This window comes from Sebastes umbrosus, chromosome 6 (assembly GCF_015220745.1).
Source record: "Sebastes umbrosus isolate fSebUmb1 chromosome 6, fSebUmb1.pri, whole genome shotgun sequence".
Lineage (NCBI taxonomy): Eukaryota > Metazoa > Chordata > Actinopteri > Perciformes > Sebastidae > Sebastes > Sebastes umbrosus.
In genome coordinates this window covers 5,226,499-5,348,394 of record NC_051274.1, presented here as the reverse complement: position 1 = coordinate 5,348,394, position 121,896 = coordinate 5,226,499, and the positions used below count along the sequence as shown (strand labels likewise).

Sequence of the window (121,896 nt, the reverse complement as noted above, 5' to 3'; positions counted from 1 at the left end):
GGAATCTGTCAGGGCAGGTTGAGTTGGGGGAGGACCTGGCAACCTATCAAAGCTATCAGTGAGGCAAAACAACCCCTCTCTTGCATCTGCTCGCTCTAAAGGAGTGCACAAATAAAAAGAGAATGCACACAAAGGCTCATATATTGTTCAAACGTCGCAATCTGTCCACCTGGTCAAATCCGAGTCTTGCTATCGTGCTGCAGACATATCAGAGAGGTTGACAACACCTCACCAGGTGTGATGAACATCCCACCCTCCTTTAATGACAGAAAGATGACAACCTTGCCGTCCGGCCCATCCTGCCTGTTAACACAATCACCTGTCATCAACATCCGCTGCCTCCCCACTTAAAGTCTGTTGCCTTTCACTTCCAGTCACACACGCTCAAAGTTTCAGCCTTTTCCCTGTTATCTGTTTCCCACTTCCTGCTCTTTCTTAACACCGTACGCACACACAACACGCCCTCCAAAGTGCCCCACAGGTCACGCGGCCCACTCTGTCTTGGTTTCACTCAGCTCCCCTCCTGTCGAGTGTCAAGGTGACAGATGAGAGAAGAAACCTGACATTGTCTGGTAGTGATATAGTAGGGGGGTAGACGGGGGGGTGTTGTGTTTGAACTTGTCTGGCCTGAGCTCTGCCTGTCTGCATGTCTGTCTTTCAATGAGTAATCCATTGTAAGACTGAGCACACACGCACACACCGGCAGGCTGTGTGACATAGCTCAAGTACAAGAGGGAAGTGGAGTTTTAGCCCTAGGGAGATCGATGGGTGATGTGTGAGGCGTGGAGGCTGCTGCTAAAGGTTAACGAGTGTCTTATTGGAAAAGGTGCTGAAGCTCCTCTGGTTGGTAAACAGTATCAGTATTGGCTGTTAGCATAGACTGTAAGAAGTGGACATAGTCACCGTGACATCACCCACTGATTTGTGTACTGCCGTTTTGAAGTTTGGCATTATGGCCATCGCCATCTTGGTTTTTGGCCTCTTGGTTATTTTAATTTCTATTAAAGGGACTGTATGTAAGTTTTTACACATTTAAACATTTTTAATCGTTTTTTATTGCCAATGTGTGAACTGGTTGTAACCTAACCTAAAAAATGAAACCTTCTGCGACTTTCTGGGTTTCCTCTATCAGCGGATGTGACTTGCGAGTGCCTTTAATCTCTTCAGCTCCGCTACAGGGCCGATAGTGTGCAACGATAGCTAACATTTGGTTAGAAATGGAGTCCGCTAACACAAACAAATGACCAGCCCCCACCACAACTAACATTACTGCCAAGCATGTGAAATATATAGTAATATTGTGGTTTTGGCTGTCAATCATGTTCAGTCTCATGTATGTCGCCTCATTGTTTTGACCGATGCTCGCTCGCGTCTACATAGTGCGAGCACAAGCGCGAGCAACAGGATGCTGACTGTCTTTGATTTAACAGCCACAGGTGTCATTGTTAACAAACAATTTCTGATTCTTACATAGAGTCCCTTTAAAATAGTTGCAGATAATTATTTTTGATCGACTAATTGTCGCAGTAGAATTATTTTCACAGTGTTAACGGAGCAGTGTGTAGACTCTGGCGGTGTCTAGCGGTGAGGTAGCAGATTGCAACCAACTGAAGCCTCTCCCGTGTGCCAAGCGTGTAGAAGAACTACGGTGGCCGACGCAAAAAGTTGAATGGCGCTCTCTAGAGCCAGTTGTTGTTAGAGTAGCGTATGTCATTCGGAGCAGAGCCAGAGCGTAGAGTGTGTGTGTATGTGGGAAGTGAGTGGTGAAGCAAGAGAGAGAGAGCGGCGGCGACAGCAGCGAGTAACGTTATCGAGTCCGGCCCAAGCAGGAAATGTTAACAGTGTTTGGTTTGTCCGTTCTGGGCTACTGTAGAAACATGGCGGACTCCGTGGATAAGACCGGTCGTGTCTAGAAGGGAACCCACAAGTAGGGAAACCCTTGCGGCATAGTTAAGGTTTGGCATTGATCTTGAATAGTTGTGATCAGGCATTGACCTTGAATAGTTCCGATTATAGGTCGTTGGGCAGCGAGTCTCGCGAGAGTTTTTGCAAGTTTTTGCAGATTTCAGATCAGATTTCGCAATTTACGGGTTACCTTCTAGACATGACTGAAGAGGATCTGCTCGCTATGTAGATATACGGCTATAGCGAAAACACAACGATTCCTTATTTTCAGGTGATTATACACAAAAGAAAACATACTTATTAATATTATATTCCATTTCTGCCAATAGATCCCCCTACATGTTACACACTGGTCCTTTAAAGCCCATTCAATATTTAGTGATGCAAAACACTGGTAACACTGCATTTCAGATTGTAGAAACTGTTATTTTAATGCCACCCCAGAAACTAGAAGTCAACACTGCTAACAGCAGAAGTGTTAGCACTGTTTACCAAGGATGTTGAGCACAGGAGTACAAATGAATTGCATGCAAAGGACAATGGAAGCCCATTTCAGCTTCAAGATCCTGTGAATCATTATAATGACAAACTATCTCAAAATAATGAGATAGTTCCTCAAAATAATGACTTAGTATCTTAACATTTTAAATTAGTAACTATATTTTGACTTAATATATCAAAATAATGACTTAGTATCTTTTCATTTAGTGTGTCAAAATGAGATATTGATTGATATTGAGATATTAAAGTGGCAGTAGGCAGAATATTTTTGGCATCATTGGGCAAACATTCCACAATAACCTTTCAGCATATTGTAATTCAAGTGTTCTGAGAGAAAACTAGACTTCTGCACCTCCTCATGGCTCTGTTTTCAGGCATTAGAAAACTTTGACCAATCACAGGTAATTTCACAGAGAGAGCGTTCCTATTGGCTGTGCTCCGGTCATGTGACTGGAACTTGGCGTTCCTTCAACAGATTTCACAATGGTTGCCGCATTTACATTTAAGGCGAGAAATAGGCATTACAGTAACATAATATTGATTCATAATTGATCAGCGCAGCCTAGTTTGACCGGTTGGTCGAAGTTCGCGAGTGATTAACAGCCGGCTCTCATAGACAGCAGCTGGACAGCAGGTCTCAGATCAGTTCTGACTGCTTGTTTTCCTCCGGTATATGAAATACCGGAGGACACCGGAGGTCACAGAGGAACATGATTTTTTTCAGGTTATCTGTTTCATGTACTACTGTCACGATATAGCGACCGTTCTATAAAAATAAAACATTTTAATCATATTGGCTCAAATCTCACCTACTTCAGCTTTAAGTCAAAATATTGAGTTACTAAATGGAAAATATTGAGAAAGTTTCTCATCATTTTGTGATACTAAGTCATAATTTTGAGATGCTAACTAATTTCTAAGATATTTTCTCATTATAATGACTTACAAGATCTTTTTTTTCCATCACAGTGGCAGAAATGGGCTTCCATAAGGTAGCAGGAGTTCACTTCATATGATCTTTTCTATCGCTGCTTTTCAACACTCAAGGTTTTCAAAGTCAGACTGGGCTTTTATTTTTCCCTGATCAAGTCTAGGCAAGTCTGTAAAATGAGAACCCATACGGGTCCTATTCAACAATGCTTCTTATCTGTATATCATAGAACAGTTAGTTGTATATGTTGCACTTGTTGTGTTTAATATAGAAATCATTTTTATACTATGCAAGAAAGACATTCCAAATAAAGATGCGCTATCATTTGTAATCAAGCAGTGGCTTTGCTACATATAAAGTCTTGTTTATGATACTCTAGAGACTGTTCAGTGGGCGTATAAACAGGATGCCTTTTAGAGACAGACAAATACAGCACACGTAGGTTTGGAGATTCCTCTGTGACAAGGCCAGGATATTATTTTGACAAAGTACCTACGCTGTACTAACAGTTCCTGCACACGAAGACCTGGTGGAAGTTTAATCCGCCCTTGCATGCTTTTCCGGTGTTTGCCTTGATCTCTTGTCAATACACAGAATTCAGACTGGAAAACGTGAAGGGAGGTGAGAGCGGTGCCAAGTATATACAGCAAATTGGAGCTGATGAAGCAAATGGGAAAGGAGTGGGTGTGGGAGAGGAGCAGCCACACAGTCTGAAAATACCCCAGAGAAAGTCAGAGATCAGCAGAACAGAGATCAGAGAGTTATATGAACCATTGGTTCCAAAACTTTTTCACGTCAAGGACCCCCAAACGGACACAAATTAGACCGTGGACCCCCATTGGATTTTGTCCCATAGTTCCCCATCTGATATCATTTTTGCTTTTAGATATTTTATTGATATGGCTGTCAAAGTTAACACAATAATAACCTGTTTCTTTAACGAATTAATGCAAACTTACAATTTTTAGGTTGTAGCGGGCTCAGTTTTAAAGAGTGAAGATACTGCCATAATATGAAACTAGAAAACCTAAGGAATCCATTGGAACCATGTCATACTAGCTTGACGCGAAGGAGGCTAAATAACGCTCCAAACTTAGGCTAAATTTTGGCGAGTAAAAACTGACATGGCCATTTTCAAAGAGGTCCCTTGACCTCTGACCTCAAGATATGTGAATGAAAATGGGTTCTATGGGTACCCACGAGTCTCCCGTTTACAGACATGCCAACTTTATGATAATCACATGCAGTTTGGGGCAAATCATAGTCAAGTCAGCACACTGACACACTGACAGCTGTTGTTCCCTGTTGGGCTGCAGTTTGCCATGTTATGATTTGAGCATATTTTTTTATGCTAAATGCAGTACCTATGAGGGTTTCTGGACAATATTTATCATCGTTTTGTGACGTTAATTTATTTCCAATAATAAATATATACATACATTTGCATAAAGCAGCATATTTGCCCACTCCCATGATGATAAGAGTATTAAATACTTGACAAATCTCCCTTTAAGGTACATTTTGAACTGATAAAAAATGTGTGTTTAATTTGTGATTAATCACAATTATCTAAGAACAATCATGCCATTAAATATTTTAATCGATTGACAGCCCTATTTATTACAGAAAGTGCAGGAAACCCATGACTAAAATAGTCATACATCCTGTCATTTTGTTACTTATGGAGGGAATTATGGTGAAAATAAATTAATCCCCTTTTTTTGCTGGGAACCCCTCAAGGACCCCTGGGGGTCCCTGGACCCCACTTTGAAAACCACTGTGCTATTCTATCCTACACTTTACTATACTTTTACTACACTATATAATATTATAGTCCTACTATATCATACTACACACATACTGTACTATACTATAGATATTTTACTATCCTTTTACAATACTATATTATATTATTACATCATACACATAGTATATTATACTGGGCCTAGGCCTATACCATATCATACACATGCTGTAATGTACTATACTGCAGTACACTATGTCATACTATACTATGTAGTATAATACTACACATACACATTCTGGGTATGGTAGCTACTGTATGACTCATAGGCATGTCTCCCTTGCACATAAACTTTCATCCCCAGTCAATCGAAATACATTGTCCTTGGTCTATTCTAAGTGTCTCTTGCTGTTCTCTCTTCATGCTTGTGACCCTGCCACTGTTAAAACCCACGTATTAACCACACACCATTGAACAATGACGTTTTCTGTTGCATTCTTAGCCATTGGCAACATCTTATCGATTTATTCCAGTGTGCTTCCGTGACCATGTCCTTGAGTGAAGCTGGTTGGCTGGCAACCATCCTCCTCCTGATGATGTGCTGCCTTTAGCATCTGAGAGAAAGCATTTTGCGGATGGCAGACACAGTCATACATGACCTTGGAAGAACTCTGAACAAATTGAAATATGCGTGAATAGAAGGCGAACAAATGAAAAAAAAGGCATAGCATATCATTCAATTTGATATATATATAATAATCTATGCTACATTATGAAAAAATCTGATAATTTAAGTGACCAACAATAATAGCTGGTATAATCAGGGTTGTGGTGGGGCCAGAGCTGCAGAAAAAGGATATGTGGTGGGAAGATTTTTTTTTGTTTCGTTTTGTTTTATTTTTTATTTTTTATTTCAAAATGACAGTCTACATAACAGTGGAAAACATTAAAATCATTTACATACAGAAGAAGCATAGCGAAAACATAAACAAAGAGCTGTGCCAAACATAAAAGGACAACAGAAATGAAACAAAACCAACATAAAATTAAAAAGAAAAAAGAACAAACAAAAAAGACCATGCGAAGTATGACAATAATTTCATTAAAAAACTTTAAAGATATTGCATACATTCATTGTTTTCATTGCTTTTTTGTTTTGTGAGGAAGAAATTGTTGACAGATATAGATCCATTTCTTTCATAAATACAAAGAAGTTGGTAAATTTACACTTGTGAATGTGGAACTTAGCGAGAATTAAAATTAAATTAATAAGAAAAAATGCATTACTGTCTTTGTCAATGTAATCATAGCAACCAAATATAATATTTCTATAGTACGGTGCAAAATCTGAGAAAACGTTAACAAGTATAAAATTGTTGACATCTTTCCACAGCTCACATGTAAATTTACAGGACCAGAATAAATGAGAGCAAGTTTCAGGATGGGATTCACAGAAGGAACAATTTAATCTATATGTCACTCTTTAACTTTTGTTAGAAATGTTTCACTGGATAGAATCTGTGGATCAACGTAAATGACACCTCTTTTAGCTTATTAGTTAGAAGGAACTTTTGTGGTAAGGACCAAACTTTCTTCCAGTCAATATCACTAACAAAATTACTGGGGAAAATCTATGTTACACTCACACCTGCTGGCCAGCAGCTGTAGCTCTGATTTTGGATCTTGTGTCACTATAAGAGGGTTTCACTGGTTTCCCGCCTCTCTGTGTAAAGCATTGTTAAAATTAGGCGCTCCACTTGGCACATAACTTCTCATTCCTGACCTAAACATGTGTCATTCATCAACTTAATATCAATTTCTCTGACAAAAACTTTCCAAAACGTGTCAGTCGTGAACACACCCCCAACTCTGCATCTGCCCCGTCCAGAGCGTACGTGGACGATACGTCACTCAAAGGTTGCAAACAAATGATGGCTTCAAGGACAGTCGGAAATATTATTATTAAATATGAACAACCGTGTGAATGACCCAGTAAAGTTTTAATTGTGACACAGAAAGCAGCATTTTGAAGCTGTGCTACTACTGGGTGGTAACAATTCTACATATGCAAGAGGTTATTCAAAGTAACATACTAATCATATCATTAAACGCGTTTCCATTATGCATTTCTCCTCTTCATTTTATCAATCCAGCACAAATAAGCTCTGTGCGGGTTGATATTGAAGATGAAAACATCCTCAGGAAATGTTTTATTGCATTGGTGGTTTGGGGAATATTTACCAATTAATTACCATCACAATTTGTTTGAACCGTGAACGAGTCAGTGCCATTAACGTGTAATTGTCAGAAGTCAGAGCTCAGGAGGAACACGTGAAGGCAGCAACAGTTTAGAGTACAGTGTTGAGACATCTGTGAACAACATGGAGGAGAAACAGAGAAGTACGGACACTGAGTTTACTCCAGGTAACACATTCAATACGTTTATTATTTACCCCAGTGCGACAGTAGAGTAAGTTATTAAATTGACGACGTTATCAAAAGTTACCAGTGAACTTTAGCTGGTTAACTGGCTGAAGCAGCAGGGTGACTATGCAGACAGCTGTTTCCAGCAGACATAACGGAAGTGTGTTGTGTTGTTGAGATTCACTGGTTTAAGTTACACAGGCTTTATCTTAAGTTACAGCTATAAAGAATGCTGAGAAATCATGTGGATCACACTTTAGCAGCCTCTGCATGTTGAATTCAGGTCAGTTCATCAGAGACATGATGAGAAGCACAAAGTAAGGCTCCAGTAACCTGGTTTAGTTCCGTTACCTGTAATGAGCTGCAAGAGTAGAAAGAAGCGTCACACCAAACTACGACCAAAAACTGGGGAAGTTACGTTTCTCATAGGTGACATTAACATATATTATATGTCATAAGACCTCATATCAATCATTGGGGTCTTCTGATAAATTCGGCATGCAGGTGATCCACCAAACAGCATTTAAAATAATCTTACATGTTGTCTGTGCAACCTCAAATGCAAATACCATACATTTTGAGGTTTTTACTAGTTTGTTTTTCAGTTTCTTCTGTCATGTGAATCAATATGATACCTGAAGTTAATCATTACGTTTTTTCCATTTAGATCCAGGGGGGGCAGGAACAACATCAGATGTCCCACGTGACTCCAGCCCAGAGGCAAGGATCAGTAGACAGCTGAGTGAACAGGGTCGGTTTGCTTATGCTGCTCTGTGTGGTGTCTCTCTGGGCCAGCTGTTTACTGGACCTGAGAACAGGTAACAGAGCCATGAAGGATGATGTCATCATGACATTATGTGTGTTTGTTCTTCTTAGTAATATCACTGTAGTCACTGTGTTGAAGAGAGCTTATTTTTTTCTGGTAAGATAAAAACCTACCATCCACCTTTGCCTAAATCCACCTAACATATTATTTAAAGGTACACCTGAGAACATTCAGCCACTAGATGTCACATTCTCCCTCCCCTGTTCCATTGCATTTACTTCACAACAAGTCGTTGCCAGGCACTTACCGTCAATCTCAGCCATTTATCCATTTTTTCCACACTAACTGATGACCCAGAGATACCGTGTGATGCCAACGTCGTTATACTATTGGCTCACAAGCCTCGTTAGAAGTGGAAGCCAAACGTCAGATATCTTCCACAGAGATAAACAAAACATTCTTTTTGGACCGGCCAACATTTTTTAAATTATTAATTCACAATCATTATATATTTTTTTTCAGGAAAAAACCATACTTTTATTTGGCACCTTTCTAAAGGCTCTGTGGATGTTTATTTTCTTTTTCTTTTTTTAAATATTCGTCTTCATACAAATGTTATCATTAAGACCTGATACTAGTCCTGAACACACCTTTGATTTAATTATGTTTTTGTTACATATATCTAGATAAATTGGTCTTGGCTCTCCATAATGATAAAAACTACAAAATCAAATTTGGACTTGCATGTGCAGTTGTGCATGTGGTGATCCACCAAGGTCAAATTTAAGTGGGTGAGAGAGAGGAATTCTTCAGACATCCAGAAATTTTCCAAATATTTGTTATTCAATTTTGAAAAAATGTGAGCAGCAGTATCCAGTTACAACCTCCAAGAAATCATGAGGACTGACCTTTTATTTATTTATTTTTCTGCGCAAATGAAACATTTCTGAAAGGTGCTTTTACTTCTTCCCCTTGTGAATAATATCTGTGCATTATTAAAGTTTCAACTAAACTGTAAATGAATAATGCTTTAACTGAACTGTGGATGTGAGGAGATGAGCCGTTGCGTGTTTCTCAGTGTGTTCAGGGAGAAGTATCTGCAGGGCCTGGTCTGCTGGCTGGACCTGGATGAGTCGGTGATGCCGGTTATGGGGGCTTTCCTGTCGGGCCTGGGCTTCGAAGGCTCCGACACCTTCCTCTCCATCTTAGAGGCCGAACCACTGCTGGCTTCTGGGTCCACCCCCATCATACAGGTGTCACTTGAGTTCTATTATTTTGTGGTTTAATAGGACTGTTTCACAACTGATCATGCTAACAGAACAATTAAGCTTTTTGCTTTATTTTTAATAACGTGAATTAAATTGTATTTTACTATATATGTATATGTACTTGTGTCTGTATTTCTACAAACCAACAAATTATAACCAGCTTTCACTTTGTATTACAGGATCTGGTGTCTTTTTCTGTCAAAGACGGTAAGAATCCTTTGATGAATGAATGGCTGATCTACTTTAAGTTGGTATAAATTGCTACTTTATAACTTCGATGGTCTGTCGTGTACTCAGGCCAGTATGATGCCAGATCGAGGGTTCTCATCCGTCATGTCAGCTTTCTGCTGCGGGTCTTTCCACAGCAGCTGGAGGAGTTCGAGGAAACATTAGGAGAGAGGCTGAGGGAAGGAGGAGAGGAGAGCGAGTAAGTTGTGTTTGGATACATGATAGACAATTGTGAGTCCGTTGCTATGTTTACACGGTGCCTCAGTTAATTTAACATACTTAATGATAATATGTTCTGTCTTAGCTTGACTTTTTTGCCGAATCCTGTGTGTGTGTCAGACTGTTTAAACAACACCGTGCATGGTATTCACACTTGTATCCAAAATGATAGCATGAAAGATAGTTGTTGTCTGGCATTAACAAGCAGCTTATTGTTTTAGAAGAGTCATTTGACATTTTTAGAATCCATGAATATTCCAACTGATACAGATGATCTGTGTGACTCTGCTTCCGTTAGAGAGGAGTCCTCTCGGCGGCTGAGGAGAGAAAGAGGACGGAAGTTACGACGCTACCTCCTCATTGGACTAGCCACCGTGGGAGGAGGAACTGTGATTGGTGATTATTTTCCTGCTTCAAGAGCTTTTGAAAACTTTAAATGGACATTTGAAACATCTAGTATCTTATGTGGACACATATATGAACTTCAGTTGATAAGTTAATCATCTGATAATTAAATCACCATAGAGTGTTAGGACTATCAGAATAATGCACGAAGACTGCATCAGCTCACACTTCCAAGAGTCGTATTTTTCCCTCTGTATACTTTAGTTTTCTCTAAAAGGCTTCACCTTACAGATATCTGTACTGACTGCACTCTTTGTGCCTTCGCCAGGTGTAACAGGTGGTCTGGCTGCCCCCTTGGTGGCAGCAGGGGCCGGTGCTGTGCTGGGGGCCGGAGGAGCTGCTGCTCTGGGCTCAGCCACTGGCATTGCAATCATAGCCTCCTTATTTGGAGCAGCAGGAGCTGGATTGACGGGTAAGAGCGTTGGAAGACACATGATTGTGTGTGGAAAGAAGTTATCTTTAGAATTTGAGCTGAACTTTGTCTTCTTCTAGATTACTACCTTTGTTTCATTTCCATTCGTTGTTTCTCCAGGCTATAAGATGAATAAGCGTGTCGGGGCGATAGAGGAATTTGAATTCCTGCCACTGAGATCTGGGAAGCAACTTCACCTGACCATCGCAGTGACAGGTTGGCTCTGCGGTGGTAAATACAGTAAGTAAATACAGCTTCTCCTGTCTCACTACAACCACTTACAATTTCCACTGATTAGGTGAGGTAGATATGGATAAATCCTCTATCATGTATATTTAAATTTACATGGCAATATCAATATATATATCATAGTATATTACATTTTCATGGATGAAATAACCAGATAGGACTGCCTGCTTTTGATAAGTTGTGTTTAGAGGTTAATCTTCAGACATCATGGCAACATAACAGCTGAATTTAACCCTACAACTACACTGGACATGTACAGTGTGTGTGATGAAATCAGAACAAATCATTCTACCTTCCACTAGCTGTCTTTGCCATGAAAGTTAAGCCTCTTAAAGGGTAATTAGGGTATTTTGGGGGACAACAATTTTTGAAATTGGTCCAGTATTGAGGGATAACACTGTTACCGGCAGCCACGAAACAAGCTGCGAGGGCAATTGCACGTTCACTAAAAGTGCTTGTTTTTGCCACTGATAGGCTCAGATTGTTATTATATGTATCTGACAACATTATGGAAAGGACCTGTACAGAGAAATAAAACCTTTTTCTTACCTTCCGCTTGATTTGGTCTGTTTGGTTTTGTGTCCAAATCCGGCTCAAGGAGAAGTCTCGTTGAAAAATGTGAGCAACAGGTCCCACTCTACAGCATCCTTTCTCTGTGGGCATAGGGTCACAGCACCCACAGGAACACCACCATTCTCCCGAGATTCGTGGCCTTGCAGCAGCTGGTTCACCCCTCCTCTGCCTGTTGCCCCGCTCTCGTCCGCTCTTCAATTTGTAGGAGCTCTTCATCCGTACAGTCTGGCTCAAATAAATACGGGCGGTAATCGAATTCAAAGACCTCACATTGAAATCATCTCAATATTCAGCCATGACATTGAAAATCTTTTACTAGGCTACGCTTTCTGTACTCAGACAAAACTACAACACAAAACTCTGCATGGCTGACACTCGCATTTCCACTGTTGTCCTCCGGCAACACGTCACTTTGTAAGATTTCTCCTTGAGCGAGACTCTTTCCATAATGTCAGACACTTATGATAACAATCAGTCAGCCTGTCGGTGGCAAAAAGCACTTTTAGTGGATGTAAATGACGGTGCCAAATTGCCCTAATATGATTACATTATTGCCCATGAGTGGCTGTTGTGTACAGCACTCCCCCTCAGTACTGGACCAATTTCAGAAATTGTTGTCCCTATTAAAGTGGCAGTAGGCAACAATATTTTGGAATAATTTGGCAAAAATTCCATAATAACCTTTCAGCATATTGTAATTCAAGTGATCTGAGAGAAAACTACACCTCTGCACCTCCTCATGGCTCTGTTTACAGGCTTTAGAAAATCTTGCCCGTGACGGCAGACTTTGACCAATCACAGGGCATTTCAGAGAGAGCGTTCCTATTGGCTGTTCCACAAAAGGAGATGCGCGTTCACGTCTGGTCTCTGCAGATAGTGAAAGCCTCGGTCAATGGCGGAACAACCTACTGGAAAGCTTGCTATTCCAGCATTGGCAGCAACTGCCTACACCTCAAAACAACCCAAAAAAAGAAAGACAGACTTTCAAAAAGACAGTCCAAACTGTTGATGTCGTTAGAAGGTAATGTGTAGCTCGCTGCGGTAGCCTCCTCAGATGTAGCGAGCACGTATGAAGCGCGTGCATATGCCCGTTCTCGTGTGGGGGGAGGGGCTTCGGACAGAGAGGGGATAGCGGAGAGAGGAGAGAGAGGAGAGAGCAGCTCGAGGGGATGCAGGATTTTGCGTTTTCCGGATTTCTACGCACTGCAGCTTTAATCAGCTTTACAGAAAGTTTCAGACAGTGAGTGAAAAGAGGTGCTGCAGCACAGTTGGTATGAGAAAGGTAAAGTGATTTAACATAACATTAAAGCATGTAAACACATTCTAGTAGAAACCCAAAATACAAGTATGCACTTGAAAATAAGCATAATAGGTCCTCTTTAACATATTTTTCAAAAGCCTTGAACGGTGTTGAAGTAGTTGCAAAAAACGAGGAAGAACACAAATATTAAACGCGAGAAGAACTTAGACGGGATTGCTGGGCAACAGTTCTGCACATAATGTTCTAAAACTATACCAGAGTGTCCACCCGAGATTATGCAAACAATCCACTCACGTTTTGCATAAAACAATGCAGCTCTCTTCCCCCACTAAAATACACTCTGTTACAAGCTCAGTACCCCTTTCACATAAAACGGCTAAAAAACACTTACACTTACAAGTGCTGCTCAGTGCTTTCCTTAAATAAAAACACAAGCGCTGTCTTCCAGGTTCGTTCCAGGCCCCGTGGGGCAGCCTGGGCGAGTGCGGGGAACAGTACTGCCTGGTGTGGGAGTCCCGTTTCCTCAGGGATCTGGGCTCGGCCATGGCCTCTCTGTTGGATGGGCTGGTCAGCATGGTGGCCCAGGAGGCGCTCAAGTACACGGTGCTCTCAGGTAGGAGGATGGCCATGCAGGAAGCACTTAGTCTATTCTGTGGATCTGTATTTGATAACAGGAGTGTTTGTGCTTGTGGGGAAATATTTTCGGTTGGGACATTGATGTATTGGTGGTGATGATTTCTGTTAAACGATCCCGACTATATTCTCTAGCCTATTTGTTTTGTTGTATCAACTTTCGCATGGTACTGTGTTGATGTCTTTTACACCATCACACTGTCCAGGCATCGTGGCGGCTCTGACGTGGCCTGCGTCTTTGCTGGCAGTAGCCAGCGTCATCGACAACCCCTGGTGTGTTTGTCTGACCCGCTCAGCTGAGGTGGGGAAACACCTGGCGCAGGTCTTGAGAAGCAGACAGCAGGTATCATACTACCTCTCAACCTCTAATAAGACACCGTAATGCACCACAGTATTGTGTCAGCTATTGCTCTAGATTAGTTAGTTAGTTAGTTAGTTAGTTGGTCTAGGGTCCGTTTTGTGTACACGTTATTAACTGCTCAACTTCAACCATGATGTTTCTGTTAGATATTTCTTTGAAGGACTTCTAGAATATGGGAACAAAACTTGAAATGAAAATGCTATATTTATTAACCTGAAATATGATGTTCAGTAAACACTAGGAAGATGAAAGCTACTTCAGAATTCTCTTTCTTTCTGTATTTGAAGGGGAAGCGGCCTGTCAGCCTCATAGGTTTCAGTCTTGGGGCCAGAGTTATCTACTACTGCCTACAGGAGCTGGCCAATGACCAAGGTATGAACACCTTTCTGTGGATAAACCGTGTTTTGATTACTCATTGGAACTGGATTCACATGCACTTTTAAAAATAGATATTTTCCCCTCCGCTTAAAAATAAAGTCTGTCCACACGACCTTCATTTGACAAAATATCTCCGTCCACACTCGAACGCAAAAATGCCTCCAAACGCTCGCTGTAATATTTACGTCACCACAAGTGAGACCACCCTTCTTACTCCGTTTCCTTCGGCTTCATTACAGTCAGTTGGATAACAGTTATTGTTGGTGGGGGGGCTGGGATTCCTGGTCGAACTGCATGACTCATCACTGCTGTCATCAACTGTCTCTTTACATGCATAAATGACAAAAGGGAGGTCATTCAAGTTTCTGTCCATAGCTCTTCAGAGTGCTTTCAAACCTCGCCTTCAATCGCCCAAAAGCACATTCAATCATCATTCGGCCTTGACATGTTTAATGTGTTCCTGCTTTGGCTTCCTGTGACTGGAACATTTTTCAAATGTAAAGTAGTAATTAGTCCGAGCAGTGCTTACAAAACGTAAAAAAGCCGGTATTCTGCCATCTTTGTGCGAAATTAGGAGAGGACATCGTGTCCACACAGATACAAAGAAACCAAAGTTTTTAAAAATCTGCACCTTAGAAGGCATTTTCAAAAATATCTGTTTTTGTGAACCAAAACTCCATTTGCATGTGGCCAAAACGTAGAGGAATATATCCATTTTTAAAAATAGCTGTACACGTGTAGGCCTATGTTGTATGTGAGATATCAATGGGTTGAACTCGTGACTTTTAAAAGTGAGTCCCTGGTGAGGCAGAGTAGAATGGTTATGATGACGGCTCTAAAAAAATGAGCATTTAATGTGGTTATACCTTGTGGAATCTCAGAACCCATCGGCTTCCGGTTTGACAACAGATAAGCCTCTGGTGGCAAGGGGGCTGTATTTTTGGTGCACTATAAGGTTTTCTAGAAAGAAATGGAACTATATATTAGGACAATTACTTCAGCAAAAAACAAAAAGGCTAGTAAAGCGGATGTTTTTACTTAAGTTACTATTTATTATTTATTGTATTTATTAATTTATATTGACCCCTGGCATGTACTGTTACTTTATTTTATTTCATTGTATGTTTTTTTTATTTATGTTCCCTTCCTTTCCTTTATATGTATTTACCTATTTATTGTTTTGTTTATTGTATTGTTAACAGATTTAAAATAAAGTATTATAAAAAATAAAAAAAAGAAGCTATATGTCATCGGTTCTGGTGTAGCCAGCAGATATCTGGGCCAAGACTACCTTTTCTGTGCACTGCTCATTGGTAACAGTCCGATTAGAAACTTGAGACACAAGACTGGAGTTGAGAGACAACGTGTACGACGTTGTTTTACAAGTTTACTGTACAAGCTAATTTCAAACCAATAAAAAGCTAAATCATCGTCAGACGATAGCTGGTGGGTTCTGAGATTGCATTTCGGCCAATGTGTTCCTCCACTTTTGCTCTCCACCCGGACCGTTTACCTGCATTCAACCAAAGCCCGCTCAAACGTGATTGGTCAATACTGCTCGGACTACAATCTGAAACCAGAACGCTTCCGGTACCAAAACCTTGTGCTGTTGCCTACAGATTCTACATGTGAATGCAGAATCTGTTTATAGAGATTATACTTTGTGTAATTGAACGGCAATTAACCAAATTCAGTTGCTCATCTTCTAACTTTTTTTTTTTTTTTACATTGTTCAGACAAACTAGTTGAGTCCCATGTTGTTGTTGTGATTCCTCAGGTAGTGAAGGAGTGGTGGAGGATGTAGTCCTCTTGGGGGCCCCTGTGGACGGCTCTGAAAAGGCCTGGGAGAGGATGGCCAAGGTAGTTGCTGGAAAAATAGTCAACGGCTACTGCAGGTAATCTAACACAGCTCTGTCCGTCATGACGCATGGAGTGAAATGTATATTCATATAAGGCTTCCTCTGAAATGACCTGTGATTGGCCAAAGTCTCCCGTCACGGGCTAGATTTTCTAAAGCCTGAGAACAGAGCCAAGAGGAGGTGCAGAAGTTTAATTTTCTCTCCGAACACTTGAATTACAATATGCTGAAAGGTTATTATGGAATTTTTGTCCAATGATGCCAAAAACATTCTGCCTACCGCTGCTTTAAGTTAATGAATACATTTATAATTATATTATAATTGGAATTGCAGATTCATTGCAGTCAACATAATTTTGAGGTGTAATTTATATAGGATTGTTTGTATTATTATTATTATTTTCATAATTTGTAATGAAATATACAATCCATGAGCAAAAAACATCGGTTTGGATAACAGCACATGGCTCCTACGACAGGTCTGGACAACTCGTAAACTGTGTTCTCTCTAAGAGAAAATTCAAAATACGAGAAAATTGGTGAATGCGTAAAGTTCTCCTAAATCACTCGTACAAGCCACTTAAGAACGAATCTGTTCGAGTGGTTCATGCATGAGGCCCCCTGTTTAGTCATTGTATGTTTGACGTCCAATATTTTGGATTATGAAACTACGGCCTTGACAGCAGGATTTGTAATTTAATTATTTCATGAATAACTGACTGTCTGTCTGAACTATCTGCCGGTCAGAGGGGACTGGCTGCTGGGGTTCTTGTACCGAAGTTCAGTTGCACAGCTGTCTGTTGCTGGGCTACAGCCAATCAACATCAAGGATCGGCGTATAATCAATGTGGATCTTTCCTCCGTGGTGAGTCAGAGCTTATATTTAAAGTTAGTTTAATGAATAGTTTTTCAAGTACACATGAGCTGAAGCTTATTCATCGTCTCAAGGTTTTCACCTTCGGAAAAAAACACATGCAGTTGTCGCCTCACATTGACACTTTTCAAGGATAAAAAATGTCACTTTCGTTTGTTAGAACAGAGTCTGTGAAGTCATAAAATGGGTCCTTGACTAATTGATGCAATGTTATTAAATACAGAATTTTATTTGCACTTTAAAAGAGACAATTGTATTGCTTAAATAAAAATGAAAAGAGAAAGAAATAAGGCCCCTGCTGGTCTGTTTCAGTTTGCAGCAATGCCTTTCTGCCACCCTGTAAATCAACATGATTCCACATGAAACGTCAACATGTGGACAACATCTGGTTCAACAAAACTAGTCGATGCTTTACAGAACTAGGTAGAGCATCAGAGGTTTCACATATCACTCAAGTGAACATTTAAAAAAGAGACAGGAAAGAGATACTCGACATGTATGAAGCACCGTACACTATATACCTGCTCATGTAATGTGAGGAATAAGAAAACTGACATGATACACTGTAATTTACAAAGGAATAGAGAGGCGAAGTCCCGCCCCTTCCGGTGGTCCCATATTTCGAAAAAGTTATATACGGTAGTCAACGGCGAGAGACATACATTTTTTTTTTATCCCGTTTGAATTGCGCCATGAATCACACATATGATGTTTGTCCATTTAAAAGATCATTTTACAAGTCAAGAAAGTCACAGTTTGTGGTAGTATCATTTAGTTTTGTGTGAAGTTGCTCAGTGTACTCGTCTCGCACATTATACGTCACCAACACTAGCTAGCGGTAGCTAATTTAGCTATGTTCCACGCATGTATCCAGTGACTCCTGGTCTTTTTATCAGCCGGGAAGAGAGAACGATCAGACCCGTTGCTGGTGTGAGTACAATCCCAGTACGAAACACACTTTGCATCGTAGCTTCAGAGAGGGTCACTTACACAACAAATTTTGGGTGTGTAGTCTTTCTAATATCGTATTTTCACAGTCTGATACTTCCACAGTTTTACAACAAACAACGACTTTCTCAACTTGCAAAATTATCTTTTAAATTGACAAACATTATATGTGTGATTCATGGCGCAATGCAAACGGAATAATAAAAAAAAAGTCTCTCCCTGTTGACTACTGTACATATTTTTTCCAAAATAAGGTCCCATGGTGGTCCACACGAAGGCTTTGCCTCTCCATGTGTGTCCTTTTTAGTCAGAGACAGTAAAAAGCATGTTTCTGCTTCCCAGGTGAAAGGTCACTTGGACTACATGCGGCAGATGGACACCATCTTGGTGGCAGTAGGAGTTCCCACCAAAGAAGTCCAAGGAGCCTCCTTTGATCTTCCTCAGCCTGTAATTATTACAACGGGGACAGTGGACATCCCTGACCAAACCCCCGATGAGCAACAAGTGACTGAGACACAAAACCAAGCTGAGGAGGCTGAGACTATTACGGGAGAAAGTGAAAGAGACGCGAAAGAGGTGGCAGAGACAGAGGAGGTGGGTGACGGTTGGGATATCCCTGATATTTCAGACCTGCTGGACTCATTAAATGACACAGAATCAGACAGGAACAATTCACCACTTACTTCTGAGGAGAATGCGACTAACGGGGACACAGCATCTGCTGTTAACGCCCCGTGTGACGGCGCAGAGGAGGCCGACCCTGACAACGAACACGTATGATGGAGCTGGGAAGACACACGCTGGAATACGGAGCACACACACAAACAAAGGCAGCCAAACTTGTAAAGAGCATGTTACTGGACCGGCTGCTTCCCTGTAAAAATCTCCTCTTCTCAAGTCTTTTTCAGCATCAAAGCTTTGTTGGAGAAAATCTTCATTCCATTCTCGACACACTGACATGCCAGAGACGACAAAAGAGTCAATGCACACATATGGCTGCCTCAAGTGAAAAGCCCCTGAATTAATTGGCCATGAAATGTCGTTTTTAGACTAATGTAATAATTTAAGAACGATTTCGAATTTTGCAAATTAAGTAATTTTTTTTTTACAAACTGTAAATAGTGTCATAATTTATTTTCTAAACCCACTGTGAGATCAGATACCTGTAAGTATTAATTTGCAGGTTTTAGAGGATGCTACAAAATAGGTGATATCTCTGTTCCTCTTGTCCTTCTAGTTTTCATCCGTTGGCCTGGTTGCTATGGATATTATCACAGTCATTTAATTTCCATAAGGCCGGGGGTAATTCAGTGAATGTGTTGTCTTCAAGGCCTTTCTTTTCTCTATTCCACCCATTTCAATGTGAAGCGCTGCTTACCATCAAGTTTCAGGGTTTAGTTACATTGTTTACTGGCACTGATAATACTGGAGATTTTTTTTGTTTCGGTAATGCACCTATATCGGGTTCTTCAACCATATTTCATAATTGGAAAGAAATGCACAATTCAAGATAAGTGGAGAGACATTTTTCTGTGACAATAAAAAAATGTTGATTCTTTTTTCAAATCATTTTTCTTAGGCCTCTAACTGTTAACTCACAGTGAGTAAATCAAGAATTGCTCTGAGTCTCGATGCTTGTCCTGAATCACCATAAACCCTGACATAACATGTTAGCATTTCCATAATTGCTATTCAATCCAGGGTGTCGACCTGGTTGGGCAGCAGCAGAGGCAGCTCGATGCCAGCATGCTCGGCATCCAGCAGGTTGACGGCATCAGTGGCGGTGGCAGGCGGGTGCGTGGGGTCAGAGGCCAGCGGAGAGGGGGTTCTGCTGGCAATGTTGGGCTCTCCTGAGTTGCGGAGAGAGAGGGAGAGCGCCGGTGAGGGTCTTCTGGGGGACTGCGAGGAACAGCAGGGCAAAAGCTTCCCCAGAGCTCGCTTGAAGTCTCTCATGAACAGCGGGTAGATGATGGGGTTCATGGTGCTGTTGCAGTAGCCCAGCCAGGTGATGGCGTCGAAGAGCGCATGGGGGACGCACTCACACACTGCCTGAATGAAGAAGGTGGAGAGTATCACAGGCATTAAAGCATCAGAAGAAACAGAAAAAAATGGGAACAGAAAAAATCTGAAAATAAATGAGGAAAAAATAAATGCAAAATTAAATAAATGAATAAATATATTTATATATATTAAAAAACATATTATTTATAATAAAAATATTTTTGCCAATTGGCAAAGATAGTAAAGGAAGTAGAATACTGCAAACTAAAATATAAAAAAATAGATGTGAACAATGCTCAAATGTTTTATTCATTTATTGTCCATTCATGTATTTATTTATCATTTTTGGCTAACGGTATATTTATTTATTCTAAATTTATATTGCACATTTATTTATTTACTTCCCTCAAAAAACAGAGGTTAATTTATGGTAAAACGTAAAAATAAATAAATATAGTAATAAATCAGGAAATAAAGGAATAAATAAATATCTTTTAAAATTGTATTATTTATAATAAAAATCTTTTCACCAATTAGCAAAGATGTTAAAGGAAGTAGAAGACTGCAAACTAGGATTACAAAAAAAGATGTAAACAATGCACAAATTCTAATATTCAAAACATCGGTTTTGCAAATGTTTTATGAGTTGAAATAAGGTATAGAAAAATCAATTTATTCATTTATTGTCCATTCATGAATTTATTTATCCTTTTTAGCTAAATGTATATTTATTTATTCTAAATTTATAATTCACATTTATTTATTTATTCCATCAAAAACAGAGGTTTAATTATGGTAAAACTCAAAATAATATATATAATATATATATTATAATATAATATATAATAAAAATAAATACAGAAATAAATAAATTAAATACAACAAAAAGCCAAACAAAAAGTTTATTTTTTGGACCACTCATTGATATATGCTTTTTGGAAACATGTTGATTTATCTTTAGCTAATTGTACACATTTATCTATCTATAATTTATTGCATATATTTTTTTTCCAGTCTATTTACTTTCTGTGTCCCTGGAATCATCCAAAAACAAGGTAATTTACGGGACAGGCAGCTCTGAAATAAATAAACAAATAAATAAATAAATGCAGAAATAAGTAGATAAATAAATAAATAAATACAAACAAAATATTAAATATAATCTAATCTTTACTTATTTATTCATCATGTATTTATTTATATTTATTTATTTACTCTCTCTGTGCCTTTAGGATCCCTATGAATTTGGAATAGATGAATCTGAAATCATCAAAAACAGAATAAGACGCTGCTCACTACAGCTGTCCATCATTCTTTATACTTATTGGACATCTAATTTTCCCTGAGTGGAACTTGTAAAGACATTTGCGTCTGGCTGTTAAAAACACTGATCTTGAACATAACCACTAGGTTTAGAGAAGGACAGTGAAGGAGGAGACAGCTGTTAGAGGAGAGCTTCCAATACTATGAAGATGAGACAGGGAGGCGGTGGGAATAGGACAGAAAGGAGGGGTGCGTTTCACACACCACATTGAGTGTGAAAAGGAAGGAGAGCGCAGACACAGTCAAGTCTCTGTGCTCGATGTTATGCAGGGGAGAGGCGAGAGGGCACAGATGGGAAATCAAAATGACTGGATCATTGAAAGCTTGAAAAACAGGACAAGTGTCATTACCAATTTAGATTAAGCTGTTTTTCGACATTCATTTACTCTCGCCGAGGTTCTTCCGTGGCCGCCAATGTTTGTTCGCTGACTAATGAGTGTGTGCTCAGTCAAATCAAACCAAAATCTGCAACTTAAACAGAATAGCAATTATAAATGGCATTGTGGTGTGTTGTTTTCTGGGTTTTGGTATGAGTCAGCCGCACGAAGCTGAAATGCCAATCTATTTCCTCGTTGGATAGCTTGGCAAGGCTGTGACGCCAAGGCTGGCCAATACAAAAATAGACTGGTATCCAAGTGTTTTTTTTCCCCTTTCTTCTTTCTTTCTTTTGCATTTATTTCACACTGTGTTGGTGCCCACCACACATATAAGAATTTGTGAGAAAACTGAGTGACTCAGATATCTGGAATAGGAGATCTATTCCAGAAAAAAAGACAAACAACCTCAGATTTGTTAAATGGTGGGACACCATGTAAAGGGACACTCGCCTGTGCACACAGGTGAAGGCAACCTGGATACATTGAAGCTATTCGCCCCTTTCCTCCAGCTCATCTGATCATGCATCTCACATCCAAGATTTGTTTGACGTACTGTATGAGATGGACGCTAACATGTCGTGTTACCTGTATGTTTTTCATTTTCACATCTGTGGTAGAGTCAGTGTCTGGTCCCTGTACTGACCTGAGCCATGTTGGTGATGAAAAAGGGGAGCCAAGCACTGAAGAAGAGTCCCAGGAGGACTCCCAGTGTCAGACTGGCCTTCAGTGCCCTCCGACCCTGCCTGTGAGCCAGACGACGCTCACTGGTCACTGACGGCTGTGGACAGTAGAGAACAACAGAAAGGGTTAATCCTAATTATATAGAAATACACAATGCAAGTCTCCCTTGCCTATGTTAGTATTTTGGAAAAGCTTCCCTCTTTGCCAAGCAAATTACATTATTTTAATTCATTTTGGCTTCCTTTATGTATTTAGTTAGTGGTTAGCTTGAAGCTTACCAAGTTAATAAACTAAATTTGTCACGCATTTTAGGAAATGCCCTTACGGTATTTGCTTTCTTGCTTAGAGTTAGATATGAAGATCAATACCACTCTCATGTACGTACGCTAAGTATAAACAAAGAACGTATATTGCCAAGAAGTGAAAGCCAATTGGTCGTTCCATTGTAACATCAGCGCCCAGCAGCGAAGCTATGCTTCCGCCATTTTGGACCGAAAGCGACCACCGGACGCCAGTAAAACGTCCATCTAAAAGTAAAAACAAAAGTGAAACTTAAAAACTAAAAAATTATTTATATTCTATTGTCATATTCTACCAAAATGGCCCGTGTTGAACAATTAAATATTATAAATATAATAAACATTTTCAGTCCACAATGGTGGCAGCGGCTGTTGTAAAGAAAAACACCAGAATTTCGTCTCTCTGCTTCTGCAATATACGTTCTTTGTCAATCTTCTCAACTAACTCTCGGCATGGAAGCACATTCCCAAAACTATTCCTTTAAAATTTTGATCAAATGCAAATATTTGATTCTTGATTATTTATCTTTTCCATTCCTACAAAATATATATTTTTAAAAATGAGGCTATGCTATAAATACCTTAAACTTCATTCACCGGTGGGCCAGTCATTACAATATTTATCCAGCCAAACAGCTGCTGAAACCCACAAAATGAAATTAAACATTTTAGTGGAGATCGTAAAATTCCCCAAAATATCAGGCGTAGCCTAATTTTGGGGGAAATGTGTATAAAATTATGCACAAGACATATTTCCATTTGATGGAATGGTGCAGCTATAAAAGGTTTGAACATTAAGGCACGGTCAAACATGCACAAAATTAACATTCGCCTCCCGTTCTCTTCCATTCTATGTGAGCGGAAGGTCGACAAAACATTTACTTCTGATGGTGTGTTAAGGGGTTAAAATTCACCTGAGTTTTTTGAGAACTGACTGTTCTGGTGTGTGTGTGTGCGTGTGTGTGTGTGTGTGTGTGTGTGTGTTTGTGTGTGTGGTTTTACTGCAGGCAAAAGTGACAGACTGTGAGGCTGTGATCCTTGCAGACGGGGGCAGCACATCTGACACTGTCTGTACTTGTCTCTCTAACATTTCGGGGGCAGGGTTAACACATCTTCCCTTTCAACTGATCTCTGCTTTCCTTTCATAAATGAAGAGCAAAACATTTTTCAGCTCTACATCATATACTAGCTGCAGCATTATTATAGATTTTAGATTGATAATGATGACTACAGTTTAGATATTTGCCATGACGACAGAATGATTTCATACTAAATAGCCTCATTGGATAGACTGTAAACCTCCACGATGTTGAACACAAAGTAGTCTTCATGAAACATTAAAACAGTTTGGGCCGAGTCAGACATACTTTCAGATATACTTCCAAATCAGGTCAAATCCAAGGTATTTTTTTTATATAATTGAGCACATCAGTACAGTCAAGAGGGTGTACACTCAGGTCGCGGAGAGGTAAAAAAAGAAAATGCAAATTCGACTGTCAAAAAACACTTTGAAACAGTGTTCTTGTAGGTTTTTTACGCTTGAAGCATGCATAATCATAAAATTAACATCTCCAGGTTTATAAGTGCTGCACTTAGATGATATTGAACTTAGGAGTGGATTTCAACAGTACAATTGTCATTTTAAGGGAATAGCATAATAATAAGTATTATATAAAACCTTCAAAATGTCAAGGAAAAGACAAGTTTGAGAACTCTAGATGGACATCTGTTGGTTATTATCTTTGTGCCACCTGCTCCACTCACAGAATCAACCTTTTCAACTCCTACTCTCATTACGGTCCGCTCTACTTAAAGGCCAGTCTACTATTTTAGCAACACTGCTGATTATTTATCAGGCATTTCAGTTTGGCTTTCTCTCAGAGGTTGTTGAGTGTTTTATTCACTATATATCTGCCCTGGCTGCTTTGTTGTACTGTTTGGTCTCTCTACCTTACCGGTACATTTTGTGACACAGGCGGTTCCTGGTGACTGCAGTCATCTCCGTCCTGGTGAGCTTGCCCTGCTGCAACCCCAGGTGACGGAGGCCTGGAAGGTTCCCCCAGAGAGGGATGTGGGTGCGGCGGGTGGCTCAGTGCTGCAACCCTCTTCGCCTGCCTCCGCGCCGCCAGGAGGATCCGACAGTAAGTGAAGCAAATGGCACTGGAGGGCAAAAAGAAAGTGAGCACAGACGCCACCAGGGCAAAGGGCAGGGTGACCCGCAGGCGGCACTGGAAGGAAAGGCCTCCTGATGGCGACAGCTGAAAGTAGGATGCTGGGTACAGTGTGTCAGAGTAAGAGCTGATGTTACTACCGCTGACCCCAGGAACCGATGAGTGTCCACTCCCATGGCCTAAGCTGTGCCATTTCATCTCAATGGGCAGGAAGGAGGCCAACGCTGCCAACCCCCATGCAGCTCCCACCAGGAGCAACGCCCGCGGCGGGGTCATCCTCTGCTTGTAGCGCAGCGGCGAGATGATGAAGAGGTAGCGGTCCAGGCTGATCACGCACAGGTTGAGGATGGACGCGCTGCAGCACATGACGTCGAAGCAGAGCCAAATGGGGCAAAAGGCCGGCCACAGCACCCAGGCCCCGCACAGGACGTTGAGCATGGCCGGGGGCATGACCACCAGGGCCACCATCAGGTCAGACAGGAACAGAGACACCAGGAAGCAGTTTGAGGTGCAGCGCAAAGAGCGATGGGCGAACACCACGGCGATAAGCAACATGTTGCCACAGACAGTCATGAGGATGATGACAGTCAGCATGAAGGCCAGCAACCACGGGCCGCTGCCGGTGATGTTCCAAGCGCTGGTGGTGGTGCTGTTGTAGCTTCCTATGGAGCCAGACAAGTGAGAGTCAGCCATAGCGCTGGTTGGCCACAATCAGTGAACCAGCTCCTGAAGGTTCCTCTGCAGATGTTACACACCTTAACCAGTTCTTCTGTGCAGCCAAAGCTCTCACTTTAGGGACATTGTTGAATAAAAAGAAGGTCTCGTGTTGAGAAGCCATCCAACCCTGTGCCTGTCAACCGGACTGTTCTCCATGGGGAAATATCTCCATCTCCCTTTGGCAGGAATACATCCAGGTGCTCTGGGCTCACTTCCACCGCCACCAGTATAGTGATCAAAATCACTAACACAGTTTCACTCATCTCTCCATCCTGGCCAGCACGTCCCTGCCTCATCCACAGCTAAGAGCCAGAATGAGCCATTCGATGGCTGACAGAGGGTTTCGAAGCAGCATCATGTCACAGTGATGACAGTCAGTGGAGGAGGGCACACAGACAGATAAGCTCGACGAGAGCTATGACGGGGAGAAGAACTACTGAAGATGAAAAGAGGAAGGACAAATTGTCAGCATTAATACCTCACCTCACAAAGGTGGAATTGTACAGCTTCCGCAAGTCCTCAGCGGAGCCGGAGCTCTGCTGCCTTTCACAAGTCCTTTTATTCTGAGAAACAGCGCAAGGGAGCAGAAACCGACACAAAATTGTGAAGCAGTCATTTGCAGGCAAGGCTCCGTTCATAAGTGCTCTACAGGTATCATGGTCCTCGTAAGGCTGCCTTTATATCCCTCGCTCCTGTTAATCCCTGTGTCGGCCACTCCAGCGCGCCTCCCAGCCGGAGCGCACAGCTTCTGAGAGGGAGCGTGTCAAAGCATTGAGCTGTTAATGCATAACCATGCCACAATCACAGCCAAGAAATGCTAATTCTTCAGCATAGGAATTGGTGTGGGTGGTCTTTTTCCATGTTTGGTCATGGTGTTATTAACTACTGAGGTACAACTATTATGGTATGTTTGTAAGGCATTAAAAAGGTAAGATGTGCTGCTTGCACTTTCTAGAAATTGTGCTTTCTACCTTACTTACATTAAGACAATTATTGTTTTTGTTTTTTTCATGGCATGTGTACAATTTATAGACATAGTGAGTGTGAGATCTATTTAAAAAGTTATAGATCATGTTTTTTTTCTTTTTCTTTTTTAGAGCAGCAGTAGCAAGGTCCATTAGCGTATATATAGAAAAAGAAGTCACCCTCTCTGACTTTTTCATGTTTGAATGACTCACACTGGATATAAGTAACGGTGTAAGATATACGCAAGAATACGCAGAATACATCTTCACATGTGGCGTCGGTCTATATTGTGTTTACTGTACCACTAACAAGGGGCTGTATGGTGTACGTTTTGATAGTATTTTTTTTGGATTATATCCAAAGTGGCAGAAACGAGAAAACGACTCGTATTTTCATTTCGTCCACCCAGCGAAAGAGGGGGTCTAACCTGTGTCACGGCAGCAACAGATAGTTTGCTGATCTGGCAGGGACTCAGGGCAGTCCCCCGGCGCTGGCTGAATCCGAGTTGCTAACGTTACAGCTAACCGCTGATTGAAGGTCCATCTCCCGAAGCTGCCGCACACTGAAGTGGCGGGGAGGAACAGTGTGTAGGATCTGGCGGAATCTAGTGGTGAGGTTGCCGATTACAGCTTTTCTTGAGTGCCAAGCGTGTTGGAGAGCTACGATGGCCAACGCGAAAACATGAATGGCCCTAGAGCCAGTTGTTGTAAGAGTAGAGTACGTGTACGTGGGAAGTGAGTGGCGAAGCACGAGAGAGAGAGCAGCGGCGACGGGAGCGAGTAACGTTATCGACTCCACCCAAGCAGGAAAAGTTAACAGAGTTTTGTTTGTCCGTTCTGGGCTACTGTAGAAACATGGCGGTGCAACATTTTGGACTCCGTGGAGAGGACCCGCTCCCTATGTAGATATAAACAGCTCATTCTAAGGTAACGAAAACACAACAATTCTTATTTACAGGTGATTATACACTAAAGAAAACATACTTATTCATTTTAAATAATTGCATTTCTGCCAATAGATCCCCCTAATTGTTACACACTAGCCCTTTAAGACAATTACTTTTTTTATTACAAATAAAAAAATTAAATATAATGCTGAAATATGCAAATGAGACATAACTTGTATACATAAATGAACTAACCTTTGGTGAATTTAGGAGAAATCTACAGACACAAATAGACAAAGTGTAGTAAAATACACACCTACATGTGTATTTTGGATGTTTTCTTTCAAATAGTCTGAAAGAAGACATGTTATGGAAGCAAAATAGCCCAAAATCTCAAAATTCATGAGTGCATGAAAAACAATAATTTTGCCTGGGGTGTCTCCCCAACTAAAATGCTGGCCAGATCTTACACCTTGCACCTTTAAAATGTTTTACTAAACAGTCCATGCCATAGAAATGGTCTTGTATCTTTCACTATTCAATAACCTTGTCTTGGATTTGTTTAATCCTTTTTTGACTTCATGATATTGTTGTTTATAACTGCTGGCCCCTTCAGATACGGATGTATTTCACCTCAAATCACTTGTCGAAACTTGAATTTAAGTGATCTCCATACAACTTGTGTGACTTCTGAAACAATTGTCTTCACCAGTCATGATGATTCAGGTGCATCAGTGGGAAGGGTGGAATACTTATGCAATCATTTTTTTTGCATTTTATAATTGAACTTAACAGACATAAATTTGTGAAGCTTTGTCTTCATTTTTCTCTTTTGTCAGGGTCAAAAAGTGAAATTGCTTTCACTGTGGCTCAGTGTTCTACAACAAAAAGACATGAAAAATGTTCATTTAAACCCTCAGATACATAAGGTGCCAGTTCATCAATAGTAGAAGTGGTTTAAAGTTCATGAAATATTTTTCAGTGACTCATACATTTCAACTCAAACAAATTCACATTCCCTGTTCCAACAACTCAGAAAACAATAGTCACTTCACCTTGCTCCTACATTATTCTCAATCCAGACATGGTAATTATTCACTTCCCAACAGGAGCACTTGAATACAAAATAACACAATAGCATTCGTGGGGTAAAATAATATGCACTCCAGCATTTCAATAGCCGTCAAATACTAAACATAATATGCAAAGCTCTCGATTTTCATGCCCCCTCAGAGCTGACTAATCTCCTCCATCACTACGCCCCTGTCATCTGCCACATCAGATCAGCTGCTGCCAACCTTCTGACCCCCTCTCACCCACACCGAGCCCACCACCGTCTGGGACAGCGTTTGTATCGCTCTCCCCACCTTCCTCCACGACACCATCTCAGAAAATCACTCCCACTCGCATTCAGAAATAAACTGAAACCCCACCTTTTCAAAGCTGCATTAACACTTGACTCCTATTACTCCCCCAAGTATCCCCATTACTGCTCGGAGTGTATGAAGTATAAGCTATAGCTGTTCAAATTCATTATTACTTTTTCTTTTTTGTACTACTTAGTTCAATATGATGTTAAAACAGCAGTAGGCAGGTTGGAGCAAATATGATTAAATAAAAGTTATTTTTATAAACAGTCACTATATCCTGACAGTAGTGCATGAGACAAGTAATCTGAAAAAAAAAAAAAAACATGTTCCTCTGTGTCCTCTGGTGCTCCTAATGGCATCTGCAGGGTTTCACAGACCGGAGGAAAACAACCAATCAGAGCCGAGCTGGAGCCTTGCCGTCTCTGAGCAGCTGTCAATCACTCGCAAACGCCGATCAAACTGCGCAGCGCTGATCAAATATGAATCAATATTCTTTTACTGTAATGCCTATTTCTCACAGAAAATGTTTTCAGAAACAGCTTGAAGTGTGCTGTTTAACTGTAAAATTAGAAATTTTGTGACCCGGCCGCCATGTTGAGATCAGTTGAAGAAATACCAAGCACCGCCCACCAGCCGGAGAAAACTTTCTCATTTTAAAGCTTAACAGTACACTACAAGATGTTTCTGAAAACGTTTTATGCGAGAAATAGGCATTGATGTAACAGAATATAGATTCATATTTGATCAGCGCTGTCTAGTTTGACTGTTTGATCAGAGTTTGTGAGTGATTGACAGCTGCCTCCGTTGAATGAACAGCCAATAGAAACGCTCTCTCTCTCTGAAATGACCTGTGATTGACCAAAGTCTTCTGTCACGGGCTAGATTTTCTAAAGCCTGAAAACAGAGCCATGAGGAGATGCAGAAGTCTAGTTTTCTCTCAAAACACTTGAATTACAATATGATGAAAGGTTATTATGGAATTTTTGCCCGATGATGCACAAAATAATTCTGCTTACTGCCACTTTAAATAGTTTTCATCCATTATAAAGCATCTGAGGAAAAATGAATAACCAGGGCATCATTTTTTGTTGTTGTGATTATTTTATTAAATACATACAGACTGTCCTGATCAGGCACATACAAATGATATAGAGTCATACTAGGGTGGATGGTTCAACAGGGAGACTAAGGATCTAACTGTAGAACAGTGCAAATGACGACTCTCCGACAGACAAAGCAAAACAAAAAGAGCAACTCAAAAAAAAAAAAAATTAAACGACAGTCCCTCGTTGACTTGCAGCTATTGCTCCTGTTAAAGAAAACAGAAATCAGTTACATGAACCTTGATTTACATAAACAATGACACAGTGACAAGGAATCATTTTTTGTAAGTTGTTATTGTGTTTTATTGCTCACACAAACCTTTTCGCCTCTGTGCAGCAAAAACGAGGACCTCATGTCATTCTGACAGTTGGCGTACGCCATGCCGAGTCCCGTTCCTGAGCCGAATGAAATCGGCCAAGTGTGCCCTACAAATGAAAACAGGTACTTTATCTCTTCTCAAGAACGTCACAGTGTTATTAAAAACATACCAGAGATGGCGTGTGAAATCCTTTTCACACTCTTGTTGTGTCACCTTGCCTGTTTGTCTATACTTAACTGTAATATTCACATGCTCCATTTTGTGCTTTTGAGGATGGATGTTGTCGATGCTCTACTCATAATAAATACTCTTATAAATGTATGTTGAATAATGTGTTCAGTTAGATAAGAGTGTTGTTTGACATAGGGATGCACTGATCCAACTTTCTCATTCCCGGTACCGATAGTGATACCTGGGCTTTGGGTATCGGCCGATACCAAGTACTGATCCGTTAAACAGTGTTTAATTAACTGTGTGGAAGTGACTGGGATCATTCTTTTATGTTGAAGGCAACATCAGACTTGTCTTAAACATTACTTTCCTAACTTTGTAAACCAAAATCTAACAAATAAATACGTAGATATAAATTTACGTAATTGTTATTTATTATTAAAATAATAAATTGTACACCAACAACTTGGCAAAGAAAATCTTCAAAATGAACAGGAATTAAAATTCAGGTCAGGTGTAAACCTTCTTAACGCAGCAACAAATTGGTCAGAACTTAAACAGGAATTAAAACTCCAGTATATAATGCATATAATATATCGTCACCGATATCCGATCCAGCTATTTGAGTCAGTATCCTGATATATGATCCGGTATCGGTGCATCCCTAGTTTGACAAAAGATTGTCAAAAGACTGTTACTGCGTCAAAAGAAAAAAGTGATTTTGTTGCTAGCAGTAGCAGACAACTGCTTGTATGTGCTGCAGTATCAGGGGTGAAACATATCAAAAATCATAGACACCAGTACATCAAACGCCTCACTAGCGCCTGACCTGACCTCTGACTTATACTGGTAACACAGGCGTCATGCATGTGGCATAGGCGATGTGTGTTTAATTTAGGTGCAACGTTAACACGTTAACAACATGATTGCCTGTGCCACAGATACGCTACACTTTAAGGTGTATGCACACCTTTTATTGATTGGTCCAAACTGCACGACTAAAGTGCTTAAACACCAGCTGGGTTCCTTATCTCCCTATGCCACACACTCTGCCAGAAACCTAGGAGTCATATTTGACTCCAATCTCACCTTTGAAAAGCAGGTCAAGACAGTTGTTCAAGCCTGTTTTCTACAATTACGAACAATCTCCAAAATAAAATCTTTTCTGTCATTCAGTGATATGGAGAAAGTCATACATGCTTTTTAATTTTTTCCAGACTAGATTACTGTAATTCCTTGTATTCCTGCCTCAGTCAGAAGCAACTTTCACGACTACAACTGGTTCTGAACTCTGCTGCCAGGCTTCTAATGGGCATCAATAAAAGGGAACACATTACACCGGTCCTGGCATCATTGCACTGGCTTCCCCTACAATTTAGAATACATTTTAAAATTGTATTACTCACTTTTAAAGCACAACTTGGTCTGACCCCAGAATTCATACACATCCGTTTCTGGACGCATGTGTACATTTATACACATTTATGTATATATACTGTATATTTGTTTTATGAACTTTTCCTACCATTTTACCACTTCTATTATTATTGATATGTTCTGTGATGTTCTGTTTTAGCAGTTACCATATTTGTTTTACTCTATCTGCTTTTATTGTCTGATGTTCTGTTTTAACAGTTACCATATTTTTTACTTTATTGATCTGCTTTTATTGTCTTGTTAAGCACTTTGTAACATCTGTTTTGAGAAGTGCTATATAAATAAATGTATTATTATTATCATTATTATATATGCCACACCAACACTTCATCTGATGTAACTAAATTAACTTAGTCACGTGTAGAAAGCAGGTGTGATGTTAAGTGAATGGTCAGGAGCACAGCACCATCGCAGCTACATCTAACACCTAGAAAATATAAAGCTTCCAGTTCCATGTAGAAGCAGGTGTGGTGCTGTTGCATCTAGTGTGGTGTATCAGTGAAGGGTAGAGTAAAACTGATGCCGGCAGGTGCAAAGCACTGTGTCGCCACACCTGCATCTATATGTGATTAGACATTATTGCTTAGGCTTTACTAAAATTTGGGTAAATTAATTAATGATATAATGAATAATATTTAATCACTATTTGATATGAAAAACTACTATAGCACAGACGTCCCTGTGAAAGCTGTGCAGCCTGCTTATAAACAAATGTTGTTTTTGCACTGTAGGTATATTCTCACACATTAAAAACAATACTTACTTGCAATTATTAATAACAAATAGTTAATCAGTTAGGTGCAGTGTCAGGTGTGGTGACATAGTGCTTCGCACCTGATGACATCAGCTTCACTCCACCCTCCACTGATACGCCACACTAGACGCGACAGCACCACACCTGCCTCTACATGTAACTGGAAGTTTTATAGGTCTTTATTTGTCATATGTCTATTCCAGCAAAGCATTCATTGGCATTGAAAATCTTTGGTCTCAGGTTCCTTCAGCAATGCTCATAAAATATGTATATATAAAATAGGAAATCACACAAGTAAATGTAAAAGCAAAATGCTAATCTAAGGCATAAAATAGTGCAGTTAAAATAAATATAAACATAAGTAAGTATAAAATAGAGATGTAAAGTTGTAATTTTGTTGATGACAGTAGTTCAGACGGGAAGACTGAATATGTAAACAGGATTTAGTATGTACAGTATATGCATGATGAGAAGTAATATATGTACACAGAGGTGTAAATAGGAATGTAGTAAGTAAATATATATGTAGTAAGTATATATATATATATATATACATATATATATATATCCCAATTGAGCCGATCCCAGCTGACATTTGGCGATGGTGCGCTCCTGACCATTGTAGATTCACTCAACGCTACACCTGCTCCTACTTTTAACTAGATTAACTAAGTTAGGTGAACGCAAGTTAGGCAGGCAGGTATGTCTTTGAGGTACTGGTGCACATGATTTTTTATATTCTTCACCCCTCAGACTGCAAGTAGCTAGAGAGCATCACTCCTAGCTCTGCTCTTCCTGTCAAGAGTTAAATTAAAGGTTCAAGATGCAGTGCAGCCACAATCCATTGAAACTACTTACGTTTGAAGAACAGAACAGAAAGCACGATTCCTAACCCCAGCCCGGTGCCTGAAGAAAAAAAGGGGAAATAAAAAAAGCTACATTATTACATTGATATGACAATGCACCTTTAATTGACTGTTTAATTTATGCTGCTAGAATCTATCTATTGTGTGCATATGTTGTCTCATACTGTCTCTACGTTAACATTATGTATGTCATTCATGTAGCCATAGCACAAACTTTGTTGCTTTGTAATGTACTACTTTCTAATGAGATAAGATAAGATAAGATATTCCTTTATTAGTCCCGCAGTGGGGAAATTTGCAGTGTACAGCAGCAAAGGGGATAGTGCAAAAAACAAGATGCATCAGCTAACACAGTAAAAAAGAGTTAAACAAAGTGTAACAAAATATGAACCATTTAAATAGAAGGAAGTATAAAAATAGGAGCAGTATATACAGTATTGACAATAAATAGACTATTAACAAAATTGCACAAGTGGAAAATGATATTGCACAGTGAGAATGAATGAATGAAATTCCACCTGAAAATACACATGGCAATAAACTTGAAACTCAAAATTTGAACTTCCTCTCATTCATACAGTAGGGTGGTGGTAAGTAACATTACAGTGTCAATTTGTCTCCATATTTTCTCTAAAACTGGTCAATAATGTGGTGTCATTTCCTCTCAGTGTTTCAAACAGCAGCTGTGGTCTTTATACCCAGTAGATCACAGCTACCTCACTCCTAATAGCTGATGCTGTGTCACTGGCATCACACCAAACTCCATTCAAACATCTGCCACATTTATGGTGCTTTTCTTATTAGCAGTACATACATGACTGAAGACTTTTTAGCCAGATTACAGGATCCACTGGTCTATAATACCACTGATTCATCCAGCTTTAATAAATAAACTCAACCTGTCCCAGCTCCCTGTTGTATTTTCCATGACGTTACCGTTAGAGAGCTCCTTCTGGAAAACTGTTGACTTATAATCTGAGACAATGGAAAAGTTTACATGCTGTTAAAATAGATGTTTTATATGTATGCCGAATTCATGAGGGCCCACTATTGTCGCGTCAAAACGTCTGATTTAATGTCTTATCGAAGGTTTACGTATCGAAAAGCAAGAAAAGCATCAAATAGTCATTTTCTGAATGGAGCTCTCACTTAGGTTTTTTTCCCAACAGCAAAGTCTTCAGATGGGAAACATATATTTATGAATAGCGTTAGGGCAAACTTTAATGAAACTACAGAATTAACCCTCATTGTATCCGTCATCATGAATAAGTCTTGGGTGACGTGATCTGATGGTCATTGAGTTGTCCTTTACAAGCCCTTTACGCTAGCTAGCTAGCCTCTCAGCCAGTCAATGACAGCGGTGGACTACAGTCAAACCTGCTGCTCATTTTGTCCTTATTCCGGGACGATACAATGTCAACATACGTGGAATGCTTTGAGATATTTACCGAGTTTAATGGCACCGTCTGCCAAGCATCGGTCCCACTTCTTCCCCAGCTCCTTCTCAGACATGCTGCTGGACGTTAGCTTCTCTCACTACTGTCAAACGAAAGCTCCGGTGCTGCTTTCAAGTGCCGTCGGAGATATAGGATTCTAACGAGAGGAGCGTAAGAAAGGGTAGTGGATTTTAGCGTTCTCTTAATACAACCACGGATTTGTAGGCCACCAGAGTTAGAGAAAGTCTTACTTTATAGGCACGATTTTGTTGATACAATATATGTGGGGGAAAAAAATAATGAAACATGAAAAAGCTCGTTTATACCAGGTTTATGCCTGGTTACTGAACGCAACACTGTGCCGCTTTTACAAACCTCGCGATGCGTTAAAAGCAAAACGGCTCAATGTCGCCATCGTGTGGTAAAGGAGAGAATAGTTTAACTACTGCATGAATCTCAGAGGGGCCAACATGAAGTTGAGTTGTTATGGCTCTTCTATTTTGTTTTTATTACAGATTAATACATCAGAAAAACTAATTGGTTTAGCTATATTCGGGCTGAATTTTTTTTTCAGCCTTCCTGCTTCAGGGAAATTAACTGTCAGTCTGATCAGAGTGGGCTCAAAGGCATGGGTGCATGGATGTGCATGGGTGTACATCTGTCCTACAGACATAGGGAGAGAAAGAATGACATTTTGTGTTTCAGACAGAGTGTTGCTGGTCTATTTCTCCACATAGGACACAATCACATCCTCCCATATGATTTTTAAAAATTATTATCCCAATGTCTTGAAGTTGGACACCTGTGCCTTCAGCTCAGCCTAATAATCATACGAATGCCAATTATTTTTTACTTCATTACTTGAAATTGTTGAAAAAAATGCTGAATTTTTTTTGCTTGCCTACTGCCAGTTTAAATGTGCAGTGGGCAGGCAAAACATTATCCTGATTAACAGACGTCTCTTTATACATCCATGGCCATGGACTCATTGTCGTTTACAGTCCAGAATGGCGGCAGCACTACTGCAGGGCCATCTAGCTGCTTTGTCAAAAACGCACCAGAGTTTCACCTCTCTGCTTCTATACTCTTTGTCCATACATTCAGTAGTTACTGTCTATACATGTATGTCATGGCAGAAAAAAATATTCACATACACACCATTTTATTGCAAATGTATTTTAAATTTTCTGAATGAAATTCCGTTTGACACAAATCAGTACACTGTCATGAAGTCGTTACAGCATGTTCACCTTATTAACACTGATTTCCTGAGATGACAATATACATTTTCTGACACATACAGTGCGCAAACATTTGATATCCATTACACGAAAACTTGGCGTGTTTTGAAATTGTTACCATTAAATAAAGATGTGCCATCAGCTGGGACACCAATATATATAGGAATTCTACAAACAGACTGACAAACGTATCAAATTCATTACATGATAGACAATCCCATACAAATGATCCACTGTCACTCCTCAGCAGGCAAACTGTGTGAAACAGCCAAAAGTCATCTTGTTGACAGAGTGATTATCAAACACAGCCTCTTAAAATGGTGCAGACTACACTGGTACTTGGATACTTGGTATCTTAATGGACTTCAAGTGAACTCATAGTAGGGGTGTTATGAGTATTTTACACATCGTGAATGTGTGTTAACAGCAAAGGGGCACCAAAGAGGTAGAAACTGTGTCCTTGAAGAGTAAATGTATCTTTGGCCAAAAAACAAAATAACACCCCTTTGCTTTTACTGCCTTTTCTCCAATACATATGTCTTAGCTTCCACTCAATTCTTGTCAGCGATAACCAAGACACCTCATTAAAAGTCCCGGTTTATGTGAAATTCACTGCAGTGACTATACACATACTGTACATATGAAAACAATAGCTATCATCCAGATATACCTGCAGGTAAATGCATCTGATAGCCAGGGTGTTTTTAAGTGTTTAAGTGGCCTTCGCTACAAAAAATATGCTGTGGTCTGAATGCATTCCATCCTATGTAAAAAAATAAAGTGTTGAACACAGGTAAAGAGATCGTCAACCCTGTCTCCTGGTCCTGAAGGACTTGCTGCCCCAACTACAGTTCACACTGAAGCTGTTCTTGTCACTCGCAGGACTCTGGCTGAGGGGACTGTTCTTGTGCTGCTTCTGCTTCTGCTGCTGCTGCTGCTGCTGCTGCTGGCTGGCTGGTTTCTTCTCTCGCTGCCTTCACAGAGCTCTTGCTGATGATCAGGAGGTCTCGCAGCTCCTTGTTCTCAATCTGAACAAGACAGAATGACCATATATTTTAGGAAAATGTCCAGATGGAATTTTGAGAGTTAAAAAAAGTTCATCCAAAATATATATAATCCTGTATTTTCTCATTTACTTCTAGTGGTATCTATTCATGCAGATAGTTTTGTCTCTGGGATTTCTGCCTCCACCGCATTGTGAATGGAATTACATATGTGGCCCTTACAGCATTGAAAACTTACAAAAAATTACAAAAAATTACAATTTTAAAATGTTCAACAGTTGCATCTTCTTCCAGAAACACTCTCTCCATTACAGTTATCACTGCAACTATTTTCTACTGGAAAAAACGGTCCCTGTAATTTTTCAATTCTGTGAGTGCCACAAAACATAATTCCATTCACCTTGGCAGTAAATATCTCAGAGGTGGATATCATAAAACCAAAACTCAGTGATGATGTGGTGGTAGTTAGGCGTACTAATAAATAGAGATGGGTAGGTTACCAAGGACGCAGTGGGTGTACTCTCCCATACAGTATATTCCAATGGCGTTTTGGCTAATAGGTAGGTATACTGTACACTGCCAGAAAAAGAAGTGGGTATACTCCGTATACCTGTGTATACCCTCCACTACACCACTGCCACAATGTATGTATATATTTATTATTGGAAATCAATTAACAACACAAAACAATGACAAATATTGTCCAGAAACCCTCACAGGTACTGCATTTAGCATAAAAAATATGTTCAAATCATAACATGGCAAACTCAAATCCAACAGGCAACAACAGCTGTCAGTGTGTCAGTGTGTTGACTTGACTATGACTTGTCCCCAAACTGCATGTGATTATCATAAAGTGGGCATGTCTGTAAAGGGGAGACTCGTGGGTACCCATAGAACCCATTTTCATTCATATATCTGGAGGTAAGAGGTCAAGGGACCTCTTTGAAAATGGCTTTGCGAGTTTTTCCTCGCCAAAATTTAGTGCAAGTTTGGAGCGTTATTTAACCTCTCCAGATTTACAGATCTACAGATTTTAAACATATATATACAGAAAGAGCAATCATGTATATTGTTTTATATGTACACATATTATTCAATTACGGTATAGTTATGTAGGTGATACATGCAATAATGCAGGTTTGTATTTATGTATTACTATGTATATCTTCATCTTACCTACAAAGGATACCACGTGGAGACACAGAGTAAGTATCAGTGTGCAATTTCTAGAAATATGGATCTACTCAGAAAACCACTACAGTTCCCGATTCTACTAAAGCGCTGTGCTCACCTCTAGTTGAGCGAGCCTCTCTCGAACAGAGCAGTAGTGCTGATCATCCACCTGCACTGCTCTTCTCATCACCTGGCCCATCTCGCATATCCGCTCCACCTGGTTCTGCACTTCCTGAAGAACAGTCAGAAAACAAGACGTTTCCCAAAGCCAAGGCATTTTGAACCGTACAACCATCTGGAATCCTAACCTACTAATGATCGAGAATTTTAAAATGTGAAGACAGCCGGTGTACCTTTGCGTGGTTCTCGTGGAGGCTGAGAACAGGTTTGGTGTCCAGCTCCTTCTTTGCCATCATCAGCTGGAGCATCTGCTTGCGGTATCGACCCATGATCAACTCTAGCGCGTACTGGTGTTCTTCAAGTGATAACCACAGTTCTGCCGAGACAGTCGTGAAGAGGTTGAGCAAAGATATAAAACACCAGCCACACAATCAACAGAATAGAGTGGGCTTTTCTTTACCTTTATTCTCCTGCTGTAGTTCCTTGATTTGAGTGTTTTCCTGAGTCAGAAGGACATGAGGCTTATATTTTGTCAGCTCGTGAATCTCCGAAGTGTCTTCTGTGTGCTGAGAGGAGAGAGCAGAATAGGACAGTGGAGAGAAATGATAAGGAATAGAAAGATGTGTTGCTCTATTTTCATAGTAAATCAACCATGACATAGGGGAATATATATAAACTTCAACAACACATATTACAACCATCAAGAATTACAAACTGAAAGACATCTCACTTCAAAAGTGGTATAATGGCAACAACAGAGCAGGATAGATTGAAGCCATGGCTTCATTCGCAAGAGAGAGTCCTAATTTACATTTTCAAGGTACAAAATTATTCTGAAAAATATTTACTTACTAAAATCTAAGCATCAAAAGGTAAACTACTACTAAAATATTGGCTCCATAGGAAAGTTTCCATGACATTCACAACATATAGTCGTTGAAGGTTGCTTTCGATGTTGCTTTTTTGCTTAACAACAACAAAATAACACCTAGTCTCAGGAAGAGAGGGGTCATGCAAGATTTAAAGGTCCCATATCGTGCTCATTTTCAGGTTCATACTTGTATTTTGTGTTTCTACTAGAACATGTTTACATGCTGTAATGTTAAAAAAAAAAAGTATTTTCCTCATACTGTCTGCCTGAATATACCTGTATTCACCCTCTGTCTGAAACGCACCGTTTTAGTGCATTTCAACAGAATTGCGTTGCTAGGCAACAGCGTGGGTCCATATTTACTTCCTGTCAGCTGATGTTATTTACACACACTGCAACAGGAAATAAACTGGGACACATTTAGAATGTTTATGTTTAAAACCGTGTAATGGTCTAAATATTGTATATTTGTGACATCACAAATGGACAGAAATCCTGACGGCTTGTTTCAAACGCACAATTTCTGAATACGGGCTGTGTGTATTTCTTCGTATATTGAGCGTTTTGATAGTTTGATAGTTTAACAGTATGTATAAAGCACTTAAACCTGCTTTATAATATAAAAGACATGAAAATATCACTTTTCACAATATGGGACCTTTAAAATGAAACCTCTATCAATGAATGTCATGCCAAACACCTCTCAAAAATAAAGGAATTTAAGATCGTTGTGGTTATCCCAAACATACACATGTACAAAACATTTCAGCAAATCTTTTTGAAACATTGAAGGATGTTTAGATAAACTGGACAGAGAAGAGACCCAACAAGCAGCACTTCATCTCATCATAATCTCTGCTCTTAGCATTAGTTCACATGTTTCCCTCTGTTGATGGGAGAAGATTGTGGGATCATCCGAAATATTGGTGAAATTGTGGTGCATTAAATTCTATTTTACTACATTTATTATAAATTCATGGGTAAGTTAGAGCTCATTTAAGAAGTCTGTATGTAAGTTATGCAGCATTGAATGAGATCTCTGTGTAACAGTGTGGTTAGTTGTCCTCCTCACCTTGTCTGGAAGGGCATTGCCCACCTCCTTCATGCTCTGCACTCTGTGGTTGAGAGCCCCGGACTGCTCGATCAGTCCCTCGGCCGCCGTGTCGTGCTCTTTCAGCCTCTCCAGAAGGGTCCGGGCATCGCCCAACACTTTCTCCAAAGTGCAGGCCATACTGGAACCTGACAACTCCTGAAGGCAACGCAACCAAGCGGCTTCACACCTCCAGCTGGATTAGACTGAAACACCTTACCACAGCTGTCTAGCCTCGGTCAGCCGAGGCAGCTGTAATGTCTCTACAGCTACGTGTACTAACTACTGCAGGCCTTCGGACATATGTGTCTGTATACAGAAGAAGTTCAGTACAAACACATACAAACTGCTCTCTCTCTGTTTTGTTGTCAAGTGCACCGTTTCCGTGTGAGACTGAACGATGACGTCACTTCCGTTTCTTCTTCTTCTTTGTTTATATATCAGGAATTGCTAAATAAATCCTTGGTAGGTAGCGCCCTCTATTGGTCGTCTGGTTGTAGCAATTTATTGATTTTTTTTTTAAATAGTTTTTATTTCAACATAAACATAAATGAAAAGCAGTGCCAGACTTAAAAAGGGCAACAGAAATAAAACAAATCCAATATAAAATAAATAAAAAATAAAAACACGTGAGAGTCTGACAATAAGTTCACTGATGATGAAGATATAGAATGCATTCATTGTTTTCATAGCTTTGTTGTTTTGTGAGGAAGAAATCGTTGACACAGTATTAGGCTTTTTTTCCACATTTGGTGAGAACTATAATTATATTAATAAGGAAAACTGCATTTCAGTCTTTGTCACTGTAATCATAGCAACCAAATATCATATTTCTATAGTAAAATGCAAAATCTGAGAAAATGTTGTCAAGTATAAAACTGTTAACATCTATCCACAGCTCATATGTAAATTTACAGGACCAAAATAAGTGAAAGCAAGTTTCAGGATGTTATTGCATAAAAGAACAATTTACATCTATGTCACTCTTTAACTAATGTAAGAAATGTTTCACTGGATAGAATCTATGGATCAATTTAAATGACACCTCTTTTACCTTATTTGTTAGATGGAATTTTTGTGGTAAGGACCAAACTTTCCTCCAGTCAATATCACTAACAAAATTACTCCAATAAAATGTTGCTGCCGGAATAGAAACCATGTTGTCCTGAAACAAAGGCCCTTATTCTCGAGTTCATACATCTATTAAAAGAAAAACTAATTTTACAGAATGGAGATTGAATTGTGTCAGGGGGCGATGCTATCAAGGGCAGAGAATGGACAACATTCTTAAATAACATGTACATACCAGATGAGATAGAGTCAAAAACTATAGAAAATTCTTTTGAGGTTATTGGAGTAATTATGTACTAGCCCTGCTCTATTAAACTGACTCACTAGTATAATACCATTGTTTAACCTTTTATCATAAAATGAAGACATGTTCTAATACAAAATATTACAGTTGTTCCAAATATAACATTTCTGCAGAGAGAAATTGTTCTGGTAAATCAGTACCCAAGCCAATAGAACCTGTTGATGAAAATTGGAAAGCTTAAGTGGCAGTTTTTTAATACTATAGTTACAAAGCAGAATTAATTTTAGGCCACCTAAATGTGAGAAGATGTGATGAGAGATGAAGTTCCAAATAGAGGTAGGATTTTTTTTTTTATATTGTTTGAATGTATTGTTAAGAGATCTGAAGTCTATAAAATGTAACCCACCAATGTTGTATGTATTCAGAACTACAGATTTTCACACGTAGTGGGGATTGATTAGCTGTACAACGGTACCAAATAATTCCTGAAACAAAACAACACTGTACAGGAGGGGACAAAGGTCTGTGCGCATGACTATGCCTGTCATCTCACAGCAGCACACGCATGCGAATATGGTAACAATAAAATAATGCATATAGATTTCAGACTGCATTGTTTATTTATACAGTATAGTCCCTCTATGGTACTTGAAATCAAAGGATTGTGGGATTTCACAGTAATATATATTTTGAGACATGTTTGATCAGCCATCAAAGATCTAACCATACAGTATACTGTATTTAAGATTTTTAAGTATTATCAGCATTTAAAGTCTCCAGTAACATAATTCTGAAATAATCAGCATATCTAATTAAAAAATAAATCCCAATTCTATACAAACTTGTTTAACAATAATATACCTTTAGTTAACCAATAGATTAATGCAAATGGGCTTTTACAAATATCTTCTTACCAATAAAATAAGGGAAGTTTCTTTTAAAATGTTACATAGATATTATCCTACAGGTCATTTTCTTCTTAAATTTAAAAAAGACATTTGTGTTGACTGCTTTTTTGTGAAATGTCTCAAGACACAATGTTGGACCTGTTCTGTCAATGTCCAGACGGAGGTGTCTTGTTATATTACTGATAATATTGACTCTGATTTTTTGTTGTACTGGTATAATGTACAGTTTGGTTTCTACAATAACAATAATACAAAATGTAAAGAATTATATATAATACATTTAATAATAGTTTTAGCAAAATGTAATATTCTTAAATCCAAATGTAGCCACTCTAAATCCTTATTTATAAGATTTGACAATGAAACCAAACAGTAAATTCCAATCATTTTTTAATGCAAAAAAAATAAGAAAGCTGCAAAAACAATTTATTCATACATTAATGATGTGATAATTGTTTTTTTTATATGTTTCGTTTGTATGTGCACAATTGCAATAAATAATTGAAGTCTCCAGTATTGCTGCCTCAATTAACAACGAGTTAATTCTTGAACAACCCCCAAGTTGCAACGTGTGGCCTCAGAAACCCTATTATTGGAGAAGAAAAGTTGCAGTCAGGTGATTGAATGAGGGACACCATGAGGGACACGCGTTGAGTTTAGTTGTCTTGAACAAGTGAACGACGTGCTGATGATGACTATATCTCCAGTAACACGTCTCGTATAGATCTGCTTTCTAGCCCAGATAGCAGGTTAGAGAAAATATTGCCATCATCTATATATCTGTATGCTTCAAACAGTCCCCCATGGATCATTGCGAGACCACAATGGTGGTTAGTCATCAGCAGCTCTGCGGCAGTGGTCACTCTTTCCTTTAAGGCTCTTTGGATGGTCCTAACGTTGTCAAATATCGCGATAGCTGCCTCCCTAATCACTACGTAATGTGCCGTGCTGCTTCTAGCGGCGCTGGTGACAGTGCTGAAAGCTGTTGGGGTGAGTTTTATTAATATTCTTGTTTTATACAACAATTCAAACATTTGTTTGAACTGTGTCAGTAAGACATGTCTCTTTCCTGTCCAGTGAGTCTTTAGTATTGAGCGGGTTGTGTAGCATTTCGCCATACGCAGAGCTCGGGCCTGGTGGAGGCAGCCGTGTCTCTTCTCACCATAAATCACCACACAGGCACCAGCAGCATGCTAGCTAACTGTAATCGCTACCACGGCCTATGAAAGGAGGCTAGGTCACAAGTCATATATTCGGGGGTGCTACGCATGCGCAGTAAATTCTCGCCGAAATTGAGCCAATCAAAACGCACGACCGCAGCTTGAGTTACGCTGCGCATGCGTCGTACCCCCTTTCCAAGACCCGTGACCCATCCTCCTTTAACAGGCCTTGGCCGCTACTAGCCCCTTAGCATAATGAACGGCCTAGCTAACACTGTTAACGGCACACATAAACACCTCGGTATCTTTAAACCGTGTACCAAAGAGACAACACATGTGTGAAATTAGTGTGTTAAAGTGTCTGTGTTAAACATTAGTGTCAGACAGTTGGTTATAATAGAGTAGGAGACTCCGGTCGGTTGTCATGGCTTCTTTGTTGTTCCGTCCTCGTGCCGTTAGCTCCCATAACGTTATCTTTGTGTTTATTTGTGGTTATATATAAAATAAACTCAGTTAACGTTAGTTACTGATAGTTTATTAGATCGACGAATAGCTAGTTATACATGCACACACGGTCCAGTCTTTGTCTGCAGTCGCTTTCATATGGACCAGTCCTAACTCTCTCCTTTAGACTAAATGTCTGTCAGAGTAGCCGGTGTCTGGAGGGCAGTGCGCGGTGCTCTCCAGCTCTACAACATGTGATTTTATTAAACACATTAATCTCTGGGGTGTAACACTGGGGCCGAATTAGTTGCGACACTCTGTTGTTTTTTTACAAGCTTCAAATAATCATCTGACAAGTGTATACGTTTAAGAATAAAGCACCAAACACTAAAAAGGCAATGTTGTGGATGGAGCCTGGTGAACAAGAACAACATGATGGTTAGCTGACTTTCCGAGAACTTTCTGATCAGAACCCAAGCCACGTACTTGTGACAATAACGACCAGATAACTAGAAATGCCTGATGTGCTAACTATTAGATCTAACTTGTGGTGTAATGTCACACAATGTCGCAGTGAATTCATTTACATTTAAAAGTCGGAAACGCCCGGGGGTGATGGCTGTTTACGACTTGAGCTGTTAGCGAAATGCTAATCAGTCTGGTTGTGTTTGTCCACACAAGGTCATTAAGATGATGCGATTTATACCTGACTGTTACTGTGTGCGTTAGTTTGACTAGCAAGCAGTAAAACAGTCACCATAACATAACTCATCTTCGATTGTTCATGCTTATATTTTAGAGTTTGAGATGTGGTGGACATTAGCTGGCTAGCTCAGATGAGACGTTTCCGACAGCGTTGCAATGCATGCCGCAACGTGTTGGATGAGGCCATGTTAGCAGCTCCAGCTGAGGATGGCGGATCGCTCGGAAGTCACATGATTGGTACTGTCAGGGCGGTTGTTGTTCGGGCCCAGACCAGGGTAGCACCGTCGTGTTGCGAGACTAGAGACTTTATCGTAGGTTTATTAGCCATTCTGCCGTGACTGGGACAGTCAGTGTGGTTCCTAGTCTTTGTTGTTTAATGATTACAGAGATAAACTGAAACGTTAGTCTTATACTCATTAGAAAGTGGTGAAACGTCCAATCGGTGCTGGTGGTTTAGTGGGTGGACTTTTTTTTTCTCTTTCTGCGTCACCAAAGGGGAACAGAAAAGCCCTTCTTACCCAAGGTTGTTTTCCCTGAAGAGTCGTCCATGTCCATTGCTCACAACCTTTAACCCACTTAAACAATCCATGTTGTGGTAACTGATTTCTTTGTTTGTACTATCACTAGGATGTACAGCTTTAATACATGAGTAAGGTCTAGACCTGTTCTGTATGAAAAGTCATGAGATAACTTGTGATTTGGCGCTATGTAAATACAAATGTACCCTGTGGGTCTAGTTTTCATCCGAGCCTTGCAAACACAGTAGTGCTTGTTGGTTAATGTGGATTTGACATTTGGATAGGAATATCATGGTGGTAGCTTTAAAAAAAGCCCTCCTCTCCACTGCTAGGTGTCCTATTTGTTTTCACAGCATTATATTTGAACGTTTCCGGGGAAGTACGTGAGATGGGAGTCATTGCAACACAGTCCTAGCAGGATAGATATCATGTGTCCCGGGTTGGCTCACACTGCTTGTTTTCAAAGCAGTGTATTTGGGTCACCAACACTCTCCTCTAACCTACAGAGTTTCTAACTAAGTTTAGCAAAACTTGCGCACATGGTACACACAAACATCTTGTTTGCTTGGTGGGCCTCAGCTGCACACTGAACATAGTAAGTGTGCAAAACAGAGGGCCCTGGTCAGAAATGGTGCCATAAATATCGTGGCCTGAGCTGAAGGTATGCACAAACTGACTTGTTGATCCACAGCTCTTGCTTGCTGGTCAGCTAGCCGGCATTGTGGGCTTTAGCCAGAGGCATCTGAGGAAAACCCTTTTTTATTTTTATGAGCCTAGGGGCAAAGAGTCTAGTGTTCTCAAAAAACTTTATTGTTTTTCATATTCAGTTGACCGTGAAATTAAATTTCTCTGCCTCATTGCAAACACATGGAGCCCTTGTGCCTGTTGTCTTTTGTGATAACTGTAAAATGTTGATCTGTAAAGTTGTTGTTAATCAACATAAAGTGAAGTCAAAGTCATCAGTTCTGCTCAGCTAACCAAATGTGCTTTTCCCCCAACAGTATGAAGTGAAACGGAACTGAATTTTTGTACCATCCGCAACTGCTTCAAGTTCAGATCATAACAAAGAAACTGAAGATCAACCTCCAAAACAAGCAAAGTTGCAACACCGAAGACGCATAGAAAAAAAACGGATCACTTCAAGGGTTTAAAACACAAGAAGTAACCAAATCCTGAAACGACCAAAGAAGACGCACATCAGCCCAATTGTAACACGGAAGAGAAGCAATCCTATGCCCAAGCATATTCTGAGAAGACCAGCTGATCTGAAACCAGAAGTTTGTGCCTACTCAACAGCTTTGACAAAGCACACGTCCCAACGCTGCTCCTAGCCCTCCTCATCCTCACCACACCACGACTCACCACCGGGGTGTGGAGTGGGCTGCTATCTGCTAGTTTTATTTCCCCCCCATAGTTCCCACCCCATCTGTCCCCTTCTCTACTCCTCCCATTGTTTTTCATTGTAATTTTTTTCTAAGCAGTGTTATTGCACCTGCGTTTTGCCTTTTTTTGCGCTAGATTTCTCCCCCTTTTTTGCTTTATGCAACCATCTAGAACTTGTGCCAGAAACCTGTAACAAGTGTGTGTGTGTGTGTGTGTTCAACTGTGTGCGTGAAGAGATCCGCAGGAACTGCGTAGTCATTGATCCTGATACTTGCAAGATTCAAGACGACGAATAAAGGTGGGTTTCAGTTGGTATTCCAGTCACAACACGAGACAATTGTACTTTTTAATTGTTTAGGCTAGGCTAATCACTTATGATTTCATTTGTCATGTTTTGAATGATTTCCTCTCCCCTCCAATGTGCTGAAAATATATCCCTTTATGGGGTTTAAGGATTCAGATAAAAAAAATTGATACTGCCAGTTGGGTGGAATTCAGAAGCGGTGATTGGCAAATCCCCAGTTTGTACACATTACCCCATTATACAGATGAACAAACACAGATTGTGTAACACTCGGTTCTGATTCAGTTTGGCCAGCTGTGCTGATTTTAGGCAGCAATGCAGAGGTTGTTTTCATTTGTCACTGAACCCATATAAAAGTGAATTTGTCCTCTTTGTCAAAGTTGGATGTTGTTTCAGCAAACAAACACGTGTGCTACTATTTTTAAAATGGCTTTTATTGAAACTTTAAATGGATTTGTGGCCTCGTCAATTAAATTTTGGGGTTCTCAACGTTTAAATGGCAACATCTTCGGTGGTTATTTGCAGCAGCTGATTTCACTGAGATGCCCATCTTCAACCACAGAGATGGAAATATCAGTGAAAGCAGCTGTTGCAGTGCGTGGTTTGAAATAAACCTTGTATATTCATTCCTCTTTGCACATGATGGCACATCTCTAATGTGGAATGAGTGTGATAAGTCCTACTGTGTTGAAAGTTTGATTCTATCAGGTCAGTGACCTCTACTCTACATTGCTATTTGCTAAAGATAACTTCTTAAAACAAAAGCCAGCTGAGCTAAACCGCCACCACCTCCAAACAGTTAGACTGGTTATTCAATCTAGTTTGAGAATGATTTGATTGCTTTCCCACACCCAGCCCGCACCTTTTTCCTATTCTGTCGTTTTTAAAAGTCATATCCTCCCTGATTTTTGCCTCTTCAACTCCCTCCCTGGGGGATAAAAGCCCACAGCTATTTTCCTTTTTGTTTGTGACACTTGGCACACTGGCTGACCTCTCTGCCTTACCCGTTATGTTTGTTCCTCTCTTCACCCTTGCAGACATCCAGCGGTGTATCATTGGGTGGTTACATAAAAAATAGAACTTAACAGTCAAGCAAAAAAAAATTCAAACCAGTAATCAAGTTCAGCAAGTGCTCGAGCAAGTTTGGTCCGAGTTTATGGGAAAATATGGGCAGCCCCTGGAAAGGCTTTGTTGAGTTTACCTTGCCTGCGTCGCCACCCACCGCGTTTGTTAGCGCTGACCTGAGCAGCACCTCCCCCGTCGGACTCAGCCTGTCGCCATATGGCCGATCCGTAAGTTCCACCTTCCCACCTCCTTTTCTACGTGCCCCACCCCATCGAACACCCATCCACCCACCTTGCCCTGCATCTCTCTGCTGTGAATGGCCTAACCTCTTTCATCCTTTTCGGGCTCCCGAGACTAGCCTCTGCTCAGTTATATTGTTGCAGGGTGAGAGGTGTTCTGTTGATTAGACTTTAGAAATTTGAGTCCTGAAGAGCCTTTTTTTCTCCATTTTTAATTTGCGTCACAATCCGGTAAAACCTTAGTTGGGCCGTAACTTGACTCAAATCAAGGCAACTCAAATACAAGCTCAACTGCATAACAGTTGGTCCTGGTATGTAGTTCAAAACTGAAATAAATTAGATGGGTACTTACCCATCGACATTGAATTAAAGTCCTTTGTTATCTCTGAGACCAAAATGTTTTTTACGTGGATGTAATGAGAGTAATTGCTGCAGGGCAACCAAATCAAAATGGTATGCGGCCTGTTTACTCAGGTCTTTTAATGTCCTGTGTTAAAGAACATTAAAGTATCTAAGACCTCCGTATATATTCTGTCTTCTAGCTCATCGTGGTAGTGCAGTACAGGGCCTAACTGAAGAGGCTGCTCTGGGACCCCCACACTCCCTCTCATAACCCATAACCCATCACAAACTCTCTGTCCACTGTAGACACACCGCTATTTGACCTGTCATTTGCATTTTCTGATTCTCCATCTTCAGTAGTTTTATTTTGCTCGACCTTGAGCAACATTCGCGACACTGCACTTAAACCACTTCACCTTAACTGGCTGCGCAATGAAGTTGGTTAATCTTTTCAGTTTAGTCTGCCTTCTCTGAAGAGCCATACTGTCTGGATACACCAGTACTTTCAACCACTAATTAGTGCTAGTGATAGATGCTGTAATGGGAGATTGTCATGGTAGCAGATCCATTGTTTTACAGAGTGGCGTTTTGGTTTTCTTACGGCTTGGTATTTTGGTATCAGCGCTTGAGTATTGGTGGTTGTGATGAACTAACGTATAATGAAATGGCATTGGAGAAATGGTTGTATACAAGAACACGTAGTATATTGCTGTGATATTGCAAAATGTATACATGTTGGGCCTCCAAAAACTGGGTGTTTTATGAAATAATGGCAGATTAGCAAGGTCAAGATACAGTATTTTCTAACGTAATGCTGAATAACAACTTGTGATATCTGGAAAAGGGTAATTTGAAGAATGTGTTAAAGGCTACGACAATGCTCCTTTTCAAAGCTGTTGCCTCCTCCCCAACAGCATACCCAAGTCCTATCCCCAGTGTCAGAAATGGAAAGAGGCTCCTCTGAACCTCCAGTGGCTCGCAACACTGACTCTGCCCCATCTACCTCTACCGGTCCCATGCCTATCCCCCGCTCCTCCTCCGTCTCTTGCCACCCCCACCCAGGAAGTAAAAAACACAAGCGGACTCCCTTGTATCAGAGATCAGTAAGCGGGCATGTTCGGTGGAGCCCACACTGACTTAACAGCTCCGTGAGCTGCTGTTGTCATGAGACTTTTGCTAACAGCATGGTGTGTAGTTGCGTGAAAAGCGAGTTTAATCAGGGTGTAGTGGCAGATTTTGATAAGTGAGTATTAATTGGTGTTCCAGTATAATCACTGGTTGGTTGGTAGAGGGAGGTGAACAGTTTTTGAACGTTTGTCTGTCTAACCAGAGCTGCATGAAAAATTGTCAGTGCTGAGGTGATTTCGGACTAAAACCACATGACGAGTTCAGTGAATTTTAACTTTAAGTGCATGTCACTTGTAAGAAAACCAGAAAGTGCCATACTTTTTTTTTTTCCCCAGTCACTTATCCTGAAATTCTATCTAGGCATTACCAGTGTGTGTTCCCCTCTGTTGATGACCAGATAGCCCCAGAAGACTCCGATGTAGTTTCACTATTGCTTTGTCCCCACCCCACCCCCCACTTCCTCCTGAAGTCTGCTCTACCTGCATGTTTGAAGTGTTTTTGTTTTTTTTAGTTTTTTTTAAAGATGGCATCAAACACTGCATTAAACCGTAACTTAATTTTTTCTTGTCTGCTTCATGTTGATTCACTACTGGATGTGTTTTAACACTTACTTCTCTTCTTCCCCAGATGAGTTTCGACCCAGGCATGCTCCATAACAATGGGCACACTGCGTACGCTAACGGCACGGGGCCTGGCATTAGAGAGACTGGTGTGGTGGAGAAGCTCCTGACTTCTTACGGGTTCATCCAGTGCTCTGAACGTCAGGCCCGCCTCTTCTTCCACTGCTCCCAGTACAATGGCAACCTGCAGGAGCTTAAAATAGGAGGTGAGAGGCCTTTGACTTGTGTACCACTCATAAATACTTAACCTGTAGAATAGGGGTGTCACAATTTCGATTCTAAATCGGAAATCGATCCAAATTGGCTTCCGATGTCGACCATCGAAATCAAAAGCAGGCTCGTAGATTTTTTTATATATATATATATATATATATATATATATATATAGATAGATATATAGATATATAGATATATAGATATATATAGATAGATAGATCTATTATTATTATTTTTTTTTTTTTTTTTTTTCTCTCCGCCCCCGCCAACTTGAGTACAAGGAAAAATCAGCTGGATTCTAGAGATGTAACAGCCACCTCACTCATTGTTAAAAATATATACCAGCACAAAAATCACAATTAACATAAGCCACCGTGTTCTGAACACACTTTACATTACAAACTCTAACAAAAGTAACATTTGCATTTTGGAACATAAAACGTCTAACAAACTACCCAGACCAGCACTCGTGACGAGGCAGGCATGATGAGAAATGTGGGCTGTCCCTGTCTCTACAATACTCTGGGCACTTCCTGCATGCCTGTGGCATTTTACAGTGCATAAATTAGCCTAGCGGTTAGAGGACTTTAGTTAGTTAGTTACTTTTTCTTACATAGCTCTTCTACTTTTACTTGGTTTAACATTAAGTCACTGCATCTCCACAGAATAACACCACGGTTGAGTTTCAGTCTACATGCACGTTTTGTCAGCTCAACATTGTTGAATCAGAGCAGCTGATATTCTTAGCCACAAGCTAACGGGACTGCTGAGTGCGGTCTCTCAGCTCTGTGTCCAATACTCCGCCTCCGCCCTCGGTGCCAAACAACGATCGAAGGAGAGAAACAAGCGCGACAGTAAATGACAACAAAACTATATTTTTGTAGATGACAGCACACTTGTAATACACTGCATAAGGATTTGTTTTGTTTTTGTAATGATTATGTACTGAGGTTGGTCGCACAGATACTGATATTGAAAAGATGCAGCTTTTTATATTGTAGACGGTTGTAATCTCATTTTTGAAACACTTTTTAAATAAAAAAAGGAGTTCAGTTCTCTTTTTAAAGAAGAATTAGAAAGTGTAATGGACAGTTGTCAGGGCATAAAACCAATGATCTGTTGATCTTTATGAATCAAGACTCCATAGTCTAACAGTGTCATGTTTAAATCGAAAATCTAATTGTGACCTTAAAATCGAAAGTCGAATCGTGGATTTGGAGAATCGTGACACCCCGACTGTAGAACGTTGTTGAAAAAAAGCCAACAAACACCTGAATTTGTCCCTGTATCATTTCAAGTGTGCTAAGTGTTTGTTTTTCTCCTGCTTCTCTGTCCTCAGATGATGTAGAGTTTGAGGTATCCTCTGACAGGCGCACTGGCAAGCCCATAGCAGTGAAGCTGCTTAAGATAAAGCCAGAGGTGCTGCCAGAGGAGCGCATCTCGGGCCAGGTGGGGCCAGACGTGCACGCCTATCCCTTTACTGTGCTGCATGGTTATATTCATCCAGTTAAGAACACCATTTTATTTTTGGTTCTGTCGTTGTCTTGTCAATTTAACATTTATATGGCCCGTTGTGTTTTGTGGGCAGGGGATGTTATTGTAAGTAAATTATTGAATTTGATCCACCTTCTAATCCTGCATCTAAATTAAAGATTCCCATCAAGATTTACAATACATTTGAATTTCAAATTGGCTTGTTGTGCTGACCTGCATGTTTGCTGGAGGTGCTGTATGTCCATAGAACAAATATGGTCAAGTGATCAATGTAATTGCCCAGTGGGTGTATTAATTTCTCTGTGAATGCTCACAGCAACTAGTATAGAGAAGTTGGTCAGTCTCTCAAACTAAAACAGATCTGTACCTGAACCAGTCTGGTACAGGTCTGTTGAGCCCAAATGCTGGATCATTAAGTTCAGTTCGGCAGGGGAAAGCAGAACTGTGCAATGGCAGACTTTGGTGCTTGGCTCATTGTTGATGTACAGTTCATAACATGCAAGTGATGATGCTCTCCTTGCAAATATACACATAGTACATCTAGGTCTACACGCAGAGCACAATGTGACTCAATGTCATTCACAAAGTTGTTCATTTAGGATATCATCAACATGCTAGAGTCCGTTGGGAGGCCTGACAGTGTATACTGATTTCACACTGAAGCACATACAACCATGCTAACCTGTGGGTGGTGCACCACATTTGTGACACTTGATATACTTGTTACTGTGACATTTGAAATTCAGTCATTTCATCCATCACATGTCCAGAAATATTTTTAATTGGGCTTTGTAATTACAATGGATATTCAACCTACTATTGGCAGAGCAATGTGCTGATGGCCTCCATCTGTCATTCCCTCCATCTCTGCAGGTTGTTTCTGCTATCCCGGTGCATTTGGATGGGAAGTCGGCTCCCGGCCAGGTGCCCACTGGCAGCGTTTGTTATGAAAGAAATGGGGTAAGTGTAAGTGTTATGGACCACAGCGGCACGCCTAATCAATGAAATGTGGAATGTTAATGTAATTTAAATGTCATCCTTCCCCTCTTGAGGATCTTGTACAGACAACACTCAATTACTTGCTCTATTCTTGGCTGTGTTTTGCTAAATGCATACTTACATCTGCTTCATGTTATGCGTTTACGTGGACATGAATAAACGGTTTATGAGGTTTATCCTGGTTATGATCATATTTGGGATATGGTGTTTACATGAGCTCAGAGAAGTTGGTTATTGATATTCCCTGCATGCATTAAAAAATACTAGTAATCCGGTAACTGATTACTACATTTTATTTGCGCAGGCACCTGGGATGTTTACAAAGCCATTGGGAGACAAGAGCGATGGGAAATTTGACACGAGACACTACACTGTACATTTACTACCACTTGATAACTGCTAATTTCTTCTCTGCTCTTGCTCTTTTGCTCTTGCTCTCAAAACCACACACACACATTTATGTACTGAGCTATTCCTGAAATAAGCAACGCTACTCTTTTAACACTGTCCTCCACTTTGACCGGCGTCAGCCATTCACTGTCACTACCACTACGTACGAAAAAACTCTGCTTCTTTGTCGCTCCAGATGTGGCGCTTTCGCTGCCACCATTGTTTGTATTTCTGTTAGGGCACTTGGCTGAAGCCGCACCTGCACAATAACCGGGTAAAGCTGTATACATGAAACAGTGGTTGCATCCGAAATTCCATACATATGTTATTTAGTACGCTAAAACAGTATGTGACATATTTTAGTATGTCCGAAGCCTCAGTATGAAACCAATAGTACGCGAATTGCATACTATTTCTGGTGAAATATTACAGTATGCAGTGTTGCTGCATTAAAATGGTTTACACTTGCATAGTAATTCCCTCCATTCATTTTGAAGATTTTCTTACCAAGTTGCTGGGGTACAATTCATTGTTTAAATAAATCTCTAATTCATTTATATCTATGTATTTATTTGTCATATTTTGTTTTACAAAGTTAGGAAAGTAATGACTAAGTCCAGCCTGATGTTGCCTTACACATAAAAGAATAATCAGAGTCAATTCCACACAGTGAAGCATGTAGCTTATTCATTAAACACTGGTATCGGATCGGTACTCGGTATCAGCAGATACCGAAAACCCAGGTATCAATATCGGTATCGTGACTAAAAAAAGTTGGATCGGTGCATCCCTATTGAGTATGTAGTGCATAGTATGTCATTTCAAACGAAGCCAGTAACCCGGTTTCTTTCAGAGTACTCCAGCTAACATATTCGGGTTTCTCATAAACCGGATAAGGACTTATCCAGGTTTCTGAAAATAAGTTGTGGTGTTTACATGCTCAAACACAAACGGGATACTCCAAAAAACGATCATAAATGAGTTATTCATGTCCATGTCAACGCGCTCATTGATGATGATGATGATGATGATGTATGTCAATGGTATGCAATGTGTTCATCCCAGGCACACCAGGTGGGTGAATGTAGCATCCACAGCACATGGCTGTCTGTCCTTCATATAACGTTATGCATTCTCTCTCTTTTGGTTGGTCCTCAAGGTTCAATTATTGTCATTGCACAACACAGGATTGCACAACGAAATGCAATTGTAGGCTTTGTCCCTTTATGCTACACAAGAAAAACAAAAAACAGTTTTTCACAGCTGTTGGTTTGTCCGTTTGGAGGATTACTCCAAAAGTCTGCTATGGATTTGAATGAAATCTTTTGGAGGTGTGGGGGTGTGGCAAAATGAATAATCCATTAGATTTTGGTGGCTATCCAGGTCATGATCTGGCTTCGGGAATTTTTTTTAATAACTCTGCTTAGCCTGTGCATTAACACCACAGGCTTTAAGACATGCGCAGTGTAACTGATGACGCGTCACCCAGCCTACATGAAACCTGCCTTGGCGGAGGTGTGCGCTCTCTGAGTGCTCTTCTAGTTTGAATTTGCATCAGGAGGAATGTAAACGGCAGCAACAAAAACATGGGTGAATTCTCTGGGCTGACAGTATGGCTGGCATTTTAATAAATGATATTGTTTTAGGGTTAAAAGGTGTCACCCAAACCCTTTATTAACAAAGTTAAACCCTGTTGTGACTTTCCACAGGAAGTGTTCTATCTTACCTACACTCCTGATGATGTGGAGGGAAATATCCATCTGGACACAGGCGACAAAGTTAGCTTTTATATGGAAACCAACAAGCAGTAAGTCTTTACACCATGTCAGCATTGTCTTAATAATTTATAGCTTGCGTTCGATTTTATATTTAACCTTTTTTTGTATTTCAGTACTGGTGCAGTCAGTGCTCGTAATATTCAACTTGTTAAGAAGAAGCAAATGAGGTGCCAAGGTGTGGTGTGTGCTACAAAGGTAAGGGCCACTAATATCATTATATGGACCTGTCTTATTAAGCAAATTGGACGTAGTATGGTTATCTTGTGTGACAGTTGATGTCATAAAAACACAACTGAGGGGCTATTCACATTTTGCGTCTAAAAGCGCATAGAAAGCGGCAGCCATGCCGCTTTAATTCTTTTATCCAAGGTGCTTGGGAGTTTGCACTCGTGCCTGCCGTTACTAAGCAGCCAAAACCTGTGCACTGCGATGACAATGATGATGAAGTTGAGTAATTTAGCAGTAAGCTACACTGACTAAACTGAACAAAGTCAAAAGTGTCAGTTTGGCTCACCTTTCAACTGGATGTTGTGACATCCTTGGATGTAAAGAGTGAAGCAGGTAAATATTATCTGCGGGACAGATGTAAAGCTCTGGGTAGCGCTGCACTAAAATAACTTTTCCTCCCTATATTTACCGTAGACTGATATTTACAGAGAAAAGAAAAGATATCTGCTGGCTGTAATTGATTGATCCTCGTCACATGACATGCGGCGCGCATTGCTGTGTTTCAAAAGTTGAACTATTATCTTGGAGGGGGCAGCCATCGCTCCCTAAAAAAGGCGCTTGGGAACACGTGCTTGCTGCGGCGGCGTCACACTCCGCTTTTGAGCGCACCTTCCACACATCTACATTTATAACCATGGATGGATTTGAGGGTGCAAAAAATGCAACGGCCCCTAAACGCACTTTCAGTCCAGGATTTACCAACTTAGCCACTTGCTTGTTTGCAAAGAAGGCAGTGTTTGTAACGATCATATCTGCTTTTAGATATGGTGATGTTGCGTAGCCCAGCATCATATTTAAATGCTAATTATTATATCTGGTTCCATACCGAGACTTCCACCATACAGATTAATTGAATGATGGAATATTGACTAAAATACATCACAATTTAAATCTTTGAATGGGAGTATCTTTGGCCTCAACAACTGCTAATCCTTTGTTTTTAGTCCCATAAAGTAACCCAACCTAACTCTTGTGGCAGGAGCTCCCATTTTGAGTAATCGGTTGATGATGTACCTGTTATGTTGAACCATGTGTTGTCTTTCAGGAGGCCTTTGGATTCATTGAGAGGGCCGATGTAGTGAAGGAGATCTTCTTTCACTACAGCGAGTTCAAGGGTGATCTGGAGGCTCTGCAGGCTGGAGACGACGTTGAGTTCACCATCAAAGACAGGAATGTAGGTGTTGTCAAGTTTTTCAACTCCCCCCGTCCAGAAATACCTGAGTAGATTTGACCTGCCTGAATGTGCATATATAACATTGTTTAAATTTTTTTTGTTCTTGTGGCCGTAGGGTAAAGAGGTCGCCACAGATGTGAGGCTGCTCCCCCAAGGAACTGTCATCTTCGAGGATATCAGCATTGAGCAGTTCGAAGGCAGTGTTGTCAAGGTCATACCCAAGGTTCCCACCAAAAACCAGGCAAGTAGATTACAAGTCTGGCAAGTTGAATTATGTGTTTGAGAAGTCTTTGGCTGTAAAAGCAAGCATGGTACTGTGACCCACCAACCAAGAATAGAACGTTCCTGTTTGGCGCCAAAAGTGTGCCACCCTCTGGTGTGCGAGTTTTCAGATGCCATCCTAGGAAACAAAATTTGACCACTGCCAGACCTGTCCTGACCACAACATTCAGTTCGAGCCTCTTAGCATAACATGCAGGCAACTGGGAGTGTTAGCGATACTAATATTTTCTGTGTTTGCATTGCTCTGCAATTAGACTGGCATAACGCTAGTTGGCAGTGGGGTTTCTATGGCACTGTGTTTCTTTGTGTACTTCAAACAGTATAGTGACAGAAATGGAGCAGATCATGTTGGAGCTAATAAATGCTGGAGAAAAAAAAAAGGTTTGCCAATGGCAACCAGACAACCATTGCTGTTGAGCCCTGGTACAACTTTCACAAATCTTTCCTTCATGCTTTCGCAGAACGACCCTCTACCGGGCCGCATCAGTTCCCGGATTGGTTTCACTGACAAGGAACTTCCGTTTGGTGAGAAGGACACAAAGTCCAAGGTGACCCTTCTGGAGGGAGACCACATACAGTTCAACATCTCCACCGACCGCAGAGATAAGCTGGAAAGGGCTACCAACATCGACATCCTCCCTGACACCTTCAACTTCACCAAGGAGACCCGCGAAATGGTGTGTATTACAAAAGAATAAGTTGATGTGATTTTTCTTGAAGTGGTCACTTATATTATGTAATGCATCATTGTAGAGATGAACGAAACCACTGATTTTGAAGGGGCGTCCACATTCTTTGAACTGAAGTGAATTTCACAGACAGTAACTTTGTGTCATCCGATCTTCTTCTAGGGGGTGATTGCGGCTATACGCGATGGCTTTGGCTTCATTAAGTGTGTGGATCGAGACGCCAGGATGTTCTTTCACTTCAGTGAAGTCCTGGAGGAAAGCCAACTGCACATCTCCGATGAAGTGGAGTTCACTGTTGTGCCTGTAGGTCCTGTTTTTAAGCTTTTCACAAAAGTATGTATTCTGTCTTACTACTTAATCGGGCACATTTTCATTATTTGTTATTAACAAGCTAAAGTAGATGTCCTGTTGTCTCCAGGATATGCTGTCTGCTCAGAGGAACCATGCAGTGCGCATCAAGAAGCTGCCCAAGGGCACAGTGTCCTTCCATACCCAGTCTGAGCAGCGCTTTATGGGTGTGGTGGAGAAGGAAGTTGTGGCTGCCTCCAACAAGAATGCCAGTCCCACCAAGAGCAAGGAAAAGGTACAGTAGTGCAGTTATGACAAATATTATTGTACATGAAATAGCACCCAATACGTTCCAAAAACTATAGCCTTATAGTCCATCCCATCCCACAATCACATCAACCCCTCTTCTAAATTTCTGTTTTAGTTCTAATTTTCCTCTTTGCTTTCTCGTCCTATGACGACCTCCTGTTCATGCTCCTTGTTGGTTAGAAAAAAGACAAGGTAGGACTGAGACGTTCTGCATGAAGCCACATGAATAAAGACTCACAAATAAATTTTAAAGATACAGACTTATGCCAATAGTCCATGGCTTTCACTAACCCTAGTCTAAGAAGTAATAATTTGATTCCGAGACCTTTATATGAACAGTTTAAAAGCCGACAATGCAGTGCAATAATACTGTATTCACAAGTGTGATGTTGACCAGACTTGTTGTCTAATAGGTGTCTGTTTCTCTTATTTTTCAAGGCTAAAGTTGTAGAAAAGGTTGGTCTTTGCAGGCGTCTGTCCCACTGATATCCTGCTTTACCTCTTTAGTTGATGGCATGATATTTGATCACCAATTAACCCTTAGACACATGGACTCAAACTTTGTTTCACTGATTTAGTGAGCTGTAGGGCTGCACAACTAATGATGAAACAGAAGTCCCTATTTCTAGAATGGTTTGTCTGTTAAGTATCTTTAGTAATGTACAGTATATCGGTAACAATATTTTTTTTTTTTTGTTGATGCTTCCTAAAAGATATATAAGCAGCACCTTCATTTAATGAACTTATTTTCTGTTCTCTGTTACTCTGTGTCTTTTTTTGGCACTTGAAATTAAGACGGCTGATAAATATTTTTGCACTCAAAACGATTATAGTAATTGGAAGTTGCAGTGAGAACACAACAACCGATTAAGAAGCATAAAAAAATCTGCTCATGTTCTGTGATCAAGCAGCCTGGCACACTTAATTTGTACTCTTCGTGCTTTTCTTGGGATTAAATGCCTAACATGATGATGCCAGTAAATCACATGCTGTGATTGGTTCAGGCAATCTCTGTGAATAACTGAGGGTAGAATACAGAAGTGTTCTCAATGAAACTGCAATAGTGATGGATAATTATGCAGCCCTTCATAGTAGGCTGTAACTCTGAGCTGTCACAGTAGACTAGGCTAATGCTAACCAACTCAGCTGCTACAGAATAATGCACTCTCACATGCTTGTGTGGGCTGTCTGCACACATCTTCTAATACACTACATACTCTCAAATCATCCGATTGAAGCGTTTGAGACCTTGATAGGTAGCTTCCACCAGCTTTGTTGAGAAAGCATCGATGGGACTTTTGGCCCTGGCTGGAGCCTGCTGGATCAAGCATTGGTGATGCTCATTATTGGAAAGATGATGTGATTTGTTGACTCCTGTAGGAATCTGAGGAAGGAGTGATTGCATATGAAGACTGTGGAGTGAAGCTCACTGTGCCATACCATAACAAGGACCTAGAAGGAGGAGGATACCCACAGGTCGGAGACAAGGTATCCACTGAGTGACACTGCACTCAGTCATTTTGCTTGAGATTAAAGCCCCCCCCTCCAGCCAGTGTTACTTCTGGTTTTCCGGTTAACCTTGTTTCTCAAACAGAGAATGGGCTGTGGTTAATATTCAGACGTAATTCATCACCATGGCAACCAGATTGCATCCTTTTTCAACCCAGTTTAAATGAAACCAGCGGCAGTATATTGGAATATGGCTATATGGCACTGAATTTGATGAATTTACTGTTTATCAGACCACAAATGAGAAAAGAACACACCAACTCGCTCTCTTCTTTACCGTTACCTCCTGGCGAGGCAACTGTCTGGCTGCTGCTGCACTGAGGAGCCGCAACGCCACACACCAGCTACAACACACCACAGGACGAATAGACATATTGCAGAGCCGTTTCAAATGCAGTTTCGGGACATTTTAGAGGTGCACCAGCCGCTGTCGCCTCAGCGCCCTGCACCGACACCACACCGGGCTGCACTGTGATTTGTTTGTTTCTCTAACGGGACTTTTCACTTGTTTTCTCTTGGGCTGAAAGTTGTGCGCTCCTGGGCGTTCGGACCTGTTAGAAGCCGGTGCACCTCCAAAACATCCCAAAACTGCATTTAAAACGGCAGGCAACGGTGTCTATGATCTGTCCTGCAGTGCGCTGGGGCCGGACACAGCACCGGCGTTCCGTTAATTTATCTCCAGCAGGAGGAGACGGTGAAGAAGAGAGCGAGTGAGAGAGACAGTGTATTGTGATAATTCTGCAGATGGGATTTCGTTAGCTAGCTCACAACGATGTTTATCGGTCAGACGCAAAGAAGCGTGAGTGCACCTGCGAAAGCTTGGAAGATAACGTATGACCTGCTGCTTCTACTATAGTCATATGTTATCTTCCTGTTTTGGCAACAACCTTTTTTTTTTACTTTGGAGACAAAATTGTTATTTGTCAAAAAAAATTGGCAAACAGTGTGGCTTATCATCATTTTCAGGAAAATTGTCACTCAAATACATATGAAATATCAAACATGCCAAAATACGCTGGAGGGGGCTTTAAATGAAGACTGCACAAAGAATAAAAAAAGTAAACTCCTCATTGAAAGGACTAGCACATTGAAGGAATGACAACTGTTTCAGACACTGCTGAAGAGGTGTGTAATATGAGGTCTGCTCCTCTAGCAGACAAATGCTGCTAATATTACCCAATGATTGTGGCTGTGTTTGCAGTGGTGATTTTAGTTTCTTCAAACTTGTGGTTTGTTTGGTCTACCCCGTGTGTGACTTATTGTTTGTCCTCTAGGTGGAGTTCTCCATCAACGAAGTGAAGCGAACTGGCCAGCAGAGCGCCGTCTCCATTAGGGTCCTCAACCGGAACGCCTCCAATGCCAAGAGACTGCTTGGATTTGTTGCCACACTGAAGGACAACTTTGGTTTCATTGAGACAGCAAATCATGACCAGGAGATCTTCTTTCACTACAGGTAAAGGCTTACGTCTTAGATGCCTTTTTAGATGAGTTAGTTGAGGATTTACTTGTTAATTGCATCCAAAGATCTGTTAATTCAAATCAGAGCCTCAGTGTATATCTGTTTTTTTTCCACAGTGAAATGTGTGGAGACTTGGAGAATTTGGAGCTGGGCGACACAGTTGAGTACACTCTGTCTAAAGGAAAAGGAAACAAAGTCAGTGCTGAAAAGGTTACCAAAGTGGCTGCAGGTATGAGGGCTTTAATTCCAGCCAGTTTTAATTTTCATAATTCATATTTGTATTATTTGATGTGTGAAATCCACTGTTGTCCACGTTTTAGTGAATGGCATTAGTGAGGATGTTGGTGCGACAGCGATGATGGGGAAAGTCATCCGTCCTTTACGCAGTGTGGACCCCTCCCAGACAGAATACCAAGGGCTTATTGAAGTCACAGAGGAAGGTTGGTGTCAAGTTATGGTGGGACTTGTAGACCCAACATTTAAAGCACAGTGTTTTCTTGGGACGATTAAGACAATATCACCCCTCCTCCCTTCTTGATTGTTTCAGGTGCAACTAAAGGCCAGAATTATCCCTTTGGAATCATGGGTATGTCGAACAAGGGCGACTGTCTGCAGAAAGGAGAGCTTGTGAAGTTCCAGGTTTGCACAGTATCCCAAACTGGACAGAAGATGGCCTGTAATGTGGTCCCTCAACGTAGAGCCTTGGTTGAGTGTGTCAAAGACCAGGTAGTGATCAGCTATTCGTTTTCAGTTTCATTAGTGCAACACATTTATCAGAAAACTCCAGTGTTGCAGTTACTGTTACTGCAGCACAGGTCGTGATGAAATGAATTCATTTTGAATCCTGAAGTTGTTTTATTTTGTTGCCTCCCCCCAGTTTGGCTTCATCACATATGAGGTTGGTGAGAGCAAGAAGCTGTTCTTCCATGTAAAAGAAGTGCAAGATGGCCTAGAGCTCCAGACCGGGGATGAGGTGGAGTTCTCCGTTGTCCTCAATCAACGCACAGGAAAATGTAGTGCCTGCAACGTACGCAGAGTCAGGTAAGGACTCCACAACCAGCTTTACATTTTGGTTCAGTTAACTATAATTTGAATGAGCGGCTCTCCTTCATCGGAGGCAGACCATTAAAGGACCAGTGTGTAACATTTAGGGGGATCTATTGGCCGAAATGGAATATAATAAGTATGTTTTCTTTAGTGTATAATCACCTGAAAATAAGAATCGTTTTTTTGTTAAATTAGAATGAGTCATTTATATCCACGTAGGGAGTGCGTCCTCTCTTCACGTAGCTGGCTGCCATATAGCCTAGAACGGACAAACCAAACACTTAACTTTTCCTGCTTGGGCCGGGAAACCAGACACGGGAAACTTCTGTTGGTCTTTAGGACCTGCAGCATTTAATTCTGCACAAACTGCAACTTCCACTGTACATTCACTTAATATTCTCAGAGCTAAACAAACTCTGTCTTCTGCTCCACTAGCTCACTTGTTCCCTCACATACACAGCCGCCTCTCTCCCTCTTGCTTCACCACTCACTTCCCACGTACACACACACACACACACACACACACACACAGACTCTGGCTCCTTTTATTCTTCAAATGACCTATGCTACTCTTACAACAACTGTCTCTAGATAGGGCCATCCACGTTTTCCACCACCATACTTCTCCTATACGCTTGGCACACAGGAAAGGTTTAAAGTGGTTGCAATCTGCAACCTCACCACTAGACGTTGCTAAATCCTACACACTTTTTCTTTTAAATTGACAAAATGAAATGACAAACTTTGCCCAGAATGTCACCCAAAAAAACACCCAGCGATTTACTCAGCCAGTTGGCCAACCCTAACGATTTACAGTATCTTTGGTGACATTTTCAAGTGACATAAGATGAAAAAGAATTGGTCTCAATGTTGATCTTGAATGCTCATTATGTACCTGACGTTACAGCGAGGGGCCTAAACCAGTGGTGACTCCGCGTCCAGATCGTCTGGTGAACCGACTGAAGAGCATCACTCTTGACGACGCCAGTGCTCCTCGCCTGGTGATTGTAAGACAGCCTCGTGGTCCTGACAATTCAAAGGTACGACCAAGCCTGTGCTATTGGCACATTTTGTCCATGCTGTGAATGTAGCTGCTGTCTTTGACCTTACATGTAATTCTAGTGAAATAACAACTTCAAATACCAATTTGAACTTACTTTTTTTTATCAAAAATTGTTAATATAAAGTTGTTGAGAAAACATTTCTATACTGGGTGGAATGAAATATACACTTGCATTTCTGTAAGATGCAACATTAATCCCATCCGTCCTCTTCTATACAGGGCTTCAATGTGGAGCGCAAGACTCGCCAGCCCGGCGTCATTGACTGAGCAATAAAGAGCCCCCGCCCCGTTTGGTGTTGGTGGGATGTTGTCCCAATGGGTGACAGCAGGGGATAAGGGAATTTGATTTGACACATGCTTGTACACACAAACTCATACACAAAACATACGCACACATACAGTAATCGGCATGTGTAATCTTTATCCCCATCGATAGCTGCGAGGGAACTTTTCTCATTCCACAGTTCCCTGCCTCCCATGTATGATGTACTTGATGCGGAGTTCCACACTGCAGTGTCCACGGGGTCTCTGAGTGTGTGCGCGTGTGTGACGTATCCTAGAAGTGATAATAGTGTGTAACGGAGGTATTTGTTTCTGAGGGTCGCGTCCCTCTAAATCAGAGTGATGACTGTGTGGCTGTCTATGTCCCTATCTTTTGAATCTGCTTTGTCTGGAATTCTGCACCTGTAATCTGTCCAGTAGTTTTGCCTGGGTGTCTCACGTCTTTTGAGCATCTGCTCCATTTTTTTTTTTTTTTTTTCTTCTCTCATATTTTTGCTCCTTTACCCATGGAAACTTAAAAAATGGTTACATTGTCAAGTTTCCACTACTGTATGCTTTCCTACAAGACGCATAAAGCAAAGCAAAGTTCCCTCCATAAGGAGGATCATATTTCTCATGTGCGGGCTTAAACTGAGGATTCTTCTCTGCTCGGTTTTTTGAGCAGTTTTTAAAACGCTTTATTGAAGAGCTGAAGTGAAAGCATGGTGTGTGATTGTGTGTGTGTGTGATGTATGTGGATGTCAATGTAGTTAATCTAATGGGATTTACTTTTACCAATCTGGAGCCTTTCGATACCTTTTTGGTATTCACATGCTCCACCTAAGCAATTTTCCCAGGTGCAGAATTCCTCGAGGCATCTTATATCTGCAGTTCTTTTATACTACGTTTTTTTTTTTTTTTTCTTGCACATATTTCTGCTTTTTTTTTTCCATTGAAACTCAATCTGCTAATATTGAATTAAGTAAGAATAAGGTGCCTAAAAACTACAAGCAAAATGAAATGAAAAAAAAGGAAAAAAAGAAAAAATTAGATGTATCCTCTGTTCCCAGCCAACCGCCAAAACATTGAGAACAATCTTAGGGTGGCTTTCTTTTCTAGTAGAAATAATACTGATATGCATCCCGAACCTGTGGGTTGAACTATACTGTATGTAATGTGTGCTTTTTTTGCTTAGTGAAAGTTCATTGAAACTTCAGATATAACAAAAAAACGAATTTAACTTAAAGAAGGAGAAAGGTAAAGTATTAGAAATTCAGTTTAAAAAAAAATATAAAAAAAATAAAAAGCATTAAGAAATCAGGTTACCAGTTATTGTGCGCCCGAGACATGGTGGGTGAGCTGTTGTGCCTCTGCACATTAAGTTACAGTCTAAATTAATTTCAACTTTGGAGATCACCGGGTTTCAGTTGAACCACGAACAGAGGTTCTCATGTACTTTTGTTAATGGTCTTGAATGAAACGATTGAATTAAAGTTTTATGAAAATCATGAGCTGTTTTGTTAATTGTCTCATTTCAGAGAAAAGCCTGCTTTATTTATGACCTAATAAGGACAACTTCAAGCATAACGTAGCTGTGAAAACAATTTTATTTGGTTGACCAATGTTGCACTGCGGTGTTCACTTGAGGGCAAGAAATAACTTAAAAAAAAAATACATTAGCCAACGGTTATTACAAAAAGACAAATGTGCATATGCTTATATAATTAACAAATTTGCTAGAGATGAAGCTCAATGAATACTTGCACCAGCTCTCTTGAGGTGTGCAATTGTATGTATTATTTTAGTTTGTGAGAACAGTAAAATGAATCATCCAATCCATAATTTCGTCAGGGCTAATTCTTTGTTTGCATCCTCAGAGACCGCACATTCTTCCACGGTCACCGTTCCATTCAGTTCAGTATAAAAAGTAATCTTTCCTCAAATCGAGGGCAGATGAAACCTGTCTTTTTGAAGCAAAGGCAGGAATACAGTCCTTTTGATTTCCCTCTCTTTCATTAAGGGTGTACGCTACACCCCTAATGAAAGAGAGGGAAATCAAAAGGACTATTCGCACAATATATTTCATAATTTACCAGAATGCAGGGTCACATATGTTGGATACTCACGATGGCAAGGACCCTTGCTAACACTTTATAATAACCATCATTTATAAATGGTAAATTGATAGCTAATTAATAGTTATTTTACTGTTAAACAATGAACTGATAATTCATGTTTAATAATTATTAGTAATTTTATAATTTCTGTTATTTTCTCAGTTTGTGTAATATGAAATAATTAGTTTATAAATTATATATTGTATCATAGCTGATAAGAGATAACAATTACAGTCTGATTATATTAAACTATTCATTATCAGTATATTGTTGCACACAACATTTCATATACTACATTAAGTGTTTGTTAATAATTACCAAATCATTTGTAAACCTTTAAGAAATCTTTGTAAAACCTCTATAAACAATAGAGATAGATGGACCAGAAACCAATTATTAACCATTGACAAAGTATTAACTATCTAAATAATGTTTATAGATGCTTTACAAAATATTTATTAACAAATTAATATGGTATTATAATCATCAGTGTTACAAATATCTGGTCCAGCTATCTCTGTAATGTTTATAGATGTTTTATAAACAATTTCTTAAAGGTTTACAAATCTGTTCATAATCATTAACAAATAGTTATACAGTATATAACATATACAATGTTGTGTGCAATAATAAACTGTTAAAATAACAAATTATAGCATTACTAATAATTAGTAAACATCATTTCATGGTGTAACAGAAAAAGAACTACGTTTTAATTAACTATCAATTTACCATTTATAAATGATGGTTATTATAACGTGTTATTTGTATTTAAAATGTTAAGTTTGTGAATGTTTTTTCATTGTCTGTTCATTTACAATGTGCTGTACACAAAAACAGGCTTAAAGCTTCTTTTTTTATTATTATTTTCTATAATGGAGGCACTTCCTGTTGAAAGACATTCATTTCAATCCTCTGCCTTTGTTCCCTTGCTGAGGATCACAGGGATGCATTTCTAATATGGAACAGCAAGTATGGGATAGAAATACTCAATACAAGTTAAAGCAGGACGATTTCTGCATTTTGCAGAATTAAATTACCACATTTGGTGTACAATGATGCATTCCTAATATTTATGACCCCTGTTAATTTGATTCTAGACCTTGGTGCTGCCCAGATATATAGTGAGCTCAGAGCGATGAATCATCTTCTTTTTAGTCTGTGACTGAGGGCTTTGGGTTTGAGCCCAGCGTTTCCACCACTCCCTCAGCTCGCTGGGCCCAGTGGGCCGGCGCTCCTTTATCTGGTTGGGAGCAACTAGAGCATGAGGAGGGCCCAAGTCCTCTCTGGGCAGGAACTTCCTGTTAACATTTACATCCCCATCTGGATCAGATTGTTGCCGATTTAGCTCCTTAGTTGAAACGGCTGAAATCTCCGAGGCATCATTCGCACCAACTTCTGCAAACCTCTCTGAATCTGAGTGAACGACGTTTTGAGTGGCGAAGAAATGGAGCCCCTGCATTTTGCGCTTGTATTCCTCCAGTTTGGCCTTGCACCCCACAGCGTTTTCCCTCATCTCAAGGAACTGGCTCTGCAAATCTTTCTCGTAACCTTCCTCCGCCTTTAATTCATTCTCCCAAAACTTGATCTGCTCCATCTCCTCTTCAGCCGTTCTCTGCTGGGCTTCCTGCTCCGCCTTTTTAGCCCTCTGTTTTTCCTCGAGCTCCAAAATCTGTTTGTCTATGCGTGCTATCTGGACCCGTAAGTCCTGCAACCAGCTGAGCTGATATATTATGGTTTCTCTTAGACTGTTTTTCTCATCTTTAGTTGTAGCACAGTTTGAACTGGACGGATCAACAGATTCTGCTTTCTCAGAGCGTTTGCTCTCTTTCCCCTTCGTCTGACTTCCCATGCAGCAGGATGTTTGATGATCCAAGTCCGACTTTAAACTTTTCTGACCTCTGGCTTTGCTTCTACTTCTTCGACCTTCGTCAACAGTGAGAGAAATACCCAAAGAGGTACGATTCCTTTTATCCGTCCGCTTACTGCTTTCCTTATCACAGGCAGTGCTATAGACCTTGCCTTTACCCAGACTCTCCAGCCATTCCCAGGCCTCCTCCATGAGTGTCAGAGACTTTCTTTTAGGCCTTTTCAGGTCCTCCTTTTGCTGCTCAGCCTCTGGTCTCAAACACGACAGCAGTGGCAAGCTTCGACGATGCGAACTTAGTGAACCACTACCCCGCCGCATTCTGGTGCCCGCATCTTTCCTTCTCAGCGGCGGGCAGGGCTGGTACCTGCCAACTTTTGTCCTGCTCATTTCATCGGAGACCGAGGGTCCGTTGTGGAGCAGCGTGAGTCGGACATCCCTGGTCTGCTCACCGTATTTCTCAAGAGTCTCCAGAAGGCATTCATTTGGGGCCATGCACCGCTCAAAGTCTTTAAATTTCTCCTGTAACGTGTAGCGCCCGGTTTGAGCTAAAGAGAAGGATGACAATGTGGTTGTCAGCATGTCAGAACGTAAATCTTATTACTATGCAGAGTCACAGATGACATACATACCCAAGGCCTGAGCCAACGCAAGGACTACTTCTTGGCATGTTGTTTCCTCTGTAACGCCACATACCACGCGTGGGATGCCGTCCACCCACACCTTCACTTCCATTGTACCCAATCTGTTGTTTGAAAAGGACACAGTTCAGTCAATGTGTGGCACATTCTGCAGAAGTGGTGGAGACAGCTAGATGACCCCCATTAACATTCACTGTAATCTGTCTGCCCAGCATGTGTTGGTCAAGATTGACGGCAGTTTAAAGCATTTTTGTAGGCTGTCTGCAGTGACAGTGTCCCCATAATACTGAAAATAAACAGAACAGAAAACACACTGTTAATAATGGCTTTAAAAGGAAACATTAGAAGCACCTACCTTTGTGTCCCGTCTGTAGTACAGATGCTCGGACCTCTCTGCTCCGGCCGGGGAACATTCTGGTTGGGAGGAACTCTTGAGCAATTAAGAGTGATTAAAATTCCTGGAGTCACCTACCACTGGAGGACAGTTTATGATCCCACCCATCTTGCGTAGTTTGAAAAAAACACAGCAAAGTTGAACTTCTCAAGGTTGAATTTGTACGACAGAAAATAAATAAATAGAGAAGCAGGATACATTTTGTAAGTCACGGTCGGTACTGATGCAAATTATCAGTGTCGTGTTATTCAGGCAAATTTTCACCACTGGAGATTTTTGCAGTCCATATTTGTCTGTAGAGTGGTGGAGGGATCACATATTTCTGTCGGCCAACCTGGAAGAATAGCACAGGTTCCCTCCACAAAAAGCCAATAGGATTGTTCCATTGGATTTGGGGTTATTGCAGAAAATAAGCTCTGTGGCAAACAGGTTTATACTTGCACGTTTTGTTCCGTACAATAATTTCCACTTTTTATGATTTCTGAAGTGTAGATGCAATCGGCAGAAGTAAAAAGCTAACATTATAATATATAAACAAACTACACCGCGGTCACATGAACACGAGTATACGCAACGAGGCTGTAAAGTGTTACCGTTGAGTAGTCTCATTTAGCCACTTGTTAACAACGACCTTTTTTAAGACACATAAAGGCTTCATAATTCACAAGTGAGGTATTTATTGACATATTTTATGGCGTAGAACAAAACGTAAATCTCTTCAGCTTAACCACAGACCTTATTTCAGGCATCTAACTAAAAACCCATTGACCTCCAGACGAGGGAACCAGAAGTGCTAAAATGCTAACTCATTTCTGTGTTTTAGGACTCATTCCTGTAGCACTTTATTGAGCATCTTTTTTATTTAGACAGTGTCCTGTGTGATTCCACCCAACTCTCACTCATCACCACTATCTCCACCATTTGTAGGTCACTCAATCCCTATCAGCAAACTCTATTTTTATAAACTATTGTATGGAGAGATTTTAAAATGTGAAATGACTCTTTAATGTGCAGTAAGCTGTAGTTTAAGAAAACATAATCTATGATGTCCTAGCATAACTAAGACTGAAGGCAGTGCCTTTTGTGGAGTTGAATCTAAACAGTCTAATGAAACTTGCTGTTCCTGAAAACAAACAGGTCCTGTATACGTGCATTCACTCCTGATTATGTGGTCATGCTGTTTTTAGATCTGGGTGTTCCTCTTTATCTTTCCAACAGGAAGGGTGATTACTATCCAAACGGAACGTGTAAACATGCAGATCTTGTAAACTGTGCAGTGAGTGAGTACTATTGCACATACTCATTCCTCAGATCCTCAGAGCTGCTAAATCTTCTGACCTGTCATTCATTAAAAGCAGGGCTATTTCATTTCAGCTAATGCACTCCAATTTATCTTTTTTTTTTCTGGTAACGTGTCAGTTTTTGCTTTTCACTCAAGGATCGTATAATCAAATGACTATATAAAAGATGTTGCATGTAATAAACTCTTCAGTTCATACTTGCAGAGTGCAACACGGTGCATTAACGCGGCTGTAACGCTGCATTGATCATGCGCTGATTATGTCAGAAGTCTCTGTGTGGCCGATGCAGGAGCTCAGGTTTCAGATGTCTTCCCACATGATCAATAGTCATCATTTAACCTGACATCATATTCAATATCAAACAAAATATTGTTATATGACACCAACATGAACTATTTATATATTGTAAATATATTAATGGAGGTGTTGTTTTCACAGCTGCTTCTCCAAGCTTACCATATGATGCTTGAAATTAATTACAAAAGTATAAATCACAGGAAATGTCTGTGTGGCCAAACACTACCCACTCTCTCTGGGACCACCTGTTGTAACTTGGTAGTCCCTGACAGGCCGGGTGGTGACGATAGGAGGAATATGAGACGGGGAAACTTGGACTCCCTGCTCCCCCTTGCCCATGTGAACCACATGTCCAGCTGCTGATAGTTTCTCAGGTTCACGGTGAGGAACAGTCAGATCTTGAGAGAACCGGTCCTGCATGTTGGCCTGTGCATTTGTCCTTCAAGTTCACATTCATGTGGCAACTTGGCAAAGGCTGTGGAAATGTAGGATAAAACATTCACACACAGAGGAAATGTTCAAGCTCAAACTTGTAGTTATCAGTGTATCATAATAATTGTATTTCTTTATTATACAAGTATTTTTTATTGAGAACATACTGTCCAAATAGCACAACAACCAAGACATGAGTAAGTTAAATTCATCTCTAACATTCACGTTAATGTTTCAATACTGTTGATGCTTGTGTCACTACTTTAATTCCAGTCACCAGTAAACCATAAACTGTAGTTTTAGCTGGAATCTTAAAATATTTTAAAGGTATGCTTATGAAATGTATTATCTGAAAAAGATTATTTACAAAATGTCCTGTTAAAACATTCTGTCCGGCATTTTTATTTCTCTACTGGCTGAACTGACTGACTGCCAGTTTCTAACTTGACCTCTTTCACTAGTTCCAGAGGAACGTTGACATTTAGGATCACATTCCCTAAAAATAGACGGCTTGTTAAGTGTCTTGGAGCTGCACAGCGTCTTAGGATGAACGGAGAAGCAGAAGTGTGTTACACAAGTGGATTTTTCCTGCCTACCAACCCAAAATTACAAATTTGTTCTACTTTCCTCTTCCGGTATTCAGCAGTACAGATAGTGTTGGTTTTATTAGTGGAGGTTTTGAAATACCTGTCTCTGTTGTACCAGGGCGTGGGCAGAAATCTCAGAGTTGAATGGAATTTTCTTTGTGATGCTGACAGCAGTAAAAATGCCATTAAAAATATTTAACAGCAATTGAAATTGCTGTTTTTGTGGAAAAGTTGCTCTCACCAGTTACTCCCGTAAGAGATAGATACTACCTGGTAATTAAGGGCAGGTTATTTGTGAGGATGTCACCTCCACCTGTCTACAGGGCTTTTTAGGTACAGTGGATATTACTTTCCCATTTTTTAGCCATGCTAACAGATGGGGTTGCAATGCTGGTCCATCGCTTTGGTCCAGACTGAAATATCTCAATAACTATTGGATGGATTGCCATGAGATTTGGAACAGATATTTGGGGTCCCATGAGGATGGATCCTACTGACCTTGGTCTAGTGCCATCAGTTGGTCAAAAATGTTTACTTATTGACCAAATACCTGCAAAACTGACTTTATACTACTTTGTTTTTATTGCTAATTAGTGCCAACATGCTAAACTAAGATGGTTAAAATTAAACATTATAGAGTGGTGCAGGGATGAAGTATTTTTATAGGCCAGTGTAAATGCAATCACCAGAAGTAAAAAGCTAACGTTAGGCTATAAACAATCTACACTACTTCACGTCACCACCACTAAAGGCGGACTAGTGTTGGGCGTGATGACGTTTAAAGGGTAACTTCTATTTTTATTTTTTTTTACTTGGACCCTATTTTCCCATGTTTTTGTGTCTATGTGACTAATGGGGACAACAATTTTTGATATTGGTCCAATATTGAGGGAGAACACTGTAACCAGCAGACGTGAAACAAACTGCGAGGGCAGAGAGCTCCAGAGATGACGTATTTTTGTAGGCCAACCAGGATGTTAGCATTGCACCGGTTCCCTCGACAAAAACACAATGGGATTTTTTCCATTGAGTTTTGTATTATTGCAGAAAATAAGCTATGTGGCAAACACATGTCTATGGTACATACACGTTTTGTTCAGCAAGATAATCTTCACAAATGGACACCACTTTTGTGATTTTTGAAGTGTAAATGCAATTGCTCTATTAGAAGACAGGACGGCCCAGGGCTAGCTGTTTAGCATGCTAACTTCAGTAGATATCTCTGCAACATAAACCCAGACATCTTTGACATAATGTCAACACTGTAACCTCTTCAAATTCTGTTGATAATATTATTTCATATTTTAAATTTTCGAAACTAAAATTCTGCCCAGATCACATTGCACCTTTAACACATGAGCACCCATCTATAAACCCACCAAGCATGTGCAGATCTGCTTGTGCAGCTATCAGGGTGTTATGTAATGGACTACAAGTTCCCTCACACACACACATGCACGTCTCTTTGTCTACACACCAGTGCGCCTCTCAGGGAGTCCTGTGTGCACATAGACAACTTAAAATAGAGTTGGACACATATGAGATGCCCCGTTACGTCTAGGCGTGTCCCGTGTGGGCATGGTTCAGGTTCTGGTTACACGTGAGAGGCAGAAGGAGCTTAATATTGCACAGACCAAGCACAGGGCTTCACACTTCCCGTCTACAGGGGTCCAGTGGCTGTTCATCCTTTACCAAGTCCTCAGGGAGTGTTTCACAGGAAGAGCGTCACCATGCCGAAAGTCTTAGTGCCAGGTGAGTATGGGCACAATGACTCTGGGGTTGAACATGCACTCTCATCTATAGAAGGAGCGTTTGGATAGCATTTTCAAAAAGTTATTTCATATTGACACATGACTGACTTTAAAGATGAACAGAGGAAGCCTTCACCTTAAGTGTATTCATTTTTGTTATGCTTTTCCATGGATGCTTTGGCCAACACATGAAAAACTGACCTTTCTGTCAGAAAGCCACCCTCATGTCTGCTTGTTGAGATGTATGGAAAGAATGGAAGTGAGAACTCACAAAACTTTGCAAATATGCTTTGAATGCATATTACAGAGGTCTCACCCCGTACTGTGTGTAATATTACCAGCTGTTAGGGTAATAAATCCCCATCTGTTTGCCACCGTTACATTGTCACTCTAATGGATGGCACTGACAGCTTTAATGACAGATTCATCGGGGTTAAAATGCATATAGTTCAAATATGAAGGCTATAAAGACATCACAAGATGTCATCAAATTTTAAACGAAAATACTTTTTACTTTTGCAATTTGCGTGATTCCTACGTCAAAATACCTTTCTTGAGCTCAATTGCAAGCATTTTAAATTCGTATCATAAAACTCCGGGGGTTGTGTGTCGGTGCATAATCTAGTTAGTGAGTGATTGAATTTCAGCGGTGAAAATGTCAAGAGGAGATGTTTGATGGATGTGATGTGCCAGCAGATTGTCAGAGGTCAAGTGTGACAGGAGATCAGGTGATGCTCAACTTGTACTTCAGTTTTTAGTTTTGTTCATGTTCCTTCTTGTAGTTCATCCCTACTATGAACTAATCAAAGCTCTAAACGGACAGGATTCAAACTTATTTTTTTAATACCGGTATCTCGACATCACAAGTTAATTCTGTTGTTAAAGTGGGGGTAGGCAGAAGGTTTTTGGCATCATTGGGCAGAAATGCCATAATAACATTTCAGCATATTGTAATTCAAGTGTTCTGAGAGAAAACTAGACTTCTGCACCTCCTCATGGCTCTGTTTTCAGGCTTTAGAAAATCTAGCCCATAACGGGAGACTTTGGCCAATCACAGGTCATTTCAGAGAGAGAGCGTTCCTATTGGCTGTTCATTCAAGGGGGGCAGCTCATTTTGAAAACCTGACATAGTCCCATATGTATCCTTCCGCTAACTTCACCAAGTTCATCACTTTCAGCCATAGTACATCCTTGCTTTCAGCTCAATCTGGGCCATTTGAATGCATTTACCGTCGGCTGATTTGACCTAAACATTGTAAGTAATAAAAGAAAACAACCTTTTGTTTTCTTAAAGATAACAAAGCTCATGAACTTGTGATCTCGAGATAACAGCATTTAAAAAAATGTTTGAACCATGTCCGTTTAGGGTGTCCATAATAAACAGCTCTATCATCAGGCCCACTGCTGCTATTAATAGCTGTAATGTTGTACTGGTGGCTAATTATAGGCTCACCTCCACCAGACATCTGGCAAATATGATGAACAGTATGCTGTTTAGAGTTTTTCAAAGGGTGAAGAATAGAAATGCAATGGTCTGACCAGCTGCTGTCTGAAGAGCTTGGTTTCACAACTAATAGGTTAAGTGGTTGTAATGATTTGGCAGGTATTGGTGGAGAATGTGTTTGAGACTGTTTCAACTTGTGATACTCTGATGTGACTGCAGAGATTTCACACCAGTGTTGTCGGGCAGTCGGATCCATGCAGGCAGGTTTTACGATCTGCCGGAGCAGGTGTGGACAGCTGACAACAAATGTGTTAATGATCAAACTGATCAAATTCAGATGAGTCTCAATGGGTCAGTTTACCCAAATCATACAAAATGGAATGTCCTGGACACTCCATAGATAATCAGCATAACTAACTGTAGACTATTTTCTACTAAAGGAATAGTCCCAAAAAAAAACGCAAAGTCTGTGGACAGTTTTTTTTTTTTTGTAGCTCACTTACTTCCCAATTATTGCTGCTTTGAGACATAACCATGCTTGTTTTGTTTCCCTCTAACCTGGACTGTCCCACCCTGCCTGGGACTTTTTTCTTATTCAGCAAAGGGAGGAAGTGAGTATGGAGCTGAGAAACGTCCTTAGGAGCTTGGGGAAGATGTGAAGCATTTCAAATGCATGGTTTCTTGTATGGATGTGAGACAGTCACATCAGCAAATATTCTTTCTCCAAAGCGCATTTGAATGCAACCTGGTAATGTGGATCTGAGTAAATGAACGTCTATTCCATATGAAATGGAAAGTAATGGAATACAGTGGAGATTGACACCATTTATTAATCTATTGTTCACATTCAATGTCGGTTCTCTGGTTCATTATATTTGTATATAATCAGATGCTTTACAAACAGAGCATCACCAATCAAAACTGAACTGAATGTGAGCAATTATATCAATAAATGACTTTTCCCAGGTAGCTCAATGACTCTTCCACCATGGGAATGCTTCTCAGTTAGCAAAGCAGCACACAAACAAGACTTAACTGACCTCCAGACTTGTTTGAACAGCCGATTAGACTGTTGTAAGGCTATTGAATAGGTGTTATCAGTCACTATAAGCCCCATAGATGGGGGCTACTACACCCACTAGTAGGTTTTATCATCTATTCACATGGTAGATCACCGACAGAAGGTAAAAAAAGAACACGACAGCGACCTCTAGCAACAGTAGTAATTATTACAGGAGCAGAAGCAGAAGTCAGGTGCTGTAGTATAGACAGCGTGAAATTCCATATTGGGTGGAGATCAGGAACGATGGATGGGAAACAAAACACAGGGCTTTCACCCAGGAGACCAGAGTCCGCATTCTGTTTGAAACCAATAATGTAGTTGTCTTTGTTTTTCCTAAACTTAAGTGTTTATTTTAACTTAACCTAAAAAAGTTGTAGTTTTATGCCTAAACCTAAAGAAGTTGTAGATGTGTTGCCTAAACCTAAAGAATTTGTAGTTTTGTTGCCTAAGCCTAAAGAAGTTGTATATTTATTGCCTAAACCTAAAGAAGTTGTAGTTTTATTGCCTAAGCCTAAAGAAGTTGTAGATGTGTTGCCTAAACCTAAAGAAGTTGTAGTTTTGTTGCCTAAGCCTAAAAAGTTGTAGATTTATTGCCTAAGCCTAAATAAGTTGTAGATGTGTTGCCTAAACCTAAAGAAGTTGTAGTTTTATTGCCTAAGCCTAAAGAAGTTGTAGATGTGTTGCCTAAACCTAAAGAAGTTGTAGTTTTGTTGCCTAAACCTAAAGAAGTTGTAGTTTTATTGCCTAAACCTAAAGAAGCCTTTTTGTTTGTGTTCAAAACGTGACGTTTTATTCAGTTTTACAACATGTTAGAAGTAGGCGTAGTAGGCCCCTAATGACCCACATCTATGGTGCTTATAGCGACTGATAACACCTATTTAATGTTGTTTGACGTTGTAGATGTTTAGAAATGGTAGCGGTGCAGTAATGGAATCACATCACCTGAGTATCCTGCATATTCCAAACGTGTTACTCCACTGCACTGGGAGCACTGGGAGCACTGGGAGCACTGGGAGCACTGGGAGTACTGTGAGCGCTGTGAGCGCTGAGACCACGAAATCATCTCTGCATGTGTCATGAAAATGCAGTTACCAATTCTTTGTCCAGCTGCTGTTATTTCAAAAGTAACTGTGAATTCAATTTAACAGTCACGTGTCCTTGCCATTATTCATCCTGACCCTGTATGTTACCTTAATCCTACTAGTTCATTTACCATATTGTCTCATTTCATTGTTCATATCCTCAACAGCTACTTTGCATGTATTTCTAATCTATATTCTATATTGTTAAGAACTGATAAATATTATACAGTGTCTGTTCCTAAAATGTTGTGTATCATAACTATGGCAGTTACATGTCATGTTCACGTTTGTATATCACCTTTCTAACCAATGCTTTTCTAACACTCTCTTTTATTATTCTTATTCTGGGCGGTGCTACTTTCTTGCTGGGCATAATCAGGTCAACAGAGTAAGTATGGAGGGTGAGACGTAGAACCCCAAATCACTTTAAGCACATGTGCCATACTGGATTTGTTGAGTAGAAAGCCTTGGCTCTTGGCTAGCAAGTGCATGTAACAAGTATAGTTTGATCTTGACAGTAGTTAGGCATCAAGTAATGCCACTCTTGCTGCATATTGTCATTGTGTTCCTTATGAAACTTGAATGCCTGTTAAAGAACTGTTGTTCATTGCTTGGTTCGTAACTCCAGTCATTTTGGACCTTGACCCTCTTTTCCTGTCATTTTTTCAACATATTGATTAATTCTGATCAAAATCATCTCACTTACATCCATATATACCCTTACAAAAAAGTAGTATACTTCAAGTTATTATTATGAAGTCAACTTAAGTAAAGTTGAAGTATATTTCGCAAGTATACTTTATGTAGTAAGTATACTAATATCAATTTTCTAGTAGTATACTTGTAAGTTAACTCTCTCTTTTGGTAAGGGTAGAGCCATTTCCATCCTGACTGATGGAGTGCAAATAATAAAATGCTAAACACAGAGTGAGAGATGATAGGAAAACTGGGTCTGGAGTTAAAAATTTAAAAAGGCTTTATACTATCTTGTATCCCTATGAGTTGAGCCGACAGTGTGTGTCAGTGCTTCATCACTGTAGTTCCTCTATGTGCACGGGACCAAACTGGAGGTCAGAGTTGCAGCCTGTCATGTTATGTATACAACGCATGTGCTGGAGTTTGCACACATCAGGTTTGGTAATGTATGTGCCTTTTCACGTCATAGATGTAGTAGGATGTCATGTGCACCATTCATTCATCATGAATCTCCATCCTTCTCCAGTCATATTCATGCAGCATAGATTAACGGTCAAGAAGTACTATTAGTGGCTCGCCTCATGGCCACAGCCTATTTAGTTTAGTGCTGCATGGTGTGATGGGAGCAGAATGCATTTCTGTTATTAACGGAGCGAACCTTTGCTGTGCCTGACAGAGACTGATGACAAGATGCGGGCCTTCGCCGAACAGGTCTTTGCATCTGATACCAAAAGCGAGGACACCCGCGATGAGATCTCTATGTTTGATGTGGATGAGGACTGTCCCATCATGCACCATGAGATGGCCCACCATCTGCACACTGAGGATGATGCTGATAAACGGTGAGACGGGAGATTATGTATTGCCAGTTTGTGCCTCTGGCGCAACATCACGGTATTACATGGTGAGAAAATAAGGTTTTATTTTTAGTGTAGGAGCTCTACTACTGTAGCTACTGAGGTGATTAGCCCTGGACTGACGCGCTTTTTGCTGTAGATAGTACCTTTAGTTGTCTGTTGTGTTGTACAAAACTGATCCTCAAGCTGCTCGTTGGTTTCTCAATAACAGTTCATTTATTCTTGATAGTGTATTAAAGGGACTATTTGTAACTTTCAGAAATGCTTCTTAACAGCGACACCTGTGGCCGTGAAATCAATGAAAGTCAGCGTCGAGCTCGCGCTTGCTCGCTCTAAATATACCTGAACGAGCATCGCTCAAAACAGTGAGGCGACACACGTCAGCTAAAACCACAATATCACTCTATATTTCAGCTGCTTGGCAGTAATGTTAGCTGACCAGACGAAGGTCTCTCCATGAACATGATTTAGATCTGATCTTAGTGTTGGCTTTTACTGCCTCAGCGCAGGCTGATGCAGCGGGGCTCTGCAGCGTGTCTCCCTGCTCTCTCCGCCCGCAGCCAGAGAGAGCAGGGAGACACCGGCACCTGGTCGGTAATGAGACGATAACGTTACTAGCTGAGGAGCTCCGTCACTTCACAAGACACGGGAAACCTCTGTTGGTCTGGAGGAGCCGCAGCATTTTTTTTCTGCACAAACGTCCACTGTACATTCACTATATATTCTCAAAGCTAAACTAACTCTTCTGCAGTGTGGAGTGAGCGCGCGTTCACGTCTAGAGGTGGAGCGAGCTGAGAACGCGCGCGCTCTCTGAGCGAAGGCAGGCAGGCAGAGTTGGAGAGGCAGCGGCAACACGCGAACGCGCATATGTGAGCGCGCATGTGTGGCGACCCGCTACATTTATACGCTTAAAAATTACAAATAGTCCCTTTAAAGAAGCAAGTCCGGTTACCATAGCAACGAGTAAACAACAACAACACGGCAAACAATTCAGCGTCCCTGCGGTCAAAAACCCTTAGCCCTTCCGGGCTAAACCCTGACGCCAACAACACACCTCCTTACCTATATACCCGTGGCTGGGTCAGTCAATTAATACAGTGCCACCTAGTGTTCCTAAAATTGAATTACACCACAACCTCAGTATGTCAGCATCATGTTTTGGCTCTTACATTTAGTTTTAGTCTTGAGGGTAATTTCTGTTTTCAAAAAAGTTGAAAATGGGTGAAGCCAACTCCTAAACCAGTGGTTCCCAATTTTCCTTGAAGCCTCCCCTACTTGTATCTAAGAAAAGCTGAGCCCCCCGACGTCATCACCCTAAAAAAATTACAAATCCTCGAACAAAATCCTCAATTTGAATAAGGCGTTTCAGTGTGATCAAATTAGTTTTTTTTTTTTTTTAATTAAATTAACTTTCTTTAATGAATAGAACTCGTAAGTTTCGTCAACATGAATAAAGTGATGCAATTTGACAGATTCACTAAGTGAATGCAGATACATAATATTATGTATTTTTTTGTTTTGATTTACTATAATAGTGTTAGTGACAAAATAGATTTTTTTGTTATTGTGGTTATATAAATGTGATTTATGATGTTGTTAGATTGCTGCTAGACTGCCCAGTTAATGCAGTAGGGGGCCTCGCTTTGTGTGCCTCAACCGGGAGAGTCAATAGGTTTCTGACCGCAGTGAAAATGTTGTTTTTGAAAGGCTAAACGCCAACAAATACGGATTAAAGCAGAATTTTAGTTATACATTAAAGCAGAATTTTAGTTATACATGAGCAAATCTAGTTTTGACAACCTCAGAGCAGACAAATCCTGGTGCATCTCCTGTGATCTTTGTCGCCCCCCCTTATGGGCCTGAACCCCAGGTTGGGAACCATTGCTCTTAACCTCACCTCTCTTTATCCACAGCAAGAGGCACCAGCGCAGCCTCACCATGGCCGTGCCTACAGCCGCTTCCCACACAACTGCTGCCCACACTGCTTCCTCTGTGTCGGTGAAGATGGACACGCCCCTCTACCTGGAAGTGCCTGACTTCCAGAGAGTGGCCATCATCGGAGACTACGCCTCCGGGGTACTGTTCACTTTCCTTTCATTCCATTCAAATTCACTGGTGAACTTGGAGTACTTTGTTTGCCTTTATATTTTTAGATCACCCACCTTTTTAGACTTCAATTAATCTTTGATGTAAAATCATCAGCAAGTAGCATCAAACTCATAGAGTGCTTATGTTTGTAGGCCAACCAGGAAGTTAACATTGCCCTGGTTCCCTCCACAAAAAGCCAATGGGATTTTTCCATTGGGTTTTGGATTATTGCAGAAAATAAGCTCTGTGGCAAACAAACGTTTATGCACATTCTGTTCAGCAAGATAATCTTCACGAATGAACACCACTTTTATGATTTTTGAAATGTAAATGCAATCGCCATAAGTAAAACGGTAACGTTAGGATATAAACAAACCACACCATGGTCACATGACTTCATGTCACCACCACTTAGCTAAAGATGGACTAGTGTTGGGCGTGATGACGTTTAAAGGGTAACTTCTGTATTTTTCAACCTGGACCATATTTTCCCATGATTTTGTGTCTATGTGACTAATAGTGACAATTTTTTTTAAATTGTTCCAGCCATGATGAAGGATAGTATCCCATACATTTAACAAAGTCAAGCAACGTTTTTTTTTCCCCCTTTAAGTTCAGGGAACGCTATGAGGAGAATGATAAAAACAACATTTAGTTTTTCAGACAAAAATGGAGGGAATTAGTTGAACTAGCTAAAAATGTTTTGCAGGGTAGCACTGTATCTCCACTAGACAATAGAGTGCTGCAGGAATCCTAAAACCAGGAAATGTGTTAGAATTTTGTGTACTTCCGGTTCCCTCGTCTCAAAGTCAAAGGTTTTTTTAATGGGGTTTTTATCTGCCTGTCTACCTATACCTGGCTGCCTGCCTCTCTGCACAAACTCTGCCTGTGCAGTCATTGTGCGTCACCGGAATCTTCCACAAGCTGCTACATATAGGTTGACAGCTGCTGACGACTTTCTTCAGAAACTTCATTTAGTTAGTTCAGTGAACAGTCAGGAGAACGTTCATTCAATCATCATTTCAAATCACTAGACTTAACAAGAAATTTAAGTCAAGTTGATTTAAAGGAATCAGTTTTTGCAAAATACACTTAGTCTCTTTTTTGCCAAAAGTTAAAGTGATTGATGCCACTTACATATCTGTCCGTTCAATATAAGGCTAAAACAACCCGCAGCCAGTTAGCTTAGCTTAGCATAAAGATTGGAAACTGACCTATAAGAAATTGTAACTTTTTAAAATAAGTTCATTATAAAAAAATATTTGATTTGCACTGAATTTCAGTATGATGTTTTACAGTGTAGGCCACTAGCAGTAGTAGTAGGAGCTTTCTTCCACTGTATTTACTGCATGTCATGAAAGGTTCCTAAACTAGACTTGGGTCAAGTGGACATGGATGCAGACTTTGAATTTCACTGACTATATGTGTCTGTGGGTCAGTGGCCACAGAGCCAGAGGTCCATGAATGGAGCTCATCTGAGAGCAGGCCGAGGTTTAGGTTTCATGACTGTGGGTTTGACATTTACAGAGAGAAACACTTTGGAGGAACTGATTGTTATTCCTGCTTTAACCTACTCAAAACCTCTCGTTTGTTAAGACATATACCCTGACTATATAACATATGGCATAATTTCAAAGAGAACAAATGACCTCTCATGTAATAATGGAACATATCAGAAAAACACAAACCGCAAAATAGGGACAATGTTTTGCACAGAAAGGTTTTTTAGCAATGAAGCTTTCACCCCTTCCATCAAACAAATACAAATTATGAATTACATTTAGTATTTTTGGAGTTGAGAGCTGGTGGTTCATCTTGTTTTTGAAAGGAATGCTTCAAAAGTTGACATAGCCACATGTTACTGTAAGGCTACAATTTTTGCACAGGTATGCGTAACTTAAAAATCTGTGACATGTCTTATATCTGCCAATCAGGTGACCATGGATGACTTTGAGCTGTCCTGTAAGGGTGTATACCGTGCCTTGACCATCAGGGAGAAGTACATGAGGCTGGCCTACCAGCGCTTCCCACGGACAACCTCTGAGTACCTGCGTGATATCGAGGGGGAGACCTTCAAAGTTGAAGAGCAGTTGCAGCCAGGTGAGGAGGCTCAATAAGATGGTGGACCTGGGGTTTAGATAAATGAGCTTATGTGAGATATTTGATTCATAATAATGGTAATGATTCATGTCTATGTTCATCCATACAACAGTCTTCACAGCTCCTCCAAAGAACGGGGAGGACCCCTTTGATACCAAGAACCTGCCAAAGAATCTGGGATACGTTGCTCGTATGAAGGAGGGTCTCATCTATGTGTACAAGGACGCCGCAGCTGCTGACAAACATCAGCCCAAAGACCTGCCCCACCCCGACTACGACACCTTCATCGATGACATGAACTTCCTCATTGCTCTCATTGCACAGGGCCCAACGTGAGTCCCTTGAGATGTGTTGATTGCTCTGTTTTGAATTTTAGAATTTAACCTTTTCCACTGTCAAGATGTTCTAGTCATAAATCAGAAATAAAATAATAATTAATAAATAATGAATTGATTAAAATACATTTTGAAAGTGTATAAGGGCTTAGAACATTGTGATGGAAGTATATGATGGCCATTCCCATGCTATGTTAGGTTGATACCATTTGTTACACAGATTTGGTGTTAAATTGAACCATTTTTTACCACTCAAGAATTGATAAAAATTATCAAAAATCCCTCCAAAATACCACATTAAGACACCAAGACCTTGAGGAACACCATAGAAAAAACCATGCTGTGATGTGGTATCAAAACCTTTTGACTTTTGGAGATTTCTGCAAGAATTGCATTTTTCGGCGATTGGATGGCGAGCGCCTCTTTTCTGGAAACTGCTCAGAAACCCCCTTATTGTCAGTCTACCTAGGACAGCCATCCATCCTCTGAATTCTCTAGGTCTCTAGTTTGTGGCTGTAAAGTTTCATGAGGCTGTGATTATCCTAGAGGTCACCACAGGTCATTTTATACAGTGAGGTCAAGTTTCAAAAAATGGTCTCACTACAATGAAATGGCTCCTATTGGGACTGACACCATCACACATGAACACAAAACTGCATTGTTTTTGCCCCAAACTGCATTCGATTATAATAAAGTGGGCATGTCTGTAAAGGGGAGACTCTTGGGTACCCATAGAACCCATTTTCATTCACATATCTTGAGGTCAGAGGTCAAAGGAACCCTTTGAAAATGTCCATGCCAGTTTCTCCTCGCCAAAATTTAGCCTAACTTCGGAACATCATTTAGATTCCTTCCGTACCATGGTTGGTACCAATGGATTCCTTCGGTTTTCTAGTTTCATATGATACCAGCAACTTCACTCTAGCTCTAAAACTGTGTCGCCCACAGTGCAGCTCATGTGTTAATATGCTTTTCTTTGTTTTGCAGTAAGACTTACACTCACCGCCGTCTGAAGTTCCTCATGTCCAAGTTCAATGTGCATGAGATGCTGAATGAGATGGAAGAGATGAAGGAGCTGAAACTGAACCCCCACAGGGACTTCTACAACTGCAGGAAGGTAGCCAATAAAAGCATTTAGCAAAACATAAAAAAGCTGCACAAATAACTCTAAATCAACCTTAAACCTTTGCTTTTTTGGTGTCATATGTCCAAAAAAATCACGTTATGTTCATACAGAAATCATTGAAAACAGTTATTCAAAGTCAAAGCATTTGAAAAACGTCCCTTGAGTACACTGAATATCAACATGTTCAGTGCACTCAAACATTTTATGAAATTAGGTTTTCTTATTAGGTTTAGCATTTGAATCTTAAACTTCTATTTCCCACTTAGTTTGCTGTTGCCCTCACTTATATGCACCTTTTGTGTGTGTGTTTAGCTCCCTCTTGTGTCCAAGCAGAGTTATTACATGCCACATAAATCCCAAACCTCAGTGATCCACTCTTCTTCACTCATCTCTCTGTCATCCCAGGTGGACACCCACATCCACGCTGCTGCCTGCATGAACCAGAAGCACCTGCTGCGCTTCATCAAGAGGTCTTACCGTGTGGACGCCGACCGCGTCGTGCATAAGCTTCATGGGAAAGAGGTCACCATGAAGGAGCTCTTCGAGTCCCTTCACCTGCACCCTTATGACCTCACTGTGGACTCCCTGGATGTGCACGCTGTACGTTACTCTCTTGTTGGAACACTGGCAGCTTTAGATGTGAAGAGACAGAGTAATAAAAATGCATAGCAGCAAATTTAATTAGTATGTAAAGGAAACATGAGAAATTTCAATTGCTGTTCTCTGACTGTGTCAGAAAGCATCCAAGTGTTTAATAGGATTGATTTTTTTTTTATTGTAAGTACACATAATGAGGAGTTTCTGATATCAAAATGCTGAGAACAACAGTCAAAGGTTTTATATTAAAAATCATTTTTTTCATAGTTTTTCTTAAAATTGTAGATTGTATACATACTGGTAGACAATACAATAAATATATTACATCAGAAATTACCACAATTTAAACATCTAAAGGACATCTTTAAAATGTAATTTCCTTATTCACTCTATTTGGAAAACGACTACTTAAAGGTACAGTGTGTAAGATTTGGCAGCATCTAGTGGTGTGGTTGCAAATTGCAACCAAGTGAGTACCCCTCCCCTCACTCCTCCCTTTCTAAGACTGCAGTAACGTGAGCCGCCGAGTGCAAAACTTTAGTAACGCCGTTTCCCTCGCTCAGAGGCCATCCTTACCATAATAACACTACTTTAGGAGCAACGGAAGTCAGACGGCGGCTGGCGATGCCACGGTTTTGCACTTGGCGGCTCACGTTACCGCAGTTTCACAAGCGTGTCGGAGAACTACAGTGGCCTTCAGGTAACATAAAAACATGAAAGTCTCTCTCTAGAGCCGGTGTTTGGTTTTTCCGTTCCGGGCTACTGTAGAGACATGGCGGACCAACATGGTGGACTCTGTGAAGAGGACCCGTCCCCTATGTATATGAAGGGCTCATTATAAGCTAACGAAAACACAACAATTCTTATTATCAGATGATTATACACTAAAGGAAACATAGTTATGAATAGTATTCCATTTCTGCTAATAGATCCCCCTAAATGCTACACACTGGCACTTTAAAGTAAATATCCAAATTTTCTTAACATTATTGCAACATTCAAGGTTCTTTATTTGTCATTTGCCAATTCCTGCAAAGCAATCATTGGCAATGAAAACCTTTAGTCTCATGTTCCTTCAACAATGCTCATAAAGTATGTATATATAAAAGGGGAAAATCACACAAGTACATTTAAAGCAAAATGATAATCCAAGGTAGTTAGAATAAATCAATCAATCCTATTGCCCCATCTCCTCAGTCAACCTTTCATGGTCTAAATCTCTTTTCTTGTCTCTTTGTTATTTGTTCCCTGAAGGGAAGACAAACCTTCCAACGTTTTGATAAGTTCAATGCCAAGTACAACCCCGTAGGAGCCAGTGAGCTGCGTGACCTGTACATGAAGACAGAGAACCACATCAATGGAGAGTACTTTGCCACCATCATCAAGGTCAGTTTCTATATAAAAAGAATAGATCAAAAAAACATCACAGAAAAACAGTTCTAGAAAAATAGGTTTTGATAATGAAATGATCCATATTTTTGTAAGTCAACATCCTAGAAGGAGATATTATACAGCTTTCTGTTGTCTATTTATCAGCCTATACTGATCTGCCAAATGGATCATCTATGATGTACTGAACTTCATGTGATCTGAGCCTGAGTTGTGTGAGTTGTGTAAACCAGGAAGTAGCCAGTGACCTGGAGGATGCCAAGTACCAGTATGCTGAGCCTCGTCTGTCCATCTACGGCTGCAACGCCACCGAGTGGAACAAGCTCTCCGGCTGGTTCGTCAGGCACAGAGTCTTCTCCCCACACCTCAAATGGATGATTCAAATACCCAGGATCTAGTGAGTTCTCAATCTGGATTCTTTCTTCTATGCAGTTTGACCAAAATGTGAGACAGATGGAAAATAATTTATCCTTGTGGATAAATGACAGATTCTACTTTGCCCAGGATATGATATTAAAGAATCCCCTGCTGAAAAAAAGGCTCAAAAGGTGTGAAAGATGGCTAGAATTCATATTTGAATGAATCTGTTTTCTCCCTCTTCTACCTTAGCGACATCTTCAGAAGCAGGGACTTTGTGCCCCACTTTGGCAAGATGTTGGAGAACATTTTCCTTCCCGTGTTCCAGGCCACCATCGACCCACAGTCCAACCCAGACCTCAGCATCTTCCTCCAGCACGTGAGTCACAAACAGTTACACAAAGCATTTATAGGTAACTGGGATGATCATAACAGCTGAGACACAACAAGACACCAAATTGTATCTTGGTTAAAGGACAAATTTCCCTGCCATGAATTGGGGACTCTGTGAAAGTTACTGGGGTATTTTATTTTATAAAAAAGCAAGGCCCTCTGCTGCATTATCAATATTTTCTTTGCACCCTCCCCTTCAAAGAAATTACCATAGTCTCCCAAAATATCTAAAAAATATAATGGTGAAAATACAGCCGCTCTCTATGTTTGAGTAAAGAGCTGCTAAATAAACAATAATTACAGCCACCATATGAGTAAACTCATTATTAGGGCTGTCAATCGATTAAAATATTTAAAATATTAAAATATATATATTTAAATATATTCAAATATTGTCAAGTATTTAATACTCAAATATGCTTGTTTTATGCAAACGTAGCCCTATGTACATAATTATTATTGGAAATCAATTAATAACACAAAACAGTGACAGATATTGTCCAGAAACCCTCACAGGTACTGCATTTAGCATAAAAAATATGCTCAAATCATAACATGGTAAACTGCAGCCCAACAGGCAACAACAGCTGTCAGTGTGTCAGTGTGCTGACTTGACTATGACTTGCCCCAAAACTGCATGTGATTATCATAAAGTGGGCATGTCTGTAAAGGGGAGACTCGTGGGTACCCATAGAACCCATTTACATTCACATATCTTGAGGTCAGAGGTCAAGGGACCCCTTTTACAACTAATTTACAACCCAAATCTTGCATGGGTCACCATCTTATTGTTTGAACAATGACAACTTGCTTGTATAGATTATAAATATATGTATAACTTGTTAAAAAAAATGTACACAGCAAAATGGGGTCATTTGTGTCTGTATGATGTCTAATTCAAATGTTACGTTGATTTTCAATTTTTGTTGGAAATCCAAGATGGCCGAAAAGATGGCCGCCAAACGCACCTTGGGACAACATTTTTGAGTTGGGATTCGGAAACATCAAAATGTGTTTATTAGACACCTTGAGGATTACAAAAATGTAAGTTAGGAAAATACATCCACGGTGGATGGTAACCCCCCGCTCCTTTTAGACTACAGTGACCAGACATGTGGATAGTAAATTAGTAGACCACCAATTTCTGGTGAAATGTAGTCACACACAAAGGACGGCAACCAGTTTTTCACAGTTATTTTGAGTTGAAAGACTCAGAATGACCTCCAGAGGAGAGCCTTCTGTTCCCTGTATAATTAACCGTTTGCCTCCTGGTGTGCAGGTGACAGGTTTCGACAGCGTGGACGATGAGTCTAAGCACAGTGGTCACATGTTCTCCACTAAGAGCCCCAAACCAGAGGAGTGGGACATCGCGAAGAACCCCTCCTACACCTACTACATCTACTACATGTATGCCAACATCGCTGTGCTCAACCAGCTCCGCAGGTCAGTAACTTTGTCTCTGGACACACAGTTTTGTCTTTTTCTGTATTAGCAAGCGGTGCATGAATTTTTGTTGTTGTTTTTTTAAAAGAGATTCCTGCTACTTTGTGTTCATATCCATGATACTTTTCCCTCATTACTTTAAATCTCATCTTCTCCTCTGTAAATACTCACAGTGAGTGCATATTTGACGAAAAAGGACAATAAGTCCATTAGGAATATGTGTCCTTTCCATAGTATAATACTGTATGTGTTTCTCATCTGCTTTCCAGTGAGAGGGGGATGAACACATTCATGTTCAGGCCTCACTGCGGTGAGGCCGGGGCCATCACCCATCTGCTGGCTGCCTTCATGACCGCTGACAACATCTCTCACGGCCTCAACCTCAAGAAGGTCAGTCCTCTCTTCACTTACCGTAACTCAGCAGCACTCATACGTACTTTCATCTGCACGTGATCAACCAACAGTTCTTGGTGTCAGACTTGGATTCTGTAAAGGAACCACAAGGTTTCCATGGTCCGACAGCACAATATGGCAATCATTATACACAGTGTGCAACTGAGTCATAAGAGAAGAAGATTAAAATACATTCCAATGCTTTATTATCTTCACCGGATTTGAATTTATATCTAATTGTCAATGTAAGATGTTAGATTATCCAATAATCTAATAAACTGATTAAAGTGCATAAGGACACAGAGAGGTCACAGGGGGAAGAAATATCCAATGTTTGAAATATGTATCCAAGTGGATGTTATCCTTCCTTATGTTGTTCGGCTCTGCAGGCCTTATCTGTATTGATAACTATTGAGTTATTGCAACAATCTTTAACTTCTTTAGGTTTCCTTAAAAGAGCAACTTTGTAAGGAGATATCTCGACTACAGTACAGTTGATAATCTAATGTCAAGTGCAATCTCAGATCTGAGATTCATCCTATGAGTAATCATGCAGTTAATACATTATTTATTGCCCTTCAAGTAATTTTGCCTACTTTATTATCAAAAATCAAAGTCAAATTGCTAGGTGGACTGAACCTGATTTTGTAAACTGATCACATATATGACTCTTCCACCCCCAGAGTCCTGTGCTGCAGTACCTGTACTTCCTCACCCAGCTCCCCATCGCCATGTCCCCTCTCAGCAACAACAGCCTGTTCCTGGAATACGCTAAGAACCCGCTGCTGGAGTTCCACAAGAAAGGCCTGGTGGTTTCTCTCTCCACCGACGACCCCATGCAGTTCCACTACACCAAGGTCTGAGCACATGGAGAGAGTTTAAAGTGGCACATGCTGTGCTGTGTATAATGAGTATTGTATTACATCTACAGATGAATGCATTTTAGTTTTTGTATTCATATCGTACAGACAAAGTAATGTACAGCACACTCAAACGGAAATGGAGTAGAACATGCATTGATTGAACATGCATTGCAAGCATAATGCCATATGTAGAGCATGCAGATGTGTGCAAAATTAGCTATTTAATAATGTGAATTGCATAAACACAGTTACCTCTGGAAAATGCTGCCTTCCACAGTTCATGGCAAACGTATGTACTATAGCTTTTGGGAGCTGTGTCTACGAGGTCTCTTTTGAGCCTCAGTAACTTGAAAAAAGAGTGATCCAAATATCTCTGTGTCCACAGGAACCCCTGATGGAGGAGTACGCTATTGCAGCCCAGGTCTTCAAGCTCAGTACCTGCGACATGTGTGAGATCTCCAGGAACAGCGTTCTGCAGAGCGCCATGTCTCATGAGGTAACACACACCTGATGGAGAACTTTAAAGCTTCAGTAGGCAGAATATTTTTGGCATCATTGGGAAAAAAATTCCATAATAACCTTTCAGCATATTGTAATTCAAGTGTTCTGAGAGAAAACTAGACTTCTGCACCTCCTCATGGCTCTGTTTCCAGGCTTTAGAAAAATCTAGCCCGTGACGGAAGACTTTGACCAATCACAGGTCATTTCAGAGAGAAAGCGTTCCTATTGGCTGTTCATTCAACGGAGGCAGCTGTCAATCACTCGCGAACTCTGATCAAACGGTCAAACTAGGTAGCGCTGATCAAATATGAATTAATATTCTGTTACTGTAATGCCTATTTCTCGCCTCAAATGTTTTCAGAAACATCTTGTAGTGTACTGTTTAGCTGTAAAATGAGAAAGTTTGCTCTGGCTGGTGGGCGGTGCTTGGTATTTCCTCAACTGATCTCAACATGGCTGCCGAGTCACAAACTTTCTCATTTTACAGCTAAACAGTACACTACAATATGTTTCAGAAAACATTTTATATGAGAAATAGGCATTACAGTAACAGAATATTAATTAATATTTGATCAACGCTCCCTAGTTTGACCGTGACAGCTGCTCAGAGACGGCAAGGCTCCAGCTCGGCTCTGATTGGTTGTTTTCCGCCGGTCTGTGAAATCTTGCAGATGCTGTTAGGAGCACCGGAAGACACAGAGGCACATATTTATTTTTCAGATTACCTGTCTCATGCACTACTGTCAGGATGTTTTTTTAATCATACTTACTCCAACCTGCCTACCTCAGCTTTAAATGTGCAGGCTGTTCTTAAATCAAAGAGATTAAACATGTTCCACATGAAGATGATTTTATACTCGCACCAAAACACGCTTGTGGTTTCCTTTTGTGTTCTAGGAGAAGAGCCACTTCCTGGGTCATGACTTCCTGAAGGAGGGCCCAGAGGGCAACGACATCCGCAAGACCAATGTGGCCCAGATCCGTATGGCATATCGCTACGAGACCCTGTGCTATGAGCTCAACCTCATCAAGGAGGGCCTTAACTCAGAGTAAACACCCTCAAATATGAATTACACCCGCTCAAACTCATCTCTGTCGGGATGTAGAAACGTTTCTACATCTGTTTTTCACATTAACTCTTAAACAATTGAATCTTAAAGAAACTGACCTTCTTACACACCGATCTTCTCTCCTTTGGAAGAAGAAACCTGTTTGCTCTTCACTGTATAATCTGCACACCCTGTCCAACTGACTTCAGTATGAGTGTATTCCATGTGGAGAAACATCGTGTATGAGAAAGAAAGGGAATAAAATGTGAAATAACACGTGTCTTTGTGTGGTAGTTGCCCCATTGATGCATTTCATAATTTAATCAGAATTACTTTGGAACATTATTTAGTTGTCTTGTGTTGATTTCTTTACTTGGCAGAGCTACTGCTGCCTTCAGATGTTCCTCATAAGCTCTGACATATAAGTTGTAAATGAGACATGATGTGCACTCTTATTGGGCGCCTTGTTTCTTTTACACTGCACCAAAAGTAGTTTTCCGATGGCTGTTGTTTCCTTTAGAAGCTTAGCTGTGTAGACATTTAGCTGTATCAGCAGAATGAAGGGGAGAAATGTGCATTAGTCATGAAGTTATTAGTCTGAGTTGTTGCATAATGCATCACTTATACCATTAGTTATTGACAGATTCTCCATGATGTCTGCCATTTCCCATGACCCCTCATATTATTGAACACCAAAACTGGGATGGCAAAGTCGAACATTTGCTATATCTCAGCTGGATTGAGTTCACATTCAACCTCGTTCCATGGAACAAGTCTGAGGTTCATTTGAAAGTTTAAAGAACAAAATTACAGGGGCGTTCAAGACTAATCATAATAGATTCCCTTTAGCTCATAGTTTTGTGGTCCACGGATTGTCTGGAATAACTGAACAAGTATGTCGATTAAATTATGCTCGAGAGCAATGGTTCCCAAAGTGGGGTCCAGGGACCTCAAGGGGTCCCTAAGAGGGCTCCAGGGGGTCCCCAGCAAAAAAGGGGAATAATCTGTTTTCAGTATAATCATCCATAAGTAACACCATGACAGAATGTATGACTACATGGTCATGGGGTTCATACACTTTCTGTAATAAAACATCTAAAAGCAACAATCCTATCAGATGGGGGACCCTGGGACAAAATCTAATTTGTTTCAGTTTATGGGTCCTTGAAAAAGAAGAAATTTAGGCTACTAGACTTTGATATTAGTTGGGATTAGGCAAATTGAATGAACACATTACTTGTACAATGTATTTTCTCAACAGTTTCAATGCTTTCCATCACAGAACATCACATCTCGTCGTTACTTTGTAAATAAAAGTAAAGTCCCAGTTGTATTTATCAACTCGTGGAGTCTCGCAGGTGCAGCTCATATAACAGCGTCCATATTTCCCAGGACACTTGAAGACAACAGTATTTATTCATCGTTGACAGCTGCAGGAGTTGATGTGATGACGTCTTCCCTCCTGGATCGAGAGGATCCAACTGAACTTTTCTCACAGTCGCAGCTGCGTCAAGTTCACACAGAGACACCCAGAGGAGAACCGGAAGTCAAAGGACTTGCCTACAAAATAGTGTAGCCAAGTTATAAATAAGACAGACGTGGAGTTAATCTGCGATGAATTGTTTATCTGTGTCTAAAAAATAAAATAGACATTTACCTGTAGGAAACAAGAGGGAAAAGTAGGTGTGCAGTGTGGGACGATGTTAGGCTGATATTGCCTCTGACAAACATATAAAAAAAAAACGTAGACTCCTAACAATTTATCATTATTTATTTATGTGTTTATTTTTTTATTTATTTATTTTAATTTAATTTTAACTATGACTATTTTATTTTATTTGTATATTTGTGCGTATTTATTTATTTTATTTATTTATTTTTTATTCACTTGTTTTCCTTTTAGTTCAGTGCCCCCGTTAGTATTGTCATGGGTGGAGGGTGGGTGGGATATCTATCAGTCCAAACATGTTTGTGCAGTGGATTGTCAGTGTTGTATTAACACAATACAGAAATGAACTTTGTTAAAAAACAACAACAACAAAAACAACGTGTCCACCAACTATTGCCGACCACCTCTAACAGTGTGGATTCACCTTGAATTGGTACATAGTCTATAGCAGTTACTATGTATGCATGAAGCCCTTATCCTCTAGGCCATGGCTCCCCAAACTTTTTCACGTCATGGACACCATAAACGGACACAAATTAGACCACGGACTACCATTTGATAAGATTGTGTCGCAGGGTCCCCTATCTGATAGGATTTTTGTTTTTAGATGTTATATTATAGAAAGTGTATGAAACCCATGACCAAAATAGTAATTAATTCTGTCATTGTGTTACTTATGGATTGAATTATAGTCAAAAGAAATGATTCCCCTTTTTGCTGGGAACCCCCTGGAACCCCCTCAAGGACCCCCTGGGGGTCCCCGGACCCCACTCTGGGAACCACTGCTCTAGGCTTTAGATTGTGTTGCAGCAGATTGTAATTCAAAAATCTGCATTCTTCTTCCTCCCACTCCTCTTTTGACTTAAAATGGGAATTTTGGTGTTTCCAAACTTTAGTGACAAGTCATTTACCTATATACTGTAGACCAAGAAACAGAATAACATACCATCTGCAGTTAATAAAAAGACAGATGCATTTAAAAGCCATAACAAAATAACACTGAAAGTATGTTATCAAAATATATGAATGGAAATAACACAAAATGGCGCTTTTTAACGTGAAGGTACAACATTGATTGTGTACTTTAACTTCGGAAGTTGCGAAAACTTCAGTTAAACCTGCCGTGGGTAGAAATGGAGCAAATATGATTAAAAAAAGTTATTTTTATAAAACGGTCACTATATCCTGACAATAGAGCATGAAACAGGTAATCTGATAAAAATCCTGTTCCTCTGTGTCCTCAGGTGCTCCTAACAGCATCTGCAAGATTTCACAGACCGGAGGAAAACAACCAGTCAGAGCTGATTTGTAGTCTGCCGTCCAGCTGCCGTCTATGAGAGCCGGCTGTCGATCACTCTCGAACTCTGAACCAAACGGTCAAACTAGGCAGCGCTGATCAAATATGAATCAATATTCTTTTACTGTAATGCCCATGTCTCGCCTCAAATGTTTTCAGGAACATTTTGTAGTGTACTGTTTAGCTGTAAAATGAGAAAGTTTGTGAACCGGCAGCCATGTTGAGATCTGTTCAGGAAATACCAAGCACCGCCCACCAGCCGGAGCACAGCCAATAGGAACGCTCTCTCTCTCTCTCTCTGAAATGACCTGTGATTGGTCAAAGATTTCCGTCACCGGCTAGATTTTTTAAAGCCTGAAAACAGAGCCAAGAGGAGGTGCAGAAGTGTAGTTTTCTCTCAGAACACTTGAATTACAATATGCTGAAAGGTTATTAAGGAATTTTTGCCCAATGATGTCAAAAATATACTGCCTACTGCCACTTTAATAAAAATACAGTTGCCTTTAAATTCCCTAACAAAATAACACTGAAAGTATCTTATCAAATTATAAAAAAATAGAAACAACACAAAAGATTTTATTTTGGAGGTTTTAAACGGAAGTCACACATCTCCTGGTTGGCTTGACATCAGCTAGTGTGAGTAGGAGGGCGAGGAGTGCTCTGCTCTACTTCTCTCTAGTCAATGGACACTTTCTTTGTTGTTGTGTGTAGTTATTAGTACAGCGGACATGCTCAACGCTTCATAAAAGTCCATTTGATCTAATAAGTGATCAATAACTGGCTGTGGACTCATTCACACTGCTAACCTCTACCGGTGTGAACGATGCGAGACGACTCGGGTTTTATTTGTTTCATCTTATCGAGAGGAAAATGAGGGAAGAACATGAGTTTTGCTCATCATTTTAAACTACTAGAGGTAAGTGATGAGACATATAGATTATGCATATTCCCATGTGGTGTTATGGTAACTAGTATTGATCTAATTAGTGTCTTGTTAGTGTCTTTCTCCTCCTCCGTTAAGTTAACGCGAGTATTTAGCTGCATTCAGTAATCAGCTCAACATTACCAGTTGCTGACCATAAAAATAAGTATTTTAAGTATATTTAATAGTTAGTAGTTATATTTAATACTAAATGTACGTATCAAATATTTTTCTGTATCAATTAGTCCTATTGTTTAATTCGGCATGCTTATAATAGTTTAAAATGTGCTTTTTAGTGCATTAAACATATTCAGAGTTAACGAAAACGTATATCCTGTATCCTCCAACAGACAGCTGGAGTAGTTTAACCTGCTGGTAAGAGGCGACTAGTGAGCAGTGTAAACTAGTTAGATAACTTTACTTACTTATTGTTATTTGTTTTTTTGTTACGGCCGAATTAAAGAGTAGATGTTAATGAGTCAGGGGAGCGATTGAGTTTCATTTATATCAAACGAGGCTTTACAATAAAGAAGAACTTTTAAAATGTCTATAGTTTTGAATGGAGTCTGGCGATATGTTTTCTCCATAACAGAACAAGGGCACTTTGTTTCTCCTCCTGCATCTATTGCCATTTTATGATTATTTATATATGTTAAACAGCAATACCGGGAATTAAACTAATTCATGCTGCAGAGTTGGCTAAGGTCATTGCAGAAAGTACAGCTACTATATGGAAATCTTCTGCAGGTGTTGTCAAATTTAGGAAAAGCAGTTGAGTTAATGAATAACTGACTAACTGAAAGCATCTGATATGTTTATTCCACTAATCCCGTCAGACGAAAAGGGTCAATTTTACTTTTAATTCTGTGCTAAAACTCTTCAGTTTGATGACACAACATTTTTGTAAATTTTTTGATATCAAAGCTGTCTTGGTCTGAGTTTATGGGAAAATTTGAAGACATTTTAAACACAAATGATCAAACTTGTGTTGATAAAGTGGTCTATCACTCTCTCACCTGTGCTGTCAAAATGAATGTTTGGATGCTCACAAACTGTGGCTGGTGATGGATCAGTCATTTTTCAGGCACTTAATCTTGATGTGTCCTTTTATGCTGGCACTTGGGCAAACCCACATTTTTCTTTTATTATAGCTTCAACTGTCACTCTACATGGTGAACCACAGTCGTACAACACCTCACCTACAACATGTTGTGTCATGCCGTCCTGCTTCGGGAGGGCGTTTTGTGGTGGTTTTGAAGGTGCAATTAGGTTTGATTTAGCTGTGAAGGGATGACGGGGTACTTCAGCTTCATTGGTCCCCTGTCTGGTTTCTACGTTGATGAGTCACTGAGTTTCACAGGAATATACATTCTGCAGAGTTGACAGCCTAATAAATGTCAGTGAAGTTCATTTTGACCCTCTGGCTCTGTCACTTGATATCACAGCACCTTATAGTGTGCCTCACTGGCAATAACATTTGACTTTATCTGTACGCCATGAGAAAGGAGGAACTGACAACTTTAGACCTGTTGGTAAATGTTACTGTAACCGCTGGTATATTTCTGGATTTACTGTGATTCAAAGACAATGTTTGATTACCATCAGATGGTTTGAATATAGATGATCCAAACATAGCTCAAACCAGTGGTTTCAACTGGGTGCAAATTTCCCCGCACCATAATTATGGACAGTCGGCTGATCCTTCTTCCTGCAGCTCAGGAAGTGCAACTCATGCCTTCCTGTACAACATACCGCACACAGACAAATAATGCAAGTGGGTCAGTTTGCGAGTCGCATTGTCATCGCGTGGTCTGGCAATGATCGAGGCAGCATTCCAGCCCGCACACACGTACGTTTGATTTAGGTCAAACCCGAACAAAGGCATCACTTGCAAAACTGACTGACCGACTGTCTCTGGTTCAATTTATTCCCCCGACCCCCTTCTCGTACAGCTCTGCAGGAATGCAGCTCATAGAGTTATTATGATCATGAGCTGTGCAGTGGAATTTTACCATGTCTCCCCTTCTCCACATTTCTCTCAGCCCTCGGTCCTAATGTGCAACGTGTCCAAATGGTTTGGTTCCAGCAAGCCAGGAGCTGCAGTACAAGAGTGTACAGTGACCGCATTGATGTCGACTCAGGGATTATGAGTCGGGGGGGATGCCGCTGCAGAACTTTACATCAAGACTCAGTGTTTGATAGCATCTGGTGAGACGGATCAAGATCACAGATCATAGCTCTATACCATACATATTCTAACCATAGCACAGAGCCATCAGTTAATCCGGGTCTATCGTCCTGTATGTTTTTGATCTTGCGTCTGATAAATAGCTAAAGCATTTGAGGAGGTTTTATTTCACTGCGTAGAAAGGTGTGGTTAAAGCGTTTTCCATCATTCACTTAATTGTCTCTGGCTCTGAGAATCATGTGTTTTCTTGCCTCTAAAGCTCTTTGAAATCACATAAAATGTGCAATTTTCCCACTCATCTGAAACACAGCTTTGCAAGAATAGATTTAATGCTTTGCTGTATCATTGGCATTTTGTATTTTGCCAGCTATGTGGTTAAGAACGACAGCTACAGAGAAGACAGAATTCCCCTGGGGCTAGAGGAGGGTGTAGGGGCAGTTCAAGACACACAGCAGCAGCAGAAATCTGCGGGAACCTTGTTCCTGTCACTGTCTTTCCTTATTCTCTTACTGCATTTATTTTTGGATACCGACCTTGACAGGAGCCCATCCTTCCTGACCTTCTTTTTGTCCCTTCCTTCAAGTTGTAGTAGACTGCTTCTGATGTGCGCTCTTTCAAATGTAACTGTGTCCTACCTGTGCTGCCTCAGTATCCCTTTGACCCTGCCGTGTGCTGTCTGGACTTGTTTTCAAGTACAGTGATTGATGAGTAATCTTTGTGTCTTGTCTTCTCTTTAGGTTGTTTACAAGAGGAGACAAGGAGGAAATGACACTCTGCTAGCACAATAAGACGCACAAAGGAATCAGTTACAGTCATAAACCTCGTGGCGCCCCCTGCTTTTACTCATCGTTTCTGGATTAATTGACAACAGATTACGTGGCTTTTGCCTGTCCGTCTTTGTGAGGAAATCCCCGATGCATTCGTTTGCCCCCTCTCAACATGCTGGCTCTGAGGCTGGAGCAGGGCAGGCGAGGGGGTGGTGAAGTTGATCGCCTGCAGAAAGGGGTCACTGTGGCTCGGCAGGGCCGCCAGTCAGGGAGGCCCCCTTCTCACGAGCAGGGCATCAGCACCATCAGGGAGAAGATCTCTCAGTGGGAAGGTCGCAGCCAGGATGCCGGGGTGAAGGAGCATCCTCCGACCGTATCCCGAACTCTGTCTGGAGATGTCCTGGGCTGCAACGGACGTTCCAGCGACGGGTCGAGAGGGGGGCTTCACACAAAACCTATCTACTCACAATCTAAGAGTTTGGACTTAGATTATCGGGAATCCCCGGCACAAGCTGGGCATGGTGTGGTTGGTAGGAAGTCAGAACCTCTGCAGAAATGTTCCACGGAATTTTCAACCACAACCCCAGGAAATAAACCACTTGCAACACAAATGTTTGCGTCTCCCAAAGGGGAAGCTAACTCTACAGGTAAACCAATCTTCACCGCCAACGGCGACCAAAAAACGGATCGTATCTTGGATGTTGAAGTAGTTTCTAAACTTCTACCTCTGTCAACCGATTACCAAGATGACAACATGCCCGCTGGAAACTTCTACACTTCCCGGGGTTTCTGGCGTAAGCTGGAGGGGGACAGGCTGCTGTGGGAGAAAGGAAGGGAGTCTTCAGGTGAAGCTCAGCCTCCTCCCAAACCTCTGCGGACATTCCAGTATCAGGGAGCCAACAACAACATCACGGGGCACGCCGTGCGACGGGACAGCAGATCACCTCATAGCAACCACTCCAATGGGAGGAGTAGAAGGGTGGCCCACCCACCGAGCTTCCCACCTCCTCCATGTCCTGTAGCAAAGACTAATGGGCTTTCAAGGCATAAAAAGAACAGGTGAGCCAATGCACTAAAAGCAGAGCACAAATAACTCTTGAAAACTTTCAAAAAAATTGAAAGGGGGTGGAATTTCTTGCAGTGGATCTGAATCATGTTTTTGAAGAGAACAGCTTCTGCTGATAGAATAAGGAAATTCACAAATGCATATTAAATATTCAGCTTTAGACTCTGGCTAAAACAGAGATCTTATTGAATATCAACAGTTTTTTGGAGGATACTGAGTCTAATTGTTGGCTGGGGTCCGAGGTGTGATGTCATATGATATCTGGCAGCATTGTTCTCTATTGTCTGGATGTGGCCTAGTTCCTCAGCGGCCACGGGTCCAGGGTCATTATCTACAGGCACGAACACACAGCGTCTCACACTCGCTGTCTCTCATTAAATGAAGGCTAAGCAAAACAAAACACAACTTGTAACCCATGTGTACATTTAGATCAGGACTTATTAGGTTCTCTGTAACTGTCTGTCATGTCCTGGTGTTGTCCGTCATTATCATCTAAACACTGTCCAGGAGTTGTTGAAAGAATATAATAATAAAATGCAAAGATATAATTAAGATAATAATTTGGATGGAACAAAAAGTCAGCCTAGAAGTAATAAGGTGAATTGACTTTTGTTTTTTGTTGCTCATCAGTTATCAGTCATTGAACTCCGTTAATCATACTACTCATGAAGAGTAGGGGACGGTTTATTGGAATTAGGGCTGTCAATTGATTAAAATATTTAATCACGATTAATCACATGATTGTCCATAGCTAATCGCGATTAATCGCAAATTAATCACACATTTTTTTATCTGTTCAAAAAGGACTTTGAAGGGAGATTTGTTAAGTATTTAATACTCTTTATCAACGTGGGAGTGGGCAAATATGCTTGCTTTATGCGAATGTATGTATATATTTATCATTGAAAATCAATTAACAACACCAAACAATGACAAATATTGTCCAGAAACCCTCACAGGTACTGCATTTAGCATAACAAATATGCTCAAATCATAACATGACAAACTGCAGCCCAACAGGCAACAACAGCTGTCAGTGTGTCAGTGTGCTGACTTGACTATGACTTGCCCCAAACTGCATGTGATTATCATAAAGTGGGCATGTCTGTAAAGGGGAGACTTGTGGGTACCCATAGAACCCATTTACATTCACATATCTTGAGGTCAGAGGTCAAGGGACCCCTTTGAAAGTCTTTGTTTTCCTCGCCAAAATTGAGCATAATTGTGGAGTGTTATTTAGCCTCCTTCACGACAAGCTAGTATGATTCCTTAGGTTTTTCTAGTTTCATATGATGCCAGTATCTTCACCCTAGCTTTAAAACTGAGCCTGCTACAACCTAAAAATTGCCCTAATTGGAATATAACCTTTAAATTGGGGAAACTCCCTATATAGTAATAATAGTTGGCCAAATAATCACAGCATGAAATGATTTTTATCCACCCAATTAAATAAGAAGTAGCCCAATCTGGCAACACTACACCTAATGATGAAAAACCCTAATTGTGGTACATTGTTGTCATTATACAAATGTTTATTGTTTAGTTTATGTCAATAACTTGTGTCTCACCTCCAGTCTTTCTGCCATATCTGCACAGTACACACAGTTAGCCCAGTTCTACAGGGCTCCTTGTTTACCAACTTGAGAGGAAGCCATTAGCTGTCATTCATTCCTATGCGTTATGAAATCCCTCCATGTGGCTAGCTCTTCCATTACACTGAACCATGACTCATGCAACGGTCTCTGTTTCAACACTTGTGTGCATTACAAAAGCACCTAAAATCAAGTACATGTAAAAACAAAATGGAACCATATAAAACTTGCACTGAACTGCACTCGATAGTAAATCAGCTTTAACAGCTATATCTTTATTTTTTAAGTTTTCAGTAGAGGAAAGTTGTGATCTAATTTTTATTATGACAGCTGACATTGTCATGTTGCCAACTGCTATCTCTGTCTAATTCCTGTCATAGTCTTTTTCCTTGTTTAACTTTTACGCTCAGTCATTTCCTTTTATGACAGTTTATCACACTCTCTCTGTCTAGCTGTGTTTGATATCAACATCAGGAATTTAGTGGTGGGATGCTGACTAAACATAAGACAATAGAGTGAACAGTAGTATGGTGGCTATCTTTAGGACAGCAGCCAGGCTCCTCTTTTTCACTGTCTTCCCTTCCCTTCTCTACCCGCCACAGGAAGTCCTTCGAGTACGAGGATGCGGCGCGGCTGACGGCGAAGCCAGGCACGCCGGGAGGCCAGGATAGACACTCATCCCTTTACCATGCCTACTCTGACGACAATATTTACGAGGACATCGTTTGTAAGTGGAACTCCTTGTGTCACATAAACCGAGACATCGGGGAGCTGATTGTGAATGAACGTCTGGAGCTTTTGATCATTACACTGACTGTCTGGCTGTCATGTATTTTAAACCACTTAACTTAGCACTATTTTTGTGTTTATAAAGAGACAAAGACAGGAAGTCATAAAGACCGTTGGGGGCCTTTCATTGGTGGAATTTACAGTTCCGATGCCCCAATTAGAACTTCTTATATTACCATAACGGAGCCTGTTAAAGAGTGATGCTGTACAGGGACCAGTGAACTAATCAGGAAAAATCATTAAATATATTTGGGAAAAATGACTACAAAAGGCGCCTGTTTCCTGCTCCTGGTTTCCCACAGATCTTACAGTTTGTGGAATATTGTGACATTTGTAATGAATCAGGACAGCTAGTAAAAAAACATTGCTTTTTAGACTTCTGCATCAACTGTTGCAGTTTAAGTAACCTCCAATGGTAGAAATTAGATACATGGTGGTATTGCAGTGAAGTGAAAAGTATCCAGAGGTGCAACGATTAGTTGGTCCACAGAAAATGAATGGGCAACTGCCAAACTATTTTGATAATCAATTAATTGTTTTAGTCATTTTTCAAGCAAAAATGCCCAAAAATATCTAGTTACAGCTTCTCACATGTGCTTTTCTTTGTTATATCTGATATTAAAGTGAATATCTTTAGGGTTTGGACTGTGGGTGGAATAAAACAAGTAATTTTAGTACATCACCTTGGTCGCTGCAAAATTATACATGGCGTCTTTTAAAGGGACTATTTGTAACTTTCAGAATTGCTTGTTAACAGCGACACCTGTGGCCGTTAAGTCAACGAAAGTCAGCGTCAGGCTCGCGCTTACTCGCTCTAAATAGACATGAACGAGCATCGCTCAAAACAGTGAGGCGACACACGTCAGCTAAAACCACAATATCACTCTATATTTCAGCTGCTTGGCAGTAATGTTAGCTGACCAGACGAAGGTCTCTCCATGAATCAATGCTGATCCTAGTGTTGGCTTTTCGAAGCAGGAAAAGCGGGTCGGTACCGGGGCTGAAGCAGGAAGAGAAACGTTATCGTCTCCCGACTGCGCCCGCAGGGAGACACCGGCACCCGGTCAGAGACGATAACTTTACTCGCTGCGGAGCCCCATCAATTCACAAGACACGGGAGACCTCTGATGGTCTGGAGGAGCTGCAGCAGTTATTTCTGCACAAACGTCCACTGTACATTCACTAGATATTCTCAGAGCTAAACTAACTCTTCTGCAGTGTGGAGTGAGCATGCGTTCACGTCTAGGGGTGGAGCGAGACAGCGAGAACGCGCGCGGTGTGATAGTGAAGGCAAGCAGGCAGAGGAGCGGGGACTTCAGCCACGCGCGAGCGCGCGGAGTGCGCATATACGAGCGCGCATGTGTCCCGACCCGGTACATTTATATGTTTAAAAAGTTACAAACAGTCCCTTTAATATGTTCATATTTTTTGGACATATATATCGATTAATCAAGAAAATAATTAACTAATTGATAATTGATTGATAAAGGGTTCCTACGCAGTATGGAAAAGTAAGGAATTTGATTTTAGTAATTTCCAGGTCTGGATAAGTATGGAAAAAAGAAACGAGAGTATGGAAAAACATTTCTCTTTCCAGACTATTGCCCCTATTCTGTTTTTTTAAATATAATATTCATTAAAAAAAGATTATAAAAAGTATAAATATAAAAATATAACAAAAATAAATAAATAAAATATAAATTGATCATACAAGCAGCAGAGTGTTTTTCATGGCGTTTGGAGCAGCCAGTGCAGCTTAAATGTTTACTACTGTGTGAGAGAGCGCGGGCCAGAGCGAGCTTGATGACGTCAAAAGCGAGGCAAGAAGTAGTCTATGTTGTGCGACAGAACGCACACTCCTACGCAGAGCTGCCTCTACAGCTGTACGTCACAGCCAGGGCCGGCGCGTCCATATAGGCAAACTAGGCAATTTCAGAAGGCAGCACTTTGGCGTCGAAATGTCGGCCAACTTTTCATTATGAGCAAAATAATAATAATAAAAGTAACCAAAAAACAGGAGGCAGACAGCACAGAGCTGAACGCTGCCTGTCAAACTGGTCCATCCAGCGGCCCCTCCTAATTTGGACTGATCCTCATTTTGGTTGAAATCTGATCGGCTCAGTCATTTACATCGTGAACGTGATGAACTGTGACTAGTGTTCCAGCTCACCTCAGCTTGCCTGGCCAGTCTTGGTTTGATTCAGTGCAGTGACGACGTGCTTATACAAACTGTGGAGGTGTCATCCACTATGAAGTGTCTTGAAGGTCTTCAGCATCATCAGACTCTCTTTATACCACAAAAACTGTGAATGAATAAATGCAAGTTTTCTGAGGAGCTGGCTTGACAATCGCAGCTACAAAGTCTGGGTGGTTTACAATTAAAAATGGGAAAAGAGAGGTGGATGTAAAGAACCGAAGCACTGTAGTCGTGTCACAGCCTCCTTTGCACCCCGAGTCACAAAGTCACAAAGTCACAAAGTCAAATATGGTCTGAAAAATTTACAGAGAAGTCTGGGAATTTGAATCTGGAAAAGTATGGAATTTTGAAATGGAAAATGTGTAGGAACCCTTTTGATAGTGAAAATAATCGTTAGTCACAGCCCTTTCTGTATCCTTATTCATTTAAGTAGCCATGTAAATGATTAGGAATTAACATTCATTTGCTTTTATACAAAGTATCTTCTTGAAAGCAAGATGAGTACGATGTGGTGAAACTTCTGTCAGCCTGTCTTATCTTTCCCATCACTCTGTCCTCCTCCAGGTGAAGTGACCAGAGATAGCCCCTATGAGGATGTCAAGCTATCTCCCATGTGTCTCCCTATTGCAAGGCCTCGCCGCCCAAAGGTAATGGAGGATGTACCATTTATGCCTAATTTTCACGCTACAGCAGTATCTTTCATTAGCTGTTAATGGGTGTATCAAATGGGCCCTGCTTAATCTGAGATTGTAAGGGAGGAGATATTGTGGTTTGATACCATGTTATTACCTAAAACTGAGTTTTAACTCGACACTTCTTGTCTTCCAGCTGCCTCCTAAACCCCAAGCGTTGCAAGACTACGCTAGCAAAGTGGAAAGGAAGAGGTTCCAAACGACTACAGCATCTAAATCCACAAGTCTTGCCGATACTCCCAAACCAGCGACACCCCGGCGCGCAAGCACTCAAAAAATCCAGAGGACGCCTCAGGTAAATGAAGGATTCTGTCTTTAGTTTGATTGACCTAGATGTTTTGTTTTTTTATATTGCCCTACAAAACAAAGTATGTACTCTGTGGAATGGTGAATCACGTGTCACGTTGAGCAGAGCAGGAGCGGGCGTGACTTGTTGAGCAGGAAGGAGAGGACACTGAAAGAAAGAGATAGTGGTAGAGCGACGTATATGAATGCTTCAAGGGAATTTCGGACATAACATTTCATATTTAATTCGAAAATACGTCTCATGGCATTTGGAAGGACGCTGACATGGGAGAGCTTTAACGATAAGGTACAGTAATAATAAGGTACAGTAATTAGACAGAGGTATTAACATGACCCACATTACACTTGTTCCGTGTGTATCAGCAGATTTGACAAATGCCAATCAAGGTTATTGTCGGACGGCATTTTAACAAGATGTCTTCGTTGACCTGTTTCTTTTCCATGAAATAACTTTCAAATAACAACTAGTTTAGAGCAGGGGTTTTCAAAGACTGACACTGGGGGCCTCTCCTCAGACCGTACTTTACTTGCTTATATGGCTGCAACTAACGATTATTTTCATTGTCGTTCAATATGTTGATTATTTTCTCGATTAATCCATGAGTTGTTTGGTCTATAAAATGTCAGTAAATGGTGAAAAATGTCGATCAGTGTTTCACAAAGCCCAAGATGACTTCCTCAAATTCCTTGTTTTGTCAACAACTTAAGATATTCAGTTTACTGTCATAGAGGAGGAAAGAAACCTGGAAATATTCACATTTAAGGAGCTGGAGTCAGAGAATTTAGACTTTTTTTTTCTTAAAAGAATTCTCAAACTGATTAATCGATTATCAAAATAGTTGGCGAATTAATTTGATTTAATGGATTAATCGTAGCAGCTTTACGTGCTTAATTTCGCTCAATTCCTGGATGCCTATGGGATCATGATTATGTTATTTGATCGCATAGACTCTCAACAATTGAACCAAGATAGTCTAATATTGTTGTTTGACATAACTTCAGGCAACAGCAAATATATAAAAAAAGGTCTGTCCTTCGGCTTTTATTAGTTTCGAAATATTGGAAAAACAGTAAAATTTCCCAAAACTACTGTATCTCTGAACTGTCTCTTTAACCAAATCACTAGGGCTGTCAGTCGAATAAAATATTTAATCGCATGATTGTCCATAGTTAATCGTGATTAATCGCAAATTAATCTCGTTTTTTTTATCTGTTCAAAATGCACCTTAAAGGGAGATTTCTCAAGTATTGAATACTCTTATCAACATGGCAGAGGGCAAATGTGCTTGTTTTATGCAAATGTATGTATATATTTATTATTGGAAATCAATTGACAACACAAAACAATGACAGATATTGTCCAGAAACCCTCACAGGTACTGCATTCAGCATGAAAAATATGCTCAAATCATAACATGGCAAACTGCAGCCCAACAGGCAACAACAGCTGTCAGTGTGTCAGTGTGCTGACTTGACTATGACTTGCCCCAAACTGCATGTGATTATCATAAAGTGGGCATGTCTGTAAAGGGGAGACTCGTGGGTATCCATAGAACCCATTTACATTCACATATCTTGAGGTCAGAGGTCAAGGGATCCCTTTGAAATTTGCCATGCCAGTTTTTCCTCACCAAAATTTAAGTTTGGAGCGTTATTTAGCCTCCAACAGTGAGCCCGCTACAACCAAAATATCGCAGGTTGCGTTAATGCGTTAAAGAAATGACTGGTATTAAAACAAATTTACATTAACGCGTTATTATCACGTTAACTTTGACAGCCCTATACTGTCTTTGAAATCTTTTAGATCACATCTTTGAAAAATATGTTAAAACGATGAAAATGGGCACAGACATGATAACACCTCATTATGTATTTTTCTGCTCAACAATGGTACCATTATCTTAGTAGGGGCTTTTTACTTACTTTCCCTACACTGTCAAACAAGTTTGTCTCCTCAACTGGCAGTGTGTTGTGTGTCCTCTCAGAGATAAGCTTCAGCTTCCTGTTTGTGTGTTGAGGCTGTGTATCAATGCAGGGCCTTAGCTGACTTGAGTCCACTACCAAATACTCAACTGTGTTCTTGCAGGGCATCAACAGAAGAATGCAGGAATGTAAGGATCAAAAAATGCAGAAAATCTATAATATAATTATGTACTTAGTGGCTGTTATACCATGATTCCCTGTAATCATGATTCTATAATGGCTGTGAAATTATGGGGCTGACAAGTACCTTTGTGTGTTTTCCTACACAGTACGTCAACAAGATTGAGACCATCTTTGACGACAAGCGAGGGAGGAAGAGAATAAAGAACCAGGGACTCTCACTGCGAGGTAAAACAAACACACACACACACACACATAGACTGTCACAGAGGCCCAAATGTCACTCACATCAACACTTCAACAAGATTAAGTCGAGCCTCTTGGTGGAAATACCCAGCTTTTGATGGTACACACAAGACCAGCTGCAGCAGGCGAGGCCGCTGATTATGAAACAGAGGATGACTGTCTGCATCTGATTATGGCTTCTCTCAAGTCTTTTTCATTCCTCTGCTTCTCCCTAATCTCTCTCTCTCTATCCTCTAATTCATATCAACAGAGGAGACCAGTGGGACGGAGAGCGACGCCGAGGACAACACCACAGGTATCAGCATAGAGTTAATATGTCTGTAATGTCCCTTTATGGTATATCTGGTTTTCAGGTTCAGGTTTAGAACAGCTTACTATCTGTCAGTCAGTTTTTTTATTATCGACACTCCCGAAGTATAAACACATGACTGCATCGTTTGCATTACAGCATCTGCATTTTTTCTGTTTTATAGTCTTCAGCCATGCTAGCAGCTATTGTGAGGCTGTACTTGGGCACAAAGGGTGCTTTGGTCTAAATGCCAGCAACATACTTGTGTTTACTAGGAAATACTTGCCAGATTCACCATCTTTTAGCGTGTGAGTATGCTAACATTTCCTAATAAGCAATAAGTATATTACAGTACAGCTAGTTTGGAAGGTATTTGGTAACCAAAGTGTTGGACAGAATGAAACTTTGACCCGGTGATGGCTGTAGAGCAGGGGTTCTCCAACCTTTTTCCCTCTGAGAGCTAATTTGACAATATAAAAGTGGCTGTGAGCAAGCCAGAGCACCAAATTGTACATCGCCAATGGCAGACATTTAACGTTTCAGCCACCGCATACATGGTCTCTATCACAATCCCGCCATAGGCGAAAGGCTTTTTGTGTTTGGTTAGGATGTGCATCACTAAACGAAGCCTCTGTTACTGCGTTGGCCTTCTTCATCAGTTTGGGTAACAGAGACTGTTGTCTTTTAAGTGTCGTTTTCAACTGCTTTACCTTCTCTGTTTGTAGAATGCTACCAGCCGGAAAGATTAGATCAAATTTAAACAGGTTTACTAAGTGGATCTGTGTTATCAAATTTGTGCACGTATTCTTTGACCCTTTAGCGAGCCACTCAGAAACGGGTAGTGAGCTACTTGTTTCTAGCGAGCTACTTGTTGGAGTTATTACATTACATCCTCTGGGAACATCTGTCTGTACCAGATTTTATTGTAAATCCATCTAATACATTGTGATGACCCTTAGGCCTCAAGACCAATTCCCAGCTCTGGGGAGTTGCTCAATGGAAGTGATGGCTTACACCTGGGTTGGTGTGACTGCTCAGCCATATACAGTATATGGGTGTCTGAGCAGTCAGTCTCTCTCCTCTCTAAGTTATTTGGTTTGGTTGGACTTTGGTTGGTTGTGTTCTTACACCTACAGTATACATGTTCACACATCCACACACTACACACATTACTGATGAACGGACTGGACGCTTAATTTAGCGTCCTTAAAGGTGCTAAATTTGATATTCAGAGCATTAATATAGCAGGAAACAACTACTTACTATGTAAAGCTATAGAGGAGTAAGGTCTACCTGAGCAGATAATGAAGTCGCTCTCCCTTTTGTGTGTGTTGTAATCCGAGCTTCTCCTTGCTTTGTTGACATCGCCGGGCCGGCCGCACGTGTTTTCAGTGCATGTGAGCATGCCCCACTGGCTAGCTCATACAGCGGTTACAGTCCTGACCAATGGCGTTGTCGCAGAAGCATAGCACCCACCCTCCGGTTCCCCCTCAGGTTAACACTGTTATGTCTGTCAGCACTCTTGCCGTTGTTTGCACTGTTAGCACCGTTGGCTGCGAGCCGCCGACTTGTCGTCGCCATGTTGAGAGCCGTTGAGAGGCAATAGAAATGCTCCCAATCCCATTTTTAGCACCATTAAACTCTCTACTTTAAAGAGTCATGTGTAGTCTCCATATTTTGTCCTTCCTTTGAGCCGGGTCGTGATACAATATTGTCAAGATTGTCAATTCGCTGGGTTCTGCCCAAGGTTTCTACCTGCTAAAGGGGAGTTTTCCTTGCCATTGTCGCATAACAATGCATGCTCATGGGTGATCTCTTGTTTGGTCTCTAAATTATAGAGTATGGTCTAGACCTGCTCTTTATGAAAAGTGTCTCGAGATTACTTCTGTTATGATTTGACGCCACATAAAAATAAATTGAAATTGAAATTGAAGATGTATTGGTCTGGACCAGAGTGGTCGACTGACCGACATTGCCGTTCTTAAAGCCAAGAGGCTTTAAAAATGTTGCTTTAACTTTGAGAAAATACTGCTGTAAGACACAGACTACCAGTTATCCATGACAATTGTTTTGGAAACTGTGTAATCAGAGTTAACTTCCCCATTATACTGTAAATTGATATTTAAAACGCCTCCTATTGCCCCAGTGTGCTGGATTGGATGTGTCCCGGGACAAGCATTTACCATATCGTCTCATTGTGTGGTGTCCAACAGACTCCAGGAGATCAGTTTACATCCAGTCTACACTGAAACGTCGGCCAGGCTACCGCACCCTGGAGAGAGACCTGATCCAGCTGCAGCAGCAGAAGCAGCAGCTTTTCCAAATCTTTGTGGTGGTGTCGCTGAGAAAAGGCTCCCTGGGAAACACCTACTCCCCTGAAATCACGCAGCAGTTCCCCAAACTGGTCAGAAGGACCTTTTAACATAACCCTTATCATAACCCCTCTTCTAGGCAAACGACAGAACTGTAATTTGATCACAGTGCTTTAACTGAATGACATTCTGGGCTAATTTCATGTCCAAAATATAATCTTGTTTGGCAAAATGAAAGGAAGATGATTCCTATTTTAAGTGAAGATGTTCATTTCAAGGGGGATTTCCTATACCTATACCTATATGGGAAGAAAGTAATTGTTTTGTGTTGATTTAGAACAAGTGGTTATGTAAAAATACTCGAGACAAGTAAACCTTGCGTAATAAATTCTAAATATCTCATACTTAATTAAGATTAAATTATATTCTAATGCAATTAAATGACCAACTGATGTCACCTGGGTCCCTCTGGAACCAGTTTAAGGAAGTGATTTTGAGAAGCGCTGCTGTAACTGGAGTCCCTCTGTTTCAGTTTGAGAAGTCATCCCGGCTGTCCAAAGAGGCGGAGGATCAGCTGAGGGTCATTCCTAAGTTCTGCTTCCCGGACTCACACGACTGGAAGCCCTCTGCACACATGCCAAGGTCAGCACATGCTCTACAGTAATATCGTTAATAGCATGCTAGATGTATACAGAAGTAACTGCATCCCAAAGGCTATGACAATGGCATAATGGTAACTACTGTATTCTTTTTTTCATCTTTTCCATTATGTCAGTATTTTCTTTTGTTTATTATGGTACACACACCTTTCATGTGCTCTAATAAACGTTGTCTTAACTTTTCTTTCCTGTATAGTATTTAGCTAATTACACCGTAATTATCAGTTGTATTATGTTTAATACCTCCCGTTTCCTCTTTTCCTCTTCATATCCTCAGCTGTAACCCATAAATTGCTGCTGCAACAACTCAAATTCCCTAGAGGGATAATTAAAATTTCAACTGATCTAATTAAATCTCTGTTGAAGTACTGAGGTGCATTGGGCATTCTTTACTTTTTTTTTATAACCGGATATGGTTTATGTTGTAATGTGGGTTATGAGCTCATTTTCCACTGCCTCCCTGTCTTAAAAACACTCATCTGTTGTAGTGCAAAAAAAACAAAAGACACACTGTCCATTTACCTAGTTTCTAGACGCTCTGCCTTTATATCTCCATAGAGTTAAAGCGGCAGTAGGCAGAATATTTTTGGCATCATTGGGCAAAAAATCCATAATAACCTTTCAGCATATTGTAATTCAAGTTCTGAGAGAAAACTAGACTTCTGCACCTCCTCATGGCTCTGTTTTCAGGCTTTAAAAAATCTCCTGTGATGGGAGACGTTGGCCAATCACAGGTCATTTCAGAGAGAGAGCGTTCCTATTGGCTGCTCATTCAACGTAGGCAGCTGTCAATCACTCACGAACTCCGATCAAACAGTCAAACTAGGCAGCGCTGATCAAATATTAATTAATATTCTGTTACTCTAATGCCTATTTCTCGCATAAAATGTTTTCAGAAACATCTTGTAGTGTACTGTTTAGCTGTAAAATGTTTGACCGTTTGATCTGAGTTTGCGAGTGATTGACAGTTGCTCAGATGGAAAGGCTCCAGCTCGACTCCGATTGGTTGTTTTCCTCCGGTCTGTGAAATCTTGCAAATGCCATTAGGAGTACCAGAGGACTCAGAGGAACATGATTTTTTTTCAGATTACCTGTCTCATGTACTACTGTCAGGATATAGTGACCGTTTTATAAAAATAACTTTTTTTAATTATATTTGCTCCAACTTGCCTACTGCAACTTTAACAGTCCTGACATTAATCAACCACATTGTTTTGATGTCTGTTTCTTTGTTTTGCTTTTTTAATGAAGTAATTCCCTAAAGATATTTTTCAATCTCTTTATTTCAGCTTTTGTTCAAGGACGTTTGCACAATGATGTTTATATGTTTATTAGGCAGTAATAAGTCAACTGAAGTCATTTGAGTATCATCTCCTGTGTCTATGTCTTGTTCACAGTGAGACCTTCTCCTTCGTCCTGACCGGAGAGGACGGCAGCCGCTGGTTTTGTTACTGCCGTAAGATCTTGGTGAGTTTGGATGTGTCAACATTTGCATCTGAGTCATTGACTCGAGCACTTATGTGTTTGTGTGTGTGTGTGTGTGATGACATGGCAGCCCGCCACATGCTTACTCAACATCTCTGAGGAGATGTGAATCAGTATATGTGAATAACAGACCATAAACCACTTCTGAATCCATGACAGAGAGCAAGAAGAATTTCATCGTTTTCCCCTTTCTTTTGCCTCACCAGGAGAGCTGCTTTTAGGTCTTTTTAAGACACTTTTCAAAAGACACTTTTTAAGGTTGACATTATGTGGTGTATCTGCCTTTTCTATTGTGTTTGTGGTTGTCTTGTTAAGCTCTCTTTAACTGTGTTCTGATGTGTCTATTCTATCTTTAGTGTAGACAGTTAGACCAAAGATAACATGAAGAGTTTTATTGGTAGATAAGCTCACTGTATGATCATAAAAGTTTAGACTTTAGACTCTTTCTCTTCCAATCTACAAAGTTGAAAGTACTATTAAACACATCAAAAGGGAAAAATAAGCTCTTGATGAGAATCTGATTGTACTTTATATAGTTAAATGTTAATATTTGATGTTTTTTTTTGGCATAGTTCTCTCTGTTGTTACCTGCTTTATGACATATGAAACTGTATTTGTCTTTAAGCCCATTGGAAAAGGAAAGAGGCTTCCCGAGGTGCACTGTATTGTCAGCAAACTGGGCTGTTTCAACCTCTTTGCAAAGGTGAGGCAACTATACAATGCATGTGCTCCCTTGTGTTTGCCGATAGACACCTTTGTAGGGAGATGAAAGGAGCTGGTTCAGCGGGAATCCTCTTGAAGTGTGTGAAAGCTGCTGCCCTGAAACTCCTTGTATGTATTAGGATGGAATGAGGCTTCTCTAGAAGATAATCCTGATCAAATCCCTGGGTGTGTTTTTCAAAAAATAAATTGTATGCATGTAGCTGTGTGTCCGTCACACCCATTTTCCAGTTGGCCGAGTGAAATTTACAAACAGCAAGTGTGAATCTGGCCAGGAGGAAAACTTTGGCTCTGTTCTATTGTTTAGACTTTAATCAAAAATTGTTCTTTCAGCACACAAAGTGATTCGTCTGTCTCTGTCTGTCCAGATTTTAGAGGAGGTGGAGAGACGCAGGGAGATTTCCCCACCGCTGGTGAGCCCTTTTATGCGAAGCGTGATGGAGGCCCCTTTTCCAGCCCCCGGACGCACAGTCACAGTGAAGAGCTTCCTCCCGGGCTCCGGGAATGAGGTAACCCTGAAACCAAAAGAGGAAATGTTAATTAGTAGTTTTGTTCCCTCTAACCACGCCTTCCTGCACACTCAGACTGACTCAGAATGGGAGGTTATCTGAGTAAACAATGGGGATAGCTATTTTTCAGCTTTGAAGGGTTCATGTCGGGACAGCTATATATAATAACAGTCAACAATAATCAATTTAGTCATTACTGTTTCCAAAACTCAGAGGAAATGCGGCAAAATCACTGCTTTGTTCTCTTTCAGCAGTTAGGTGGCTCTTAAAGGGATAGTTTGGGTGTTTTGAAGTGGGTGTTGTATGAGGTACTTATCCATAGTCAGTGTATTACCTTCAGCAGATGACAGTCGGCACGCCCCCAGCTTGGAGAAACAGACGGTTGTTGACTTGATGTCCTCTCTCCGCTCTGTGTCTATGAAGTAGTTACGATGCAGCGGTGCTCCTGAGGCGATGCTACTTTCAAATTATGCTAGCTTTCAAACATCGTCGACCCTATCTTTAACATTACAAAACAAAATGTAACAAATAAATACATAGATATAAAGCAAAAAAGAGGTCGTCCACCAATCGGAAGGTCGGTGGTTCGATCCCCGGCTCCTCCGGTTCACATGTCGAAGTGTCCTTGAACAAGATACTTAACCCCAAATTGCTCCTGAAGGCCATGCCATCAGTGTGTGAATGAGTATTTAGATTAGAACCTGATGGGCAGGTTGGCACCTTGTATAGCAGCCTCCTGCCATCAGTGTATGAATGTGTGTGTGAATGGGTGAATGCTGACATGTAGTGTGAAGCGCTTTGAGTGGTCGGAAGACTAGAAAAGCGCTATATAAACGCAGTCCATTTACCAAATAATTGTTATACATTATTATTAAAATAATAAATCGTACACCAGCAGCTTGGTAAAAAATCTTCAAAATGAACAGAAATTAGTGTAGACCTTTTTAATGCAGCAACACAGGAAAAAACAGGAATTCAAATTCCAGTTTATAATGTATGACGTATACAAACATAGATCTGAATTGAGTAGATCTACCCCATTGTCACCGATATCCGATCCAGCTATTTGAGTTAGTGTCGGCCCGATATCCGATCCGGTATCGGTATCGGTGCATCCCTAGGTAATACACCGACTATGGATAAGTACCTCATACAACCCCGCTTCTAAACACCTGAACTATCTCTTTAAGAAGCCAACTTATGTTCATACTTCTGTGGTTCTAAACTCCATCCTCCACCTGGATGCACCTAAAGAGTCTGTTTCTGCTTAACATACAGCTTTCAGGCACTCACCCAACAGTCAGAGTGGAACAGCTAATGTAAACAGCTACAAGTTCTACCACTGCATTTACACTTAGCCTGGCTCCATGTGCTCTCATTGCTTTACTTTAGGTCCTGACTTTGTGTCGACCAGTGGACTCCAGACTGGAGCACGTGGACTTTGACAGTCTGCTGGAGTGTCTCAGTGTCGGGAATCTCCTGCAGGTGTTTGCCTCCCTTTTGCTTGAGAGGAGGGTAATCTTCATCGCTGACAAACTCAGGTACTGGTGTGGTAACACAAAACACTGCAGGGACACTTAACCGTCGGTATATGTCTAAGGATGACATACAGTAGAAATTCAAAAATAATGACATCGGCAATTTGAAAATTCTCCCCCTCCCCCCTTGATGTGTCCTCCTTTTGTTTGCGCTACATTACATCACACAGGCACAGCGCCAATGTCATTTATGTACCTTGGCCTCAATGCTGAGCTTTGGCAGAGTCTCAACTGCAAGTCAAGTCAGGTTTATTTGTACAGCCGAGTATCACCTGCAGTGTCTCAGTGGGCTCTCCAGAGCCACAACAATAACAGGTCCTGACCCATCCCAAGCTGGTTATTACTCAGCAGGACATTTCTCAGTTGAATAATAAACTTTAAATGTTTTTATTTATTGTATGACGTAAACTGTCATACATACATACAAATGCAGGCTACAAGAAAAGAATGTACTGCAATTCCTTTTCGCATATCTGCCAACATACATAATGACACTGAAAACAAGCCAGTATCAACCTGCCAATATCAGCAATGGTAAACGCTGTGGTTAGATTGAGAATTATGTGAATGTTGTGATGGCGTCAGCAGCATGTTAAGGTAGTGTCGGTGCTACAGAGTGGTCTAAAACGGACTAAAAGGGTTATTAACAGGGCTGTCAAAGTTGACGCGTTTTAACGCCACTAATTTTTTTAATGCATTAACGTAGCTTGCAACTTGGGAAGATACTGGTATCATATGAAACTAAAAAATGTAAGGAATCCATTGGTACCAACCATGTCATACTAGCTTGTTGCGAAGGAGGATAAATAACGCTCCAAACCTACGCCAAATTTTGTCGAGGAAAAACTGGCATGGCCATTTTCAAAGGGGTCCCATGACCTCTGACCTGAAAAATGTGTAATTCATTTGTGATTAATCAGGATTAATTATGGACAATCATGCGATTAATCGTGATTAAATATTTTAACCGATTGACAGCCTCTTGTTATTAGAAATATAATTATCTAGCCGTTGATTGGATTTATTAACATCTATTAAATGTAGATGATGATGATGTTTAAAGTTATAAAAAAATGGATTCAGAGTTGCTGTATATTAATTATAATTATAATAATAATAATAATAATTATAATATTATTAGTATAATAACAGCAGTATCTACAGGGACAAGGAGTGTTATCTAGAACTAGTAGTAGTAGTAGTAGCTACCGCACTAAGAGTATTAGCATACATCAGTTGAATTTTGGGAGAACTCTTTGATACACAAGTACTGCTGAAAGCTCTTACAGTTGGTAACTTTGAAAATGTGCTGGTAAAGACTTGTATTAGTGTGCCCACGCTACATTCAAGGAGCTATGATTGATGTCTCTGTGTCATATGATCTGCGTGAGAACTGAATAGTGTTGTAATCTTTTCTCTCTGCTGTTCACCGCAGTGTGTTGTCTCGGTGTAGCCATGCAGTGCTGGCGCTGCTGTACCCCTTCACCTGGCAGCATACCTTTATACCTGTGCTACCGGCCAGCATGCTGGACATCAGCTGCTCCCCCACCCCATTCCTCATTGGGGTGCTGTCACCGTGCCTGCCACCGCTGCTGGAACTGCCCATCGAGGAGGTCGGTCAGAGTTCTGTTAAAATGTTTTCAAAGCATTGTCCAATTTGCTGTTTAAATAGACCGGTCAGTCTGTATAGAGGTTTTACTGCCATCTTTTGGCTGTACACTCTGTGGCCACTTTATTAGGTACGCCTGTACAATCTAATACAATCCATCCATTATTAACAGCCCTGCCATAACATGGCAAGAAGCTCATTGGTCAGAAATGTGTGAATTCAATTTATTATTGAGGTCATAGTTTAAGTAATGATATGATATGATAATGATAACTAATGATTATTTTCATTGTCGATTAATGTTTTGATTATTTTTTCGATTCATCGATGAGTTTTTTGGTCTAAAAAGATGATGTCCTCAAATGTCTTTTTTTGTCCACAACTCAAAGATATTTAGTTTACCGTCATAGAGGAGTAAAGAAACCAGAAAATATTCACATTTAAAAAGCTGGAATCAGAGAATTTCTTTCTTAAAAATTACTCAAACCAATTATCAAAATAGCTGGCGATTAATTAGTTGACTCTAATTGATTAATCGTTTCAGCTCTATATTACAAAGGCCTCTGAATATAATGCAGTCCAATAAAATGCCACCACTAACTATGTCATCAATGCTAACGTGCTATGACGGTGTCAATAAAAAGAACATTAGAAGCATCGTAAAAGCAGAATTAATAGCAGAACGGTTGTACTGGATTGCATTAGATTGTACAGGTGTACCTAATAAAGTGGCCACTGAGTGTATATTTACTGCATAATGTGAATGAATCAGAACAGAACCAGTGAGGGCTCCACAGTAGCTTCCTCTGCGTGTGAATAGTAGTGGAGAAACACCCTCAGGAGACTGTTGCTCAGGCTCACCCCACCTTGTTGCGAAACCGTGAACTCTTGCAGTGTCTAACTGTCATTCTCTCTTCTCGCTGTCTTCCCAGGTGCTCATAGTGGATCTGTGTGCAGACAAGTTTGTCGTTCAGGTGTGTACACATAGCAGCTTATAAAGGGAGTGATAGGTGTGGTCCCAGTGGGGAAAGATGGCTTTGCCTACACTTGTCCCTTGTTTACATGCAGAATGTTTTAAGGGTGACAGATAGAAAATTCTGTCACACCCACAAGCGCTGCAGAGATGAAACTATATAGAATGCAAGCCCAGACCGCAATCCATGTCATGACGCGAACATGAAGGCGGTTTTGCAGCAGATTCAGAGCTGCAGATTTGTCCGTCTATTCAATTTATGGACGAGTGTGTAGGATTCAGTGGCATCTAGTGGTGAGGTTGCAGATTGAATAGCCCTCCGCTCACCCCTCCCTTCCTAAACATACATAACTACAGTGGCCTTCAGGTAATGTAAAAAGCCAGTGTTTGGTTTGTCCAAACTTACTGTAGAAACGTGGCGGTGCGACATGGCTGACTCCGTGAAGAGGACCCACTCCCTATGTAGATATGAAGGGCTCATTCTACGCTAACAAAAACACAACAATACTTATTTTCAGGTTATTATACGCTAAAGAAAAGATAGTTATGAATATTATATTACCTTTCTGCTAATAGATCCCCCGAAATACAACACACTGCTCCTTTAATGACAAATGTGTTTTTTTTGTTTGGTTGTGTTTATATTAGGGCTGTCAATCGATTAAAATAGTTAATCGCGATTAATCGCAAATTAATTTCCACATTTTTTATCTGTTCAAAATGTTCCTTAACGGGGGATTTGTCAAGTATTTAATACTCTTATCAACAATACTCTAATATGCTTACTTTGTGCAAATATAGGTATATATTTATTATTGGAAATCAATTAACAACACAAAACAATGACAAATATTGTCCAGAAACCCTCACAGGTACTGCATTTAGCATAAAAAATATGCTCAAATCATAACATGGCAAACTGCAGCCCAACAGACAACAACAGCTGTCAGTGTGTCAGTGTGCTGACTTGACTATGACTTGCCCCAAACTGCATGTGATTATCATAAAGTGGGCATGTTTGTAAAAGGGGAGACTCGTTGGTACCCATAGAACCCATTTACATTCACATATCCTGAGGTCAGAGGTCAAGGGACCCCTTTGAAAATGGCCATGCCAGTTTTTCCTCACCAAAATTTAGTGTAAGTTTGGAGCGTTATTTAGACTCCTGCGCAACAAGCTAGTATGACATGGTTGGTACCAATGGATTCCTTAGGTTTTTATACTTTCATATGATGCCAGTATTTTCATTCTAGCTTTAAAATTGAGCCCGCTACATCCTAAAAGTCACAAGTTGCGTTAATGTATTAAAGAAATGAGTGGCTTTAAAACGAATATGCGTTTGCGCGTTATTTTCGTTTTGATGACAGCCCTAATTTATATTTATGTCTGTCTTAATTTGACTGGGTTCCTATTTGACATTTGATTTGTTCAGGCACAGTCTCTTTCTCTCTTAACAAGCTAATGGGACACGCAGCGATTGACTTGCCAGCCACTCCAACATTAGCTGTCTGATATACAGAACTCTAATTTTAATATTGCTAGTAGCTTCCCTCCGCAGCATGTGACTTAAATTACATCATTGTTTAAATGAAAGTGCTAGAGATGATTTGACACAGTGTAGTCTGTATGGTATTTAGACGGCCTCACGCTATCTGTTCTTTTGGCTCGTGGCATATTAAATTTGAAATGGGTCATTGTCCAAATAACAGATTGCCTTTAGTGTTGAACAGCATTAGCTTTTTTGTTTTTTGTACAGCAGATTTAAAATCCATCTTCATGCACCACAGCACAAAACCTAATTTCGAAATGAAAATGTACCGCTGTTAGTTCATCAGAACAGATTGGCCAAACGCGACCATAACATGGGAAATCAGCAATTTAGTCAGTCAGAAGTACATACAGTATTTATGATCCAGTCCACTGATGAGGCAATGATTCCCACTAAGACCAAAATGTATGTTGTGACAGTGTGTGAGACAGATTAGATGTACAGTATGTTTGTAAATGGCATCATGTGACTGCTGTTGACCTTTGCTGTGATGTGTGACAGCTGGGTGATGAAGACTGCATCCTGCCCAGTAAACTGCAGGCAGCACTGCAGCAGATCCTGGAGGACAGGGAAGATATCCTGAGACAGGGGGACGGAGACAGCTGTGGAGGTTGGTATAATCTCATAGACTGTATATAACAAGTGGACGTAGTCACTGTGACATCAACCATTGGTTTGTGGATTGCTGTTTTGAAGCTTTGAGTTCAGCATTTTGGCCCTCACCATCTTGGCTTTTGGCCATCGCCATCTTGTGACATGAGAGGGTGGAGCTAAGTACAACCGAACGCTGAATAAGACATTTTTAGGCGACCAAAAAGGTTGTAAATAACTTTCATGAACTCAAAACACACTGTGAAAGGGTTAAAGTTCTAACACAAAAACAACTCCCACATCAGACAACGCCGTGGTAGCGACCTGTCAATCACAAGGTAGCCACGCCCTAAAGCATCCCCTGCTTTATTGACTTTTTTACTAAATGGGACCATAATTTACTAAATGAACATCATGCTGTATTGAAGAAGATTTGAAACTAGTGATTGAGACCATAAACTCATGTTTACAATGTTTACTGAGGTAATAAATCAAGTGAGAAGTAGGCTCATTTTCTCATAGACTTCTATAGAACCAGAGGAGTCGCCCCCTGCTGGCTGTTAGAAAGAATGCAAGTTTAAGGCACTTCAGCAGTGGCTTCACTTTTCAGACCCGGAGGTAGCCCACTGGTGTAAACAGATATTACATGTTCCAAACTGGGCAGTTGAAACTGTAATCTGATGTCCACTGATGACCCGTTTAGGTCGTTTACTAGATTACAATTTGCAATACATCCATTTGTGCATCACAATAAAAGACATTTCAATAATAAGTCGTAAAGTAAGCAAAAGCCTTTAACATGTCTCAGAATTTGTAGTAAGTCTGTTTTATTATTTTATTAAACAAATGTATCTGTTAGATAATCCTATTGCAAAACTACGGTACAATTCATCTGTTCTGGAGTCTGTCATCAACCCTTTTGTCTTCATCCTAAATGTGTCCCGTCTAGGTCAGCAGGCTGACTTGAGCTCTCTGGTGTCGGAGGGTTTTGTGCGGTTCTTCGTGGAGCTGGTGGGCCACTATCCCCTCCACATGGTCGAGTCCTCCAACGGAAGCAGGGAGGTCCAGCGCGAAAGCTTTCGCAAATCTCACCCCTCCCGTGGAGTCCGCCAGTTCCTGCAGCTCTTCATGGACACTCAGATGTTTGCCGGCTTCATTCAGGACAAAGAGCTGCGCAGCGGAGGTGTAAGAGGTAAGTGTGTTGATGTAGCAGTGCCAATAGTCATGAGGGTTGATTCTTTTCTCTCTTTTTTTTTTTAAAGCATTGAGAAAACTTTTTTTCTTACATGACTTTATGAAACAGCAAATTATTAGGTGCACTGATAGAGTTCTTAAAAGACGAAACAAAACTTAGAGATGCAATTTCTTCACACTCAGTTCTGACAGAGGAACTACTTTTCATCGTAAGAAAATTAATAGGAAGAAAAATAAATATTCAAGTCAATACAATCCTCATATTGCTAGTCATTGCTAGTTTCAGACTGAGGCAGTTGTCATTTTCACGCCCAGCGCCCACGTAGTGCAAGTAGCAAATGTACTTGCGCCTATCTGTGTGCCTCATGGAAATGAGGTGTGTTCTGGTGCTTCGTTGTCGCGTTGCTATTTTAAGGCATGCAGAAAGCGATTGTGCCATTGACCAAGAAAAACCTGTTCTGGTGCAGTATTTTCCTGCAATTTAAAGGCGCATTATTCAGATGGTAAGATGCGTCTCAACACGCAAACACTCTGCTTGTTACACACACAGTGACACACAGCAGCGCTCCTCCTCCTCAGTTAAACCACAGTGTCAACTCAAGAGCAATGTTTTTATTTATGTTACGAAAAACACAAAATTCAGGCTGCAGGTGACAATTCAGAATATAATGGAATACAATGAAGTAAGGCTCTCAGGCATTCTGTTCTGCTAAACCTCAGCACTCCTCCGGTCACTGGCAAGACCAGTGACGTCTCCTCTCATCATGTGAGTGTAGACGTAGGCTACTTCAAAGTTTGTGGGCCCTCTCCACCTAAACAGCGTTGTTTTGAGGCTGATGGATCCGCGCGTTACGCACCGCCTCTCCGGCAGCGCCCAGCTGAAAACCCGTGCGTAAAGCATCACCGGAGGATTACGCTCAGCTTGTCCAAGCTCCTCGTGGGTTGCATTGGAAAGAAATGCAGTTTTCATTATTTATCAATACATGTTTATCATATTTAGCCTAGTGCTTATTATCATAAAATGAATTAGATAGGCTATCGGTGCATTTGGTCATATTCCGTCAAATGGAGTTGTTGATGAGACAGAGGATTGGGAGACAGCGGAGGCAGAGGTTCCACTTTTCATCATACTACATCCTATTTTCATTGCCAACGACTGCTTTTCTCTAATTGTTGTGCAATTGATAAATAAGGAAACTTGAACTTTAAACTTGATCCGTTTCCTCAGCAGAAAACGGCTCGCTTCTCCAATTTGCCGAATTCGCCTTTTAACCAGCCATGCGCCTGTTGCAGACACACTTGGCTTTTAAAGGGAATGGGAGATGACACTCTGATTGGTTTAATTCCTGTCACGCCCAAAACACACCTATGATTAATTACTAAATCCAGCCCCTTTTCCGTCTTACTTTGCGCCCAGATTATGCAGCGCTTAACCAGCAAAAGTGTAGTTGGACACGCCCTGAATACACTTGCATCATGCACTTCAAACCATGCACTATAGATGGTTAAAATAGGGCCCTAGATGTCATTGCTGCCTAAGATGTCCCTACCTTTTAATGTTCCCATAATGCTGTGCAAACAAAGTTTATCCACATACAACAAAAGACAAGAGTAATAAAAAACTAAATTAGCCACTTCCATCTTGACTTGTAATCTATCTGCTTGTGAAATCAGTTTGAAGAGTAGTGTGGATGCACCCTGTGAAGGAAATGTCATCCTAAAAAGATTTCACATTAAAGTTGGAGTAAAGAAGTCAAATGTTTCCATAAAATAAGTTGTTAAATGACTCAATGGGAGGTCACATGTCGGGTTTTGTATGATTGAATTAAACACAAA

The 121,896-nt window shown here is 40.5% G+C and overlaps 8 protein-coding genes and 1 long non-coding RNA gene across 26 annotated transcripts in view; 4 read left to right on the top strand and 5 right to left on the bottom strand.

Annotated features, from left to right (window-relative positions):
* Positions 1–1,080: 1,080 nt before the first annotated feature.
* LOC119490341 lies at positions 1,081–11,982 on the bottom strand. Its single transcript, XR_005207381.1, has 3 exons — positions 11,972–11,982; positions 4,490–4,496; positions 1,081–1,260 (listed from the first exon to the last, which is right to left on the bottom strand). It is a non-coding gene; the product is annotated as an uncharacterized LOC119490341 (long non-coding RNA).
* tmco4 (transmembrane and coiled-coil domains 4) lies at positions 7,377–19,496 on the top strand. The gene is made up of 14 exons (XM_037773670.1): positions 7,377–7,505; positions 8,173–8,323; positions 9,350–9,524; positions 9,719–9,746; positions 9,837–9,966; positions 10,285–10,382; positions 10,660–10,803; positions 10,924–11,043; positions 13,335–13,499; positions 13,726–13,862; positions 14,168–14,252; positions 16,036–16,153; positions 16,864–16,981; positions 18,281–19,496. Exons 1-14 carry the CDS (start codon positions 7,463–7,465, stop codon positions 18,716–18,718), a joined length of 1,950 nt encoding a protein of 649 aa, XP_037629598.1. The 5' UTR covers positions 7,377–7,462; the 3' UTR covers positions 18,719–19,496.
* A 108-nt stretch (positions 19,497–19,604) lies between these two features.
* htr6 (5-hydroxytryptamine (serotonin) receptor 6) lies at positions 19,605–25,777 on the bottom strand. The gene is made up of 3 exons (XM_037773671.1): positions 24,575–25,777; positions 22,283–22,417; positions 19,605–19,987 (listed from the first exon to the last, which is right to left on the bottom strand). The coding sequence occupies exons 1-3, from the start codon at positions 25,481–25,483 to the stop codon at positions 19,631–19,633; spliced, it is 1,401 nt and encodes a 466-aa protein (XP_037629599.1). The 5' UTR covers positions 25,484–25,777; the 3' UTR covers positions 19,605–19,630.
* Positions 25,778–29,810: 4,033 nt separating this feature from the next.
* Positions 29,811–34,968, bottom strand: micos10 (mitochondrial contact site and cristae organizing system subunit 10). Its single transcript, XM_037771494.1, has 4 exons — positions 34,829–34,968; positions 33,373–33,420; positions 30,152–30,258; positions 29,811–30,038 (listed from the first exon to the last, which is right to left on the bottom strand). Exons 1-4 carry the CDS (start codon positions 34,890–34,892, stop codon positions 30,030–30,032), a joined length of 228 nt encoding a protein of 75 aa, XP_037627422.1. The 5' UTR covers positions 34,893–34,968; the 3' UTR covers positions 29,811–30,029.
* A 993-nt stretch (positions 34,969–35,961) lies between these two features.
* On the bottom strand, positions 35,962–40,736 carry sike1 (suppressor of IKBKE 1). Its single transcript, XM_037773841.1, has 5 exons — positions 40,301–40,736; positions 38,818–38,923; positions 38,591–38,733; positions 38,356–38,469; positions 35,962–37,085 (listed from the first exon to the last, which is right to left on the bottom strand). The coding sequence occupies exons 1-5, from the start codon at positions 40,457–40,459 to the stop codon at positions 36,930–36,932; spliced, it is 678 nt and encodes a 225-aa protein (XP_037629769.1). The 5' UTR covers positions 40,460–40,736; the 3' UTR covers positions 35,962–36,929.
* Positions 40,737–43,375: 2,639 nt separating this feature from the next.
* On the top strand, positions 43,376–65,146 carry csde1 (cold shock domain containing E1, RNA-binding). Of its 16 annotated transcripts, none has more exons than XM_037771455.1 (23): positions 43,376–43,531; positions 46,370–47,049; positions 49,616–49,804; positions 50,457–50,655; positions 52,005–52,171; positions 53,033–53,125; positions 55,258–55,355; positions 55,440–55,521; positions 56,600–56,728; positions 56,844–56,969; positions 57,472–57,687; positions 57,862–58,032; positions 58,118–58,282; positions 58,477–58,488; positions 58,735–58,752; positions 59,677–59,784; positions 61,080–61,258; positions 61,381–61,493; positions 61,585–61,704; positions 61,812–61,990; positions 62,142–62,305; positions 63,219–63,351; positions 63,594–65,146. In XM_037771455.1, exons 3-23 carry the CDS (start codon positions 49,646–49,648, stop codon positions 63,639–63,641), a joined length of 2,679 nt encoding a protein of 892 aa, XP_037627383.1. In that variant the 5' UTR covers positions 43,376–43,531; positions 46,370–47,049; positions 49,616–49,645; the 3' UTR covers positions 63,642–65,146. The 16 variants fall into 16 exon arrangements, with proteins under 16 accessions (XP_037627383.1, XP_037627384.1, XP_037627385.1 ...); XM_037771456.1 differs by lacking the exon at positions 49,616–49,804 and adding an exon at positions 48,093–48,347; XM_037771457.1 differs by lacking the exon at positions 49,616–49,804.
* Positions 65,147–66,589: 1,443 nt separating this feature from the next.
* rassf11 (Ras association domain family member 11) lies at positions 66,590–68,874 on the bottom strand. 2 transcript variants are annotated; one of them, XM_037771664.1, is made up of 3 exons: positions 68,616–68,874; positions 68,252–68,364; positions 66,590–68,167 (listed from the first exon to the last, which is right to left on the bottom strand). In XM_037771664.1, exons 2-3 carry the CDS (start codon positions 68,352–68,354, stop codon positions 66,849–66,851), a joined length of 1,422 nt encoding a protein of 473 aa, XP_037627592.1. In that variant the 5' UTR covers positions 68,355–68,364; positions 68,616–68,874; the 3' UTR covers positions 66,590–66,848. The 2 variants fall into 2 exon arrangements, with proteins under 2 accessions (XP_037627592.1, XP_037627593.1); XM_037771665.1 differs by having other exon boundaries at positions 68,252–68,874.
* A 3,996-nt stretch (positions 68,875–72,870) lies between these two features.
* ampd1 lies at positions 72,871–91,074 on the top strand. Of its 2 annotated transcripts, XM_037772057.1 has the most exons (17): positions 72,871–73,023; positions 75,066–75,077; positions 76,991–76,999; positions 77,984–78,149; positions 80,078–80,240; positions 82,187–82,352; positions 82,465–82,684; positions 83,675–83,804; positions 84,219–84,413; positions 85,665–85,796; positions 86,033–86,196; positions 86,409–86,535; positions 87,829–87,992; positions 88,262–88,382; positions 89,069–89,242; positions 89,634–89,744; positions 90,647–91,074. In XM_037772057.1, exons 1-17 carry the CDS (start codon positions 73,002–73,004, stop codon positions 90,800–90,802), a joined length of 2,232 nt encoding a protein of 743 aa, XP_037627985.1. In that variant the 5' UTR covers positions 72,871–73,001; the 3' UTR covers positions 90,803–91,074. The 2 variants fall into 2 exon arrangements, with proteins under 2 accessions (XP_037627985.1, XP_037627986.1); XM_037772058.1 differs by lacking the exon at positions 75,066–75,077 and having other exon boundaries at positions 72,874–73,023.
* A 3,306-nt stretch (positions 91,075–94,380) lies between these two features.
* dennd2c (DENN/MADD domain containing 2C) overlaps positions 94,381–121,896 on the top strand; it is a 28,687-nt gene continuing 1,171 nt past the window's right edge. Inside the window, exons 1-17 of the mRNA XM_037772056.1 lie at positions 94,381–94,680; positions 97,612–98,700; positions 100,902–101,026; positions 103,850–103,932; positions 104,114–104,272; positions 106,536–106,614; positions 106,883–106,927; positions 109,135–109,325; positions 109,766–109,875; positions 111,290–111,359; positions 112,003–112,080; positions 112,466–112,606; positions 113,999–114,147; positions 115,580–115,757; positions 116,686–116,727; positions 118,777–118,885; positions 119,816–120,058. Coding sequence (XP_037627984.1) covers positions 97,814–98,700; positions 100,902–101,026; positions 103,850–103,932; positions 104,114–104,272; positions 106,536–106,614; positions 106,883–106,927; positions 109,135–109,325; positions 109,766–109,875; positions 111,290–111,359; positions 112,003–112,080; positions 112,466–112,606; positions 113,999–114,147; positions 115,580–115,757; positions 116,686–116,727; positions 118,777–118,885; positions 119,816–120,058 — 2,689 coding nt within the window. The 5' untranslated portion in view covers positions 94,381–94,680; positions 97,612–97,813. The remainder of the gene's footprint in view (positions 94,681–97,611; positions 98,701–100,901; positions 101,027–103,849; positions 103,933–104,113; positions 104,273–106,535; positions 106,615–106,882; positions 106,928–109,134; positions 109,326–109,765; positions 109,876–111,289; positions 111,360–112,002; positions 112,081–112,465; positions 112,607–113,998; positions 114,148–115,579; positions 115,758–116,685; positions 116,728–118,776; positions 118,886–119,815; positions 120,059–121,896) is intronic.

Coding starts and splice junctions, on each gene's coding strand:
- csde1 (XM_037771455.1), top strand. CDS start 49,646: ATGGAAAGAGGCTCCTCTGAACCTCCAGTGGCTCGCAACACTGACTCT. Junction 55,356..55,439: donor TATATGGAAACCAACAAGCA/GTAAGTCTTTAC, acceptor TTTGTATTTCAG/TACTGGTGCAGTCAGTGCTC. Junction 61,259..61,380: donor GAGATCTTCTTTCACTACAG/GTAAAGGCTTAC, acceptor TTTTTTCCACAG/TGAAATGTGTGGAGACTTGG.
- sike1 (XM_037773841.1), bottom strand. CDS start 40,459: ATGGCCTGCACTTTGGAGAAAGTGTTGGGCGATGCCCGGACCCTTCTG. Junction 38,470..38,590: donor TCCACGAGAACCACGCAAAG/GTACACCGGCTG, acceptor ACTGTTCTTCAG/GAAGTGCAGAACCAGGTGGA. Junction 37,086..38,355: donor AGAGGCTCGCTCAACTAGAG/GTGAGCACAGCG, acceptor TGTCTTGTTCAG/ATTGAGAACAAGGAGCTGCG.
- htr6 (XM_037773671.1), bottom strand. CDS start 25,483: ATGGCTGACTCTCACTTGTCTGGCTCCATAGGAAGCTACAACAGCACC. Junction 22,418..24,574: donor CTGTGTCACAAAATGTACCG/GTAAGGTAGAGA, acceptor TACTGTCCACAG/CCGTCAGTGACCAGTGAGCG. Junction 19,988..22,282: donor TCATCACCAACATGGCTCAG/GTCAGTACAGGG, acceptor TTCTTCATTCAG/GCAGTGTGTGAGTGCGTCCC.
- rassf11 (XM_037771665.1), bottom strand. CDS start 68,354: ATGGAAGTGAAGGTGTGGGTGGACGGCATCCCACGCGTGGTATGTGGC. Junction 68,168..68,251: donor TGCGTTGGCTCAGGCCTTGG/GTATGTATGTCA, acceptor CCTTCTCTTTAG/CTCAAACCGGGCGCTACACG.
- micos10 (XM_037771494.1), bottom strand. CDS start 34,892: ATGTCTGAGAAGGAGCTGGGGAAGAAGTGGGACCGATGCTTGGCAGAC. Junction 33,421..34,828: donor AGACGGTGCCATTAAACTCG/GTAAATATCTCA, acceptor TTTTTTCTTCAG/GCACCGGGCTGGGGTTAGGA. Junction 30,259..33,372: donor TTCTGTTCTGTTCTTCAAAC/GTAAGTAGTTTC, acceptor TTTCATTTGTAG/GGCACACTTGGCCGATTTCA.
- ampd1 (XM_037772057.1), top strand. CDS start 73,002: ATGCCGAAAGTCTTAGTGCCAG. Junction 82,685..83,674: donor CTCATTGCACAGGGCCCAAC/GTGAGTCCCTTG, acceptor TTTGTTTTGCAG/TAAGACTTACACTCACCGCC. Junction 86,536..87,828: donor TCAGCATCTTCCTCCAGCAC/GTGAGTCACAAA, acceptor CCTGGTGTGCAG/GTGACAGGTTTCGACAGCGT.
- tmco4 (XM_037773670.1), top strand. CDS start 7,463: ATGGAGGAGAAACAGAGAAGTACGGACACTGAGTTTACTCCAG. Junction 14,253..16,035: donor GGAGCTGGCCAATGACCAAG/GTATGAACACCT, acceptor GTGATTCCTCAG/GTAGTGAAGGAGTGGTGGAG. Junction 16,154..16,863: donor ATAGTCAACGGCTACTGCAG/GTAATCTAACAC, acceptor TCTGCCGGTCAG/AGGGGACTGGCTGCTGGGGT.